Source organism: Silurus aristotelis (genome assembly GCF_946808225.1).
Source record: "Silurus aristotelis genome assembly, chromosome: 21".
In the NCBI taxonomy this organism is placed as follows: domain Eukaryota; kingdom Metazoa; phylum Chordata; class Actinopteri; order Siluriformes; family Siluridae; genus Silurus; species Silurus aristotelis.
This window is the reverse complement of record NC_139594.1, coordinates 6591663-6735841: the sequence shown is the minus strand read 5'-3', so window position 1 is coordinate 6735841 and position 144179 is coordinate 6591663. Positions and strand designations below refer to the sequence as shown.

General features: G+C 37.3%; 6 protein-coding genes across 10 annotated transcripts; 3 read left to right on the top strand and 3 right to left on the bottom strand.

Moving 5' to 3' along the window:
• The first annotated feature begins 30968 nt into the window (after positions 1–30968).
• On the top strand, positions 30969–43442 carry gpr146 (G protein-coupled receptor 146). Of its 2 annotated transcripts, XM_083524595.1 has the most exons (3): positions 30969–31021; positions 31167–31243; positions 42024–43442. In XM_083524595.1, exon 3 carries the CDS (start codon positions 42066–42068, stop codon positions 43053–43055), a length of 990 nt encoding a protein of 329 aa, XP_083380721.1. In that variant the 5' UTR covers positions 30969–31021; positions 31167–31243; positions 42024–42065; the 3' UTR covers positions 43056–43442. The 2 variants fall into 2 exon arrangements, with proteins under 2 accessions (XP_083380721.1, XP_083380720.1); XM_083524594.1 differs by lacking the exons at positions 30969–31021; positions 31167–31243 and adding an exon at positions 33149–33615.
• Positions 43443–67637: 24195 nt separating this feature from the next.
• gper1 (G protein-coupled estrogen receptor 1) lies at positions 67638–71314 on the top strand. 2 transcript variants are annotated; one of them, XM_083523874.1, is made up of 2 exons: positions 67638–67784; positions 69333–71314. In XM_083523874.1, the coding sequence occupies exon 2, from the start codon at positions 69781–69783 to the stop codon at positions 70879–70881; it is 1101 nt and encodes a 366-aa protein (XP_083380000.1). In that variant the 5' UTR covers positions 67638–67784; positions 69333–69780; the 3' UTR covers positions 70882–71314. The 2 variants fall into 2 exon arrangements, with proteins under 2 accessions (XP_083380000.1, XP_083380001.1); XM_083523875.1 differs by having other exon boundaries at positions 69328–71314.
• An 8814-nt stretch (positions 71315–80128) lies between these two features.
• h3f3a (H3 histone, family 3A) lies at positions 80129–85789 on the bottom strand. Of its 2 annotated transcripts, none has more exons than XM_083524657.1 (4): positions 84982–85789; positions 81175–81315; positions 80758–80911; positions 80129–80483 (listed from the first exon to the last, which is right to left on the bottom strand). In XM_083524657.1, exons 2-4 carry the CDS (start codon positions 81300–81302, stop codon positions 80355–80357), a joined length of 411 nt encoding a protein of 136 aa, XP_083380783.1. In that variant the 5' UTR covers positions 81303–81315; positions 84982–85789; the 3' UTR covers positions 80129–80354. The 2 variants fall into 2 exon arrangements, with proteins under 2 accessions (XP_083380783.1, XP_083380782.1); XM_083524656.1 differs by lacking the exon at positions 84982–85789 and adding an exon at positions 82215–82354.
• Positions 84686–106124, top strand: unkl (unk like zinc finger). Of its 2 annotated transcripts, XM_083524410.1 has the most exons (16): positions 84686–84919; positions 85788–85997; positions 89417–89593; positions 92707–92840; positions 92951–93086; positions 93179–93296; positions 95835–95919; positions 96006–96172; positions 96657–96845; positions 97548–97610; positions 97735–97912; positions 98223–98315; positions 98409–98642; positions 100030–100202; positions 100418–100675; positions 102209–106124. In XM_083524410.1, the coding sequence occupies exons 1-16, from the start codon at positions 84855–84857 to the stop codon at positions 102362–102364; spliced, it is 2436 nt and encodes an 811-aa protein (XP_083380536.1). In that variant the 5' UTR covers positions 84686–84854; the 3' UTR covers positions 102365–106124. The 2 variants fall into 2 exon arrangements, with proteins under 2 accessions (XP_083380536.1, XP_083380537.1); XM_083524411.1 differs by lacking the exon at positions 96657–96845 and having other exon boundaries at positions 84687–84919.
• Positions 106125–107754: 1630 nt separating this feature from the next.
• On the bottom strand, positions 107755–132219 carry LOC310716619 (dynein axonemal assembly factor 8; the record flags this gene model as incomplete). Its single annotated transcript, XM_083523902.1, is given in 33 exon segments — positions 107755–107835; positions 107936–107959; positions 107992–108007; positions 109716–109803; positions 109892–110092; positions 110226–110325; positions 110426–110483; positions 119475–119755; positions 120086–120121; positions 120123–120394; positions 121135–121302; positions 121532–121550; positions 121554–121660; positions 123151–123277; positions 123389–123543; positions 124088–124101; positions 124182–124257; positions 124260–124383; positions 124387–124454; positions 125135–125279; positions 125390–125503; positions 125615–125617; positions 125621–125689; positions 125693–125815; positions 125910–125984; positions 125988–126071; positions 127244–127443; positions 127548–127563; positions 127567–127662; positions 127768–127845; positions 128257–128334; positions 128338–128364; positions 130707–132219. Coding segments are annotated over 33 exon segments (3195 nt in total). The 5' UTR covers positions 130779–132219.
• A 132-nt stretch (positions 132220–132351) lies between these two features.
• Positions 132352–134946, bottom strand: igfals (insulin-like growth factor binding protein, acid labile subunit). Its single transcript, XM_083524478.1, has 2 exons — positions 134837–134946; positions 132352–134572 (listed from the first exon to the last, which is right to left on the bottom strand). The coding sequence occupies exon 2, from the start codon at positions 134568–134570 to the stop codon at positions 132783–132785; it is 1788 nt and encodes a 595-aa protein (XP_083380604.1). The 5' UTR covers positions 134571–134572; positions 134837–134946; the 3' UTR covers positions 132352–132782.
• Between the last annotated feature and the right edge of the window lie 9233 nt (positions 134947–144179).

Genomic DNA, 144179 nt, shown 5'->3' with positions numbered 1-144179 from the left:
ATAATAATAATAATAATAATATTAATAATAATAATATTAATAATAACAATAAAAACATCCTAGATGAAAAGATCTAATTTTACTTTCGAAAGCCAGAGGGCACCATTATCTCTGAACTGTCCCTTCCTTAGCTGGCCTCCAGGGGGCATTTGTGCAACCAGAGTTACTGGAAGAAGCTAATGGAAGACTTCTGATGAAAGTTGAGCAGCTGTCCAAATGTTTAGCATGATCTCAAAACACACAGAAACACAATGTTTCAGTAATGATCCTGCTCAGCTTTCTCATTTCCCACTGAAAGATGAAGGATATCATGTTATTTTTCAAATAAGCAACTCATATATGCTTATACAATCTTTTTTTTTTGGTTTTTGTTTTGAAACTTTCTTTCCGAGAACAATTACAGAAGCCCTCTTGCACAGAAACTCTTTTCATTATGTGATCATAGCAGAGATGTCAGAAGTTGTTTTGGAGCGTTTCTCAGATCAGGAATGAAATTCTCAGAACAACTCGTTCAACCTCCACATCATGTAGTCACTTGTGCTCATCATAAGAAAATTTCTCGTTGCTTTGATCAAATTGTGAATGCTTTTGTACATTCATTCAGTTGATTGTGTACAAGTGTCTGCTGTTTCCTACATTGTCAGTTGTTTATGTTCATGTTGATCAAAATATATTATACTGGTTTCACCTGAATAGTTTTAACCCCCAAAACATCTCAGAATCAGTTTGTTGAAAAAGTCATTGAATGCAAAATGTTTAAACCAGTTGTCATCATGTGTCATCTAAAATTTCTAATAAACTTTTTTTATGTAAATGTTTCTTGAATTAATTAATTGTGCAGTTGAATCTTGAAGGGGGAGTGAACGCTATCAGATCAACCAATAATCAACTAGTTCTCTAAAACAGGTCAAAGGTGAATCTTGTGCAAAACACAGAATTACAATTTCTGAAAATGGATGAACAACCAAGAAACGAACAGACACTAATACAGTAGAGTAAAAGTCTGAATCCTGTCTGGTCTATTGCAATCAATATAAATCAAATATGCAATCAAATAAATACATTACTGCTGCTGAAATTCATAAATGCATAAACAGAAGAAATTTAACTTTGTGCATTTTCAGTCACTGTGATTCAAACCGTAGTTTATATCAAGAAATACTGGAATTGTGTACCATCATACTGAAAACATGACTAACCATTTTGATTATCTTGTTTGTGAACAATGACAAACAGACAGCAACTGAAAAAAACTGTAATACAAAGGAATTTCCAATGTTGTTACTTAATGAATGTATCCAGGCTGAACATCCACCATATAGAACACAAGCAGAGAAAGGATGATGATCAGGAATGTATCTGTTCTCAGTCATGTTTACATCACTGACTCCCTCTGTCTCATCCACGTTAGTCATACTTCTTGTTGCCTTCTGCCCTGCTCATTGTTAGCTTCGTTAGCTAGCCTACATCTGTGGAAATGATACACTAGTGGTGGGTTGAAAAAGCAATGCAATGACAAATATGTTGATGGGCTGAACACGGTGCGCAATGAGAAGGAAAAAAATGTATCATATGAATCACCAAATAAATTAAAACTAAAGTAACGAACCTGGTTGGAAAATGTAAGAAGTAGAAATTACAGATATTTGTGTAAAAAATTTAATGAGTGAAAATAAAAAGTTGCCTGAAAAATACAGTGGTGTGAAAAAGTGTCTGCCCCCTTCCTGATTTCTTATTTTTTTGCATGTTTGTCACACTTTAATGTTTCAGATCATCAAACTAATTTAAATATTAGTAAAAGATAACACAAGTGAACGCAACATGCAGTTTTTAAATGAATGTTTTTATTATTGAGGGAAAACTAAATCCAAAACTACATGGCCCTGTGTAAAAAAGTGTTTGCCCCCTAAACCTAATAACTGGATGGACCACCCTTAGCAGCAACAACTGCAATCATGCGTTTGCGATAACTTGCACTGAGTCTGTTACAGCTCTGTGGGGGAATTCTGGTCCACTCATCTATGCAGAATTGTTGTAATTCAGCCACATTGGAGGGTTTTCATGCATGAACCGGCTTTTTAAGGTCATGCCGCAGCATCACATTAGGATTCAGGTCAGGACTTTGACTACCACTCTAAAGTCTTTATTTTGTTTTTCTTCACCCATTCAGAGGTGGACTTGCTGGTGTGTTTTGGATTATTGTCCTGCTGCAGAACCCAAGTTTGCTTCAGCTTGAGGTCACGAACAGATGGCTGGACATTCTCCTTCAGGATTTTTTGATAAACAGCAGAACTCATGGTTCCATTTATCACAGAAAGTCTTCCAGGTCCTGAAGCAGCAAAACAGCCCCAGACCATCACACTACCACCACCATATTTTACTGTTGGTATGATGTTCTTTTTCTGAAATGCAGTGTTACTTTTACGCCTGACGTAATGGGACAGACACCTTCCAAAAAGTACAACTTTTGTCTTGTCAGTCCACAGAGGATTTTCCAAACAGTCTTGGGGATCATCAAGATGTTTTCTGGTAAAAACTGAGACGAGCCTTTATGTTCTTTTTGCTCAGCAGCGGTTTTGGTCTTGGAACTCTGTTATGCAGACCGTTTTTGCCGTCTCTTTCTAATGGTGAAGTCAGGAACACTAACCTTAACCCTGCGGCAAGTGAGGCCTGCAGTTGTTTGGATGTTGTTGTGGGGTCTTTTGTGACCTCTTGGATGAGTCGTCGCTGTGCTCTTGGGGTCATTTTGGTCGGCGGTCACTCCTGGGAAGGTTTTCTACTGTTCCATGGTTTTGCCATTTGTGAATAATGGCTCTTACTGTGGTTCGCTGGAGTCCCAAAGCTTTAGAAATGACTTTATAACCTTTTCCAGACTGATAGATCTCAATTACTTTCTTTCTCATTCGTTTCTAAATTTCTTTGGATCTCAGCATGCTGTCTAGCTTTTGAGAATCTTTTGGTCTACTTCACTTTGTCAGGCAGGTCCTATTTAAGAGATTTTATTGATTGTGAACAGGTGTGGCCTGGGTGTGGTGAGAGAAATTCAACTCAGGTGTGATAAAGCACAGTTTTAACAGGAGGACAAACACTTTTTCACACAGGGCCATGTAGTTTTGGATTTAGTTTTCCCTCAATAATAAAAACTGCATGTTGTGTTCACCTGTGTTATCTTTTACTAAAATTCAAAGTAGTTTGATGATCTGAAACATTAAAGTGCTAAAACCCTTCCAAATGATGTTTAATTGCACTGAAATAAATTAGTTTCACTAAAAAAAAGATTTATTATTTAATCATTTTATACACATCTGAGACCTAAAGGTCCCCTGGTGGTCTAGTGGTTAAGATGCAGCGCTCCCACCGCTGCGACCCGGGTTCGATTCCCGGTCAGGGAACCATCCCCAGCCACTCTTAGTGCCGGTCCCAAGCCCGGATAAATTGGGGAGGGTTGCGTTAGGAAGGGCATCCAGCGTAAAACATGTGCCAAATCAAACGTGCGGAGGATCCGCTGTGGCGACCCCTAACGGGAGAAGCCGAAAAGAAAGTTTATACACATCTGAGACCTAATTGATCCATTATTAGTCATAGGTGAAGCTCATATGACAAGGTGACAACACTTATGTCTTTGCAAAAATTGACTCAGTGGGCTTTACCAAGCTGTGAATATTAGAATACTTTTTAACAGTTTCGTTTTGCACTGAAACATTATTGCTGTTGGGATTAAAAAAAATCTTGATTAGAAATATATTTTAGCAGCACTTCAGGTCAATTTGTACACAAGCGATAAGACTTTTGTCAGGGACTGTATATAGTAAAGTACTAATACCAGAAAAATCTACTTAAGTACATTAACAAAGTATTTGTATGTCATTACTTCCCATCTATGAATCATAGTTCTCATTACCACAGGCCAAGAATCAGGGAAAATCTCTGAGAAATCACTCAACTGGACTTTAAGTACTTTAGTGTCATTTTGTGTTTAACAGGATCCTGTTCAATTCCTGTAATGCAGACTGGAAAATGTTCAAAGAAAAAGAGAGATGTACAACAAAACAGCCTTCTCACCTCACTGGATCAAAGTTTGCAAGCACTGGGGTGTGTGTGTGTGTGTGTGTGTGTGTGTGTGTGTGTGTGTGTGTGTGTGTGTGTGTGTGTGTGTGTGTGTGTGTGTGTGTGTGTGTGTTTGTGTTGGTGAGGATTAGGCATATCCCTCTAGTTTTAATACCGAGGGGGATATTTGTTTAAAAAGAAGAGCACAGCTGGAAGAGCATCTGGATCCTGATGCCTGCTACTTTTCGGCTGGGCACCCTACAGAGTCTCATCACACCCTTACAAAATCTCCCACTTTACCAGTTGTCTGGAAAATATCTTTATTAGTCTTGGCACAATTGTCAGACAGCTTGGCAAACATGCTGTACCAGACTGTTTAAGTCCTGCCACAAATTCTCAATCAATATGATATCTGTCAGTCTTTTGACTGGCCCATTCTAACACATTCATATTTTTGGCATTGAACCACTCCAGTGTAGTGTTAGTATTCTTTTAGCTGTTGTTCTGTATAGGTGAAGTGCAAAGTGCTTTTTTGTGTTTTCTTCTCGGATTGGCCTGCTTTTTTTTATTTTCAACCTCACTCAGTTTCCTAGTCCCAGATAAATGAAAGTTCTCTGGGTGATGCACAGTGCTACAGTGCTTTGAACCAAATTACATTTTGGTCTCATCAGATCAGAGAATTTTAATCACAGGTGTCCAACACAGGATTTCATATATGTCTTGTATAACAATGTCCTTTGTTCTGATCTGTTAAGATCACATCTCCTATGTCGGGTGTGGATCTCTCCAGCTTCTTCTTGGTTGCTTCTCTAACTAATGCCCTTTTACCTGGTCATTGATTTTTGTGAAATTATTTTCTTAAAATAAGATCTAAGCACATGGTTATTTATAACACAGCACCCCTAGAGAAGATAATATTAAGAACGCAATGTGGGCAGCTGGGCAGTGCTGGGGCTTTACAACAACAGCATATGGTTTAGATAGTTTGTAGTATGAGAATTTGAGTGGCCTGCTATGGAGATCTAACCCTAACCCTATTACACACCTTTGGGATGAATTAGAACACTGACTGCATCTGAGACTCTTCATCCTACATCAGAACCTGACTTCACTTATAACCCTGAGACTGAATGAGCACAAATCACTACAACCACACTCGGGAATCTATTGGAGCATCTTCCCAAAAATGTGAGGGTTATTATAACTGCAAATGGGAACTAAATATAGAATGGCATGTTCAAAAAGCACATGAACATTATGGTTAGCTGTCCATTTATTGAATGTATGGCAGGCAAAATCTAGTTTGGATTAAATCTGCTAAATATTTCCACATTTACATGTTTTTTCCTAAAATGTTTTTATATACTTATGAATATTTAAATTCTATTCTATTCTATTCTATTCTATTCTATTCTATTCTATTCTATTCTATTCTATTCTATTCTATTCTATTTCTAGCTGCCAAATCACACCTCAGAATAGGGTAAAGTTCATGGACAGGGATCAATAAGGCATGTCGAGGCATGTATTATACATTACATTACAGAATGTATAATAAGTTGGACAAATTGTATTATGTCATGCAATATGACCATATTAAGAAACATCTAGGCATATAATTTTACTATTAATAATGTAAGAAGAAATCAACAAATAACTATGCTGTAATGTGTATATGTAGGTTACTAAATGTCCTAGGTCACTAAGTCATACACAGGGTGTTTTCCTGGAATAAACATGATCATTAAGGAAAAAGTGTTTTTTTTTACCCCGTAAAGTCCTTTCTTTAAGCCTTTAGCAAGTTTTCCTTAAAAAAAAAAAGAGGCTTTAAAGCTGGTCCCTCGTTTCATAAAGGATGAAACGAGGGCACACACTTATCAGCATTCATTTAGCTGCATTCTTTTGAAAGGAGAAACATCTACCTCCTCGGCTCCAGGTTTTCCTGCCGGTTGTATGATAAAAACATTAAATGCAAATAAGCTGTCGAGTTGGTTTGTCTTTCATGTAAAAGGACAGCCTTAAACAACTAACGTCCACCAATAGGCTAAAAAACAAAATTTCATACTTACTCTTAAAGCCACTAGCAGATGACGATAACGGAGCTCTGTACTTTGTACTTTGAGTCCAAACATGACAACACTCATAACTGTCATTGTGTAGCTTCACTGCCATGGATGCAAACATTACCAAATGGCTTTCAGCAAAGAAGGTTGAGTAAAGTCTGACAGAAACTATCTGTCCCCACTACACACAGACACACACATACACACAATTTTGTTTAATTAGGAATTAAGAGAATGATTTTGCACAAGATTCCATAGGCATGTGAATGATGCAACATACTGGATTAAAAAAGTAGATGATGCAAAGACGAGGGAATTAATTTAGGGTAGCAGCAGAAATAAAGTCATCTCAGGGGAGAAACACACACCACAGACTGTACACCAGTCCACTTTAGGGTGCCCCCCCAACGCACACACACACACACACACACACACACACACACACACACACACACACACACACACACACACACTATTAGGTAGCCTGTTCCGAAAGCAACCATACAAGCTCATGCCATGAATCTACGTCCCCCAGGCATGACCTTGTATGTTTTGGCTCATTAACAGATCCTTTCTTTCTCCACTTTGTCCTTCTATCATTTTGAAAGAGTTTGTGGCGTGCACATCTTTAAAAATTCTAATCTGGTCTTCTGACTCTTTCTGACATGTGATTAGCATCTTGTGGTTGTGCCTTTGTATTTCTGATCTTTTTTGAATGGTGGATTGTAATAGCTTTACATCTGATGTTCTTGGGGATGTCTGTTTTTTTTTCTTCACAATGTTTCTGCCATCAGCTGCTGTAGTTGTTTTGTTTGTTGTTTAGCATACACAAGGTTTCCTTATTATTGTATAAACAACGCACAATGCTTGTGCAACATGCCCATTTTTCCTGCTTTCTGAGCTTTTAGCTTATCTCTCAAAAACAGTGCCTTTCACAGCTTTTAACTGTTTGTTCTATAAATCTGACAGGGCACACTTGGGTGGAAAGAATCACTTGTTAGTCGCACGTTCCAATATTTTTGGTGTGTGTTTGTGTGTGTTTATTCCTAGCATCTTAGTGATGCTTGACTTGACTTGACTTGACATTACTTGACTTGACTTAGTTGCTGTTTTGCTGTAGTTATGATAGGCCATTTTGCTGCTAGATGATGGGATATAACAGCGCTCGAGTGAGCAAGTCTACAATTATAGTAAAGGACATCATCAAAGATTGTCCCAGTAGCCACATAAAAGCTTGTAAAATTTAGACAATAAAACAATCATTATGCTATTATCCACATGAATGTCCATTAAAACATTCCCATATCAGCATTTATTACACCTTTACAAATTTACAATATTTTTATTGCCCTCGATTGCACTTTTGCTAAAAGTTTAGCTTTTATATCACCTTATAAATGGAAGTAAAAAAAGGTTTAATTGTAACCAGGTGATTTTTCCAAACCATTACCTATTATCACCTTAAATTTAGTGGAGGACATTTGCACCTTATGGGAAGAAAAGCTGTAAATAATGTCGAGAACATCCATGCTTTACTGTGCCATTTACCTTGATGTGTCTTTAATCACCTTCTGTGCCATTGTGAACAAATTCAAGCCAGACTGAGTCCTTTTCCAATATAATAAACACCATACAACCAGCAGCCCAAACTGTAGCACTGACTGACATTTAAACTCCTTTATTTGCAACTGTGCAAGAATAGTCAGCTTACTGTTTCATCTTATCTGATGTTCCATGAGGGCTGGAGGCCAGGGTCTGGCCATTGTTCTCACTCTGAAACAGGACTTTTGTGTCACCCACTCCTGTAAGGCTGCAATCCTGAAACCTCTACTGTCTAGTATATGTAGGTAGTCTAGTGACATGGCCAGATATCTGGTGAGCACTGCTGCCAGAGCTTGCCTCTGCCTGATTTCTTCAGGCACAATAAAAACACATTGGCAACATGAATGGAGGGAGATGTCAGCTGTAGGAATTGATGCAGTGCATGTTTCTGTAGTCTGTGTCTTGGTATTGCTGTCTGTCTCTGCAGCCAAAAATGTTGTAGTGCTTCAAATTGTAAACAACGTTCTTGGCATTGGGTGAGCGTGTTGTGGATGAGGTTTAACAACAAATATGCCTTTAATGATGTATCCCATCCCCTCTCCATATGGACCCCACCTTTAAAATGACCTCATGATATTAAAGGCATCCTCCTATTTTTCCACATACTCTCCCAATGTCTCCTTCATGCACATTACATTTACATAACACCAATTCTTCACAGATAAATCTATAAAAACACTATTATATAATTTAATCGTATTCAGGTCACAACTTAAAACATGGCAATTCAATATTAGGATATGTTTTAAAATACATAATATACTTTATGAGGACAAAAGTATGTACACCCTTGAGTCCTGACCATTAGACACGGGCAATGCCACTTATTTTCTTTTTAATGATACCAAGTTTTTTTTAAGACTATAGATATAATTGATATCTATGCTCGACTTATCTATCTTTAAAAGACAATTAATCTTTTATGAAAATTATGAAATTTATTTATAGATTTATGTTTTTTGTGTTTTTTTAGGGGTGTATCGGTACACAAAATTTACGGTTCGTGACATACATCAGATGTATACACAGTGCATACACTGTGCATACACAGTTTGGGTGAATTTGGGTACGGTGTGGGGGAGGAAATGCAAAACATAAACTTGCTCGTCAATTTTTATTAACACAGTTCATTTTTAATAATATTGTGATCATCAACATTTGAACAGTTTACTTTTTTAAAACAATTTGAAATAAAATGCCTGCTTAATTAGATAATATTTTATAATATTTTATTTAAAAAAATTATAAATCAAATTATTGCAATATACTTTTTTTTACTATAGTAATTCAATTAAGTAATAAAATAAATGGGCAAACAATTCAATTGATTAAATAAAATGTAATAAATGGAAACAATTAAAAATTACAATTTATTCTTCTTAGGTTTTTGTGAAAATTCAAGACATTTTCTTTTCTATTTTAGTGATTGACTTTCATTCTTTAACTCTATCTAGAAAAAGGCTCTGGTCTTGTTTTCAGTGCTTCCACATCAGGACATCAGGAGAACCTGGAACTTGTCTAAATGCACTGCTATTATCAGGAACCGGCCTGTTAACCTTAATGCCCGGATCTAAAGTATGTGCTAATGTTGTGTTTTCAGTCTGTTGACTGCTGAACTATGAACCATGAAGAAAGATCTTACATCATAGTGTAGCTGTTATGGGGTTTCTGATGTCCAGTGAGCAGTGCATAATAGTGTGATTAATGGGCCTGCTGGTGTGTGTGTGTGTGTGTGTGTGTGTGTGTGTGTGTGTATGTGTGTGTGTGTGTGTGTGTGTGTGTGTGTGTGTGTGTGTGTGTGTGTGTGTGTGGGCTGTGTGGGCTCCTTTGTGGGCCTCTTCAGCCTTAAGGCTTTGCTAATCTCCATTGTTCCTCTTGTGGCTTTTCTCAAAACAGAGCCATCCATACAAGCACCTTGTTCCTCATAAAGCAATGTGAGAGCACATATACTGTAAAGACATACTTCCAGTCCACAAATGGCACTCTTATCATTATCGCTACTCTGTGGTCTTTTACAAAACATCCTCTTCTAACACGTAGGCAACTTTTTGTTATACAGAGTTTGACGTTCAGATTTACAGGAATACTCAGGTAATTTAGTACAAAAACATGTTCATTTAGCATTACGTTGTGTTGATAAATCAGTGATTAGCCTCTCTAAATAGGTGATATGCCAATAACAGCATGATTACCAGCACATTGTTCTTTCTATTCAGGTCAAAACGGCTCACTCTATAATATAAAAAATAAAAATTATTTAATATAATATCGAAATTATTGGCCAGAACAAGCAGTTTAAAAGTTCAAAACTCTTTAGTTTCGCATTTCCTTTTACATCATCATGCAAAGTGAATTCGCCTGTGATGTGTTCTCACAATTGAGATAATAAGATATAATATATGTCCAAAGCTTTTATTCACCAACCTATCAGTAATCACATATGCTTGCTGAAGATCCAATTGCAGATTTAACCACTTTTCCTGTTATAATTAACTCCATTCTTCTGGGAAGGCTTTTGACTAGATTTTTGGGGTGTGTCTGTGGGGATTTGTGTTCATTCAACAACAGGAGCATCAGTGAGATCAGACACTGATGGTGGATGAGGAGGTCTGGAGTGCAGACGGTGCTCCAGTTCATCTCAAAGGCATTCAGTGGGCTTGAGGATAGGGCTCTGTGTAGGACACTCAGGTTCTTCCACTCCAACCTTAACACACCATGTCTTTATGGAGCTCACTTTGTGTACAGGGGCATTGTCATGCTGGAATCAGGTTTGGTGAATGAAAATTATAATACTACAAAGACATAGACATTGTGATGTACACAATTGTGTGCTTCCAACTTTCTTTGGAAGTTTGGGAAGGACCAACATATGGGTGTGATGGTCAGTAGGGAACATAAAAAAAAACCATATATATATATATATATATATATATATATATATATATATATATATATATATATATATATATATATATATATATATATATATATATATGTGTTTATTTTTTATTTATTTATTTATTTATTTTTTAATTGAGAGGATTGATTCTTACATGCGGTAAAAATATCAGTCCTACCTGGGAATTTTTATTAAATACGTTTAATATTTACTTTTTCATACAAACAAGTCAGCATTCTGTCACTTAGTCATATATCGTAGGATAACTGCCTCATTTGTATCTTATATAAGAATTTGTTTTTAAGAACTATTTAAATTGTTTGGGTCCATTTTGATACAGATATGGTCTGTAGTCGAGGAAGTTGATGTTGAGCACTGAGAGAGGCAACAGAATGTGTCTAATGATTGATTTTCACTGTAAAAAAGTAATGAAAATGTTTCCTGATTTTCCTATACCTATATAAGTTTTACATTTCTTGTCTTGGCAGATTCTTTTGCTTCATTCTAATAAATAAAATCTAATAAATCAAAATAATCTGCCAGTAGAACAAGACTTAATATGTCAAAATAAATAGAATAACCAAACAAACAAACAAAATAAAGTATAAACCAATAAAGAAGGGGTTTAGTGCAAACTTCTAATAAGAAATACTGGAGAAATGTGACTATATGTCAGATATTTCCACTGGATGTGGTTCTTTAAACTGTTTTTAATGAAGATTTTCGTTTAATCTCCATGACACAACATGAGGAAAAAACCTTGAGAGAAACCAAACTCATCTGGGGGTCACCCATATACACAATTATTCAGCCAATCATGTGGAAGCTCTGCAATAATTAAATTCATCCAGACACAGGACAAGAGCTTCAGTTAACGTTCACCTCAAACATCAGAATTGATCATAAAACATCATAAACTGTGACATGAATGTTAATACCAGATTTTGGGGTATTTCAGAAACAGAGCCAAAGTTGACCCTTGGTAACCTTTGATTTGGTCATATGAGAAGAGGAGGGGTGCATTGTTGCACAGCTTCATTTAAAAATGAACATTTAATCTATATAAACATAAATGTTTTAATTTTATGCTGCAATTTTAAAGCTCTGTTAGCAGACGTTCAGTCTGGCAAACTTGGAGAAATGTTAAATCTTAATATTTATCTTAAATAATATCCTGAATTTTTCAGTAAGTCAGCCCAATGTGAAAAAACGATTAAAAATAAGAACCAGCTTCATATTAGTGGTCGTTGATATTACAAACATATGGCTGTATGACTTATATCCTGAATTACAGAGTTAAACACTGTTAAACTATGATCAGATTGTATCTGTGTTCATTAATTTTATTACTAGAATATTAGAAAAGCAGATTACAGAGTCATATTTCTTTTATTTGTTCATATGATTTCATTTTAAAAATGAAATAATAAATGAAGGAACATGAAACATTTTATATTTTAAAACATTTACTTTCAGCCCTTGCCCCTCAATGAAGTAAGATTTTTGGCCCTGTATGGAAAAGGACAAGTCTGCTCAATAGTTTGCACAAAAATGGTGCAAAAAACACAAAAGATTTGTGAACATGCATCTGTGTTACAGCCACATGATTGGCTGATTAGATAACTGCAGGTGTTCCTAATTAAATGATGTGTAAAATATATTACATGGATATATATATATATATATATATATATATATATATATATATATATATATATATATATATATATATATATGACAGTTCAACTTTGTGTCAACCAGTGGTGGCTGCTTCCAGTACGTGTATGTGGATGTTATATTTTTTGTCCAATCATATTTTAGCCTCTATGTGTTGCCATGTCAATCTAATGTGCCCAGGGCCTTCAAAGTCAGTACTGTTGACCTTTTTACCTTAGTCTCAATAAGAAATGGGTCTGTCTCTTTAACCAATCAGATTTCAAAGTCAGAATTTTTCTGCCCTCTGATTGGTTGATCAGAGGGAAACTGTTACAGCCAAGTTCTAACTAGTCTGTAGCGCTCTGCACACATTAATACATCTGAGTTAGTCTTTTTTTACGCCTACAGAGGACGATAAATTTATTTGGTCCTGGACATACTTAAAAAACACATTTCCAGAGAAGCTAGACATCATTAGAAGAGGTCGTCCAACCCCCGAAGCTAGCTAGCTTGTCTCAGCCCGGGAAAGGGTTTGTTGTGCTGCAATTATAAGCCTGTGAGTAGATTGTATTTTATTTCAATGTTTACGTTTTTGTCATGTTATTATACAAAGATTGATCCTGAACTGCTCCAGATGATGTAGGTGGCACAGTTGCGGTTATGAGGTTTGGAGCTTGCTTTAGTAAAATGGTATTCACCCTCCATATGTGAAATGCCTCTCTCTCTGTAATGCTATGCGTTGTTATAATGCGTTTTTGTATAGTTTTGATGGTTTCTATAATTGCGACGTGATAGTGGTGGTATTAAGATGTGGATTGAGTCGGGTAAGTCCTCACTGATGGCCCAGGTACCAAATGACGGCCCGCCACTGGTATCAAAATATGGCTTTGATAGTCAGGTGTGTGTGTGTGTGTGTGTGTGTGTGTGTGTGTGTGTGTGTGTGTGTGTGTGTGTGTGTGTGTGTGTGTGTGTGTGTGTGTGTGTATGTGTGTGCGTAGTTACTCTCTGTATGGAGTTTATATCTTCACACTCTGATCTTATTTCAGCCTTGATACAGTCTGAATCATTTGACACCTACAGGTAAAGCAGGTAATGTATTTGATGCTCTGCCAGAAGACAACTTTGTTTACATAGCCAGCTGGACTGGTGCCAGGTTTGTTCAATATTAAAAGAATTCTTGTACATACAGTCTTCATTTTTGTGTTGTTAATTATTTGCCCAGGGTGTCACTAATGATTGCACAAACACCGATTGTTGCTTTTCTAAGCCAGTTCGAGGAGTGTGTTTTGTTTTGGGAACACTTTGCCACTGGACACAATGTGGTGTTGTTACCAGATCAAGTGTCCCTTGAATGTTTCAAGACCAGTGGTGCTTGAGGAGTTGAGTCAGAGGAGAGGACACCAAGGTCTATTTCTGCTCCATTAATATACAATGCAGCTCCAGAGTCTCCACCCCAGCCTGCTGAAGCTTTTATCTCTGACCACAAAAGCAACACAAACACCCCGGAGGAAGAGAGGAACACTTAAGCACACACCAACCCAGAGCCAGAAATTCAACTTAGATCATTGCCAAAACAAAACAAAATACAACAACCAGGATCAACACTATCATTTCACTGGAAGCACACAAAAGTCCAGGATGTCTGCAGGGACTCCGGTACACTAGACAGCGTCAGAGGCGGAAACCTCATTTGTGGGGTGGAGCAAAGTGGCTGTTGGCTTTCACGCTAAAGGAAAAACTAAAGGAAATACTTCCTCAGTTTGGCGATCCCTGCTCGGAATTCGTGATGGTTGATTCATCCTGGCTGCTTGCAGAGTCAACAGTAAACATAGTATCATGTCTACCGTTAAACAAGACATACTGTATATAACTTTATACACGACATAGCATAACATAATAAACACATTTTTCTGGTCTTGGGCAACCATCAACCACAGAGGATGAAAGTGGTTAAATGCTTCTTCCAAGGTATGTAAAGTCAACCAATGAGATCTTTGTGAAGCAACATAACACTCGAAGGAAAATGCGATCTACAGTGACTGCATGAATAAGTTCACATACACTCACAATTGGTTGTGAATGACAGGAATAGAGAAAATGCCCCTCCCACCAGTAAAATATTGCTATTCAGACCTCAGTTATCAATGTTAGAAAAATTTGAATGATAAATGCCAATGGTTTTAGTGAGATGGTTTTAGTGAGATGTATTTATGCTCAGGATCGCTCAAATATTGAATATATTTTTCTTAAGACAGTGACAGAGGCAGAAAAAATAAATCATGCAAATGTACCCTCTAAAGTTCTTTCTAGTCCCAGTGTCTTAACTCTGAGATGTGTTTTTTTCTTATCACCCTTATCACAGGTGAAATATCCAAAACTCAAGTCCATCTTGCTGCTTTATTTATCCTGAAGACTTTTACAAGTTTTGTTCTTGAATGATTGTGTTTCATGTTTACATGCTTACATTTTTAGACCAAGTTAGTGTTAGTAATCCTGATTTTCAAAGTCAACTAGCACTTCTATGAAGACACTCATACTCATCGGTTGATGGTTAAGAAAAGTGTTCATGTGATATACATCCATTCTATTTAATAAGCCATCTGTATCTCTTAAGGCTAGTGAGCTATTCGAAACATAATCATTTTGTTGAAGCCAAATAGCATAGGATGTTTTTGTTCAGATGAATTCACACACACACACACACACACACACACACACACACACACACACACACACACACACACACACACACACACACAGTCTTGGAAAGCTCTTTTATGGTTGTGAAGCCGCAGGGTGTAGGCAATGTTCCAGCAAGTCAGCGAGACACCAAGAGGAGCTCAAAAGTCTTGAATGATTTAATGAAAGCCAGAAGTGAGCACAACACAGCAGTACACAGCCTGAAAGAATCTTAATAAGCACTGTCTTTAATGCTTATGGGCCTCAGTCCCACCAGTCATCTCAGGGATATACCGAAAAGGCTAAGAGATAAAAGTTATATATATTTGAATTACTTGTCATAGAAGTGGCCTTCTACTACATATCTGAAGACAAATAAATCTTATTGACCTTGTACAAGCATGCTTCACAGCTGAGCTGAACTGTTTGACATAGGATAATTATAATATTAATACAGAGGAGTTGCTTAATATTATGTTTACTTTGTATCCAGTTTCATTGTATTATATTTCACTATGCAACTGTGCATTGCTGTGGCACAGACCTAATATTTCGATTGAAGCAATTCAATGTGTGTTTGTTGCATTAGGTGCAGCAAACCATGCTGAGAGAATTAAATATAGAATGTAGAAATATAGAATAATCAATAGGAAGAATATAAAAACCTACCAGACTGTACATTTATGCTGTTTTGGAGTATTGTATATTCTATGGAATATATAATGGTCTATACTAGAAATAGTTCCAGTTTTTCTTTTCATTAAACTTGCAGACATTTCTAGAATTTAGTTTTTTTACTTTGTTGTTATAGGGTACTGAGTATAGATTAATGAGAAAAAAAAGATTTTAACGACTGTAGTAGAAGACTGTAACATAACACAATTGAAGAAAAAAAACCCTAAATACTATCTGAATGCAATGTAGTTTAATATCCTCTAATATTCCAAATGGATTAAGTTGAAATTCGCCATTCCTTTATGCTATGGATATAGAAAGTTTAACCCCTGGACTATCATTGTTCTAAATCTTGAGTTTAACCCCTGGTAGAGAAAAGTTTCACCCTTTTAATCTAGGAATGGGGTTCACACCACTGAAGGTTATAAAACCCTGCAATTAGAAACATCACTTTTTGTTGTTAATCAAATGTATATATCATATCAGATATATCTTGTTAATGCCACTTTAGTTCAAGAGCTTTATATATATATATATATATATATATATATATATATATATATATATATATATATATATATATATATATATATATATATATATATATATATAAAATAGTCCTCATTTCTCTATATGGGTTTACAGTGGCAGCATCCATCAAGAGCACACTGGTCATGAGGGGACAGAAATGCCAGGGCTGTTTATTTAGTCTTGGCAATTCCTACCCTCCTCAGAGACATGTGATGTCTGCCAACCATATCGTTTATCAAACTCTGCATCTCAGGGCAGCATAACACATTCAGAGGAAGACGATATCCATATACATGAGCCTCCTCTTCCAGATCCATAAGCTCACAGATGCCCACAGTTGACTAGTTTTGCTCTGATTGCCAGGAAGCGATAACAAGACCAGTTTCGGTCTTTGGGACCCCCAGTCACGGATGAATGTTGCATCAGCAGGATTTGAACCTGCAATTTCTGGATGAACGGGATGAAAGGGTTTCTGTTGCACTGTTGAAAAATGTGTTTCATATGGTGTTTGAGGGCATGTCTATGAAAGAGCAAAAAGGCTATGTTTTATGCCACTGCCTGACCCCTTTGGCTATTTTTGTTTGTGAGGTTCACCAACTTTTACTAGAGATTCAAGAGGAATTCCAGCCCCTTGCTGTGCTCCTCAAAAGGATCTTAAGAAAGGATCTCTGAGTCAGCAGTACCTAGGAAAGCTGCTCTGCATCAGCAATGCGCTTATATACCTCACAGAGAGCAGATCAACAACATGCCCCAAGCTGGTTGTTATCTACACCTTCTCATTTATTTGTTCAGTTCTTGTCAAGTTCTTAGTCATGATTGTGCACCACTTGGAGATCTGGCATACTTTGTGTTTTTCAATCACATAGCACAAATAGCACACTGAAAAATACACTATGGACATAGGTTTTTGTTTGACTATAAGATAAACCATATCTTCATGCAGCTGGCTTTGTGCATAGGGGTATTATCATGCTGGAACAAGTTTGGCTCTCCTAGTTCAAGTGAAGAGAAAATGGAATGCTTCTGCATCTTATACAATTGTGTGCCTCTGAATTTCTGCTAGCAGTTTGGAGAGAACTTCATAAGGCTGGAAAAGTCAGGTGTCACAATACTTTTGTCAATATAGTGTATTTATTTATTTATTTATTTATTTATTTATTTATTTATTTATTTATTTATTTATTTATTCATGTATTTGTTTGTTTGTTTGTTTATTGATGAATTGATTTACACCATCTAAGTTAAGCTATCCTGAATATGCTAAAATTTATCATTCATACTATTTAATATTCTAAACCAAGATAATGAAACTATTTCCACTAGGTACAAGCTTAAAAACAAATTGGAGGCAAAAAAATAGTACAAGCAAAATTATATGATTATCAAATCTATGTAGTATATTCTATTAACTGTATTAACCTTTTCAAAGATTTGATATAAACCCATTTCTTAAAATTGCTTTAAACCTTCTTATTTTTCAATTTTTGCTTCATTAAATAATTAGAATAATAATAATAATTGAACATTAACAAAATTGTATAACAGTAGAACAAAGACATGAGTCATGTGGTACAGCAACATAAAATAATTAATCCTAAATCATATTCATGTTAATTGTAATAATTGTAAATAAATGTCAGCTATTTTTGTATTTGTTATAAAAAGCAGCAAACTTTAATAGCAATCAATAAAAATTAGAATTTATTTTTTTTGTATCAATTTCTTTCTCCCGGCAGATGTTTAAAAAAATACATAAATAAATAAAGTGTAGAGAGTTACAAGAAGTCAGAGATACTGTTATTGTTAGAGATTAGTTTTCACGTATTTTCCATGAGAGGCTCTGCTTGTCTGCAGCTTTTGTTTTGAGTAAATATGCGTTGTCACCAGGAGCCACCAGCTCCAGTGCCATTGAAATGAAACATGATCACGCTCACTGACATAATAAGGACTGGGCTTATGGCCTAATGTCTTTATATGCAACAAAGGGGCAAAGAGTTAAATGCACACAGACCTTATTTGTGGTTTTGTATTGTGAGGTTCTTTCACATTTTCAGTTCTTATACATTTAAAACAAATAATTACACCATTTCTCATACCAGTGAGGAACAAATTCTTGTTTTGTTTTCGTTCCTTCTTGGCGCACCATGAATTAATTAGGGACCATCTCACTAACAGATCCGAGCTTCGCTAACTTCATGTACAAGCATGTAAAGCCCTGAACATCTGCTTCCAGGCATTTTATTAGACCTCTGCATGGCCAGAGAAACCCACAGTACATGAACGAGAGTTCAAGATTTAAAAGGAGGATCCTGCTGTGTTTCTGTTTGGAAGGTCAGATGGAGAAGAAGCTAGCTTAGTCTAGAACAGCTGTTCTGAAGCATGGAGAAACACAGGCAATTTTTCAAACTTGTAAAAGAACAAGGTTGTGCAGTCATGACTACTGATGAATTCATTCTTATTTAACCACCTAATCGAATTTTATGTAGACTCCTGGCATCATATCCATATGTGCTCATCAAGCATCCTATTCCAAAGTTATCCAGTCTGTGTTTGTGCTTACAATAAGCTTAATTCTTTTGGCAAGGATTTCTATTAGATTTTGTTGCGTGGCTGTAGGGGTTTGTTTCGTTCACCTGCAAGAACATTAGTAGGTTGAGAGACTGATGTTGGGTGAGAAGGTCTGGGGTTCAGTTGGTGTTCTAGTTCAGCCCAAAGGTGTTCAGTAACGTTGAGGTCAGGATTCAGTGCAGGACGCTGAAGTTCTTTTACTACATTATTAACACACCCATGTTTTCATGGTGTTCAGAAGCATTGTTATGCTGGAACAGTGTTTGGGCCTCTTAGTCTCAGAAATGGAAAATGCAAAAAATACAAAACAGCATGCAAAAACATTTTAGAGAATTCTGTTCTTTTACAATTTACGTATTGTATGTCAGAAATGTGCAGCTACTGTCACTTGTGTGCATTATAGCTGAAGCTATATTCTGTTTCTTGTTTAATGTAGTTAATGTTATTACACAATTTACAATGATATTAGTTTATTTGATTGTTTCATTGTTGCATAAATATATTTTTATTAATTATAATTTAGTAACTACAGTATCTTTTTAGTAGCTATAGTTGAATCTGTGTAATCAGTATAAATTTAAATATATGATGATGAAGATCTTACACAGATCTTTGGAAGCATAAAAAAAATTATATATAAGATCAAGGCTCTGAGTTTCTGATCAGAAGGTCATGGGTTCAAGATCCAATATCACCAAGCTGCCACTCTTGGCCCCTGAGCAAGGCCCTTAACCCTCAGTGCTCCAGGGATGCTGTGTCATGACTGAACCTGTCCTCTGACCCCAACTTCTACCATTGCTTGAATATGCAAAGACAGAATTTTACTGCACTGTAAAATACAAGTGACAAGTATAAAGCAACCTTCATTTCTTTTCTTTTAAATACCAGACACATGAAAATGCCCAAACACATCAAGTCAAGTCAAGTCAAGTAGGCTTTTATTGTCATTCCATCCATACTTCAGTATAGTACACAGTGAAACTAAACTAAACAACCATCACATTGACTTATACACTGTCTTTATGCAGTAATATTTCTGTTTCACTCTCTGCTTCTACACAGAGGTGGCAAAAGTACACACATCCTTCACTTAAGTAAAAGTACAGATACTGATGAATTAAAATACTGACTATATTTAAAGTACAGAAGTATGGGATCTGATATGCAGTTAAGTAAAAAAGTAATACTAGTTACTAGTACTAGTTTTAATGTCACACCTCACATCATATTAATATATTAATACAAAATAATGAAATATTTTGTTACCTAATGAATGTATCCAGGCTGAACAACCACCATACAGAACACAAGCAGAGAAAGATGATGATGATGATCAGGTGATTAGGTCATCTTCTCAGTTCATGTTTGCATCCCTGACTCCCTCTGTCTCATCGACGTTAACCCCATACTTTTTGTTGCCTTCTTTCTTGCGTATTGTTAGCCTCGTAAACTAGCCTACATCTGTAGTGTGTGAGAGCCAGGAAATGATACGCCAGTGGTAGATTGAAAAAGCTGTGCAATGACAGGAAATAGGTTGATGGGCTGAAAATGGTGCTGAATAAGAAGAAGAAATATTGATCATGTCATAAAATAAATTCAAACTAAAGTAACAAGTCTGTTTTGGAAATGTAAGAAAATGTACAAATATTTGTGTCATAAAATGTAATGAGTGAAAGTGAAAAGTTGTGCGAAAAATAAATAGTGAAGTAAAGTTCTAAATAGTAAGTATTTGTACTTCGTTACTTTCCACCTCTGCTTCTACATCTGCACATAAAACATATGGGACCCATTTGCATTGGGTTCCTGACATCCTTGCTTTCTCCACACCCTCCAAGTTATTTGCCTTGGAGAAGCTCCACAGATCTATTTGCTGGAAGTGCTATGTTTTCATAGCAAAGTTTTTGGCTTTAATGTCTGAGCACAGATTCCACAGCCAGACATGTGTCTGCGTTACCCAGGGCAGATAGACACTTTGTGTTATCTGTTGGCTGTGCCGAGCCTGCTTCAGCATGCTGAGTCAATAATCAACTCCTAACATTTCCAGCCCCTGTTTTTAAATTCTTTCCCATGTAGGCACGAACATCAGTTTATTACTGTCAATAGAACTGGAATTTATGAGCAATCACTGACAAATTAGACAAGTGAAAAATAAATAAAGAATGAACTTTTGAACCTGGTATTAACTTCTATTAATTTTTGAAAATAAGATCACAGAGCACACAATAGTAGATCATTTAAGTATAAACCGTTGGGACGTTGTATAGTAAGTTCTCAAACATTTACTCGATGGCACCTCGATGACAAAAGAACTATTTCAGTCACGTTAATGCTAAAATGTTTGAAATGGCCATGCTTAGTAATGTTAAACACACTGCTAAGCTCTGTTTCATTTGATTGCTTTCTGCTCTCTTTGTAATTGTTGTTTTGAGCTGCATCTCAAACTCAAAAGGTCTCAAACTCGTACCGTATATTTACAGGTATAAAAAAAAGGGCTTGTATGCAAAATAGAGCTGTAGGTTGCAAGGCAACATGGGAAGTTTATAAATTTCAAACACCAACAACAGTATAATAGGTAAGACTGCTAGTGTAGTAGTGCAGAGTAATTATACATACTAAAATTATACATACGTATGCGATTTCATACAAAAAGTTATTAAATAGAAATAAATGGATGGGGAAATTTGTAAATATAGTTTTTCGATAAGATCACAAGTGCATGTGTGCTTGGATATGTTTGTTTTATATGATATTAAAATTTATCAAAGATATATATATATATATATTTATGTGATTACATAGTAAGAACTTCAAAAATGTTTGAGAGCAAACCTATTAAACAAAAATGCCTTCCCATGTAGTTTCATTATAGCTACTTAAAATTTTAAAGTTACTGTAAAATGTAAACTTCATAATAAAAAATACATTCAAAGCTGTTATCAGGTAAAAAAAAATTATACATTAGCATACATACAGTAGGTTTGACTGTAATTCCTAATTAAAAAAACCCAGGCTCTAAAATGACCCATACTGTTTTTCTTGTATTCTAAAATCCATTTGTGATGAGATAGATGTGTGGTTTTAGTTATAATTTATGTTGAGGAGAAAAATCTTTATGACTAGGTCAAACAAAAACAAAAAATTGCTGCCATCAATCTTCATAAGATCTCCATAACATCATTCATTCACTATGAACTACTGCAGTGAATGTTAATGATTTTCCTTGCATGTAGACCCCATTTTCCCATTTCTGACCACAACATATGACTCCCATTGTAGTTCTAATGATACATTGCTAAAGTTCGCGCATTACATGTTGTGGACTGGTTTTAGAAATAAAAGCTTATTTCTTGCAATCTTTCCAGGCACTTCTCTCTGCTATGTAGGTGACATGTGATAGTTGATTTTGTGATTCTTTGGGTTTCTTTGGCTTTCTTCTCCTCAAGCCCATCACCATTCTCCAAACATTGTGATCAGTTTCACAATGTTTCGCAGCATCAAGTCTTGAGGGGTTGAGGGTTGGTTTTTGTATTTAAAAGCACTTACATGATTAAATAAAAACATAAAAATAAAAATGGCAACATAAAATGTGATTTTTTGAGACAGTGCTGCTTTGTAGAAGATATCAAGAAATAACAATGAAATTTGCAACTTTGCTATTTTATTAAAAAAAATTTTTAAGTCACTTACATTTTAAAGTGTTTATTCTCTGAAACGGAAATAATTTCCTCTATAATTTGTGTTGTGTGAACATTGTTTAATAGGCTACTAGTTAGACAACTTTTTTCAAATCTGATATGTCTGTGAAACATCTGAGACATGCGTTTGTTTATTGGAGGCACCTGTAATAAAATATTTCTACACTCCTACATAATAAGCTTTAAATAAATGGAGGACACCTGAGGTTCCAGGGGCATTCATCTGGAGATTTGTGTCTCAATCTGTAACATGAGCCATGCATCTATCTATTTTCTGTACTGCTTATCCTACGCAGGGTCAGTGAGGAGTCTGGAAACTATCCAAGGGAGCTTGAGGAACAAGGCAAAGGGAACACTTTGGATGGGATGGCAAATCATCAGGGTACGATTACACACTTTCGCATACTATGGACAAGTTGGAAATTACAATCAAGGAACACCAGATGTATTTGGAATGGAGGAGGAAACTAGAATACCCAGAGGAAACCCACGAAGCATCGGATTCAAAACGCCAAACCTGGAGGTACAAGGAAACCATAATGATTTAATTCCTTAATTCATAAATAATATGTACGTTATCGTGGTTTCTTTTAGTTCTTCTTTTCTTTTTAATAAGCTCAGAGTAAAAATAGCATAAAAAATTATGAGACTCGTTTTACAGTTTTTCTCAGTTGCTTTGGAGCATTTCTCGAATCATCCTTAATATTTGCAAACCAGTGAGTGCATTTCTCAAAACAATGTGTACAAACATCACAATACATTGGATTTCTTGCAAAAGCCTGTACTTTTCTCAAAATCCTTAGTTCATCTCTCAAAAGTAAATATTTGTGTCAATGAACATCTCAATTGCTTCAGAATGAAAAGTCCCTTTTTCATTGTTCACAAACAAGATCAAATGGTTAGTCATGTTGTTAGTATGACGGTGCACAGTTTCAGTATTTCTTGATATAAACTTCGGATTGGATCACAGTGACTGAAAATGCACAAAGGTGAATTTCTTCTGTTTGGCATTTATGAATTTCAGCAGCACAAATGTATTTATTTGATTGCATATTTGATTTATATCGATTAGAAGAGACCGGACAGGATTCACACTTTTACTTTACTGTATTAGTGTCTGTTCGTTTCTTGGTTGTTCATCCATTTTCAGAAATTGTAATTCTGTGTTTTGCTCTGTTGCCAATTAAAGTTTCACAAGATTCACCTTTGACCTGTTTTAGAGAACTAGTTGATCATTGGTTGATCCGATGCCGTTCACTCGCCTTCATAAGTGAAATTCAAGATTCATCTGCACAATTCATCAATTCAAGAAACATTTACCCAAAAATATTTATAGAAATTTAAACATGACAGATGACAACTGGTTTAATCATTTTGCATTTAATTACTTATGAATTAATATGTTGATCAACATGAAATCAACACCTGATAATGTAGGAAGCAGCAGACACTTGTACACAATCGATTAAAAGAATGTACAAATTTCATCAAAGCAACGAGAATCGTTTTTATGATGTGCACAAGTGACTAAATGACATTGAGGTTGAACAAGGAGTTTAGAGAATTTCATTTGTGATCTGAGAAACGCTCCAAAGTGGCTGAGAAAAACTGTAAGAGACGTAAAGCATCCTGTATTTTATTTTGGAGTTTTCACTGTTAATATTTTTCAGTGGTGATATTTGTGACAGTTGTGTTCATAATTCTGGAGTTTAGAGGTTTTGTGCATGTATTCAGCAAGAATTATCTATAACACCAAACTTTCCACCTCACATGAAGAAAGCCTTTAAATTCCTAACTTGATTATAAATGAGCTGGTTACAGTAGAAACCAACCTGGCACTCACAAAAGCTGCAAATGAGTGCCAGCTTAATCCAGGTTTATCTAGAGCTGTGATAATGGTTGATGTGTTATAATGATTATATGATAAGGGACACACTGCCAATTGTTGCCTCAGCAGCCTAGAAGTAGAACAATGGGGCTCAGTGATGCCTATCTAATGCATGGGCAGGGCTTATGTTTAACAGGAAGAGTAAAAACAGTGACCAGTCCCAACAATGGGGAACGAGGATTTTGTGTCCAAAAAAAGCTCTAAAAAAGCAGGATGTTATTTTTTGGACAAATTCGTCACCACCTCCTGTTTTTCTGAAATGGAATTAAATGGTGCAGTGGAAATCAGTAATAACACATCTATTTAAAAAACACATTGTTTAACAAATCTAAATCTAAAAGCAAAGTCAAATCCAAAAGCAAGGAAATGGCAAACAGACTAGAATCAAGAATCAAAAAGTATTAAATCAAGTCAATCAAATGGCTAAGTAACAAAAGAGACTAAACGTGCTATTGAGCATATTCTCCATGATGTGATAAACGAAACAAGAAATCTATGGTTCTCGTGTTTGGAGGCCACAGTGTCTGCTGGAAATTGTGATAGAATGGCCCTGTGACATGACAAATTTGTCAGGTTTGCAATCGGCACATACAAAGTTCAGAGATCAACCGTCACATCCAGCAATCAGCCAAATTAAAGACATCCCCAATTCATGGATCAGAGTTTGGCCATGCATGCCACAGAGGTTTCAGCCTGCTTCACTTTCATATGTCTCTTTGCCACCAAGAACCAAGTAGCATGACACACACTTGTATTGTGTGTGGAAGAGTGGAACAGTGCCCATGTAGTAAAAGGGATTGAAAGTTTTTTGAAATAGTGAGTGTGCACATACACTGAAATGATGACATTTTAACAAGTTAAAATATCTGGAATATATTTTAAATGATCTCCTTTAAAAATAGTGCAATAAACCAAACTTGAAATGTTGTTTACTTTTTTACACATAATAATAATAATATAATTATAAATTAATATATAATATAATATATAATAATAATTTAGTTGTGACTTTCTATTTGGAATAATAATAAGAAATAATCATTATCATCATCATCATCATCATCATCATCATCATCATCATTTCCCTCTGGGATGACTAACACGATCTATCATTTGGTACCTGGGCCATCAGTGGGGACTTACCCGAATGAATCCCCTTAATACCACCACTATCACATCGCAATTATAGAAACCATCAATACTATACAAAAACACGACATAACAATGCGTGGTATTACAGAGAGAAAGACATTTTACATATGGGAGTCAATACTATTTTACTAAAGCAAGAAACCCAGTTAGGACAACCTTAAACCTCTACACTACAACCACAACTCATCTGGAGCAGCTCAAAATCAATATTTGTCTAATAACATGACAAAAACATTAAAGATTTTAATAAAATACAACCTACTCACCAGAGATGCAGACTCATAATGTGCACCGCTCCTCAGAGGCTGTAAACCAGTGGTACCGCTCGTACTGGTCTTAAAGTGGAGAACAAACTCTTTCCCAGGCAGCGACAAGCTAGACAAGCTTTGGGGTTGGCCGACCTCTTCTCATGGTGTCTGGATTTTCTTGAAAATTGATTTTTAAGTATATCTGAGACATTAATGGAAGTAGTGCAGCCAAGAGGAACACTGAAGAGAATGAAATGAAGATAATAAACTGTTGGGAATAAATTAATACAATTTCATGGAACAAATATTAGAATTTAGGTTGTAAATGTAGGTCATTGCTTCTGATAGTGTATAGGCCAGCAGAGAAGGTTTTGCTGCCCCTGACTGCCCGCCACTGATGTATATGGAAGAATAGCTGAATATCAGTGGTTGTTAGCAGCAACATTCATAGTGTTGATGAATATGCTTTCTACTGCCACAGATTGCTATTAATGTGTCAGAGTAAACTGTTAAATTCCAGTACCGGGATATGTAACAAAATATAAACACAGAAATGCATAATTATAGAGAGATGAATAAAAATATGTCAGCTTTACACTCATAATATTGTGTCAGATTGTGTTTGTTACCATCTGGTGTGTCATATATGGTGAATACCAGAGCAGTAAGGGTGTGAATATATGGAAAGTAGAGACGATGCCTGGTTCATTACTGGCTCTAGAGAAGAAGCTGAGAATATGCAGATCTGCAGTGCTAAATGGATGCAGCAGCAGTATTTTACTTGCATTACAGTGGTAGTTCTTCCTAGAAATGCAAATGCATAAACTTTTTAAATGGCTCATTTGCGTCTCATAACGTTCATCGATGTATATCCATGGAATGAAATCGACTAGCTAGCTAATAAAAACAGCACACTTCATTGGCTACATATGGAAGAGGGTTACCCAGGACACATGCCAATGCCACAAATACAGCTACAGCCTACATTAACTGTCTGTATATTTATATATAGTTAGCTATACTTTCTCAAACCTGTCCTTATTTTTCTTTTAACATCCAACCTAAAACCTAAAAACACGGAATGGCCTGCTTCTGAGTAAGATGTGTATATATATATATATATATATATATATATATATATATATATATATATATATATATATATATATATATATATATATATATATATATATCTGCATATCTGTATATCTGCATTAAGATTGTTGCATTCTCCTGCATGCCTTTTATTGATGTCTTTTTGTAAAGAAAAATAATTTCTATAGTTTTTCTATAGTATAAGCACACAAGGAGAAAAACACTACTCCTCATTCACTCTCACTAAAACCATAAGGTAATGCCTGTGGTTTCACTACAAGTTTTCATCTAACCCAGTTTATGTATTCGTAAGGAATATCATGATTTTCAAAAACATCATGGAGTAAAAAGCCATAGTGGAGTAAAAAGTACAGAATATCAAAACATGAAGCCCATTACTCACATGTGCAGGTATACAATCAACAGTGGAGGGTCAGGTACATATCTCTGGGGCAGGACAGTGACAAGGGTATGGCACAAATGCTAATGATGTATTTACACAAATTTATTTGAAGCATCAGAGACAGACAGAGGGTAAAAAGGGTGATTTGTTTTGAGTAGAGGATTAGGACAAACTGGCTCTATATTGCAAATCAGTGCCCTGTACTCCTCATTTGTGTATTGTGGCAAAACAGGTGCCTACAAATTGGCAAATTGTAATGTTGTAATGACACTGACAGTAATAGTGACAAATCCTAGGTTTTTTTTTTTTATCCACCCAGCTTCCAAAGGCCTTTTGTATTGACAACAAGTAAACCATTTATTTTGATTATGCAGGCTTGTACAGAATTACACCCATCTTTCAGAAAGCAAATGAATCACTGTCCTACTGATGGCTGCTGCCACCCTAACAGACGGAAATGGAATATGTTTAGCCTCTGTGTCATGAGGGTTTCAACGGCTCAGTCAGACAGGCACATCAGAATTGCTCGTAACAATGTCTAGAGATGTACATCAGCAGAATCAACAGGATGCTAATGAATATCAACATGTTTTACAATACAGTTTCGTTTCCTTCGATTTGTAATAGCTTTTTCATTCTATATGTTAAACATATATACAGCTTTTTTTATGCATAATACCAGAATAATAATTATGGCTTCCAGAATATCAATAAACAGTTTAATGTTATTGTTGCATTAGTAGTATCTCTGAGGTGTGACAATGCCAGGGTGGGGATAAATGAGTGTTAGTCTGCTAATGCTAATTCTGTAACAAGTAATAGAGGTGTTTTATACTTATACACATGAAATCCAAGTTTGCAGTTTCTGCCTATAGGTCTAATCAGTGCCGTGGCCCAAGTAACTCATCACAAGATACAAAGACTGGCCTCTTTAGACACCCATAAACAGTAATCTACTTTTGTTTGCTGTTAGAAACTACAGCTTATTACAAATCAGATGCTGTCTGTAAAAGTGTTTGAAGTTTACTCATTGTGTGATCTTTCCAGTTTTTCACTACAAGCAGCAAGCATGCTATTTCACTCTTTTAAACAGGAAGCCCTGCAGAGAGCATCAAAAAGCCTGGGCCATGTCTGATCTTGCTTCCTTAGGAAGTACCTGTATGCTTGAAAAAAAAAACAAAAAAAAAAACTCAAGGCTATTGTATGGGAGTTTTTTTTTCCTTAATAGCTTTTAAAGTCTAAGAAGCAAGACAAATCCTCTCAGACAGCTCTTACTGTCACAGAGTTCATCAGACATCTGTCTTTCAGTGCTAGTTTGATTGGCATCAGTGTCTATAGAGAATGAGTGGGAAGTTTCACAAGTGGACAGTAATGACTTGCAATGGTTCAGCCATATGGCATTGTGTCATCTGTTGATTTTAGTGGAAGGCAAACAGGGTGAACAGTGCTTCAGTTGACAGACCCCTTGTTTATCTCTCTCAGTCCTTTCTTTTTATTTCTATCCGACCGCAAGGAAAATGAGAGATTCTGAGCATGAGAGGAAATAGGTTGCCAACTACATCAACAAGGTGTTCCATAAAGTCGGTAAATTAATTTATCTAAACCTCATTCTGTTCGAATGATAAAATAGTGTTGGCCTGCAACACTATTGCTGAAAAAACCCACCTGCAAAAATCTAGCAACTTTAAAAGAAAGGCAAAATGTTATGCTTCACCAAAGACATCGCCCTTTCATCGCCATTCCTTCTGAGATATATTGATTAATAAAAATGGTGTCATTCTGGTGGAAAATGCTAAATGAGCCATGGGGGATATTATTTTCTTAACAGTCAAAACTCTTAAAAAGCTTCTTATTTATACTCATATTCAGAGCATAACAGTCTTCATCCTGTCATACAGGCCCCTTCTTGAGCCAGCCTCAAACCCACATGTTTACTTCTCAGATTCCAACATAGATAAAGCTGCAGACTATTCATCAGCCAATTTACTGTCACTATCTTAAGCCAGATAATATCATCATGACCATATATGGTTTAGGGGCAATACAGCATAAACGGGAACAGATGCATGAGATTTCCATAAATGGCCATCAATACAAATGCAATATCCGTAAATTCATACAGTATGTTTTTAGCTATGTTTACTGGAAATATATGCCAAAGTTACACAATGTGAGTGATGTAAGTATGTAGAATAGCCACAGAAGACAATGGATACACTGCTTAATGCCATTTCAGGAGCAATACTCTGTAATGCTGTATATTTTCTTTTGTAGTTTTGCCACTTCATAGAGTCAAAACGGCTATATTACATCTTTATTACATAAAGGTGTTGTGAGGGTGATGTGAGGGTGTATTGTTTTGCTCATGGGTGTGCTCTGTTCCTTTCCTGTGTTTTATGGGTGTACCATTACCGTGAATTTCATCTCACCTTCAAGACACAGCCGCTGCAAGTCATGCCAGACAAATGTATCTTTAGTAGACTAAACAAACAATACAAAATCTATGTTTTGGCTGTTTCTGTTCAACTGCAGCATGTGGTTTGCTTTATTGCTTTCATATATATATATATATATATATATATATATATATATATATATATATATATATATATATATATATATATATATATATATATATATATATGCTTGCACTGATATGAATGCCTCCTGCTACAAATTCATCTTAAAGCATACTGTAACAGATTTAACTCTGATTTGACTCCTACTAAGTTCTGAGGAAGTTGTAAATTGTTTCAAATGAAAATATATTGCATCAGTGCTTCAGTTGGGGTTCTCTATGGAAATATAGCTCACAGTTCTCTATGGAAATATAGCTCACAGTTTCATTCTGAGTTTGACACTAATGTTTCAACATGACAGTGTAATGACACACACACACACACACACACACACACACACACACACACACACACACACCCACACATGCACACGCGCACACGCACACACGCACACACACACACACACACACACACACACACACACACACACACACACACACACACACACACACCTTGATTCATCTTAAAGTGGTTTAGGCAACTGTAGTTACCATACAGGGGGCAAAAATGTCTTTGAGTTAAGCACAATTGTATTAAGTGTAAGGCAGTAAATACTAGTGCCATTTTATGAAGGAGTTCTGAGGGTACAGTGTTTCTTTGTGAGCCTTCCCTGAGTCTTCACTCCTGCCCTTATACTACTGCTGTGCCCTGTAATTAGTTGGCAGGATTACTAGGTAAAGGTGGCCGTGACTGGATTTAAAAGGGCTCAGCTTTAGTGTGTTACATCAAATTAAGTCTGTTGTGTTGAATCCCTTTGGTTCGTTGGTTGTTTAAATCACACCAGGTATATCCTTGTGTATTTAAAAAACATTAATACTTCTATGTGCATGGAAAAGAGAGCAGGTAAAAATACATTTGCATGAAACTGCTAAAATATTTGTAAATTGATTTATTGTAGCAATAATATTAATCCATATTAATCCATATCCATTAATTATTTACTGTTCTTTGACATGCCGTGTTGTCATGGAAAAGCCTCAGGGATATTTTACTACATGGCCTACGTTCAGTGTTTAATGTATTTACAGGCACAGTTTCAATGTTCCCACCAGCCTGTTCTGGAAAACAGGATACTGGCTTGAGTTGCTTTCCCACATCCTTTTTAATATATTATATCAACAGGACTTGCTTAAAAACAGATTCGGTTTTTTTTTTTTTTTTTGAGAAAAAGGGGTTGCACAGTTAGGTTTACTTTAAATATCAGTGGCATATGTTTATTTCAATTCCTGCTACAGTATCAGGTAAGAACAAGGATCATTTTTCCTCTGTGTTTGATTCAATTATAAAACTTTATCGGATCCAGGCACTATTTTGAACTTTGGAATGACTTGATGAAATATAATGTAATAGCTTTATATTATATAATTTTATGTTTTTACATTATAGTTAAACCACTGAGGACATCTGTACAATTTCTCAAAATGAAATGGTCATGGTAAGGTACAACAACACAAACAATGCAGGTAAACACACACCACATGATTAGGCAAAATGTAAATTTAATCAATCTGAAACAGATGCCCACTCTGTGACCGACCTGCTGTGTATAATATGTATAATATTGTATGAAAGAGTTTTACAATAACTGCATTGCAAAGCAGTCCATAATCTGCTCCTGACGAAGTACTGAGAGTTTTGTTAAACAATTAAAAAAGGTCTATATTTTTCATTTCTTTCTTGCACAAATAATCTAATCATGCAGAAATTATTTTCTACATATTTTTTATTGTTGATTCCTCTTTGATTTGCCTCTCTATCAGCCATTTTATTGATATGCCCCCAGCACCCCTTTTATTTGCATGTTGAAAGACTTGGCTTTGAAGCAGTTGAAGGTCTGACTACAGTTGAAAGTGATGTAATGATGGTCTTTGCTCATGCAAGTTAAGCCATATCACATGAGGACGACAGCCGGATATATAGAACACCGACACAGCTTTGACTTGTCTGTAGGCCTAAGCCTGCAGAGTAAATTCTCTAGCTAATCCTTGCCATTCCGATATGTTCTGCCATCCTTTCTCAAATTAAAGTTGCTCCTTTTTTTAATATTTGAAGTTGAAAGTTATATTCTTTGATATTGTGTAGTCAGTTCTACTGTCTGCTCATGATGTCGCTAACTTTAGTAACTGTTTGAACTAGGACGTGGAAGTTTAGATCGCAACCACATGAGTGTGACGTGATTTACAATATAAAACATCACTGTGTGGTTATACTACATACAGGCACTCTTGGAACACCTCTCCTTAAATAAATTCAATGAACTGATCTAAATATCTAATTATTTATAACTCTTTATAAATGTACAACTATAACTTTTCATAACTGTTTATAACTCTTTATAAGTGTTTGTTTATAACCCTTTTTAACACTTTATAACTCTTTACAATGCTTTCCAACTATTTATAACACTTTATAACACTTTATAACACTTTATAACACTTCAAAATGCTTTCAAATGTTTTATAACTCCTATAACCGTTTATAACTCTTTACAACTATTTATAACGCTTTATAATGTTTATAGCTCTTTATAATGCCTTCATACATTTCATAAACCTTTATAACTGTGTATACCTCAATAACCATTTATAAATCTTTATAACACTTTATAATGCGTTATAAAGTTTCATAACCCTTAATAACTTTTTATAACTCCTATAACCATTTATATCTCTTTACAACTATTTATAATGCTTTATAATGTTTATAGCTTTTTATAATGCCTTCATAAATGTAATAAACCTTTATAACTGTTTATACCTCAATAACCATTTATAACTCTTCATAACACTTTATAATGTGTTATAAATGTCATAACCCTTGATAACTTTTTATAACTTCTATTACCGTTTATAACTCTTTACAACTATTTATAACTCTTTGTAACGCCTTATAACACGTTATAACTTTATGATTTTCATACATTTCAAAAACCTTTATAACTGTTCATAACTGTTGCTAACTTTAGTTGAACAACTGGAAGGGGTTTTTGGGGAGAGGCTGGAGCTGAAGAAGTCCATGGGAGGGGGCAATGAGTAAAAAACAAATCATTCCAAAAGCATTAAGACTAAGAGACCTGATGTATGTTTATTAATGATTGAATGGTGAGATGAGGGACTGAGGGAGCTGGAAGTCACTCAGAGAAGCTGGAATTCCCATCCCTCAGTCGGGATAAGGAAGTAGGATAGGGGTGTTTTTCGTCCACTCCTGAGGGTTTTTATCACCCCGCCTCCTTTGGCTCCTGACGCACGCTTATTGGACGAGAGGACCCAAAAGAGGCGGGGTTATCAAGATGAAGAAATAAAAAAAAGAACCGACTACTCTGCGTGTGCGTGTGCGAGCGCGACGATAGATTGCGAACGGGAGCGCGCGAGACAGAGAGAAAGAGCGAGAGAGAGCCAGAGAGAGAGCGCGAGAGAGCGCGCGCGCAAGAGAGAAAGAGAGCGAGAGAGAGCGAGAGAGAGAGAGAGAGAGAGAGAGAGAGAGAGTAGGGGGAGGGTCACGTGTGTACACACCGTACAGCACAAACTCGTAGTAAAACTCTCGCGCGTCTTACCCCCCTGTTCCCGGATTTGCTACGTGCAGGAGGGGGAAAAAGACCCTAAACTACTCCCGTGTGTGACCTGATTTACTGCAAAAACCTCGTGCTCGGATCCGCGTTTATCCACGAGAAGTTTTCGGGGCATCGGATTTCGTAATACAGGAGTTTGTGTTTGTTTGTTTGTAATACGCGCGCGCTTGTGTGCGCGTGTGTGTAAGAGTTAGAAGAGGAGAAATGTCAGTGAAAGTAAAGCAGGACCCGATGCCTCCATAGATGCAAGAAATCAGTCGTATTGTGGTGAGTATCCTCTGGTGTGTGTGTGTGTGTGTGTGTGTGTGTGTGTGTGTGTGTGTGTGTGTGTGTGTGTGTGTGTGTGTTGAAAGGCTTTAAAAGTTTAAAAGTGCAGGCAATTAGAGAAAGATTGAATTCTGTTTTTGCGACAATTAAAACTTAAGGAGTTTTATTAAGGGGTTTTTGGTGTGTGTGTGTGTGTGTGTGTGTGTGTGTTGTGTTTAAAGGCGTTAAAAGTTTCCCTGATCTCGCGTGCATGTTGCACGTTACAGTATCGGCAATTAGAGATACATTTAATTCCAGTTTGGGGTAATTAAAGGTCATCTGTAGAATGAGTATTGAGTTTTTGGTGTGTGTGTATGTGTGTGTGTGTGTGTGTGTTTTGAGAAAAACAGAGAAAGAGTTGGGGGGGGGGTTGTTTGAGTGTCATGTGAGCCATTGAACTTAAACATTTGCATCTAAAAAGAAGACCTAAGTTATTGAGAGTCGACATTGTTTTCACGTGTTAATCTGAGTCTGGATTATAGTTCTGTCCTCCTGACAGATGCTCATGGTGTTTACATGCACTAATGAAATAACCGAGTATCCAATTATTGTACCATCATAATGACTTCCTTTTGGGCAACAGTGCAGTGATTATAACGTCTTAATTACCAGCAGTCAAGAAGACCATAGTGTGTAGTGGCGTCAACAAACACACACTCATACACACACACACACACACCCCAACAAACAAGCACTTATACACTCTTTTCTTTCTTAGTGGTGATTAGATCTTGGATAAACACTTTTTGAGTCCAAGATTCAGTGACGTAAGAATTCATTTGTACTTTTTATATGTAAAATGATATATATATATATATATATATATATATATATATATATATATATATATATATATATATATATATATATATATATATACATGTTTTTTAAACATTGTACACTTTATTTTGCATGCAATATTGGTGCATCTTCCAATTTCCTGCTGTAGTTTTAAACCCAGGTGATGAAGTGATGTCATTGTTTTCACATCTAATATCGATATGCATATCATTTGCATATGTTTTAGAACTCGGAAAACACACAGAGAATGATTTTTCTGTTTGCACCAAACCTGCTTCAGACTGAAGGAATGCGCTTGTACTCAAAGTTGAGAACATTGAAACCCATTAGCACATAAAAATGTTATTAATGTAGCTGATGAACATGAATTTCTTTTCAATTAAAAGTCATTTTTAGGCCGAGCATGTCTTTTTATACTTATTCACTGATTCGGACATTGTTTTTTTTTTTTTTTACTATAAGGCTTTATTTGTACACCTGAAGCACTGAAAGTTCATGGCATAACAGTGAAAAGTCATCAGATCGCAGTATAAAGGGGTAAAGGAACTCTGGTGAATGCCTGCTTTTGCTGACAACAAAACGAATATGTCTATTATTATGTACTGGAATGTTCTGTACTGGACATTATGTACTGTTGGGAACATTAAGACGGAGATCTGTAGCTGGTTTCGGATTTAACATCAGGAGCACATATGACTTTTGGCACTTGATACGATTTATAGCGATTGTAAAAAAAAAAAAAAGTCTATGAAATTCATACATCTGCTTGGAAAACGTTGTTTAGTTTATCGCGTAATGGTTGAATCTAAAACAATGGAGTGTGTTTTTATACAGAATCTACAAATATTACAGTGTTATACTTTATTTCTGATCATAGGAGTTGAATAATGTTTATGTCCCGTATTCAGAGCGACTCACAACTATAAAGGGGAGGGTTAAGGGCCTTGCTCGAGGGCCCAGCATTGGCAGCTCGGTGGGGGTGGGATTTAAACCTGTGACCTTACGATTCAAAGTCCAATGCTTTAACCACTGAGCTCCCACCGCCACGTGGAATAACAAAAGTCAGATACTGTGAGAAATATTTCTAGTCACTGGGCAGCTAATTGTTAGTTCGAATACTTTGGAATCAAAGATTAAGACATTTGTGACAGAAACCGATCAAATGCGTAGGTGAAAATATGCGCCTAATAATTAAAATACACTATATGGGCAAAATTATTGGAACAAATGACGTTTCCAGGCGTATGCGGTTACCACAAATTTCGAGGCACACATTGTTTCGGTCGTCTCTGCACGTGTTAGCATTACATATTCCCTTCACTTGAACGTGAAGCATGACAGTAACCCGGTGCACAAAGCCGAAGATGAAGATTTGGTTTATATCGATTGGAGAGGAAGCTCTTTAAATCGCTGACCTTAAATGTATTGATCATCTTGATGAATTGGAACGCTGACTGCACCCTCCTCACCCTACATCAACACCTGACTTCACTAACATCCTTGTGGCTAAGATCTCAACAGTCACACTCCAAAAATCGAATAAAACATCTAACCAGTAAAGTAGAGCTTATAATAATGGGAAGTAAATGTGGGATGTTTAGAAATCATACACAGATCTTACGGTCAGGTGTCCACAAACTTTTGCCCGTCTGAATTATGGGTAGTAGACCAAGGGAGTATTTTTCTACGTTTGATATCGTTCATGATATGAAATTATTGGTCAGACTCGATGTTTGCTTTGTGAAGGGTTTCCCAACATACATTGTACAGCTTAATAGTCCTCTATACAATGATTTAAAGCCGCAGTCACATGACCATGCTGTACATTCCAGTGGGGATCTGACGAGGCATGGAGCTGCCTTATCACTCACCTCCCATCGTACTCACTCAGCCTCACTCCAACAGCTCGTCGATGTTAGTCGGCAGAAGCGTGCCAAGATGACCCCCCCTTCCTCCCCCCGTCAAGGGGGTGCAGCTAATGAGGCAGGGCAGCGCTTACCACAGTTGTACTCTGGAATCCGGCTCTTTAATCGTGCTCCCTCATGTGAGCCAGCGGCTCTGGAATGCTTCTCAAAGCGAAGTGTTCGTAACGCTGAAGAAATCGGCCAGAAAAGATGCAGTGGAGCAGGAAACAAGTGGGGCCGGTTTCACACGCGCTACAGACCGATATATCTGAAGTGTGTGGTGTAGCGTTAACACGAATTCCCTTTTACATTTAAATAAATACATAAAACAAACAGGAAGATAAGCGCCAGTTAAAGTGTTTCAGAGTGTTCAGGTAGGTCTTCACCCGTCGTTTGGAGACTCGGCTGTTTGGACATCTAGGAGAAGTTCATTCCACCACCTCGGAACACAGAAGAGTCTTTAGAAGTGCCCGTTTGCATGTTGTAATAATGTATTATAATCATTTATTACATTTGCCAAGCACAGTGTAAAGAACAAGGTTGCCTCTATGAGAGGTACTTCACCAGCGCTTTTACAGTTACAAGCCTGAGGGGCTACGAGTCATGTTTTTCTGTAGAAAGTGAAATTGCAACACAGCAATAATAAAGAGATCAGTGTGTAGCTTAGCGATTAAGTATTTGCCTGTCGTTAATGAGAACTCAATCGTGTTCTTCTCAGGACACTGAATATTGTGGTAAGTCGTATAAATTCAACCAAGTGCCAGGATCTAAACGAATCCAGAGTCATTACTGTTATAAAGTCAGATAAAAGCAGATATACTGTACCCACAGTGAGCAGCCATGCCAGAGTTCACAGAGAACAGAGAAGGAACTCGGAAGAAATCCTAATGCATATGGTGACTTTTAAGTCTAATCTACTGCGTTTGACCAGGGGTAGTAAATCATAACCTCTAATGAGGAAAAAAAAAGAACATTCCTCCTTGTGAACTCTTTTTGGCTGCAAGTTCCTGCGAGTGACATTAAAATAAACATGGCTGCTCATCGCATAAACTGTAAACACTGTAACACTTCGTAACACTTCGACCACTGAAGTCGAAATCAACATGATTCCCAGCAAAAAAATCTCAATTTACCAGTAAACAAAGCCCAGTGTTTATACCTGCACTGTGGTCAGGGGGAAGCATTAGACCTTCCCTGAGGTAATTCTATACTCGTCTTTCCTGCTCCCCTTCTCTCCTCCTCTCCTTTCTTTCCATTTCCTTTTTTTTCCTCTCACCTTCTTTCCTCTCCTCTTTTCCGTGCTTTCCGTTTCTGCTCTGTTCTTGCTTCTCTTCCCTTTTTCCTCTCCTCCTCTCATCTCCTCTTTTTCTTCTTCCCTCTCCTTTCCAGTCCACTCCTCTCCTCTTTTCTCCTTCTTTCTTCTCCTCTAAAAAACAAAAAAATGAAAGAATCTTTCATGTGAATAAAATGCATACCCCTCTAATTTTTCCTCCTTTTCTCTCCTCTCATCCGCTCCTCTCTTCTCCTGTTCTATTTTCCTTTCCTCTCCTCTCTTCTCTTTTACTCTCCTCTCATCCCCTTTCCTCTTTTCTCCTATTTTCTCCTTTTTATTCTCCTTTCCCCCTCTCCTTTCCTCTCCCGTCTTCTCCTTTTCCTTTCTCCTCCCCTCTCTCCACTTCTCTTCTAATCTCCTCTCTTCACCTCTGTTTTTCTCTCCTCTCTTGTTCCTTCATTCCTCCATTGTTCACTTTTCTCTGAAACTCTGGGAGCAGGTAACAACCAACAGTGTAACAGGAACTCTGACTCAGTCAGGGTTGTTTATTACATGCAGGGATATTGCTCAGTGAGGCCACCATGTGAGATCAGTTATAAAAAAGTTGGCGGTGTCTCTGTGCATGCAGGCTCAGAGGTGTGAGGAGCGAGAGGCTCGTAGCTCAGGGGCAGGCGGAGGCAGTCTGTATCGGTTGTGCGGTGGTGTTTGTCATGAAGCCAGAGTTTCCTAGAGTATTTTTTAAAATGGGGTTATGCAACCTAATAACAGAAAAGTATTTTTTTCTACAACGAGTCTGTCCTGGGGTCATAAACAGCCCTGGCTAACAAATGCTTACTAACCTAGAGTTTGTTTAAATATAAAAATAGAACGCATATTTCTTTGTTTAAAGGGTTTGAACACCCCAAAATTAGATTTCTTTAACAGTAAACACAGAAATCTAACAAAAGGAGGGGTCAACTGCCCCAGACTAAACTCTTCCTTCTGCTCATATTTGTGCCTCTGATAAATTCCCTTTAGAAGTTTACAGTTTAGATCACGAATACAGCAACCTGGTTATTGCTGATTTCAACAAAAGTTCATAAATGGTATTTGCTGACCTCCAGTTAGGAAAAATCTCGGTACCTTTTAACTGAGGACAGTCTACGTAACCCTGTGTTTAGCAAGTGACGTCAAATTAACATGGTTGCTCACAAAGTGGCAATTGTTCTCTTTAAATGAGTTTTTCTGTTGATACCTTAAGTATTAGCTTTAGAAGAATCAGCATAAACATTCTTTTGTTCAAGCTACAACGCTGACTCTGCTGTTTTGAGAAGAAAAATCAGCTTCAGTCATTACAGTTAGCTAGATTTTTTATTTTTTTGCTTTAGACCTTATAACTGGAACACACCGAAGTCAAAAATGACAGTTTTGCCTTTTTTTATTTGGAGGTCAGTCGAAAGCAGTATCGGCGTTGTGGTGTTTCACCTCTTCGTGATCTTACCTTTTCCACTCGTCCCACACAAGCTCATGGGAAAAACATTACTGGGTCTGAGCATTTCTCATGAGTTGCTTCACTGTCTTTTGTTTAACAGTTACAATTACTTTCAAATAGCGTCGTAACGGTACACAAAATGTCTTTAATCCATCCTTCAGTCATTCACTCCTTTAATATGCGGAATTATCAGGATTTTCCCCTTTCAAGAGAAATGTTTAAAGCCGGACATAAACCACTAAAGAATCCATATCTTTTACTGTTGTAAAATCCTTGACAGGAAGGGATTTTGGCCATAAAATAAAAGCATTTACGCACATGCGCACCACAAATCGCGTTTCCGGTATGTAGAACTTTCCTCAGCATTCAGATCACTCGTACAATTAGGAGAATAAAGTATTTTAGAGGGAGTGTGCATTGTGACCACCTTAAGCAGCCATTATTGAAGGATGAATAAGGCCAGATGATTCTGCAGACCATGTAAACTATTATCGTTATATTTCAAGATATGGTTTAGCTCTGACGGACGGGTTTTTTCGAGTGACGCATTGTTTTATTTTCATATGAACAGCTCGGATAGATTACAAATCAAACTGAAACTCATGGACATTAATTCATTTATATGACAAGCGCAGTCACACTGATCGTTATGGAGTCTGGCAGTGCCGAGCTTTGAAATCTATCTGAAGCCTTGAGCGCCGACCCGCCACCGTGATAGATCATAATATAATAATATAATTGTATTATGAGGAGGCTACAAGTGTGCAGGTTGTATCAGTAGTGTAGTTAGTCTGTGGCCAGGCCACTTGTATGACCTTTTCATGAACGCTAACCTCTGAAACCCACTCACTGACTCCCACTGTGATGCATCATATTTCACCCTATAAATCCCCCTAACCTTCTGCCTGGTAGTGCAGAAAGAGAAAGAGAGGGAGAGGGGGGGAGAAAGAGAGTACAAGTTTGAAGCATGGCCATTCTTTAGCCAGGGGGTTTAGAACAACACAATTAAAGGTGACACATCCAAGAAATGTCAGCAATGTGAACACCGCTGCTAATGCCACTTTTATGGAAGTAGACGCAACTTGATGTTTCCTTGTTCCCTGCATACTGAATAGCTGACTGCTGCAATTGTAGATTGGTAAGAAGGTTGTGTAGTCAGTAGAGGTGTCCCTGACAAAGAATTTACATAGTCAAATCAGAATTGTCACGTCTTGCCTCAAGGTCAATTTGTGGCATTTTTTTTAATCGGCATCGGCCGATTGTGCTACGAATTAGGTCGGTTTATTAAGCAGGCGCATCTGACACACCAAACCTTATTGCGTGTATGTTCTGCGTTTGCATGAGAGAACATAAACACTCCCATACCAGCAGGTGGCAGTAGTCTGTATTCGGCATCCAAACCAGAAAACCTGAAGTGCTACAATTGTAAATATATAAAGCAAGCAGTGTTTACACCTGCCGCGATCATTACTAACAAAATCAGGTTTTTTTTAACCTCGTGCTAAGTTGCAAAGACAAGAGCAAGAATGACAACAAGCGTGGTTCCTTTTTTTCCCCTGTGGTCATTCGCTGAGCTAATTAGCCAATCGGATTTCTCTTTCTCGCCGACGAGCTCAGCTTCTGATTCGACGTGCAGAATCAGCCGATAAACAACTAAACCTGCCCGACAAGAGCAACATAATCGCCCACTGGCTGAAGTGATTTCTAAATATCAGTCAACCTATAGTCTTGCCTATATTAGTCTGATCGTTGAATATTGTGTGTGTGTGTGTGTGTGTGTGTGTGTGTGTGTGTGTGTGTGTGTGTGTGTGTGTGTGTTGGAGCTGGGGGTATTGTCTTTCACCCAGCACACAGAAACAAATTTCTAATAAAGCAACTGTCAAGTGCTAGACGACTTTTTATCTTTTTTTAATTTAAATTCTTAAATCGAATCCTCCTAACAATTTAAAGCCACGATATACAGAATATCACAGAGATATCGAAGAAAATGTATAACAACATTCCGGATCAATAAACCTAAAAGAATGACAAATAAATAACTGCAGAAAGATAGAAAAACGATAAAAAAAAAACAAAACGATAGTTCTATGTGAAATCAGACATTGAGCTTCCCATATAACCCAAAATCGCATAATCCTTGTTTCATGACGCCTCTGCAAGGATTTGACTGCGAGATCGGTAGTCAGGCTCTTCACATCAAAGCATCCAATCTTTTTATTATGTTTTACTGCTATTTGGGGTCACCCCTAGCAGTCTGGTGCACGACATTGTGTTGAGTACCGTAGCGGCTAATTTATGGATTTTTTCTGGATTTTTCCCGGTTTCACAAGCTTCAAGCCAAAAAAACTGAGCCCCATAACATTAGACCAATGAAAATGCTAAACGGGTTCAGGCGAACCAATGAAACTCTTATAATAAATCAGATGCGCTCCCACTGAATCGGGCCGCACCACATCATAAATATGGATGATGTTCCTCTGACGTTTGACCTGCCGCTCACTCGGACTGTCTACAGGAAATGCGAATCATTCGTCGCACGCACGACGATGCTAAAAGAAAAACTCTCAAGAGAAATTGTTGTGAAAGGACGGAGGAAGACAGTGAACAATGACTTTCTTGGTAGGCTTCTGTTTAGATACAAGCCGTGTAACAGACACTGTCTTTTGTTAAAGCCTTTGTCAAATTCAGTGGGTGCGGCTTATATATGGGTGCGCTTAATAGTCCGGAAATGACGGTATTTATGGTGTTAATGTGGACATGTAAACTTGAGTCTGAGATTTTTACCACTTCTTTACCACTTTTCGAAGTGAAAGTGATCATGTGAGTTAAAGCCGCCGAGGAAACGTATCATTTTCACACAATTCTGTTAAGTGACGTAGAGTTACTATGTGATGTCATGACATTGTGATTTCTCCCGCAGTCGATCCTGTGAGCCGGAGCGGAACACAGCGGCGTCCTCGCGATGTGGAGCTGCATGGTTTATAATGAGACCGAAGGCAACGCAGACCTGGCTGTTTGCTGGGATTTGGGCCTCGCTCTGTCCATCTTCTCCCTCTTTTACCTCATCGTGTGCTTCCCCGTGGGGCTGTGCTACAACGCCCTGTTGGTGGCAGTGAACCTGTCCAACAAGATGTCCATGACGATGCCGGACGTCTATTTTGTGAACATGGCTATCGCTGGCCTCGTGTTGAACCTGGTGGCTCTGATCAAGCTCCTAGGCCCAGATTTCACCCGCTGGCCCGCTTGGAATCATAATGACGAGGTCTACGTGACCCTGCTCATCCTGTTCAACATCTCCTCCCTGGTTATCATGTACTCAACAGCATTGCTCAGCCTGGACTACTACATTGAGCGGGCGCTGCCACGCACCTACATGTCCAGCGTTTACAACACCAAACACGTGTGCGGCTTTATCTGGGGCGGTGCAGTGCTTACCAGCTTCTCCTCGCTGCTCTTCTACGTGTGCAACCACGTGTCGGCTAAGATCCTCGAGTGCTCCAAGATCCAGAACAAAGAGGCGGCTGACGCCATCATGACCCTCATAGGGTACGCCGTGCCAGCCGCCGCCGTCCTCTACGCCCTCTGCCTCATCCTGCGCATTCGCAAGGAGGCCACGCCCTTGGACCAGGACTCGGGACGGATGGATCCTTCTATCCACCGGCTGCTCCTGGCATGTGTGGGAGTGCAGTTTATGCTCTGGACACCTTACTATACCACGCTCCTGCTGCTGACAGTGGTCGACGTGCCCTGGATGCAAACCGCAGGCACCTTCACTTTTCTGAAAGGCTTTTCACAGCTGCTTGCCTTCTCCAGCAGCTTCGCCATGCCGCTCATGTACCGCAAGATGAACAAAAACTTTGCCCACAAGCTCCAGCGACTCTTAAAGAGGCTGCATTGTGGCAAGCAGTCGTGTCCTCACGAACACTCGGTCATACAGCAGGTGATCACGTGAGGATCTCTGCCGAGCTTTAGTTCACTTTATAGGCACTTGCTGCACAAAACCACAGACCTCCGTAAAACTGTGAAACAGTCGAATCTTTCACGATGTGTAACTTTCTAACCAGTTTGGCTTAATGAGAGTGGTGAAAAAAACCTTACAGACTCGCCCACTTTCTCTGGAAGGGGCACTTTAACTTATATTTGGTAGCAGTCTGTTATAGGATATCACACAGGCCTTTTTATAATGCTTTCTGACCAACTTGAACTCATTTAGCTGAAAGTGAACTCCTCACTGAAAGCTTCTAATGTTACTCACAATGCTTTGCGTTAAAGATAACCGACTCATGCGATGTTGAATCACTAGATAACAGTTTATTATAAAATAAATACCTTAGATTAATACAAGCCAATGAACATTACGTGGGATGAGGCTGTGGAGTAAACATCCAGAGATATCTCGTACATCTTCTCATCATCCTGTGGGTGTGTATTCGTCTGTGTGGGTGTGAGTGTGTGTTTGCTGCTCCCCACTTCCCCCTCAGCATAGACATAACGTTCTGCAGCCGAAACTGAATGATTCATTTGGTAACACAAAACCAGTGGTGATATAATGTGCACTTCTTGGCAAAAAAAAAAAGGGGCCGAGCCTAAAATACGACGCTTCTTACGATCTTAACAACAAATCATTGGTCAGAGAATGAAAAAGAATGGAACATGTGAACCGAAACCTCCTGTTCGTTTTAGTAAAGCGAATCGAAAATTCATTTCTGCATTATTCTTGTCGGCAAAGATAAAATTAGCATTGAATAAATCAGCAATAAGTAAAATGAACATCGGGTTAGGGGTGTATGATATATATCGTCTATGATAACGTCATAATTGTTGTTTTATCAATGTGCGATTTGACATCATCGAGTATATCACAAAACCCAAACAAAACACACCTACCGAGTGCACGCGTACATGAAGTCTAGTAGATTCGACTCATGCACATGCATTTAGAGTTTGTTCTTTCACTGCATGATTCAGTCACAAAATTCAAGATATCACTATAGAAAATATGTGCGTTTTTAAAATTTCATATTGTTTAGTCAAGTCAGCATCACACGAAAATCGCCATTTTTTTCTTCCAAAAATGTATTAAAAATTATTAAAATATAATATAAAATCTATATTATATTCATATATTGTAATATTATAAAATACTGATTTCATTTGCTTGGTAACAGCCAAATTGTCTTATTTTTCTAACTGACTGATCAAATGTAGGAATTTGATTTAAAAGATGATGCACAATTTGAGGAAAAAACTGCTTTTTTGAGGTAAAAAATTTCCATTAAAGTTAAAAACAAATGTAAACCATATTGGAAAAGATTCCTCTCGGTCACTGCTATGAACTGAGCACCACACGGAATATAACAGATTTTTGTTTGTCCACGGTAGTTTTTAATCATTATAGATAAAAAAATTTAATAAATCGAGATAAAAATTTTTTTCCAATATCGCACACCCCTACATTGGGTCTTCTTTCTCTTTAAAAAAAAAATGTCCACAGTTTACCCACAAGGCTTAAAGTTTTCACGCGATTGAAGAGAAAAGCTATCTTGTATTATTCGTGACCAGTGATTTGTTGTTTGGATCAGTTAAAGCTTCATATTTGTGCAGGACTGTAGGTGTAGCCTGAATATCAGGAACAATAGCTATATCCTGTCGCTACCCAAAGTTATTTTTCTCAACAGTCATCAATGGGGGAGTAGAAAAATAAAAACTCCTTCAAGCTATTTCCTTTCATTTTGTGAAAATGAAACGGGTATTTTTTAAAATCACTACGAGCTCCAGTGATAAACGTTGGCCAGTGTCTCTCCCGCGATTATTTACATTTATTATCCTTTTTATTAGCAGGAACGAAATCTCTGAATGCGATGCTGAAGAAGGAAACCAGCAATCCGCCTCGGTTAATAATTATTCCACTCTGACCAAAGTCTCATTGATTGTAGTGAAATATTTTAAGAGCAAATATCGGTTTAACGCCATTGGCCTAACTGGAGGCAGTGACGGTCAAGAATTGCGTAACGTATAACAAATTAAATATACTGTACATGAACATTAACCTGAGGATTCTTCCTCCTTATACAATACACGTTGTGCAGTAAAGACCTGTGTATGAAATGAGAAAACTCTCCATATACAAATCCAATCGAACTGAATAAAAAGACCAGCACTTCTAGCACCAGCATTTGTAAAGTTTAACCAGCACAGACACAGCCTTCCTGCTTATAAACAGTTTTACCATAAGCTTATATACACTATAAGGACAAAAGTATTGGCGCATCAGCCACCCATTTGGTTCTTCCCCAAAGTATTACCACAAAGTTGGAAGCACGCAATTGTACAGGATGTCTTTGGAGGTGGTAGCATTCAGTTTTGAACTAGAACTAGGAGACCCAAACCTGTTCCAGCATAACAATGCACAAATATAGCTCCATTAAGATATTCTATATATGGATTGGAGAGGAAGATCTTGACTCGGCATTCAGTAGAGCTCTGACCTCCACCATATTGAACACGTTTCAAGTTGAATCAGAACACTGACTGCACCCCAGACATCCTCACTCTACATCAGTACCTGACTTTACTAACCCCCGTGTGACTGATGATGAGCACAAATCTACACAAAATCTAGTGAAACATCTTTTTAGAAGAGTGGAGCTTACTTTAACAGCAAATGGGGACTAGATGTGGAATTAGATGCCCAAAAAGCAGATTACGAATCTTATGGCCAGGTGTCTCCAAACCTTTGTCCATATGGTATATATTCCTTTTATTATCCCCTTGGACTTTATACTACAAAAGTATATATATATATATATATATATATATATATATATATATATATATATATATATATATATATATATATATATATATATATATATATACACAAAGTACTGTAAATGTGTTGACAGAGAAAGTCATATCATTTTAAATCCATTTATGTTAACAGAGAAATGAAAATATTTATGTCGAGTTATCCAACCTATAAAAGATTCACCAGTAATCATAAATCTATGGTAATTTCTATGTGTGTGTTTATACCTGTATAAATGTATATATGAAATTTATGTGTATATATTGTATGTCAGAGATTTTACAGGAAACGACTTCATTTCAGAATTACAGTATTGTTCCTCAGAGATTTATGTAGCCACTATTGAGTCAAATATAATAAACTAACATGAATATTACAAAGTGTTTTGGCTTATTATTGTACGCGTCAAATCGAATGTCTATGCAATGAAAAAAAGCAACTGGCTCTCATTTCTCAGCCTTTTTGTTATAAAGTTGTCTGTCAATGTGTGTGTAAGGCAAAATGAAGCAAACACTTTCAACTGGATTTACAAGAAAATATCAGAAACAGCTTTACTTTGTCCAAACGTGCACATGTTGATCATGTGTGAAGTGCAGAGTGTAAAGACCTGATGCAGCTCATTTGAATGTAGCGACGCCCACTAAACTCCATAAAAGGTAAAGAGCACAGACAGCTGTGAGCACGAATTGAGCAAGCAGGGTAAAGTCTAAAAACCAAGTGGAATTAAATCACTTTAATGCCATAAAAACAAAAAAGAATAATAATTATTATGTGAGTGCTAAATCTCATATTATCTGTGGGAGATACAGTTTATGAATCTACACAGAGCAGCCAGTCCTCCATTTATACACCATAGTTTATTTGACCATTATTTAATGAGTTGTTTTATTCATCCTTATTTTAGGGGTCTGTGTTGGTTCCTGTTCTTTATTTTCTCTATTCTTTTATTAGTCCAAAAACTAGAAAGTGACGGTTGTGTTCTGTGGAGAGGAGCATGGCAAACTTAGGTATAAATGGGTTTATTTTTACAATGTGCCATCCAGGACAAAAAAAAACCCAACCACAGCACTATATATATATATATATATATATATATATATATATATATATATATATATATATATATATATATATATATATATATATATACAGTGAGGAAAATAAGTATTTAAACACCCTGCTATTTTGCAAGTTCTCCCACTTAGAAATCATGGAGGGGTCTGAAATTGTCATCGTAGGTGCATGTCCTCTGTGAGAGACATAATCTAAAAAAAAAATCCAGAAATCACAATGTAGGATTTTTAAACTATTTATTTGTATGATACAGCTGCAAATAAGTATTTGAACACCTGAGAAAGTCAATGTTAATATTTGGTACAGTAGCCTTTGTTTGCAATTACAGAGGTCAAACGTTTCCTGTAGTTTTTCACCAGGTTTGCACACACTGCAGGAGGGATTTTGGCCCACTCCTCCACACAGATCTTCTCTAGATCAGTCAGGTTTCTGGCCTGTCGCTGAGAAACACAGAGTTTGAGCTCCCTCCAAAGATTCTCTATTGGGTTTAGGTCTGGAGACTGGCTAGGCCACACCAGAACCTTGATATGTTTCCCACAGAGCCACTCCTTGGTTATCCTGGCTGTGTGCTTCAGGTCATTGTCATGTTGGAAGACCCAGCCTCGACCCATCTTCAATGCTCTAACTGAGGGAAGGAGGTTGTTCCCCAAAATCTCGCAATACATGGCCCCGGTCATCCTCTCCTTAATACAGTGCAGTCGCCCTGTCCCATGTGCAGAAAAACACCCCCAAAGCATGATACTACCACCCCCATGCTTCACAGTAGGGATGGTGTTCTTGGGATGGTACTCATCATTCTTCTTCCTCCAAACACGTTTAGTGGAATTATGACCCAAAAGTTCTATTTTGGTCGCATCTGACCACATGACTTTCTCCCATGACTCCTCTGGATCATCCAAATGGTCATTGGCAAACTTAAGACGTGCCTGGACATGTGCTGGTTTAAGCAGGGGAACCTTCCGTGCCATGCATGATTTCAAACCATGACGTCTTAGTGTATTACCAACAGTAACCTTGGAAACGGTGGTCCCAGCTCTTTTCAGGTCATTGACCAGCTCCTCCCGTGTAGTTCTGGGTTGATTTCTCACCTTCCTCAGGATCATTGAGACCCCACGAGGTGAGATCTTGCATGGAGCCCCAGTCCGAGGGAGATTGACAGTCATGTTTAGCTTCTTCCATTTTCTAATGATTGCTCCAACAGTGGACCTTTTTTCACCAAGCTGCTTGGCAATTTCCCCGTAGCCCTTTCCAGCCTTGTGGAGGTGTACAATTTTGTCTCTAGTGTCTTTGGACAGCTCTTTGGTCTTGGCCATGTTAGTAGTTGGATTCTTACTGATTGTATGGGGTGGACAGGTGTCTTTATGCAGCTAAAGACCTCAAACAGGTGCATCTAATTTAGGATAATAAATGTAGTGGAGGTGGACATTTTAAAGGCAGACTAACAGGTCTTTGAGGGTCAGAATTCTAGCTGATAGACAGGTGTTCAAATACTTATTTGCAGCTGTATCATACAAATAAAAAGTATAAAAATCATATATTGTGATTTCTGGATTTTTTTTTTTAGATTATGTCTCTCACAGTGGACATGCATCTACGATGACAATTTCAGACCCCTCCATGATTTCTAAGTGGGAGAACTTGAAAAAGAGCAGCGTGTTCAAATACTTATTTTCCTCACTGTATATATATATATATATATATATATATATATATATATATATATATATATATATATATATACATATTTTGTATAAGATACAGTGAGGAAAATAAGTATTTAAACATCCTGCTATTTTGCAAGTTCTCCCACTTAGAAATTATGGAGGGGTCTGAAATTGTCATCGTAGGTGCATGTCCACTGTGAGAGACATAATCTAAAAAAAAAAATCCAGAAATCACAATATATGATTTTTAAACTATTTATTTGTATGATACAGCTGCAAATAAGTATTTGAACACCTGTCTATCAGCTAGAATTCTGACCCTCAAAGACCTGTTAGTCTGCCTTTAAAATGTCCACCTCCACTACATTTATTTTCCTGAATAAGATGCACCTGTTTGAGGTCGTTAGCTGCATAAAGACACCTGTCCACCCCATACAATCAGTAAGAATCCAACTACTAACATGGCCAAGACCAAAGAGCTGTCCAAAGACACTAGAGACAAAATTGTACACCTCCACAAGGCTGGAAAGGGCTACGGGGAAATTGCCAAGCAGCTTGGTGAAAAAAGGTGCACTGTTGCAAATATTAGAAAATGAAAGAAGCTAAACATGACTGTCAATCTCCCTCGGACTGGGGCTCCATGCAAGAGCTCACCTCGTGGGGTCTCAATGATCCTAAGGAAGGTGAGAAATTAGCCCAGAACTACACGGGAGGAGCTGGTCAATGACCTGAAAAGAGCTGGGACCACCGTTTCCAAGGTTACTGTTGGTAATACACTAAGACGTCATGGTTTGAAATCATGCATGGCACGGAAGGTTTCCCTGCTTAAACCAGCACATGTCGAGGCACGTCTTAAGTTTGCCAATGACCATTTGGATGATCCAGAGGAGTCATGGGAGAAAGTCATGTGGTCAGATGCGACCAAAATAGAACTTTTGGATCATAATTCCACTAAACGTGTTTGGAGGAAGAAGAATGATGAGTACCATCCCAAGAACACCATCCCTACTGTGAAGCATGGGGGTGGTAGCATCATGCTTTGGGGGTGTTTTTCTGCTCATGGGACAGGGCGACTGCACTGTATTAAGGAGAGAATGACCGGGGCCATGTATTGCGAGATTTTGGGGAACAACCTCCTTCCCTAGGTTAAAGCATTGAAGATGGGTCGAGGCTGGGTCTTCCAACATGACAATGACCCGAAGCACACAGCCAGGATAACCAAGGAGTGGCTCTGTAAGAAGCATATCAAGGTTCTGGCATGGCCTAGCCAGTCTCCAGACCTAAACCCAATAGAGAATTTTTGGAGGGAGCTCAAACTCCGTGTTTCTCAGTGACAGGCCAGAAACCTGACTGATCTAGAGAAGATCTGTGTGGAGGAGTGGGCCAAAATCCCTCCTGCAGTGTGTGCAAATCTGGTGAAAAACTACAGGAAACGTTTGACCTCTGTAATTGCAAACAAAGGCTACTGTACCAAATATTAACATTAACATCTCAGGTGTTCAAATACTTATTTGCAGCTGTATCATACAAATAAATAGTTTAAAAATCATACATTGTGATTTCTGGAGTTTTTTTTTTAGATTATGTCTCTCACAGTGGACATGCACCTACGATGACAATTTCAGACCCCTCCATGATTTCTAAATGGGAGAACTTGCAAAATAGCAGGGTGTTCAAATACTTATTTTCCTCACTGTATATAGAACATGCATTGAATGCAGATTATTTATTTACTCTCTCTCTCTCTCTCTCTCTCTCTCTCTCTCTCTCTCTCTCTCTCTCTCTCTCTCTCTCTCTCTACAATAGATGATGATAGATAGATAGATAGATAGATAGATAGATAGATAGATAGATAGATAGATAGATAGATAGATAGATAGATAGATAGATAGATAGATAGATAGATAAATATTAATTGTTGCTACTCATTTATTTATTTTTTATTTATATATTTATTTTTACACATTTTTACAGGCTTAAAATAGCTTAAAACTAGAATTCGGTTAAATCATTTTATATTAGGTTTGTAAGCATATAACAGTAAATACAGGATAAATGATATGGTAGTTAAAATATCCTCCCTTGTGGTGCAGAGGTAAACAGTATATCAGAGCTGTCCCTGTTCTCTCCACCCCGTCACTAACAGCCTGTTGGTTCTCTCCCGAGTGACTGCAGTGTCCACAAAACCACGCCACACCAGCCCTGAACGTGAAGAACATTCCTCACATTCTGAACATTGTCATGACTTCCGAACGCCTACTACACAACATTGCTCCTTTTTTTTGCAATACAAACACACACACACACACACACAGAAAACAATACTGCCTGATAACAGGGTGAGAAAGAACTTGGGTGGTTGTTGGTATGTGGAAACCTTTAGCGAGCTCAGCGAGAAGAAATGGCATGTTGTCCCGCTGAATAAATACAGCACAGTCACGACGACAATCAAACACAAGAAGTTTTTTTTTCAATGTTTGTTGTGCACTGCCTGTCCATATTTGTAATTACTTACAAAATGAAAACATGACCTAAAGCGAGTACTGGCTCAATAATCTATGAAATAAACTCTTCAGAAACGTCTGTCAGGATTTCTGTCTAGCTTGAAGTGCAAATAACATAAGCTACACACGCACACACACACACACACACACACACACACACACACACACACACACACACACACACACACACACACACACACCTAGTTTGGCCCTAGCCAAACATCGATGTGTACAGTTCTGACCGTGGTTCTGCTAAACATTACTGCCTGCACATCTGGAAATAATATAATAATGAAGCAGAATGGAGTTGTTGCCATGGATGCAGTTCCCTGCTGATCATACACGAGCCTTGAGGCTTGGATCAAGCTGTCTGTTTTCGTCACAAAAAAAAAAAACTAAACACACAAATGAAATGTATATTATAATATGAAATGTGACATGAAGGTGCCTGACTAATACCCTGTAAGACCTTGTGAGATTTTCTAAGCTCAGTGTTCGAACAGGAAGGTCTTGTTTGGAAACCAGATTGATATTGAACAGTGACGTTTGTCTAACGCAGTATTGTGTGTTCTCCTGTCAATGTTTTAGGCTAAACATGTATGTTAGCAGTGCTAATCACATGGTGCCTCATAGTCAGCAGTGTGTCGTCACACTCTACTGAAATGTCTGGCTCTTCCTGTTCACCTACTTTTTTACCAACACTATAGTTTGGCCTGCAGGCAATTCAATTCTAAGTTTAAAAAATCTGGCCTGCTTCCAGAAAACAGATAGTTGGTTTGTTTGTTTTTTTCTTTGAAAAGCTGCACCACCCACATGTAGGTTTACACAACAGTCGTTAAAATCTGCAGCACCGTTCTACTGGTTGACCTCAATAATGTTTCAGTTTTGGGTGGCAGCCGTGCTTCAGGGGTTTTCTTTCTGCTTCTTTAAATTTGCTGTTAAAGAGCAAGAGGTCTCAGCACTGATCTGTATGACAAGACCACCATAGTAGCAGGCACGTTCAGTTTTTTGTTCAAAGTTTGCTCTATTTAAGTTGGCTTCATCTCAGATCTCTGAACAAAATGAGCACAGAGATTCCTGTTACGGAGCCAAACAAGGGAAAAAAAAACAGATCGTTTCCAAAACAGAGGATGTTCATCAGCATGGCACCAAATTTCATTTGTGGGATTTTTCTTCAAAACGCAATAGCGTTAGTGAGATTTGCATTTTATCTGTATGTGAAACAAAAAAGGTCATAAGGCAAGGTGAGTGGGAGGGGAATATGCCAAGAACATACCTTAAAACAGAAAAGATCCAGCCAGGAAAATGACTGGAACCCAAACGATACGGTTCTGTTTTTATTTTAATAAAATTGAGTATCAGTAGAAGCTCTTTAGCATCCCAATACAAATAATCAGACCGGCACCGGTCTGTGGGTCAATTGGTACCGGGCCACACAGAAAGAATACATAACTTACAGTATTTCCGTTTTATTTATTATCTGATTTTTATATTTTATTTTGGAAATTTACCGGATTTTCTCCGCCACATCTGTCTATGACTCACTCTAGTCTAGATTCATGTCATGATGCCTCGGTCACATGTCTTACCTCCATCCGCTACCTTCTTGAAGGGGCTGCTCCGGCCGCTAACACATAATATATTACCGCTCTTTTCAAACCCCCAAGCGAGCAAAATTAGCAAACAACAACACAGTGGATTCACATTTATTATTATATTTAGAAAATACCAGTTTTTATGGTCGTATTGTTTTGTTTTGTTGTATTTATCCGCCACACCTTAAAGGCCGGTCCGTGAAAATATTGTCCGACATTAATCCGGCCCGGATTTTGGCACAAAAAAAGGTTGGGGACCACTGCGCTAACAAATCAAATAACCGAACAGCAAATCTAAAAAATAATCATTCAAGAAATTCAGAAACAACAAACATATAGAAAAAATGCTGATGTGATTATGAAATGAGGTGATGAAGTGACATATGAGAGGATCTATGAACCTTCTGATGCGTTTATTCATGCTTCGAGCCATCAAGGTCATTTGTATGCTGTCAACTTTGCACAGTATTAAATATAAATAGAATCGAAACCTTCCCTCACACCTCTCTGTTTCTATGTACCGCCTCGGGCACTTACGCAATAACCTTTTTGACGCTTTCTCTTTTAATGCTTGACACGTCGGAATAAAAACACCACCGAATGATGTCGAGTGAGAGATCTCTAATGCGTCTGCCCTGTTCAGCTGTTTACAGAGACAATAGCTATTGCATCTTCATCTCATTCATAAATCACTTTGGATACAGGAGACACACAAAATGGTAGGCAGACATTAGCAGTAGCAAGTTACGTAGACAAATAGTGTGTGGACACCCGGTCATAAGATTCCCATTCCACCTTTAGTAATAACTTCCACTCTTCTGGGAAGATGTTCCACTAGATTTTGAAGTGTGCTTGTGGAGGTTTGTGTTTATCAGCCACAAGGATTTTGGTAAAGTCAGGTACTGATGTAGGTGAGGTGAGGAGGCCTGGGGTGCAGTCAGTGTTCTAATTCATTTCATAAGGTGTTTAATATTGTCAGAGCTCTATAGCAGGCCAATCAAAATCTTCCACTCCACTCCAACCCACTCCTGGCTTTGTGCACAGGAACAGGTTTAGGCATTCAAGCTCAAGTGAAGGAAAAAATGAATGCTACCACATCCAAAGACAACGGTGTGTGTCCAATGTTTGGTCTGAGGAGTGAAGGTTATTATAACAACAAACATACTTTTGTCCAGATGTGCATATACCTATATTTTGTTATAAAAGAATTGAATATAGTTAAATGTAAGCAAGTTATATCCATATTTAATCTAACAGCAAGCTTAAATTACATTTATACCAAGCATCATGTGAAACTCGAAATGACTGAATGTATAGAAAAAGGTGACAGTATCAAACATCTCAAACCGACTCACCAGCATATAAAGATCAATTAAAATCAATGAAATGATTTTTATACAAATAATTCTTGTTTTTCTTTATGTCTGTCCTGTTGGACTGATGGACAGCTTCGATTTCTGCTCTTGAATTCGATGATTTCTTAGGCGGATTTTGGAGAAAGATGCTGAAAAAGCTAAACTTGCTCAGGGTCTCTGAGGCTTGCTTCGAGAGCACAGATTAGTGAGGAGAGAATGGCCTAGTGTGATGAGATAAACGTCAGGTCCTTTTGTCAACGGATGAATTCTTGCATTACCCGACATTCAGGCTTTCATTAGCGCGCATCCTGTTTGAGCAGACGGATAAGTCGAGGCAATGCATAATGAGAGGAAGCATTTGTGCTGAATGGTTGATTGATTCTGCCTGATTGCATAGTGCTGAATGTTTGTTGCGCCTCATTTATCTCTCGACGGGGAAATTTGTAATAACTTTTAAGGGGTTGGAGATCCATCATCGTTAACTGGAGCTCGTACACAAACAGCTCTCTCTCTCGGTGTGTGTGTGTGTGTGTGTGTGTGTGTGTGTGTGTGTGTGTGTGTGTGTGTGTGTGTGTGTGTGTGTGTGTGTGTGTTTGTGTGTGTGTGTGCATGTCACTGTGACACCTGCATCTGAGGAAGACAGCAGGGTGTCAGGCATCCTGTTTTTAGGCTTTATGGAAAGGACAGCTGAAGTAATGCGTCTTCCACACACACACACACACACACACACACACACACACACACACACACACACACACACACACACACACACACACACACACACACACACACACACACACGTCTTTCTATTTCTCCTCTGACATAATGATAAATGCATATGTTATGCCTACCTAATTCTCAACCTTAGGATATAAATAAACAAACAAACAAACAAATGCTCGCCCTTCCCCGGTCAAATCTGTTAGATATTTTAATCCTTGTGGGGACATTTATTATAGACAACGTATCATACATCCACACAGACTTCTAATAAACACGGTGTCCTTTTACACCATTTTTTTTGCTTAAATTATACCATTGGTTCTTCTTCCACCACTTTAGTCTAATTCTCTGTGACCAAAACGAAAATAAAGCGCTAACAAAGACAAATTGAACCAACGTACACACAAGGTAATATTGGCACGTACTTGCCCCCTCCGTTGTGCCCCCTAACCCACCCTTCCTATACACTTTCTTTCCTCTTTGCTAACCTCCCCTCCCTTTTCATAACCTCCAATCCTCTTCCCTTACATCCCGTCCATTAGCCCTCACAGGTGCAGGGAGGGGTCATGAGAGAAGTCGTTGACTTGTGACCTAAGTGCAACTTGACATCTCTAACAGGCTTCACAGAGGTGGGTTGTGCTCCTGCCTCATTTTGTTGTCATTTCAACTACATTGTTTTTCAAATTGTATGGAATACCTAAATTACCTGCCATTCTATCTATCTATCTATCTATCTATCTATCTATCTATCTATCTATCTATCTATCTATCTATCTATCTATCTATCTATCTATCTATCTATCTATCTATCTATCTATCTATCGATCTATCCATCTGTCTGTCTTTCTGTCTCTCTGTCTGTCTGTCTGTCTGTCTGTCTGTCTAACTATTTATTTATTTGTTTGTTTATTTATTTATTTATTTATTTATTTATTTATTTATTTATTTATTTATTTATTAGTTTCACACATGGGTTTATAAACCTGCATCCAATTATCAACACTTGGGCTCCTCCTGGTGGCCAAATATTGATGGTGTTTAGTCCCCTGACCTCATTCACTCAGTAAAAGATTCCTGTCTGTAAACACTGGGTTTGTTTGGAGTTTTATTGGCAATCGATTAATTCTTAAATTTCTCAATATTTGATAGACAGGCAGGAATAACGCCCTAATAAGGTGCATGAAGTGCATGAAAGCGTTCAGACCCCCTTCACATTTTTATTTTATTTTATGTTGCAATCTTTTTTTATTATTATTTATTTTCTTTAAAAAAAAAATGTTTGACCAGTAGAATAAGTAGGATAACATTTTGAAAATAATTAAATAAATATGATTTTCTGATTCGTGATCCGCATAGGGAGCAGGTTGAGAAGAGCCTGGAGAGGTGGAGGTACACTCTGGAAAGAAGGGAAATAAATGTCAGTAGGAGTAAGACAGAGTACATGTGTGTAAATGAGAGGGAGGGCAGTGGAGTGGTGCAGTTGAAGGGAGAAGATGTGAAGAAGGTGGAGGAGTTCAGGTACCTGGGGTCAACAGTGCAAAGTAATAGAGAGTGTGTTAGAGAAATGAAGAAAAGAGTGCAGGCAGGGTGGAGTGGATGAAGAAGAGTGATACCAGGAGTGATTTGTGATAGAAGAGTATCTGCAAGAATAAAAGGGAAAGTTTATAGGACTGTGATGAGACCTGTGATGTTGTGTGGTTTAGAGACATTGGCATTGAGTAAAAGACAGGAGGTGGAGCTGGAGGTATCAGAGCTGAAAATGTTGAGGTTTTCGTTGGGAGTGACGACGATGGACAGGATTAGAAACGAGTTTATTAGAGGAACAGCGCATGTAGGACGAAGGAGGGACATGGGATATATCTGTAGAAGAATGCTGAGGATGGAGCCACCAAGAAGGAGGAAAAGAGGAAGACCAAGAAGGAGGTTTATGGATGTGGTGAGGGAAGACATGCAGGTAGTTGGTGTGAAAAAGGCAGATGTAGAGGACGGGGGTATGGAGACGGATGTACAGTATAACAAACATGGTGTGGAGCAGCTTTGAAATGTAGAAATGTATTTGATTAATTTGACTGCATTCAGAATCATTTTTATTTATTAAGATCTCATGTTCTTGCAGTGCAGACCTGAATTTCTTCTTCATTTTATTACACAGTGCATTTTTAAAGTAGTAGAAGTAAAAAGTCAGTGGTTCAGCATGTGATGTGTAAAAAAAAAAAAAAAAAAGGCAGAGAACCATTCCAATCCAGTTCTGCCCTTACATTTCCAAGGTGTCATTTTCTGGATTCAGTCACTGTCACCCTGGCTGTTAGACGGTTGTTTAATCGAGGGAGCTTTGTTCCAGATCGGGTATAGAGGTGACGTGGAGGGTATGTTGACACGGTAACTTTAATCTTTGTGTTAACGTCGCTTCCTGTCATGTCTGTTCTGTCGAGGGCTTGTTTCCTCCTGCCACATGGCTCCTGTCACACGCTGCCCTCTCTGCGCTCTCTCTCGCTCTCGGTTGGGACAAACGCAGAGTAGAACTTTCAATGCATTTTTACTCATTTCATGTCATTTATTCATTTAATAGCTGTAGTAAGGATCCACATGAACAGCCTACAGATCCATAAGGTTTCTGTGGAGGGTTAAACTCAGGAACTATAATAATGGACTTAGACTGTAATTAGTATAAACAGTTTGCTAGAATTGCATGGCAATTTGCATGAAAAGTTCTGCATTTAAGTGCCTATCAGTGAACGCACACCTCAACAATGATGGAAATATAATAAATGGACATTATAATGAATGGTGACACTCCTCTGGGACTTCTGTCTCAGGGAGTTTTTACTTGTCACAATTGCCACTGGCTCACTCATTAGCGATACATTTATAGAGACCAATTAATGATGTTTAAAATAATTAAAATCTATTTATTTCAGTAAAGCTGCTTTGGGACAATGTCCAATGTCCAGATAAACTCATTTAAATTCACATGTAATAATTTCAACTTATTGTTTTCTTATAAAAAAGAAAATAAAAAATCAATTAGAATATATTATAAATATTTCCATTTGCTAACATAATTGTTTTTTCCGTTGTGTTTCAGTTGGCTGCATGCGACTCTGTTTTTTTTATTTGTTTGCTAAAGCTATTGTTCGATTTTATCCTCCAAATCTCTTCCTCGGGTCTGTTTTTTTTTTTTTTTTTCCCAAAGGCGTCAGTAGTCGAACTATAGATCAGTATATAATTAGACAGAACTCTTTCTTGAGCCGTCATTATGAGCTGAGGGCTGACGATAATGACGAAACGTAATCTTGATGAAGAAAAAAAAAACTGATGGAGCATAGGAAACTATTTTTACACTATACCTCGAATCAAATTGTTTTGAAGAACGACCAAATCATAGTTTGAATTTAAATGCATTGAGCGTTTGCACATTGTTTACATGGGAGTGTGCTGTAGCCATGGAGTTATTTATTAGGAAGACACACTTATTGGAGGAGAAGATGGAAGGATGTACCATCTTCCTGTATCATGCAAATCCAGCGTTATAGAACAAGTGGTTACTATTGGACATCGTTGGGTTTTTTCTCTTCTCATTCTAATTGCACCCCCTCTGGCGTCTGCTTGCTTTTAAATGAGTTGATGTGGTAGTTGCACACAGCTGGTGACTCGAGCCAGGGACAACAAATCAAATGTGACATTAGTTGTGTTTAAGCTTGACAATGTTTAAGTTAATGACACGCACTCGCCGTCTGTGACGGTCCCTTTCTTAGAATTTCTAGGTGCACTATTAAGAAGTAACCCTGTGGGATACCAAACGTTCAGTGAACAGGGGGAATTTATATGCCAAGCTGGGAATAATAATGCTGTGTTGAGGCACAGCTTTGAACATCGCTCATGTCCAACACAGTGATGAAGCAGTTAGATGGACATCACTGCAGGTTAAAAAACCAGTCAAACCAGTTTAGCATAAAAACCCAAAGATGAGCTATCATGAGGCATGCAAATGGGCAACAAGCAAACAGCAATGAACTAGACAAGACTAAATCAGTAGCTTATGGTCAAAAGATTAATCAAGCAAATAGTTCATCGCACCGAGTTGATGATTGGGATGGTTGGGGGACGTGGAGGAAAATATCTTGTTTAACGTCGAATTTATTTAGCTTGCAATTTTCTTTTTTTCTTTATAGGCACATGGTTTAGTGTAGCTCATGTGGCTTTATAGAAATAGATGCTTAAACAAAACGATCTGCCAATAGAACAAGCCTGAAATGAGGTTTAATAATCTTTATTGTATTTAAATTGGTCTACTGTCGTCTTTCATTAAGAAATACTAGAAACATTTTTGGTCTATTTATAAGATATTTATTATTATTTATGCAGTTTGAGCTACAAGGAATGAGCTATAATAGATTACACATATAAAATAAAAAAATATAATACTGTGGTCAAAACACTAATCAAGCCAATGGAGGATCATATTTCCAGATATACATTTTAAATTGATTTTTTTCTCAAATAAATGGTTCTGATGCCTACATGGCCACTTAACCCTGTCTGCTCCAAACAGGAGGTTTGAGGATGGATTTGGACTGTAGTTAATGTCAACAGTCTGCTACATTGACTCAGGACTACAGTTTGCATCTGATCATCATCACTGCACATCTCACCATCGTTTTTTGCAATAAATGGACATTCGGTGCCTCCCAGATGAGGATGGGTTCCCTCTCGAGTCTGGTTCCTCTCAAGGTTTCTTCCCTATGCCATCTCAGGGGGTTTTTCCTTGCCACAGTCGCCACCGGCTCACTCATCAGGGACACACTTACTTATATAGAACATATTTATTTTTTATCACCACATTATCTGTGTAAAGCTGCTTTGAGACAGTGTTCATTGTTAAAAGCGCTATACAAATACAAATTAATTGAATTGAATTGCTTCAGGGCTGCCATGTTATTGCCAAATTACCAGGTAGGGAATTTTACTGTACCGTAACGATTTCATGACAAATAAAGGCTTTTTCTTACTAAACCAGAGCATATGATGAAGTAAGACTGCAAACACGTAAACGTCGTTCCCAATCAAAATACAGTATATACTCAAGTTGTATATATAGAAAAGAAATTGCTTTGCTACAATGTTAATTATTAAAAAGTGCAATACAAACTACAATTTATTTTAATTCAATTGAACTCTAACCAACCAAAATAGGTAATGATGGAGAACACACTAGCTATCTCTCATTATATAAAAAAAAAAATAAACCAGACAATAAAAAAAAATAAAAATTATTTATCTTAAAAAGTCCCCGTTTTGTCATTTCTACTTTCTTCTATTTCCATTTAATCTCTTCTCTAATCGTTTTCTTCTTTTCTTTTCTCTTCTTTTTGGTTCACTTAAATTTTACTTCTGTTCTTTTATTTCTGTGCTTTTTCTGTTTATTTCTTTGGTCTTCTCCCCCTTATTTCTCCCACCTCTTCTATTTTTTTTGTTAGCTTTCTCTTCCTGTCTTCTCTTTTTTTATCTCATCTTTTATAATCTCATTTTATTTCTTTTTTTTTTAAATGTAGAATTAGTGCAATATACCTTCCTATGCAGGATTCATGGAATCCCCTTTCCAGTATCACAAGACATTTACTTAAAAGGATTTTGCACATTGACAAGATGCTACTTGGCACCGTGACTAGCTGGAGGTTGGCACCTAATTTGTTAATTTGAGAAAATAATGTTTTTATTATTATTATTATTATTATTATTATTATTATTATTATTATTATTATTATTATTATTATTATTATTATACAGGAATAAAGAAATAAATATTTTTACTATTATTATATTGTCCATAATTCCAGTGGGCTGCTGGTATGAAGCAAGCAGCTGAGCCACATTATTACAGTATGCAGAATAAGCGAATCAGGTTTAAATAGGTTTATATATTTTAAATGTATATATGTATAGATATACAGTATGTACTGTGGGAATTAAAGAAAGCTTCATCAGGGCTTAATGACATGTACATGAGCATTGCACAAATACTTTTGAAGCAGTACTAAAGCGTTTATATACAGATTGTCTTAAAGATATTGTCCAGCATCATTCTAGGAGAATATAACACTCAAAAACTCAAAAGATAATTTATAACACTGCTATGGAGGACAGTGTGTTAAGCAACATCTGGTTGTGATATTAGAAGGTTGAGCAATGCGTTATATTGTGAGGGCTTTATGGCATAATGAAGTCACACACACACACACACACACACACACACGTTTTTTTGTTTTTTTTGCATCTGAATAAAAGATATTCTTGAATCCCTTCCCTTCAACCATAAAACATAAGACAGCATATGCTTTGTGTCATTTTCTGTTCTTTTGTCTACTTTGACTGCACAATTTGTGCTTTGTCCATTGCAGTTTCACTTCCAGAGACATTTTATGGGAGAAAATAAAAAGATGTTAAAGAAAATAATCCACTGTTTGTGTTCAGTACTGTACATGTGATGATGTGTTGCAGATGTGTCAGAGACGTGAGCTAAAAAACAGGGATGTTTGAGTCACTTTAATCCTCTAAAATGACTTGAATCTATAGTTTGGCAGAAAAAGAATGCAGCCTTCACTTCATTTCATACTGTTTTTTTTTTTTCTTTGAGCACTAATGGAGCAGGTTTGCAAACTAATCTGATATCATTCATTAACACCAAATAATCTGATGTGGAGGAGGTAAGTAATGGAAAATTTATTCTCCTCTTTTCTTTCTTTTCAGTTTTTTCCTTTTTAGTTTTTCTTTTCTTTTCCCCTTTTCTCTCCTCTCTTCAGTTCTTTTCTCTTTAGGCCTCATAAGATCTCTTCTCTTCTTTTTTGCTTCTCTTTCCGTCTCTACTATTTTATTTTCTCTCTTCACCTCCTTTATTTTCACTTCAGGTCTCTTTTTTTTTCTTTTCTCCATTTTTTTTCTCCTCTTCTCTTTGCTTTAGTTCTCTTCTCTATTCTTCTTATCTCTTTATTTCTTTCTTGCCTTCTGTTCACTTTTATTCTCATTTCTTCATCCTCTTATCTTCATGTCTTGTGTTTTGTATTCATTCTCATGTCTCTCTATTTATCTCTTTTTAATGTCTCGTTTCTTCTCCCCGTATCTGACACATTTTTTGGTTTGTATGTTTGTTTGTTTGTTTGTTTTTCTTAACTTTTTTTTTTTTTCATTTCATTTTTTTAAATATGCAGTGCATTTGAATGTGTTTTGAATTATTTTATAAAAGCCGCCTTGAATTACTGTCACGATTTATTTTTCCGTTTTCTTTTTACGTGCACACTACGATCCCCTCATGACAACGAGCTCTTCTGCTCTTTCATATCAGTGCCTTCTCCTGAAACAGTAATCTCTTAATACTAAAACAAATAAATAAACAGAAAAAGGATCTAACACTCTACTCGTCTGCGTTCTCTTTCCAGATAAACACTGTTCTAATTCAAGATTCACAGAATGAAGATCTGACCATCTGAAGATCTGATCATTATGCTAGAACAGGTTTCAGTCTCCTTGTTCAGGTAAAAGGAAAATGTAGTCCTATCACATTCAAAGACATCCTATAGAACTTTGTGGCTCCAACTTTGTGGTAACAGCTTTGGAAAGAACCACAAATGGCTGGAAAAATCAGATGTCCCAATACTTGTGTAGTGTATGTTTCAGAAAAGCAGAAACAATGTGACTTCTTTATGATTATTCTCTAATAAAGAGCAGCTGTGCAAGATGTGCAATTTTGAATGCAGGTTCAGCAGGTTGATGTAGTGAGTGTTGTGGAATGAATTCAGGCTGTGCTCCTTGGTCTTCTCCTCTTTGAGAGACTGAATTGCCTGTGGGAGAATAGGTTCTCCTCATTCTCTCAGTTGTTGTCCTTCAGGGATCAGAAGTGTTTCCTAACTGGAGCCCACTTTAGATCATTCCTCTGTAGTCTAAAGACTAGTGTCAGAAAGTACTAGAGAGGTGTGAAGGTGTGAGATGGGAACACCACAGAAAGGTTTTGGAGAGTCTGTTCCTTTCACTGTAGAGGACATAATAAGTAGACAGATGTCAGGATTATAGACAGAAACTACATTTCCCAGTAGCCACTGCACCCACAGATTACTTGGTCACATCTCTGTAAAGACTCTCCCCTATTTCTTGTCACCCTGATTAGCATTCAGCCTTCACAGCACTCATTGTGTCATGTTTGTCTTTCCATGCTTCTTGTTGTTTAATGCTGTTGGTTATGTTCATGTTCAGGGTTTGTTTTTTGTTTTTATAGTCTTTGTGTATGTTTCTAGTTCTGTGTTTGCTCAGTACAATTACATTCTGCGCTTGCATCCACCTTTGCTTCAAATACATGACAACAGCAGATGGTCATCTCTAGACAGCAGAATCTGTGCACTGTGGTTGGCCTTTAATCAGCTACTTCACAGTGAAAAGCTGAGCACCTGAATGCACTGAGTGGAAAGAAAAAATGCCTGTTATTAACTTTTTTAATGTCTAAATGAGGGAAAAAAAAAGTAAAGACTAAATGGTCCTATCTGGCTCAAAATTGAATGCATGCATTGTGTTATCAAGTGTGTAGCAGTGTTTTTTTGTGTGTATGACATTAACTTGGTTTTTTTTTTCCCTTAAAAGAGAACTAGGGGCTTTTATTCATTGCTGGTTCGCAAAGGTTATTAATAAAAACAGCACATTTCCACAACTGTCTTATTTTATGTCATAGCTTCAGGCAAAATTTCCTCTGTCTCCACTTTACTAAAATGTACTTGACCATGTCCCATTTATTTCTTTTTCATCTTGCTTTGGACAGTTTTGCCTTATATCTCATATATCTCACAAACATTTTTGTTTTTCTTAGATTACTCTGCCCATCTTTACTTCTAAGAAACTCTGCTTTTCTAATATTAATACCAAATATTTAATACTAATTCATGTTTCTGGCCCATGGCTATTTAGCCTTATTAATTGTAAAATGTTCCTCCAGCATTATTGGGGTTTTTTTTTTTAGGAACATTTAATTTTCCAGCCTTTTGTTGCCCCGTCCCAACTTTTTTGAGACGTGTTGCAGTTATCAAAGTGAAAATTACCCTATTTGTTTAAACCATTTTGGTCCATAAGTCCATCCTCATCACTCCCAATAAAAATCTCAGCATCTTTAACTCTGTTACCTCCAGTTACACATCCTGTCTTTTAGTCCCGCAAACATTATAGTCCACGGAGACTCCTATCTGACCTCATCCGTCAACCTGTCTATTACCACTGCAAACAGGAAAGGGCTCAGAGCCCTTGATGCAGTTCAACCTCCACCTTGAACCAGTCTGTCATTCCTACTGCACACTTCACTGCTTTCACACTGTCCTCATACATGTCCTGCACCACCCTCACATACTTCTCTGACACACCTGACTTCCTCATACAATACCACAACTCCTCTTTCAGCACCCTGTCATACGCTTTCTCTAAATCCACAAATAAACAATGCACAATGCAACTCCATCTGACCTTCTCTATATTTTTCCATCAACATTACCAAAGCAAATATTGTGTCCATAGTGCTTTTCCTCGGCATGAAACTATACTGTTGCTCACTGATAGTCAAAAAGATCCTGGAAAGCTAGACATCATGCCGAGATCCAAAGAAAGTAATTGAGATCTATCAGTCTGGAAAAGGTTATAAAGTCATTTCTAAAGCTTTGGGACTCCAGTGAACCACAGTGAGAGCCATTATTCACGAATGGCAAAAACATGGAACAGTGGAGAACCTTCCCAGCAGTGACCGGCCGACCAGGATTACTCCAAGAGCACAGCGACGACTCATCCAAAAGGTCACAAAAGACCCCACAACAACATCCAAAGAACTGCAGGCCTCACTTGCCTCAGTTAAGATCAGTGTTCATGACTTTACCATAAAAAAAAAGACAGCAAAAATGGTCTGCATGGCAGAGTGAGGAGCCACAATGACACTGCGCTAACTCTAGTTTTTTTTTTTTTTTTTTTTTTTTATACCCCTGGCATTGTTGTATGTTTTTAAGTCTAAAAATAATTTGTTTAACAAATTTGAGGTCCACCACTTTATACGTTCCTAAGGAGACTCTTTTTAACTGTTCCACGCGTAAAAATTTTTTTTATTTTAAGGCACATTTCGGTACAAATACGTGTACCATTACATATTTTTATATATATATATATATATATATATATATATATATATATATATATATATATATATATATATATATATATATATATATATATATATATTAAAGCAGTTTATAAAAATTAAGAAACATTGCAATCTATATACACTGTGCAAAATTGCTGGAATATAAAAAAATTTATTTGGATTGTACATTGAACAATTAGCTCAATGGTTCATAGTAAAAATACCAGAAAATGCATTAAAATAGAAAACATTCTCCCTAAAAATGAATTGCATTTTTTTTTTTCAAATACAGTTCTCATAGATATTACAATTTTTATACTTAAATTCATTTGATAATAACTGCTTGACAATAACTGCTTGTACTGTAAAATATCTCCCAACACTGATTGATCAGCTTTATCAGGCAAATGTGCTGGATTAAGTATTGTACACACTATATAGACAAAAGTTTGTGGACACATGGCCATGAGATTCGTATGTGCATTTTTAACATCCGATTCCACATTTAATACCTATTTGCCTATTGGTTATAATACCACCACTCTTCTGGGAAGATGTTCTACTAGATTTTGGTGTGTTAGTGGAGATTTTTGATCATTCAGCCACAAGGGTGTTAGTAAAGTCTGGGCTGCAGTAAGTGTTCCAATTCATCCCAAAGATGCTTATTGTCCTGTTAAGGGTCAGAGCTTTATAGCAGGCCACTTAAAATCTTCCTCTTCAGTGTATATAAAGCATATCTTCATTAAGTTTGCTTTGTGCACAGGAGGTTCCACCTGCTGGAACAGGTTTGGGCATCCTAGTTCAAGTGAAGAGAAAATTCAATGCTCTATATACAAAGAAATTTTATACAGTTGTGTTCTTCCAACTTTGTGGTAATAGTTTGAGGGAAAAACTACTATAAAGCTACTAATATTAGCTTTTCAAGACAGTGTGCCTTTTAAGTTGTTGGATCGTAATAATATTCCTGCTGCCCATGATGTTAAATATTAAAAGTGGATTTGTTTATTTAACCCGGCCACGATCAAACGCTCCTTGTTACAGGCCATTCAGTGCACAACAAAATGGTCTTGTAAAAGACATCAATGACATTTACTTGCATTTCATTGGGCAGCCTCTCGTTTTTTCCAGTGAGTACTCTGTTCAAACAGAATCAATTCCCAAATGATTTTTCTTCAAGCTATTTATAATAAACTCCCTGAAATATGAGAATCGCTCTGTTTAGGGGTAACCTTTTTTGTAAAAATATACAATTTTGGTCTATTTCAATGCACATTCTAAACATGTATAATTATATATAGTTTCTTTCCTGAGTGAAGACTAATGACTAGGGAAGGTTCCAGCATCCAACTGCTTATTATATAAACATTTCATAAATATTCTATAATGTTGGAGAATGAATGAAAGCCCATAACATGAAATTGGAGGGTTTTTTAAAACTTAAATTTTTTTTTTTTTTTTATAAAATGAAATCATCATTGTGAATTTAGTGATTGAGTCACTTTTTGTTCTATAATAGTTTATTGTTTTTAATTTATTATTATAGTTTATTGAACATTCAGGACAGCGTGTGAACAAGTCAACGTGTTATAAATGTAAAATTCAGTTTTAAATGCATTTAAAAATCATTCATTTCCCTTAATAAATTAGAATAAACACCAAATGATATAGAAATAAATAGGAAAAACGAAAAATATAGGGGGAAAAAATGTGTCTGGCTGCAATTTTACATTTAGTAGGTAATTCTTTATGGATTCTGTTTTTCAGTCCACTTGTAGTCTTTATACTGTAATATGTTATATTCTTTATTATACATTTATGAAGCCCATGAGCCAGCAACGTTATTTTTTATGCATTCAAGCTAAAATATTCATCAAATTTTTATTCTGTAAAACATAATGTGGAAAAATGTGTCTAAATCAGTTCACTTATCAAATATAAATGGCAGAGAGAAAGTTGTATTAAAAAACAAAATCATACATTTTTCCAACATTACTTTATAAATGTGATGTTTATGAACGTATATTATAAACATCAAATTTCATTGCTATCATAGTGATCAGTGTGTGTGTGTGTGTGTGTGTGTGTGTGTGTGTGTGTGTGTGTGTGTGTGTGTGTGTGTGTGTGTGTGTGTGTGTGTGTGTGTGTGTGTGTGAATGTGTATAATGTTATATTAGCACATTTATAATGATCCATCTTCTCAAATGCGTCATATGATATATGCTAAATATTTGATAAAAAAGGATAGCGCATTCCGTCTTTTTTTAACACTCCATCTCAATCCCCCGATTGCGATACCGCTCGACATGATGGTGTTCTTTTCGCAGCAGAGATTCGAACCAGTCACAAGGTGTGACTTTTAGAAGTCAGCTGCCTCTACACAATAATTCAGGCGATTGGAAGGCGTAGCTGGGAATATTTTGAGAAGCAGGAGATGTATATGCATTCACCTGTTACAAAGTCACTCAGGTCAGTGGGTTCTTCTCATCTTTGATGCTGCAGGGCAAGTGAAGACAGAGCTGAGGAAAAGAGGAGAAAGCAAATGAGGTGGTGGGGGAGCTTAAACAGACAGTCTACGTACACACACACACACACACACACACACACACACACAGCAAATCTCAGGAGTGAGCTGGAATAGTGGAAAGCTGTTCTGGCTGTCCTTGGCTCGATCCCACTCTCAGGCAGGGCTTCGCATGTAGGGGGCGCTTGGAGTGGAACCGTATGTGGGATTACAAATCTCTGAGGCTTGTCTGACTTCTTCGACGGAGATCTGCGCCGCCTGTGTGACAGCCACACGCCTGGAAGGTAAGAACCCTTTCTGTTTTTTTTTCCACTAGGTCATGAAATCTTGCTCGTGAAGGTCTATCTGCTAACTCGCTGAAGATGTGTTTGCAATTGAAAACAGTCATGTGTGGCAAACAGCCTGACTTGAGCGTGAGAAAATACCTCTTGATGTCTTTTTATTTTGGCAGATTAAAAGTTCATCACTCACACTGGCATAGGTCAGACAGAAATGGGAATTTATCACCACACATTATTTTATAAGTGCATTTGGTCATTGGAGTCAAAACTGTCGGAAGAATTCGTATAATTGATATGTTTGGAAAATTACAAAAGTTTTTTAATAATTAGTAGGGTTTCATATATGGATTAATTTTGAATAAATAGCCAGGATGCATGAAGCATCTATGCTCATACTTGTTCCATCTATTATTATCTGAGATGCTTATTTATAAGTATTTCATATTCCAGCTTATTCATAAGCTTTATCCGTTTATATTAAATGTGGTAATTTAATATTAAATCCTTTCCCTTTAAACATTTATGTTTTGGCATTCTGAAATCTATTCCAGCCAGGAAATAAAACATGCTAACTTTAGTTATTTGGCAGCACAACTTTCTTTTTCTTTCCTCAATTCAATCTATTTCACTGGAAACCTGATCCCTAAGCCTAGGGCTTTGCTGTGAAAGGTCATATGATTTATATTTGTAAGAGGCGACAAGACTATATGATATAATTACTGTAAAATCTGTACAGTTGTAGGCTTTAACATTAGGCTCTACAATGAAAAGGTCTTTTTTTAACATGACTAGAATCTGGAAAGCACGTGTTGCGTTGGGGAATTGTAGCTGTGAAAGTGTGTGTTTTACTGGAAAGTAATTAATATTTCACAGGTTTCTTCTGAGGGGAAGGAGAAAACTGAAGGGGCTCTGGTCATCCGTTAAAGGTCAAGATTTTCTCAGCTGCACGAGATTATAATTCTCATTATGGCAATACCTTTGCATTTTTAATGAGGGAAAGTGAAAAAAAAAAGATCTGCCTGGAAAGGGAATGAAATAGGAATAGGGCTTCTATACATTTTGACATTCATACATAAAAGCTTGTGAAGTAATGATAGAATGCTTATGTGCTGGTATATATATATATGTGTGTGTTATTAAATATAGATTTGCAATGCACATCTATCAGCTTGTCTATTCTAATAGTGTTCTGCTTTGCATTCCAATCACTTATTAGTGTTTCTTCTCTACTGGGATACTGACAATGTAGTACTTATTATTATTATTATTATTATTATTATCATTATTATTATTATTATTATTATTAATACTGACGTGTTATAGAAATGTGTTCTGACCATGTCATAGACGCCAAAATGAAACAGGAATTGATGCAAGGCATAGCACAGGAGAAGGGTGCCTGGTATTTTTCTTCTCTTGTAATTGCTTTTTTTCCCCTCTCTCCTTCTATCTCTGTCTTTCTGTCTCTCTGTCTGCCTCTCTCTCTCTCTCTCTTTCTCTCTCTCTCTCTCTCTCTCTCCTTTCCTCCCTTCCTCTTTCTCACTAGATTAGGTGTCACAGTAATATCGTCATCGACTTCTGGCTGGTGAATAATCATGCGTTTGGACTGGAGGAGGCAAAGAGGCACTGGAATTAAAATGTGTAAAGAACAAACTGTACAAACGAAGCATAGCCTCTAGACAGAGAGAGAGAGAGAGAGAGAGAGAGAGAGAAAGAGAGAGATAAAGACCCCTCTCATGTCAGTGTCATGGATCACACAAGTCCAGACAGCCCCTACAAATGAGACAACTACAAACATGGAGGTGCTTATTGGCATCAATTCCCATGACCGTCCTGTCTCGAGAGGCAAACTCCTCAGGATGCTATTAATTCCTGCTGAACTGTCTCTCTTGTAAGATCAGACTACCAAGAATGGGAATTACAGTCTAAATGAGCGGTCCACCTATTACTGCGAGCTGGGCACACACTCAAATGCAGTATGTAGTGGAGCTTTTGACCTATGATTCTGGACATGCAGTACAGAGACTCTGTCAGTATGGAAGAGCAGACCACCACTCTGATTCACATTTATCAGAATAGCACGGAACACTTGGTCAACACTTCGTTTGACTATAACTCGTCGGATCTGAACGAGAATGCAGACACGTATAAGTTTTATGTCATTGGGCTTTTTCTCTCCTGCCTGTACACAATCTTACTCTTCCCCATTGGCATAATTGGGAACATCCTGATACTGGTGGTTAACTTAAACCACAGAGAGAAGATGACTATCCCAGACCTTTACTTCATTAACCTGGCAGTGGCAGATCTCATTCTAGTGGCTGATTCGCTCATTGAGGTGTTTAACCTGAACGAGAAGTACTACGACTACGCTGTTCTCTGCACCTTCATGTCCCTTTTCCTGCAAGTCAACATGTACAGCAGCATCTTCTTCCTGACATGGATGAGTTTCGACCGGTACGTCGCTCTAGCCAGCTCTATGAGCAGCAGACCGCTGCGCACCATGCAGCATGCCAAGCTCAGCTGCAGCCTCATTTGGATGGCCTCCATCCTGGCCACCCTCCTGCCCTTCACCATTGTGCAGACGCAGCACACAGGGGAGGTCCACTTCTGCTTTGCTAATGTCTTCGAGATCCAGTGGCTGGAGGTGACAATCGGATTCCTGGTGCCTTTCTCTATCATCGGTTTGTGTTACTCCCTCATTGTACGTATCCTCATGCGGGCTCAGAAGCACAGGGGCCTGTGGCCACGCCGGCAAAAGGCCCTGCGCATGATTGTTGTGGTGGTGCTGGTGTTCTTCATCTGCTGGCTACCTGAGAACGTCTTCATTAGCATCCAGCTGATCCAGGGAACAGCAGATCCATCAAAGCGCACCGCATCCACCCTGTGGCATGACTACCCTCTGACTGGGCATATTGTCAACCTGGCAGCCTTCTCCAACAGCTGCCTGAACCCTATCATTTACAGTTTTCTGGGGGAGACCTTCAGAGACAAGCTGAGGCACTTTGTGAAGCAGAAAGCCAGCTGGTCAGTGGTTTATCGCTTCTGCCACCACACTCTGGACCTCAACATCCCAGTTAGGAGTGAGTCCGAAGTTTAGGACTGGATGTAGTCGCAGACCTACAGTGAATGCCTCTTGAGATTCTTCTTTGTAATTCTAAGAAGGAATGTTTTTTTCTTCTTCTCAGAATAACGCTGCTCTCGAACTGCAGACGCAGTTGGAGTAGGGCATGTGTAGTTGTAGCCACCAGCTGACAGGGGTATACAGTTTAATTGACAAAGAAGCACCATGTTTGCTTTATTTCCTGCAGAGTGTTATCTACACAAAAAAGGGATTATTCAGGGTATTTTTTTGCAAAGATTTTTGATGAGAAGGAAAGTAAACGGCAAAGACAAAATAATCTGTTTTTCCTAAAAGTGAACTAAAAAGATGAAAAAACATATAATGTATCTAAGTAATGACTTTTATACTCCAGAAAGATTGTGCTCAGTGAGCCCACGGTACGGGAACAAATAAAAAACAGACATCAAGACCTCTGACCTGTTTCTTTACTACTGCAATGGGGTATTTTTTCAAATTATATGTGGTAAGCTTATAACACTATCTATCTATCTATCTATCTATCTATCTATCTATCTATCTATCTATCTGTCTGTCTGTCTGTCTGTCTGTCTGTCTGTCTGTCTGTCTGTCTGTCTGTCTGTCTGTCTGTCTGTCTGTCTGAAATAAAAACGCTAAGGTTTCAAATGCACAAGTTTACTGCCCACCTTAACAGGAACATCTAAGAGTCTTACTGTGTGCTCAGAAAGAGGTGTTATCATTTCTAACCCCAGGTGTTGGCTCCTGTTTACCAGGGGCAGAGACAGGGGGCAGGTGGCTTGCGGAAGGTAAAAGGTAATGCAAACACATTACTTGAGCCTTCAGTAACCCATCCAACAGTGCTCTATCAGTGCTGTTTATTCAGTACAGTGCTTTCAGTCACATTTCTAGCCATGGTCATATCGCTGTGTCATTCCAGCGGGCCATGTTCCTGGTCTGTTCTTGTTCTTTTTTTAGTTGAACTGTTATTAGAAGTCACAGACACTCCTAGGCATGACAAGTAAAATGATCCTCTGGTGTACATTTTTACATTTTATGCAAACTTTTAATTAATGTCACACTACTTCATTCAGGCATGGTTCAAGACGATAGATTTTGGTGAGACAACATTAATACAAAATTAGACTAGACTAGCAAGCTTACTTAAAAATCAAAACACTTGTCATTTTTCTTTAATCAACAGTAGAATTTGATGAGTTCAGCAAAGCCTATGTAGGCTTAGATTCCTGTTCCTTGGCTGACAAGAATGTATTCCAATGGTTGTAGTAAATCCACCTCTAGATACTAGATAGTCGCCATGGAACAGAGTGGTTAATGGAGTTTCCATAGCTCAAACCATTCTGGTCATTAAGTGTTGACTTTTTACCAAGTTGTTGTTGTCTGATCACATAACTGCTGCTCAGTGAATCTTTTTAATACCATTCTGTGTAACTGTGTAAAAAGATCTCAAGAGATCAGCAATTTGTGAATTATTGTCTTTCTGGCACTGACAACATTTTCCTTATTCTGGTGTATGATGTGAATGTTAAATTAAGGTATCTGAAACTGACCTGAATGTGCATGACTTTATGCATCACATAATTGCATCAATGGGCAGGTGTGCTGGTGTTCCTAATAAAATGGGTAGTGTATGTGGTAAAGCTTTGGCTTGCCTTCCCCCATGGACAAGTCACCTCTGATTTCTAATTATATATCTGTTTGCCAACAGAGGTGGCAACATTTTACACATCCTTCACTGAAGTAGAAGTACAGACACTCGTGTTTTAAAAGATTTTGGTAAAAGTTAAAGTACTGACTACACTTTTTTACTCAGGTTTAAGTACAGAAGTTTGGGCTCTGACACTTAAGTAAAAAAAGTATTGCTGGTAACTGGACCTCAAATCATATTAATATATTAATATTAGGGCTGTAAATCGATTCATATATTTAATCATGATTAATGGAATGATTGCAACTTAATCGCACATTTTTATCTGTTCTAAATGTACCTTAAATGAATACTTTTCAAGTTTTTAATACACTTACTAATTATAACAGATGTTATAAATATATTAATTTCATTCAGAATCTTTCCCTTTGTTATTAATTATTTTATATTTATTTAATTATTTTACAATCTGGAAACTATTCTTTTAATTTCTTTTAAAATGTCATGTTTCTATAGTTATATTTTCATTTTTAGTGGTTGTTTTAATTGTTAAAAATGGTACTTTAAGAATTACGCTCTGGTTCCCGGTTGCTTTCCCTCAGTTGGCGGTAAGCACGGCTAAAGACAGGTCAATGCTGAAATTGTCTGGAAAGGCAATGTTTAGTGATTTTAAAAACATTTTCGTTAGAGTTTATTATAATTTTTATTTTATATCTTAGTAAAGAAAGGACGTCAGGAATAAATGTGTGTTGCGTTGAAAGTTTCAGGTGATCAGGAATGTCTCTGTTCTCAGTCATATTTACATCGCTGACTTTCTCTGTCTATCCATGTTAGCCATATTTCTTGTTGCCTTCTGCCTTACTTGTTGTTAGCTTCATCGGCTAGCTTACATCTGTGGTGTGTGAGAGCCAGGAAATGATACACCCGTGGTAGATATATATTTATATATAATTTAATGAGTGAAAGTAAAAAGTAGTCCAAAAATAAATAGTGAAGTAAAATAGTGATACCAGAAAAATCTAATTAAGTACAGTAACAAAGAATTTGTACTTTGCTACTTCCCTTATCTGCTATTAAACTAACACAAATGAAAATTGGTACCACTCAGATGAGGATGGGTTTCCTCTTGAGTCTGGTTCCTCACAAGGTTCGGTCTTCGTTATGCCGTCTTGTGGAGTTTTTCCTTGGCACAGTCGCCACCGGCTCGCTGAGTCGGGACAAACTTACACTTAGAAAAAGGATATAAAAAATCATTCCTATTCATTCGTTATCACCGCATTATCTGTGTAAAGCTGCTTTGAGACTATGTTCTTTGTTAAAAGCGCTATACAAATAAAATTGCATTGAATTGAATTGGAAATTCCTAGACTAGAAACTATGTAATAATAAGGCGGATATGTTTATAGCTGCTCAGACTTACATTTTATTTATTTACTTTAACAGCGGACATTGTTACACAGCAGCTTTACAGAAATCCGGAGTTAAAATTGTTTTATTACATATTAAATGTAGAATTGATGAGCCGACCAGAGAAAAAAACTTTCTTGAGACATCATGAGGAAGAAACCTTGAGAGGAACCAGATTCTGAAAAGGAAATGCATCTTCCTCTGGGAGATGCCGGACACAATAAGTCTTTAGAAACTTTATTATGGGTATCAATCGACTTTAGGTTTATTATATCAAGCTGTTTTTTTTATTTATTATTATTTACTGTCACTGATGGAAAACTGAGAGTAAACTGCTCTTGAAAACTACAGTCCTTGGGTGATCCTAAAAATGAACATCTACAGTCATCTTTTGGAGATGCTCTGACTGTCTAGCCTCACAAGTTGGATCTCATTAAATTCGCTTTGTTATGCTTACAGTTTTTTCCTGCTTCAAACTCATTAGTTTTAAAGTCTTACTGCTCACTGCTGCCTCACTGCTAATATATAATATATTATATGCTAATATATAATAATATTATTTACATTACCTGTCAGTGGTTTTAATGTTTTGGCCATTCAAACTTTGTAAATTTGCAATTGACCAATAATGCAAAATTCATAAAAAAAATTTACCTGACTGATCAAGAGGTTCTAATTTTCTGTATTAATAGTCACAGATTCAATTAATAAAACATGATGTAAACAATACAATATCACATGCTGCATGTAGTCATCTGGTGACTCTCGATAGTAAAACAGCACAATGTAATAGCTAGTGTGTATAAATATGATAAAACCCCTATTTCAATAGCAAACACCATGACATACAGTATTACTGACTCCAGTAGTTTGACTCTCAGGAGTTCTGGATCACCACAGAATGAACCACTTGACCAAATTAATCCACCTCCAATGTAAACCCAATAATATTATGTTATGTGAGCTCTTCTGCTGGCTTGTTCTATTGTAACTAAGATTGTTGTTAATAGATTTACAACAACTATTCATTCAAACCACAAGGGTAAACTCTTATTCCTCACTAAGAGTGGCTGAAAATCCACCAAGTAAAATCATTTCAAAATCCTTATACTGTACACATCAGCCCAGGAGAGCAAGAAACAACAAGGCACTCATGTCCTCCTCACCTTACAAGAAAAATCTGCACACTGTGATGAACATCAACTTGATACCAAATATAACAGTAAACTATAATATATAAATAAAAAAGTGCTTAATAAATAATGAGAAGGGCATTGTTGGGATTGTCCAATTCCTTTCTTATGAGGATTCCCATTCCAAGCTCACTCACATAGATGATATGTGATATCACCCAAATGAGGATGGGTTCCCCTTTTGAGTCGGGTTCCTCTCAAGGTTTCATAACATCTCAGGGAGTTTTTCCTTGCCACAGTCGCCATGGCTGCTCATCAGGGATAAATATACATCGTTCACCTTAACTCTTAAAGTCTGTAAAGCTGCTTTGAGACAAAGTCTGTTGTGAAAAGTGCTAAAGAAATAAATTTGACTTGACATGGATGAACAATCTTTGATGCACATTAAACAGTGTTTTCCAAACAATCATTATATGTGTTATAATATTTTCTCTCAGCCGACCTGTGACGGTAAAAGTAGTCTGCAAATCATAATCCTTATTTGGATTATAATTCATTACAATCCATGTAAAAGCATATCTTCATGGAGCTGGCTTTGTGCACAAGGGCACAGATTTGGGTCTTTATTTAATAATAATGCACCCACAGACATCCTATACAATTGTGTGCCTCCAACATTATGGTACCTGTCTGGGGAAGAACCACATATGGCTGGAAACGTCAGGAAGCCCAATACTATGTTCATATAGTGTACTTTCTGCATAATGGGTTATGCAACTTTCAAAGAAAGATAAGGCCTGAAAACCTGCTACTGGTTTAGAACCACCAAATCATCCATTTATTTCGGCCGATTGCTCATAGTTACACAAACACAATTATTTATGTCCCAGAAAAACAATGAAAATGTGCATAGAAAAAACATTTTGATGAGCCAATTATACACTGTGCTGTATGAGCCTGGAACTGCAAGAAAGCACCTATAAGAAAGCTGAATGCAGCAAAATCCTATTTGTAAAGCAAATTACAGTACATTTCCCTTTTAATATTATTTTTTCCATTCCTTTTGCAGGTGCTCATAAAAAAATAAAAAAAAGGCTACAAAATATGAAGGTTAAAAAATTTTTAATGTGCACAGTTTCACTTGATGTCACCCATATGAGGATGGGTTCCCCTTTGAGTCTGGTTCCTCTCAAGGTTTCTTCCTCATATCATCTAAGGGAGTTTTTTCTTGCCACAGTCGCCACGGCTGCTCATCAGGGATAAACGCACACCATTCACCTTCACTGTTGTTTTCTGTAAAGCTGCTTTGAGACAATGTCTGTTGTGAAAAGCGCTATACAAATAAACTTGACTTGACTTGACTTGACTCACGTTTTATATTTATTTTATTAAAGCCACTAATGTCAGTTAAACCTTTCTGACATGACATTTCGTTTCGAAATTCCGTGACATTTCTTGGCGTGACATTTTTGACACTGATTTAACATGCTGGGATTCTCTGCTCCTTCTTAAACTCTGCTGTGTTGTGAGTTAGATGGTCTGGATTTAATTTAATGTGCATTTGTGGTAAAACTTAATTTGCATTATCAGGCAAACTCAGAAACGTTTTGTGCACTTTTATTAGATCTCTGTCAAATTTCACATTTACTCTTAATTTTAACTCCTACTTCCTCAGAGAACAAATTTTTCTTTAATGTGAGACATTAATTGATCTTAAGTTAAATATGAAGAAATCTAGTTTAAAAGTTCACACTTCCTGGCACCAGAATATGCAGTGTGATTGTTTTCTGCAATTTTCTGTATATACTTTATTTATGAATATTTTAATGGTGATATTAAAAAGGAAAACCTCAAATCTTCCAATAGCTTGACCAGTAACATTAGTGCAGCTGAGCAATTTATATATTATGAGCTTTTATTCATGGGAAGTGGTAAGAATGATTCATGAGGTGCTAAATGTAAAAATAAAAAAATAAAATATTTTTTTCTGTCTGATGAGTTATGAATGTCGGATGCTAATAGTCATATATTTACTTGTAATTTCGAAGTAAAAATATAGATGTAAAACAAAAGTAATACATGCTGAAGTTAATTGGTGTAACAGTACACAAAATTCACGGTCCGGTACGTACCTCGGATTTTAAGTCACGGTTCGGTTTAATTTTGGTACGGTGTGGGGAGGAGAATTACAGAACATATAATTGCTTGCCATTTTTTTTATTATCATAGTTTCTTATTATTAATATTTTTGGCTTTTAAACAGTTTATTTTTTCAACAATTTTTTTATCATTTCTTATTCATTTTTGTTTTTTATAATTATGGCGTTAGCCGCTAACCAGGTAGTGGCTAAGCTTTGGATTCTTTAGCTTTTTCACGCATTCACAATACAAATATTATTTACTATACATAGTTAGTAGCCACAGTGACACTGCGCTAATTAGAGTTTCTTTTTTATACCCCTGCCATTGTTATGTTTGTTTTCAAGTTTAATAAGATTTCTTCTTTTAAAAAATGCGGTCCGCCACTTAATATGTTTCTGAGGGAACTCAGAGTTTAACTATGTTCCGCAAGTATAAAGGATTGCATTCAGTGCACATGTGTACCGAACCGAAAGCTCTGTACCGAAAAGATTTAGGTACGAATATGTGTACCGTTACACCCCTACTAAAGTTAAACATAAATGTACATTTTAATTGTAAAAGATCAACTTTGTTCATTTACACCACCCTTTGGGGAAACACAGCAGGTTGCCAGCAGCACAGTTTTTATGTCAAATGCCATTTTTTTTGTTTATGCTTAATGCTGCAAATTTTGGAGCAAAAGCATAATGCCTTATGCCTTATACCGATTTGTCTACATGCATACATTTGTAACATCATAGTATTATAAAAAATTTGATTACATTTGTTTGTATTTGATTACAAATTATATTAAATTTGAAAACGCTCTGCTGCTAAGGAGCGTGTTAAATAGAACAAATGTAAATGATAAATGTTTAATAAATATGGTAATAGTAATTAGACTGTAGAAGAAGAAAAATTGCTTTCTTATGCTCCGAAACTACAGAATTCACTTCAGTGGTATTTAAGTGCTTAATACTGCATACTTATTGAATACTTAGAAGATAATTCTTAATATTGGCATTTTTCAAAACTCATCTTAAAACATTTTTTTTTAGTTACTGCATTGGTTTTAATTTTAATGCAGTTACAATTTTTTTTTGTGATTCATATATATATATATATATATATATATATATATATATATATATATATATATATATATTTGAAGGTGCGCTATGTAATAAATAATTATTGCTATTATTATTACTAGCCCAATAGGGGTTACCATTGTTGCCATGTTTTTATTTATCCCATAATCTTTGCTTAGTGTCACCATTGCCAAATCCTGACATTAATGTCCTCTGTAAAATTTTGCATCTTGATAAATAGCGAACACACCTCATTAGTGGTAGGTAAGCCGGATACTTTTAAAATGATCTACCTATATAGTGTTTCTACCTCACACCTCCAGGGTTTCTCTCCATCCTGGGTTTTATTTAATGAATGTGGAGGGATGTGATGTGTGCAGGTTCTTGTCATACATCCATAGTGGAATATCTCCTCTACCCCCTGCCAGGTTTAGTCTGGTCTGGGAAAACAAAAACAGTGGCCATCCAGCAGTTGTTTTTTCAGCTGTGACAATCTGAATGGCCTGGGAAATGAGGGCCACATATCACATTGTGATTTTTAATGTTAGAAATTACGTACAGTTCTTTCAATTAACTCACTCAAGTAGCCTAATAAACATCACATCACAGACAGACCCTAGGGAGACTTCCTTATGAGATTTGTGTATGTTCAGGCCCACACGCAATCAAGAACATGCTGAGAACCGCCTGGGGAGGTACAACTGGCAGTGATCTAGGGACCAGGATGGGAAGATGTACAAGTGATAATTTAATGAAGAGCTGGTGAGAGCCGTTACTTAAAACAAGTGACGCCAAGATGGAGCCCAGAACCTTTTCGGTACGTCCCAAGAGAATGAGTGAGTGCGGCATGTTCATTATGTGCATGTGCGAATAAAAAAACAGGATAACGCATGAACTTGCAGATACAAAGAGCAAGAGCAGAAGGCCAGAGGTCTGATGTAGACTGTGAGAAGTGTGTGACAGGAGGCCTGCAGATGCAGCTGAGACTTGAGAAAGGCTGAAGTTGAAGGACTCTGACGTCACAGATGCTGGCATGGTATGCGGATCTCCATTTTTCGTATGCACAGCCGCTCTTTTGATGTGGTTCGACCAGCTTGAACACCATACTCTAATATTAAAGTGTGCGGGTAAACAGATCAACAAAAAAAAATGTTGAGTTCTGAATTTGGAATGTTTAAACATATACATACGTTACATACACAAGCTTTACACCATCATTGTATGAACAAAATATACGTCTACGAATATTCTTCTTCTGCACTGACTCTTGTAATAGAGGCTGAGATCTTTGATTATGAAAGCGATCTGCAAAGCGAACAGCCTCAAGCTTTTGGCTGCATTAATGCATCAACAGGGGCGCAACACCAATGAGTGCACTGTCAGGGCAAAGCTAATTAATGGATTGTGAATTAATGCATAACTCTAGAGCAGAACATAACGGGGGAATTGATTTGAATAATTGAACCGACCTGCAATTACATTTGCATATTAATTTTCACTGGAGAAAGAGGAAGAAATTTAATTTAGGATTTCAGACAATCAGCAAAAGGTAGCAGGCAAGTCTGGGCTCACTGCAAGACATTTAGTTATATAATCCTGACCTCTAGTGGGCGAGTCAGAAAGTACATCTACAAGCCAATCGAGTCAGAAAACTAGTGATGTTATGCTGAATTTTTTTGCAATTTTAAAGTATTTATTTTTTATTTGGAAGTTTCAAAAAGATCTGTTTCAGAAATCATACCTTAGCCACAACGAGTAATCCAGAATTCATGCCATCAACGACACTGACATTAAGCCAAAAACTTAACAGAACTACTTTTCTTAAAAAGTAAAGAACTGGAGACCAATTTGAGGTAGTGAAATTTTATTAACAACCCAATAATCAATGTAAAAAGATAAATATCGCAGCATGCAAACTAATGCTACTCTACAATGAGCACTGCTAAATAGTAAATACACATTATGCACCAGAAACCTGAGTCTGTAGGGAATGTTTTACAAAATTTATGTAATTGGTTAAAATCCACTGCTTGAATGTATGCTTAACAAAAAACTTAAACAAGATGTGGTTCATTATGCCCGTTCCCCCCGGATTCGCCTTGCCAGTTGGATGTCTTTGGGCATGATGGTGACCCTCTTGGCATGAATGGCACACAGGTTGGTGTCCTCAAACAGGCCCACAAGGTAAGCCTCACTAGCTTCCTGCAAGGTGAACACAGTAAACCTGATTAACTCGAATTAGTCCGGATGAAATCAATCTCAGTATGCACCTTTTTAATGCATCGATTTTGTTATGACACCAAGTCCATATTTGAACCATCCCAGAACCCAGGATTTAAATGAGCATGGGACTGAAATTTTCCCACTGTGGGACGAATAAAGGTATCTTCTTATCTTACCATACTACAGATCACATTTCATGAGGGGATAAAAATAAAAGCATGACCAGGGACATGAAATCATAAGAGAAACGCACCTGAAGTGCACCGATGGCTGCACTCTGGAATCTCAGGTCGGTCTTAAAATCCTGTGCAATTTCCCTGACCAGACGCTGAAACGGGAGCTTGCGAATTAGCAACTCCGTTGACTTCTGGTAACGCCGGATTTCTCTCAGAGCGACGGTACCAGGCCTGTGAAGACAAAAACAAAACTTGTATGGTAGCTCAGGAGTCCAACAAACAGGCAGCACAGAAAGACTAAACCTTCAACGCTTAAGAGTTCCATGTTACTTTTATATACAGCAATTTCCCCTACACATTTTTTGTCTCAGTAACCACCACACAGATTGGTGTGGATCTAAAGTCTGTCTCGCATGAAACTGGTCCATGGTGCAAAAACGAGGGTTGAGGAGCGCTGATCTAAGTAGTGTGTAGATGGATAGCAAAGTGCTCACCTGTATCTGTGAGGTTTCTTGACTCCGCCTGTAGAGGGCGCGCTTTTCCTCGCTGCCTTTGTGGCCAGTTGCTTCCTGGGCGCTTTCCCACCAGTGGATTTACGCGCAGTCTGCTTGGTACGAGCCATGGTTTCTCACAGGCTAAAAAAATAAACGCAACAAATTATTTCCACACAAAGCTGTACCCATTACAGCCTAAACAAAGTAAAGCTCTCCATCCAGGCATGTCATTTGTGTTTAGTCCAAAACTGACCTCTATTTCAGCCCAAAATGGACATAATTATCCACCCTGACCAGACAGTCGCTTAGAAATTGTGTCGCAGACAAACAAAATGGCGGACGGTCTTTTTTATGCTTCCTCTTCATATCTACAATAATCAGCTAGACTACTACCTAAAGACAAACTCGACGAATCCCACTGTAAAACAAAAACAGCACACAGCTCGGACTTAAAAAGATAATACTTTAAATTCGTATAAAATTAAACGACTTGTATTTAACCTGAAAATAATTTCAGAGTAAATAGGCAGCTAGCTACTAGGGCTAACCACCTAAACAACAACAATCACAACCAACAACAAACACTTCCGGGTACATTTCGGCTTTATTGTAATGACCAAATAAACATTGGATTGGTCAATCAAAAAATGTATTATAAACATTAGTTTTATTGTGAATAACCGGTTACTATATCATTATAACCCCGAACCAGTCACCCCTCATTGTCCAAAATGGCGGGCAAATAAAAACAGCGCCGGTTAGTCCTATTCAAATCCAAACAAACCAAAACACACAGCAAATAATTGATTAAAAAACTGAAGATAATTAAAAGTAACGCCAAAAAAAAAAAAAACGAAAAAAATAAGCCATACATACCGGGAACAAGTACAAAAGCATTAATATATACATTATATAGCTCCCATTTCTAGCTTCAAATATAATTATATACATCTGATCCCACTGTAAACCATTTCCGGGGATACAACCGAACGTCTGAAAATTATATTTGATATAATATGATATTTTGTTAATTTCCTTACTTGGTTTCTCCGGTTATCAGTGATCTGTCACCTCCCAGGTCCCGACGTAGAAATAATGAGCTTGTGACGCACGGCATTTATACTGTCAGAGAGACACCAGCACCACGTGACCCGAGAAAGCTCCGCCCACAAGTCCCCCCTGAGTTAAGACTGTATACAGGAAGCACGGCAGGGAAACATGCGCCTGGTGTTACCAATAAATATAATAAAATACAATAAAATAACACTGGATGCAATCGTTTGCTTCTTCATTAAAGACCTCCTTATTTGCTTTTAGTCCCCCTTTTTTTTGTTTTGCTTCACCACCTTCACGCAAGGCGTATATACGCGCAATAACGTTGCATATTATTATTATTATTATTATTATTATTATTATTATTATTATTATTATTATTATACATATTTTATGATTTGATCGTTAATTTCATGTCATATATATATATATATATATATATATATATATATATATATATATATATATATATATATATATATATATATATCGAAAATGTGCAAATTTAAACAAGTGCGGGGAAATTGGCACAGGCGGAAGTGCTCTTAAAATTTTTTTAAAATAAATAAATAATCTCTAAAATTGAAATCAATTAGCAATTAAAATGTTTTATTCTTTCTGTGCGGCTCGGTACTAAAGGATCCGGTTCCCGGTTCCGGTCCGCTGCCCGGTGTTTAGAGATCCAGTTGTCAAGTGACAATTCCACTGAATTAAACACTAATATAATGTTTGAGCGTTAAATTGGGCTTGTATTTTGCATTTGTGAAGGTTGATATTAGACTGGAAACAGCAATGTATACATGGCATGCTATTATGCTTAGTTACAAGGCTGTAATAAATGTAAACTGACAGATCTTTCTTGCTGAATGCTCCTGTATAATAAAACAAAAAATGCTCAGCTACTACACAGTATTCACTATTTAAACATCACATCCATATATGCACCTTCAAGTTTCAATCACACAGATGTTTCGAATTGTATGTTTTATTGTAATTCCAGGAACTAAGAGATCCAAATCCTCTTCCAGTATTATAACACACGCATGTACATGGAGACACCGATGACTTAAAACGACAAGCAAACCTTCACCAACATCAGTGGCCGATCTCACTAATTCTTTTATATCTGAATGAACACAAATCCACACAAACACACTCCGAAATATAGTGGAAATCAAGTTATGTATAAACAATACTCTGTTCACCAAATCTGACAGACACAGGAACAGTTTCTTTCTCCAAGCAATCAGCCTCATTAACAACTGACCATAATTATACATTATTATGTAATGACTTATTGTATATATATTATATAATTAATTATACATTACTGATCTGTCATATAACCTGTATCCCTATCTAATACTCTCACTGTCCAAACAGTTTTTGTCTTGTATAGTCCAAGCTAAATGTATAGTTTTTATTTATGTCTGTACTTTTGAGAGTCACTAACAGCTGGAAACAAATTCCTGGTGTGTGTAAACACACTTGGCCAATAAACCTGATTCTGATACTAGTGAAAAAGTTTAAATACACCTTCTCCTTCAGTGTTTGTTCTTCATTTTTATTATTTACAACACATTAATATTGAAGTAATGGTTTATTTTTCCACAGTTTGACCATGAAGGCCTGACTCACGAAGTATCCTCTGAACAGTGGATGTTGGAATATGTCCGTCACTTGAACACCAGGAATCATTTATGTAAATCAGTGTGTTTTTTTTTTTTTGACTGCCAATTCTTATAAACTTATCTTCTGCAGCAGAGGTAGCTCTTGGTCTTCCTTTTCTGTGATGGTCCTCATGGGAGCCTGTTTCATCATAGTGTTTGATGGGTTTTGGAGTCTGCACTAGGGAGTACATTTTAAGCTCTTGAGATTTTTTAGATTGAATGTCTTTAGTATCAATATACGATGTTGAAAATGATACGGTTCCTGCCGAATAAAGTTCACGTTGGACGATGAAAATTGATATTCTCCTGTATCATTAAAAATACTCAGCTACAGTGTGCACTTGTGCAACCATATGTGCACCTTCACCAAAATGTTAGCAACAAGTTGTATGTTCTAGTGTAACAATTTACAATCACTGGAACCAGGAGATCCAAATCTGTTCCAGTGTACATGGAGACACAGTGTGTTAAACTTGAAGTAGAAGCCCCACTGATCACCTTTTGGGATGAACTGAACATGGTCATCTTAGTGGCATCAGAGAGACTGTAGATTAAGGTCCATTGATGGGACCTGAACAGATGAACATTATGGTGAATAAACACAGAGCAGAACAGAAGAGGTATATTGAGGTATTCAAATCTCTCTGCCTTTCATATACACACATTTCATATATATATATATATATATATATATATATATATATATATATATATATATATATATATATATATTATATATATATATATATATATATATATATATATATATATATATATATTAATGTGTGTGTGTGTGTGTGTGTGTGTGTGCGCCCCTTCATTAGCTCACTCTGGCCTCAGAGCGGCGTTGTGAGAGCGCGAGCGCGAGCAAAGGAGGGGAGAGGATAGGAGCGGAGAGGAGGGGCGCGAGGACGCTGGGCTCCAGCCGCGCATGCGCCGTTATTGTTTTGACTGAAAATGCCGTCGGTTTCGAAAACGGCGGCGAGCGCGTCTCCTCAAACCGAGAAACCAACCCACTATACGTAAGTAAAAGTGCACGCTTGACGGGCAAAAACGCGTTTTTCTATCAAAGAAAATACGGTACCTTTTTTTTGGTAGTCGGCCGCCCGGTAGTAATGTGCAGGGATTCGTTCGTACTGCGTTCCTTCGCGCGTTTAAATATGGTGCTTTTCCCCCCGTTTCTGAATTCTTTCGTATTAACGCAAAACGGCAAAAAAAGAAGAAAAACAACCAGACAAACACACTGACATAAAGCCGCTTTAACGGCACGGAGTGTTATACTAATTCTTGTCGAGAAAACGTAAAGTGTTTTCCACCGAAAGTGTGTATTGTGTAAAAAGAAAGCTGGCTGGAAACATGGTTTCAACAGCAACAACGCAAATCGGGCAGATGAAGCTTCTCTTCCCTTCCCCTCGGCCCGAAGTGCAGCGGTTTGGTTTTTCTCCTCCTCCTGATATTTACGCTGCGCTGTTTGCGTACGCCATGCGCGCGTCTCCGGCCTGCACGTCCCGCATCGTGCGGAACTTCGGTCTGTGATCGCGACTTGCGTTACAACACGATTACGTTGGAGCCCTTGTTAAATATCCAGGCGCAGCTTCTGAACCGTGCGGAAACTTGCTCCGTGGATCTCACGCTGGTGGTTCCTACTTTCACAGTAGTTTGTTTATAAAGTTCAATCCAGAAATATAAACAATAAACCCTGGTGTTGTGGTATGTGTAGCGTGTTCGACGTGTTGCAGCGTTTTTCCCTGGTTCCTTTTCTCCTTCTGTTGCTTCTTCTGCTCCTTTCTCTCCTTCTTCTCCTCGTTCCTCTGCTTCTTCTGCTGCATCTGTTGCTTGCCTGCTGTTTCTGCATCTACAGTGAAGTCTCTCTGCTCTGTCCCTTGGCAGATATCTGAAGGAGTTCAGGACCGAGCAGTGCCCGCTGTTTCTTCAGCACAAATGCACCCAGCACAGACCCTTTACATGTTTCCACTGGCATTTCCTGAACCAGAGGAGACGGAGACCCATCCGGAGGCGAGACGGCACTTTCAATTACAGTCCCGACGTCTACTGCACCAAGTACGACGAGACAACGGGCATATGTCCAGACGGAGACGAGTAAGTTTGCACGGACACCGTTCTTTTTTTCCGCATCGGTGCAGCATGCACACGGTGCTCATCTGTGGTACCTGTAGTACCTTTGGTACGTGTCACCCGGACCGCTTATATCGAGATGTTGCGCGCGTGCGAGTATAGGGAGTTGCTTCGTTGAACATTGTTGAGACATTATCGAGACGTTGTTGAGACATTGTCTATACATTGTTCGGAGGGTGCACGCGTGTACACACCCCTTTGTGTGTGTGTGTGTGTGTGTGTTAACCCTACTTAATGTGTATTTATTATTATTATTATTATTATTATTATTATTATATATTTTTTGTCACGTCGTCACGTGTCCAAATCGTGGCTGCGATTTGAGCTTCGAGAGCGCACGCGTTTACTCGAGCGCACAAATCAAACAAGGAAGTGAAGTTGATGTTATAGTTTTGTGTGTGTGTGGGTGTGTGGTGTGTGTGTGTGTGTGTGTGTGTTGGGGGGGGGCGGTATGTAGCAGAGATCTCTGCTAAGGGGAAAAAAAAAAAAAAAAAACAGGACACACCCCCCAGAGTTCTGCCTTCTGATTGGCTCTCTTATTCACGTAGACTTTTCTCATTGGTTCACACTGGTCATGTTTACTACTTGGCACGAAATGTGTGCAGGGAAGTCCCATATACCAGTTTATTATTATTATTATTATTATTATTATTATTATTATTATTATTATTATTAGATGTCAATTGCTTTGGGTCCATTGACAGTTTGACTGACTAAAAAGTTGTATATTATGATTAAGCAGTGAAGTGAATTGCTGATAGATAGATAGATAGATAGATAGATAGATAGATAGATAGATAGATAGATAGATAGATAGATAGATAGATAGATAGATATTAATCTGAAAGGATAATTGTAACATACAACTAAATATAAGCAACAAGTTGTCGTAGAATGTTAAGATTAGAATAATAATAATAATAATAAGGCTAGTCTAATTTAAAAGTTCACAATAAAAAAAGAGGTAAAATTATGATTGAAATAAAAACGAAAGAAAACTGATACACTGTTTACATTTCAGTACATAGTGCAGTTAAAAATTATAATATACCCTTTCTATGTGCAGGATGATTGTATATACAGGTGAAAACATAAGTAATGGTGCATAAGGTGCATCAGCAAGTTGTAATATTAATAAAAAGAGAGAATGAAAGTAGATGGTCATATCAGTGCCGTCAGGTGGACAACCTGTTTGAGTGTAGAATAAGGTGCATTTATGGGATCTGAACAGATTGACATTAGTGTTAATAAATACAGAAGAACAGAATGGAATTTGTGGCATTTGTGAAATACCTAACAATAACTAACAAGCAAGAGTTAGCATTGTATTAATGTCCTGCTGATATGCATTAGTTACAAGTGTGTCATGTTTCTACACAGTCAGATGGTTTGGAGGTGGTAGCTTAGTGGTTGAAGTATTTGACTTCGGATTTCAAAGTAATAAGTTCAAATCCCAGCCACACCAAGCTGCTACTCCTGGGCCCCTGAGCAAGGCCCTTAAACCACATCGCTGCTCAGTCGTATAAATGAGGTCAATGTAAGACACTCTGGATAAAGGCGTCTGCCAAATGCCACAAATGTAAATGTTTATTCTAAATGCTCCTGTTTATGAAAAAATACATCATCAGACAACATCAAGTGCTTGATCTCACAAATGATCTTATAGTTGAATGATCACAAATCCCCACAACAGCACTCTAAAATCTAGTGGAAAGCCTTCACAGAAGAGTGGAGTGTATCACAGTAGTAAAGAGGGAATAAATCTGGAAATGGGCTGCTCAGAAAGCACGTAGGTGTAAACATACTTTTGGCTGTTTAATTTACTTTGTACTATTTCTTAGCACACAAAGGCAGTTTTATGTTTTGGAGGTTTATTATTTATTTTCTTAGATGTGTTATGATGTGAACAATGTAAGGCTTCCTGTTCATTGGAATATGGTAGGAAGAAGCATGGAGCTTCACTGTAATCACTCTCACACATTCATTCATCCAGTAGAAGCAAGCCATTCTGTAATTGCATCGCTGTTACCATGGGAACTGTTGCTACCTACATGAGACGGAGTTTCTATATTTGAGATTATTGGAATAGTAGCATTTTCAGCATCCTACTGTAAAGTAATGTCTCGCTTGTATTTCTGCCTGTTTATTTGTTATAAAACCTATTGTGTTCTAATCAGTGGCTTCGATCAGTTTCCTACTGCCAGCTTTTATTCTAAAATGCACTCCGTGATAAGTGTGTAAACCACAGGTTCCCATTTATTCAGTAAAGATCTAAATGAAGTGTTAGTGATGCACTCCTAATGGGAGTATGTTTTATTTGCTATATTTCATGTGTCTCTTTCCCAACTCCTATTTTGGTCAAAGTATTTTTTTAAACCTTTGTAGATGGTGAACAGCCATTTGTGATTTGTCATATGCGTGTTTCAGAGATTTTCCTACATGTAATTGTGTAATAGTGGGTTTTCTCTAGCAGAATGAAATCCAAGTCTTCCTCTGGAAAGTTTAATATAACATGTCACACTGAAATTTATATTTTAGGCTGCCATGCCGTTCAATGCCAATATTTCATAAATGTGACGCTGGTAATTGCGGTTTCTTTTTTATTAATTTGAACAATTGTTCCCCCTGTCATCCAGGGATCATGAGTTCGGGGGGAAAAATCACCATGCATGTGCTATTGAAAGTTAATTCCTGTTTATGATGCTCAGAACAAGATTTGGAACTTTTAGCAAAAAAAAAGAAGGGATGGCAAACCTTCTTTCTCTTACAGCGGTATTCGCTAATCATCGCTATCAATGAGCTGATGCAGGTGCATGTAGGATACTGCTATCCTTTGAGTTTGTTACACCACTATGGGTCAACAATTTAAAAAAAAATGAAGCGGTCATAAGGCGTGTTTGTTAGCTTTCAGTTCAGGGGGAGATCTGCCCACCAGGGGGGAATTGAGAGTGAAAAATCAGCAGGAAAAATGTACACATATGCAGCGTCTTGCCATTTAAAATAAGGTTTTGTGTCTTTTAAACTGTTTTGATGTACACACCACTGAGAAGAATGCTGAAAGTACTGTCTGTGAAAGGCAGAACATGGAGATTAAATACAAACATGTGACTTGTTTTAAAAACTTGTATATAACCACAAAAAAAACTTGTTTCAGAGATGTTTAAGTTTTCATTTTTGGAAGTTGCAGTGGGAAAATTGGCAGCGAGAAATCAGTGCAGTTGGAAGTAATCGGTATTTAAACTCATGGCTTTGGGGTTATCGGTGTTGCATTCTGATATTGATTGCGTATGCATAACTTCATCATTTGCATAGTTAAAATGAAACAAACATACAAAAAACAAAAAAAAAACAAATGTGGTTCTAACAATATCTCCTGTTTTCAGCTGCCCTTATTTGCACCGGACCACTGGTGATACAGAACGCAAGTACCACTTGCGCTATTATAAGACTGGCACCTGCATCCATGAAACAGATGCCCGGGGGCACTGTGTAAAAAATGGTCTCCATTGCGCCTTTGCTCATGGACCTCATGATCTCCGGCCTCCAGTCTATGATATCAGGTAAGTGCAGTTACTTCTCTACCTTGTGATGTATTGATTTAAGTTGGTGGTTGGTTGTAGGATTCATATTTGAGAACTGAAAACAATATGATTTTCACTTTTGTTTTTTATGTACAAGGTTTTATGTGCCAGTTTGAGACTTATTTCAAGGACGTTAGAATTGCCCTTCATGATGAATATCCCACTGTCTATAGTTACTATAGCTTATGTCATTATAATAAGCTTTTGCACAGTAAGGCCATAGATACTAGTTGTCGTTACAAAGTCGGTGGCTTGAACCACGGACCCTAAGAGTGAATAATTGGTGTCAACCAATCTGTGATGATCACAAATGTTGAGCTCATAAAACTAGGAGCTACTAATCATATAGACTGTATAAGACTGCAGAAAAAACATTACTTAATCTTATACTCCAATACTCATTTTAGTTCTCTCTCTCCAGTGTTCTGTATTGTTAAAAGATTTATGATCACACTCTTAATGTCACCCAAATGAGGATGGGTTTCCCTTTTGAGTCTGGTTCCTCTCAAGGTTTCTTCATTACATCTAAGGGAGTTTTTCCTCACCACAGTCACCATGGCTGCTCATCAGGGATAAATACACACCGTTCACCTTAACTGTTGATTTCTGTAAAGCTGCTTTGAGACAATGTCTGTTGTGAAAAGCGCTATAGAAATAAACTTAGCTTGACTTGACTCAACCACACGATGGTGGAGAAAGTAATTTTTTTTTTCATTGGTAACAAAGAAGATTCTGCAATAGCCCATAGTTAAAATCAGGGTCATGTAAAAAAAAAAAAAAAAAAAAACAATAAAAAAAAAAAAAAAAACAACTGCCCTGATGATCCATGAGCTCACAGAAGTTTTATTTAGAAACAGATCACTAGTAGTTTGGGCACAAACACAAAGCGGCTGTTAGTGGACATGATTGGGTTGGATCTGTTTTGGAATCTCAAACTGAGAGATTACATGAAACAGTGCTTCAGGCTACACGCTTCACAGAGCCAATACTTTGGGATACAAAGTTGTGTAATTTGAACCCTGATCCCAGTGCGGTCCAGACTAATTGCCTAATATGATTCAAAGCAATTCTTCCAAATGGAAAACACACACACATATATATACGTGTGTGTGTGTGTGTGTGTGTGTCTTTATTTATTTATATATATATATATGACACACAATACTAATGTACAGCACTGAAAATGCCCAGACAATGCAAACATGTCCTTAACCTCTGGGTGTCCAATCATGTATAGTCCTCTGGGGAGGAGAAGGAAGGACAGACAAACATAGGATGGGAGGGGTGAGGATAGATTTGGTCAGTCACCTCACAATCCTGGATGCAATAGTAAGCTTCTCTCATGACCGCATCTTATAGTGACGCTTAATGTGTTGGAGTCCCGGCTACGAATCAGCAGTGCCAGTATGAGTGCTGCAGGCTGTGGCAGGTCCTTTTGTCAGGGGACGTGAGTTGGCGCATGTTTCTTTTGGAGTGGAGAAGACAGGACCTCTCTGGGAGATGGATGGCGTCAGCAAAAGTTTTGGAACGGTAGCACAGGACACACACCAAGATACTCGCTGGACGTTGTTTAAAATGCTTTTGGGTCAGCCAGTGTCTGCAGTAGCCAAGGAACATCTGGGTGAAGTTCAGGGGGTGGTGATCAATTTACTCAATTTTTCTATTTCTGTAAAACATGACTGGCTCTTGAATGGTAGACTCGTGGCAGCCTGGTAGACCTCTCCAGTTAGAAGACCCTCAATGCAGGGCTTCTGTTTACCTTTTAACTAGCCACATACTGGCGTTGGGCCAGAAACACCTCTTCATCCACATCATCCTGGGGTATCAAGAGAATGAGGCTGAGGCCCTTTACCATTTGCCTTATCTTTTACTATTGCTGCTGCCGATTGGGGCACCATGAGGGGCACTATGCCAGTGAAATGTCTTTGAAGGAGCTTGTGGGTTTCGGCACTGGTTAAACTTAAATTTTGGCAGTACACAGCAGTCTCGGTGTAAGAGTTTATAAAATATATGATCATAAAATAAAGAGCATGTGAATGCATGTTATTCCTATATCATATCCCCAAACACAACCCAGTGAGCAGAACCACACCAAAATGCCACGACCTTCTACAGAGGGTCATTGTAATATCAATAGCAGTGCTCTCTGGTCTTGTGTGCTGAGCAGCATTATTTTTATTTTAAGACTAATGAGCACTTGATGCAGAAAGCACTTGCTCAACATTTCAGCTGGATTAGTGAGAAGAAGAAATGGCATTGCTTCATCAGAAAAAGTAGTATGGTGTCGAATGTGGAGGCATCCCGAGTAAGAAGAATTAAAGCCTTAGTAAATGCCTGATATTAATTAGTGCACTTTAGATCAGCGGTCTATAAATTATGCCTATCCTATTTTTGTCACCTAAATTAGGGGCAAGGGGAATAAATGGAGGACAAGTTTTCAGTGCATTGAAAATCAAAAAAAAAAAGAAAAAAATCAACTTTGTTAATCATCAAAGCATCATGTGTGTAACTGCAGGTTCTGATGGCATTTCCTGAAGTATTCTTTTATTTATTGTTTTTGAAAATGGCAAAAAGGAGACCGTGAAGTAAGTCAAAGACGGAAATAACAGACTTGCTCACTGAACCAGGAAGGAGAGAATGCCAAAATTGAAAATCCTGTTTCTGTAGAATCAGGGGATTTCTGTAGTAGCTTCCCTAATGCAGTGTAAATGCTCTGCAGGCAGAATGTTTTCTATGACGATTGCAACTTCTTTATGGATCCCTCCAGTAAAAATATTTTTTTTTACTGTTGATTGACACATAATAGTAAATAGTCTGTTAACGTTATAGGCAAATATATTAATACTGAAATATGTTGTTGCAATTATGCGGCAAATATAAGAGAAAATGTGATTCACTGGTTGAGTAACCAAAAAATAAATAAAAAATCAAGATTTAGATATGCGGTCTTGCAGTTGCCTAGCAACTGGTATGTGGAAATTGGGAGTCGCTGCTGCATCTTTGTTTGAGGTTTTCACCTCTACAGCTCAAGAGTCGCTGGCTCTGAATGCATGTTGTGGAGCTGGTCTGATTTGTACGACTCTCGTCCACAGAGAAATACAAGCACAAGAAGCTTTGCAGAATGGCCAGTTGGGTTCTGGAGACGGAATCCCAGATCTGCAGCCGGGAGTTCTTGCCAGCCAGGCCATGATTGAGAAGACTCTTATTGAAGATCCTCGATGGCAGGGTGAGGCCTCATTAAACACTACGGACATGAACGTGAGCTGTATAAATTCATGAGAATCATGAAGATGTGCCTATCTATTCAAAACTCTCCTGTTTATCTTGTTCTTTCAGACACCAATTTTGTTCTGGCCAACTATAAAACAGAGCAATGCACCAAGCCCCCTCGTCTATGCAGACAAGGCTACGCCTGTCCCCATTACCATAATAGTCGAGATAGAAGACGAAATCCCCGCAAGTTTAAATACAGGTACGCAAATAATCATATAATCACACGCACAAAAACAAAAGATTGCATTGGACGTGTGTGAGCATGGACCTGACACCTTGGGTTTCTGACAGGTCAACTCCGTGCCCAAGTGTAAAGCATGGTGATGAATGGGGAGAGCCATCCAAATGCGAGAGTGGAGACAGCTGTCAGTATTGCCACTCGCGTACCGAGCAGCAGTTTCACCCTGAGGTTAGTACAAAGCTCCTGTCAACTTATTTCCAGATTCAGATTTTTACTACGAGCTGTGAAGGATTTATAATTCATTGCAAAAGCTAGCTGTTTGAGATGCTAGCTGATATCTCGGGTTCACAAGAACCACCAGAACCTGTTTCAGGTTTATTGCAACCAAAGAAACCAAAGTGACCCTTTTTCTGTTAAGTCAAAATCACACTAGTTTTTTTTTTTTTTTTTTTTAAGCATTTTTATACACAATGTAGTAGATAAAAAATTGCTAATACCGTTTAGTGCATAAAAATATATTTCTTTAAATGTGGAAAAGTTATTCTAAACAGCGCAAGGAAAGTGAATACGCAGATGGGATGTAAGTTGTCTAATTATGATTTATAGTTAGTATTGTAAAAAGTCTAATCAATAAATCTTTATACCACTATTACACTCATTTACACTTGGATTAAAAAAAAAACTTTAATCTGTCTGACCCCAATGATGCATAGAAATGATTTTACTTAATAATAAATCCACTCGCACAACTCGTCTTGAATATATATATATATATATACCCCTGCGTGTGTGTGTGTGTATATATATATATATATACATACATGAGGTATTTTCACCCGGAGGTTATTTCAGCTGAAGCATGTCTGATCCCCATATCCCACTTTTTCACAATTGCAATCGCTTTTTTATCATGTGACTGTCATCTTTTGTACTAAAACAAGAAATAAAATAACAAACAATGGTAAAGGGAATATACACTGGGAAGACATGACGGAGCAAAATAACATCGACTCATGTCGTGTTTATCTTGATTTTTTTTTTTGCTGTTCTTAACAACCATTTGGCTTAGGCATACCAAATAACTTCATATAAAAGCAATATTACTGTGCATACAAGCTGTTCTCACACTCCCACACAGAGAAATAGGTGGTAAACCGGGTTCAGGGATCTGCAGTGCATGAGAGCAAATGGATTTGTTATCCTGGGACTTTTTTTGCGACACTCATTGGCTGTTTCTGAGCACTGTTCTTCAGACGAGAAAAATAAAGCAGGCTTAAAATATCCGAGTCTGTGATTGCTTGCTTGATGGTGAACATTCTAGAAGTGGAAAAATGACTTAGTGATTGGATAATCGGGGCTAAAATCTCTGTAGCGTGCACTGTGCTGAAGGTGATAATTGAGTCAAATGCAGCAGTTCCTTCGAGTAAAGTCAGATTCATCAATATTTTAACTTATTTCAAGTAATAGTATTTAAGCGCTCTATTATAGTCCATGAAATTTTGGATGTAAGTATTAAAGCTGTAGGTTTGCACTTTCATATTTATATATCCTATGTATTATTTAGTTTCAGTATTCTGTGGTAGATAGCATATTTATGCACCTGATAGTATGCAGCCCTAGTACCAGTATGTGTTGGAACTACATTAAACAAATGAAATGAATGTTTAGAACTTTCTTCTATTAAGGAATTGGCCCTGTTTGTGCCATGAGTTGTATTATGTTCCATTGTATATTGTAAGACTGTGGTTACGTGTCCAAGAACTCCAAATCCAAAAGTATAGCTGCTAAATGCTAATGCTAATAGTGTCCAGACAAAACACAGTTACATCAGTTTTGAGTAAAGCTGGTCTACTGTAAATAAACTCTGAGACATCTGGGGACACTGAATAGTGTTACTGTAAACAATTTAGGGAGGTTGTCCACAAACACCAATGAGCAACTTCACACCAAAATATTTTGAGTTCTTTGTAGTGTACAAAGTAGTAGAAGAGAAACTGCATGTTTCAGATTAAAGGCCTTCATCTGTTGTTCAGACAAAGTGCTTCTAAAGCTGTAGGAGGTGAAGCCAGGTAATCTTTGACAAAGCTGCTCTCACGGCACTCTGCGACATGTTTACTGTGTACATTCAGTCATCTCCATCACCTGCTTTATTATGGCCAGGGTCTTTGTGGCTTCAGTTTTTCAATTTTGAGAAACCGATTCGAAGAAGTCTGTTAGAAAATATAGTGTGCAGGTAGTAGGTAAAATAATAGCTGTGACACCGAGTGACATTGGGTTATGGAGTGTACAGGAGTGATTGTTTAGAGCAGGGTACAGTGTATCAAATGTATTAATTGAAGGCATTATCGACTATAAACAGTATCTCACAAAAGTGAGTACACCCTCCCTCACATTTTGTCAAGGGACTATAGAAATGAAAATTGCGATCTATATGAGAGTAGTCAGTGTGCAGCGTGTGTAGCAGTACAGATTTACCGCCCTCTGAAAATAACTATACATACAGCCATTATTGTCTTATTTGGACTGGATTTGAACTTCCTGCTTTTAAAATGACCTCACGTCCTGTCTGAGATTCATCTTCAAGCCCCAAGGCTGAATAAAATTCATCACGACTGCCATCTAAGTCTGTAATTTATTGCAATTTATCTCTTACATGGACATCAAAAATAAATGAGCTTACCTATAAACTGTGAACTTTAATGGTGATTGAATGTCATGTAAAAAAAAATTATAATAATAATAAAGTTTCAAAATCTGTTTCTGCAGATATACAAGTCAACAAAATGCAATGACATGAAACAAACTGGATACTGTCCAAGGGGGCCATTCTGTGCTTTTGCACATGTTGAAAGTAAGTAATTTTTGTGCTTGTTTGAGAATTTGCAAGCATAAAAAAAAAAAAAACCTTCTCATCTAAAGAGTTTGTGTGTTTCTTAGGAATTCCTTCTACCGAGGAGACCATGAACACTTTGCTCACAGCAATGCAGTCCAGCTCTCAGGCCAAGCTGGGATGCCAACAATATCCTGAGTGTCCCAGCAGTGACTGGAGCAGCAACATGAATTCCATCAGCAGCAGCTCAAGCAACAACGGGCAGGCGGCAAGCGTATGTGTCTGCCTGCTCACACACACACACGCACACAAACACCTGCCACAAAGCTCCTGGAGTGCTGAGGGAAAGAGAACGCATTTAAACGCACAGCGGTCACTACACGGCAAACGGACAGATTACTGATTACACCAAAGTACTGGAAAAGCTCTGTTCTTGTTGTTTTAGTCAAATTTTGTTGTTTTGTTGTTTTTGTTGTTTCATTTGGTTTGGTTTGCTTTTTTTGTTTTTGTTTTGTTTATTTTTCGCTTTTGTTGCAGTCTGTTGGAACAGTTGCACACTTTCAGATTCAAACGAGAGCATTTTAATCTGAATTAGGCCTACGATTATTATATCTATTTGACCAGGTCAGCAGCCCAAATCACTACTAATGCTCCCTTAGGAAGAATTAGAAAGGAAATGAACCGAAGGCTGCAGACTCAGGCTATTTGGCCACGTCTGAAAGTCCTCCATTAAGCTCCTCTGTGCTTCTCTTCTTCAGGTGTCATGCTCTAATAGTCCAACTGTAACATCGCGCTCAGGAAGCACCAGTTCATTGTCCCCAATTGGACCCATCGGCAGGCCCAAAAGCTTTACTAATGGTAGCTTATGTTCAGAGTCCACCACGTCCAGTGTTTCGTCTCCGACTTCTAACTATCCTAAAGCTCCGGGCTTTGAACGGGAGGACCAGGTATTCCATGACTCGCTTCTCTTTTCGCTCTCTGAAAGGGCCTTTCCTCCAGAACTGCAGACTTGGCCACACTGCCAGCTTTTCTTTTCTGTTTGATTTTTTTATTTCTCTATTACTTCTTCATTTGTTATTTGGAATCGTTCGACACGTTTTGGGATTCTACCTTCGTGTTTTATTCCACTAGTACACCGACTATTACTTACATTCTCACATACTACATAGGCAGTATACTGTGGATAATTATTTTAATTCCTTTAACTCGTATTTCTCTTAACAGTGTGCAGATAAAATACATATAAGCTTACCCTAATGCAAAACTCTAGCTTTGGTAAGGCATAGACTTGCACAAGTATCATATTATTTTGCCTTGGTATACCTCCACAGTAGATTTGAAATAAAACAATACAATTTTTATTGATCTGAGAGACTGTGTAAAAATGGCTCTGCAGCTATTTGTGCAGTATGCTTGTATGCTTTGGTTAAACGTTTTCATTCAAGCTGAAAGTTTATACTTTGTGCCAATTTTTGGCTTAATTTCAAATTCAGTTTGGAGGTGTATCTGGAACAAGAGTACAGAAACTGACAGAACTGAATGTTTGTTTGTGAACAGTTTAATTTGTATATCTAAGAATATGATTCACTGGCAAATAATGGCTTTAATAGTATGCTCTAACGTTATTCAATGTGGTTTTCTAATTTTAGGCTAAGAACCAGAGAGGATTGGGGGGAGAAAATAATCAGAAGTTAACTGACCAAGATAAGCAGGTAAAGACCTGCAGTTCTCAGCCTTACAAATGACTATTTATAGCTTAATGATCTCAAACTGCGTGCTGGTGCTTACAATTTTCTTTCACAATAAGTCACCTTAACAGCATGTTATTGTCTACAGAGCCACAGCAGCATATTTTCTGTGGTGAACCCACTGGCATCCAGCATCACATCAAGCATCACATCCAGCTTAGCTTCAAGCATTGGCTCTGACAGCTCCTCTCCCACTACATTATCAACCATGAATGCAAAAGCTACCCCTTTCTATCCAGGAAGCAATACGGTTGAGTCAGTCATAGGTATGTGGTGAACCTATTTATATACGAAAATTTTTTTTACATTTCCCTACTGTGTACGTGAGGAAGTGGTTTAGGGTGACATGTAGGGCACAGGTCTGTGTAGGGTACTTATGATGCACTGCGCAGCACAGGGTAAGTAGAGGGGCTGCCTTTCAATGTTACAAAGCTGTAAATGGTCTCAATAAGAAATAATTTATTTGCCAGGAAAGTATAAAGCATTAAAGCTGATATTTGCTGATAGTGCTTTACACGGTCTGACTAGTGAAACTGAAATACTGAACTCCTTGTTTTTTGTATATAATTTTCTTAGGATCTGCACTTGACCTAAACTTCAATGACATCAGCGTTGCCTCCCTCGATAAAGACCTAGAGGACCAAGACAATAATGGCTTTGGGATAACAAGTAAGGAAATGCTGGTCGTATCATGTCTATTTGCAGATGCCTGATGTCCCGTATGAGTTTTCCCTCATATTAAAACTGTTTTCTCCTCTGTAGGTCAGAGGTTATTAGGAGGCTCTGATCCCGTCAACATTCCTGGCTCTCTGGCGCGGTGTTCATCTCTGCATTCCTCCTCCTCTCTGTCCGCCTCCCCCCTCAGCTCTCTGTCCCAATCATTGTCCCAGTCATTGCTCAGTGGAATGGCTTCTCAGCAGAGCCAGACACAGGGCTTGCCAATCAAAACCGAGCACAGCCTGCTAGGGACACCGACGTCTACTCAGAACTCTTTAGGTAAAGAAAACGTAACTCGTGCAAAGCGTGTGAAAGAGTATGCCCAAGGTTTCATGTTGTCTACACTCGAGATATTTAAATCACATAAAGAGCACGAATTTTATCATTTTTATCAGAATTCCTGTGGGTCACATTTTAACTGACTGGTCTCTTTTAATTACAGGGTTTCTGCAGGGTCTTAATCAGTCTAAAATTAAAAAATCTAAATTTTAGGCCTTGAAAAGTCTTAAATTCACTGTTTATTATAATTTAATTATTAAATAATTTTAAATGTTTCCACAGTAGTTTAGAATGTTTTTATATGTTAGTTTCGTTGGTGGTGTTCTTTCTTTCGCAATTCCAAATATAATTTGCTGTATTACGAATAAGATCAACATGCAGCAGCCAATCCGCTTTCTGTTATTGGCTCGGATCTTTCTTGGATTGTACCACAAACATGAAAACGGATATAATTTTTTTTGGCTATGGGGAAGGGCAAGTTTAGCGATACTTGGCTTGAAAAAATGCATTTAGGGCTTGATTAAATAATTAGTTTGGAAGATTGCAGACATTGATGTAATGCAGGGGTGCTCTTACTTTTTTTGGCTTGCAAGCTACTTTAAAAATGCCCAAGTCAAAAGGACCTACCTACATTAAAAAAAAAAAAGCTGAAAAGTGTGTGTGTGTGTGTGTGTGTGTGTGTGAGACACAGGTTAACTTTTAGTTACGAATATGAAGAAGTTTGTGGCATCAGGTAGCAAATATGTACATCTGCCTTTAAAAGATGTCCAGAAAGGCTGACCCACAAGGGTGAAGCCCACACTTCAATGCCAGTATAAAAACCCAGATGGAAGTTTGCAGGTGATCACCAAGCTTTTGCAAGAGTGTTGTCGAATGTTTTACTGTTCGGCCATAATGACTAGTGTGCTGTACAGAGGGAAAAGGAATTTTGAAAAAAAATCCCAATTGTGCAATGTGGGGGTGGCAGCACCATGTTGTGGAGCTGTTTAGCTAAATTGAGTGATGCTCTTCAGAAAACAAACGTCATTCAGAAAGGGAGATTATGAGGACAGTTACCGTAGGCCGTGACCTGAATCCTGTAAATTATTTGTGGACTGAGCTGAAAAAGTGTGTGTGAGCAAGGAGGCCTACAAACCTGGCTGAGCTACTCCAGTTCTGTCAGCAGAAACGGGCAACAATTCCAGCAAAGAATTGTGAGAAGTGTCCATTTGAGCAAAGATCAAGCAGTCTAAAAGTGCAGTCCCACCAAACATTACTTACAGATGTAAACTTTTACTCAACAGAAAATCTAATGATAAATAAAAGCTGAGCTGCTTTATCATATTTCCAAGATGTTCTTAATTTTTCACGTTCTTGCCTTTTCTTTTAATTCTGCTTTCTGTGTTAGGGCTGAATGGTGGCGCTGGAGGCATATGGGACTTTATGAGTGGTAGCCTTTCCCCAAGTCCATCTCCAGTGTTCAGCTCAAGCAGTGCAGATTTGGCCCGACTCCTTCGTGATCTGGACGAGGCCAAGAAGAAAATCAAGCAGTGGGAGGATGCATGGCACCAGGTCAAACAGGTCAGGGACAATGGATGGATATTTCAAAAAGGATTTACTAAACAGGCGCTTGTTCAATCTTTTTTAAAACACATCAACAGTCTGATAAAATAAATGTCCACAAGTAAATACATTTCTCTAAACAATACTTAAAGACTGAAAACGCTGAAATATTTACACAAAAAAGTGTCTGAGAATATTATTCATCTTTAATCCTCTTGGTGATTTCGATAAAGGCATGTGAAGCGTGGCAGAAAGATGCGAAAGATGCAAAAGAGCAAGTCAAGGTAGCCGAGGCAGAGCGTCAGCTGGCCGAGCAGAAGCGCAAGGACTGCGATCTCAAACTGAAAGAGCTGCAAGGAGACTTTGACACGATTTGTCGTTCACCCAGCACGCCTCTGCTGCGCAGCTACGGAGACCTGGACCAGCTAACACTGCCAAAACTCCACTCCATCCAGAACCAGCTGCGCTCAGACCTCGACCTAATCGACGGGGTAAGAACACGCCCCCACCACCTAACACTCATATTTTTTTATTTTATACTTCTAGGCGTCATTTTTAATTAAACCAAATCAGTTTTGCTATAGCTTCTTACAGAATAGCTTATGAACAGTATATTCCGAAGTTCCGTTACCCTTTTTATAATTTCAGTCCTTCGTATCTCAAGATAAAACAAGATTCGAGTAAAATCTGAACATCCATGTTAGATTAGATCTATTGGTCTGTCGTTTCAATATTTGCTTATAAGGAAGACTCGCCGAAAATCTGACTTTTTCTATTGTATCCTGGTCAATGTCACATTTTCTTGAATAGAAATGTATAAATAATGCGACATCTTTTAAATTTTGTTTTAAAATAAACAATATGATAAGATTTCACCAATTTGAAGGCGTATCCCAGATCTCTTCACTACTGCAATAGATACATGTCTAACGGTATTACCGTAATTTCCTGACTATTAAGCGCACCCATATATAAGTCGCACCCACTGAATTTGACAAAGATTTTTATTTTGAGCATAAATAAGCCGCACCTGTCTATAAGCCGCCTACATGTGGTTTCATGTCTACACTGAAACTAATGAACTTTACACAGGCTTTAATGAAAGACAGTGTCTGTTACACGGCTTGTATCTAAACAGAAGCCTACTAAGAAAGTCATTGTTCACTGTCTTCCTCCTTCCTTTCACAACAGTTTCTCTCTCGAGTTTATCTTTTAGCCTCGTCGTGCGTTTAAAAATCACCATCGGTGAATCTTTTCTCCCGATGCCGTGCAGCTCAGAACACAGGTGAAGTGTGTGTTTTTTCATGCTCGGTTGTTTTCAGAGTGACGAATGATTCGCATTTCCTGTAGACAGTCCGAGTGAGCGGCAGGTCAAACGTCAGAGGAACCTCATCCATATTTATGATGTGGTGCGGCCCGATTCAGTGGGAGCGCATCTGATTTATTATAAGAGTTTCATTGGTTCACCTGAACCCGTTCCGCAATTTCATTGGTCTAATGTTATGGGGCTCAGTTTTTTGGCATGAAGCTTGTGAAACCGGGAAAAACCCAGGAAAAATCCATAAATTAGTCGCTTCATTGTTTAAAAAAAGAAGAGGCTTATAGTCCGGAAAATACGGTCATTTGAAAACGCTACATTCATGCACACAAGCTTGTACACATAAAGCCGTGGTCACGCTACATTTTGCTACACCATGCAGATTTTTTAAATTGTTCATTTTGTATCATTTAAAAGCGGGATAAAGTGCGACACTGTTATAATCAGCGTTCCTTCATCCTGCATATTCTGAAGAGGTAACATTGTGAAACATTGATGTCTTTACGTGACGCAAATCCATAGGTCACAGGTCCCCAACCTCAAATTTCAGGTCGCAGCTAAACGCAAAATTTTAATAGTATGACACGTAAAACAGTGTAGTGTGACCGCGGCTTGCGATTACTGCACTTGACTTTGTACATAACACAACGGTGTTGGACTGACCGATCTAACATGTGACTCTCTCTTGTTTTTCCCTCCAACACAGGTCATATTTCAGCTTCAGTCAAAGAAATGTATAGTTTGCCAAAAGCATGATCGTTGCATTGTACTGCAGCCTTGCCAACATTATGTACTTTGTGAAAACTGTGCACCTAGTAAATCAGAATGTCCTTACTGTAAGACGAAAATATTGAAGTGGTGATGTACAGCTGTTTAAGGTACTATTTAAAGATCTAGCCCTTTGAAGAACTACTAATACATATAAACCTTACAGTTTCTACATAGCATTTTTTTGGGGTTGTTGTTTCAGTATTTCATATAGTGATTTAAAAATTATAGTTATTAGAATCTAATAAATGGTGTTTGACTGATCTATATAAATCAAGTACTTAAATGCAATACAGGTTTTTATACTAGATACTAGGTCATTTTTATTCAGCATTAAAATTTCCCCTTCTGGAATAGATATCCTGGAGTTTATATAATCCGAAAGCCCTGATTTGACTGTTAAATTCAGAAATTGTCAGTCAGACATCATTAATGCTACATTACTGTGTGAAGAGAAATGGTTTCTTGTTTAAAAAAAAAAAAAAAAAAAAGAAAGCACTTTGTTGACCTGGAAATTGTCAAAGGGTATTTTAGAATAATTTGCTTTAAGCTGCTTTTGTAGAGTTCTTTTTATTTTTAGATTAAAAAAATTTCCCCCGCCCTTTTTCCCAGATACGCTAATGTATGAAGCATTTTTTTTGTGTGTGTGTACTGTGAAACCTATAGTAGACTATTTCACATCTCTCAAATCACAATATAGTATATAGTTAGTCTAAACATATGAAACTGTAGTTACTACTTTTCATTGTTACTTACATTTTTTTTTTTTTTTACAATCAATAAGTGACAATTTTATTAATGCATTTTAGGCATAACCAGCAGCTCGAATATCAATAGGCACATACTGTATGCTAAAGCATTTAGTACCCGTTTTTTTTTTTTTCCTTGTCCTGTAGTGATTATTCAGTACCGCATTACGTAGTTGTTTAAAAGGACTTTCAGCCTAGATATGTTTATTGGAACGTATCTGACACTCGGCCACTCACTCTCAAGTGCCTTGTCTGTTCGAATACTTCGGTGTTCGTGAGTTTAGGTTTTTGCAGGTAGTCAGTGATTTTTTTTATTTATTTTTTGCAAAACAGTATGTAATTCCCATCGCTTTCTCATTACTCTACGAGCGTATACAGATATATACCGGCCCAGCTTAAGTGTTTCCCCCAGATCGAATCATTGTCCTTGCTCGCACTCGGGACAGTAATCTTACATTTTTCTTTCTTTTCCTTTTTTTTCCTTCTTCTCTATGAGCAATGGTGCTTTTTGGGTGCAGCTTCAGTATTCAGTAAAAAAAAGAAAAAAAAAGTCAATCTACAATCAGGAAATAACCTATTTCTTTGATTACAGAATAAAACAACTGGCTTTTCTTTTCTTTCTTTTTTTGTAATGTTTTGAATAGTAGTGCTCTTTTAGTGTTTACAGGTTACAGAAACAAATTTATGGTGTTTAACTTTATCCTATATAGATTTTTCTCTTTCCAAATTTTGAGGGTGTAATGTGCTTTGGTTAATCTAATTGAATGACCTACTACTGTGTTAAATAGTTAATTAGTCTCTTTGTTTTTTTGTTTTGTTTTTTCTCCTTTTTTTTTGTTAGTGATCCTTTAATATTACAGCAGTGAAACAGTGCATCACATATCCAAGTGTGCACCAGTTTCTTTAACCTTAGGATTAATGATTTACTTCTAAAATGATTGCGATTTATGACCACCCAGTCCTGCGTGATATAGAAATATATGGTATAGAAATCTTTTCCCCGAGATCACATTGCCATAAACGTTTACGTCGGGCCAGGTATCGAGACACAGCAGCCAGCAGCACTGAGGTATTCCTTTAAAAACACGCTCACCCATTTTTTAAAGCCAGGTTCAAGTGAGGCGACTCATTTCTTTACACCTGATACAAATCTGTTGTTATGGATCATGGTGTAGTATTGTGTCTGGGGTTCAACACTTTAAGATTTCAGTTGACCTTTTTTTTTGTTTTTTTGTTTTGTTTTTTTTGTCAGATGATTGAACTGTCCTCTTAATCAGTTCCTGGACCACAGTATAGATTTGAGGTATATATGTATAAAAAAAAAAAAAAAAATGATGCAAAGGCTGCATCTGGAATGTGGCAGGCTATGTAGAGGAAGAAAATGAAAGAAAAAAAAAAGTTTTGGAATCAGACATCTGTTCAGCCGAACCAAAGTGGTATTGTATTTGTTTTTCTTTTGTTTTTTTTTCCCTTCTTAATTAAATCCTTCAGCGTAATCCTTTCGAATTCTGAAAACGTTTTGTGTTTAATTCGACAGAAACTATGCCAACTGCTTTTGCTGACAATATTAATGGATTTGAGTTTGTGTAGTTTTTACCAAAGACCTTTACTGTTTTTTTTTTTTTTGTTTTGTTTTTTTATGGGTGTTTTTTTTTTTTTTTTTCTTTTCTATGAAAATATGTTTAGCAAATAATTTAGAAAAAAAAAAATCTGACATAAAATTGACAGTTATTCACACTGCTGTGTGCATTAACTATCACTAATGAAATCAGTACAGAGCTAAAAAGACCTTTTTCATCTACGTATCCGGATCGGATTAGCTGTTTAATATTACGTAAGCGAAGGAACGCCATGGACCTGAAACAGATGTGCGTTATTAATCTCACGTGGCCATATGGATTAGTGCTTATTTGAAGTATATGCATTATTTTCTTTTCTTATGCTAATAGTACTTTATAGTAAAAAAAATTAAGCCAGTTTTGAAATATTAGTGATTGTGCACTACTTGTATGCTGTCAAAAAAATTTAAAAAAGAAAAAAAAAAGTGTGTTTTGGACTGTAGGGTGCTTTCTTTAGTTTCCATTTGACTGGTGTTTGTTGAACATGAATGCAATGCACGTGCATCTAATCCGAGTTCAAATGTATTACTGTATTATGTGTGTCCAAATTGTATATCATGAGTGATGGAAATGGGTAGAAGGTTAAGGGTCACTGTAATGGCTGATGCAGACAGTAGGTTGTGTTCATGATGAGGACTGTAGAGTTTAAAATCTAGGCCTTGAAATGCATTAAATTGGCCCAACTTGGTGTGCACGTGGTATTAATAAATCATCATGCTGCGTATGATGTAGGTGTGTATTATAGGATGCTAACAGTCACCGTCCTGCACTAACGGTGTATTTGTGCTTGACAAATTCTCTCCTGAACAAAAGTGTGCCTTTTGTATAAAAATCCATTTGTAGTATTCTTCGATCGACTGGTTATCGATGTTAATTGAAGTGTGTATTTGTTATGTAAAATGAGCCAAATTGTTGTGCCTTGGGACATTTCTCCTATGGATTCCTCACTGTGCAGGGATCCTTCTGTAGTTTTACTAATTTTTTGAAGAAAAAGGAAAAAATAAAAATCGTATTAATGACTACTCTCATGCCTTTGTCCTTTTGGAAGGTGCAGCTCTAAGCTTCCTTTCCCAGATACAAGTTTGCGTAAGGCTTTGCACGAGCACTTAAACGCGTGTTTATCAGTGCGTCGGATGGAATCGCATCAAAATTTCGTATTTGAATCGAACAATAATTCGAGAACGAGCTGATTGGTCACGGCGTCAATGGCTATACTGACTTTACTACACTGCTGAATTCACATTCTTTTTACCTTTTGTATACTTTTTTATATTTTTTTGTAACTTCAGCAAAACATTTCACTGTTAATGGCAAGGTCAGTCCCTTTTTTTTTTCTTTCTTTAATTCATTAATTTCACAGCCCAATGTCTGTGTCAGCCTTAAATGAGTAAACAACGTACGAAAGAAGTATTCCTGTTCATAGTCCTGCGAAATGAACAGCCAGGCAACTGTTATTAAAGAAAAGCACCAAGTAGAAATGTTCTTTTAGAAAAGTGTAAATTAACTGTAATGGAGTTGTACCATAACACACTGCAGTGGATTAATTTAGTTTTTTTTCTCTTTTCTTTTTTGTGAATTGTTTTCTCTCTGTTTGTTTGTTTATTTTTCTATTAATATGATTACTGAACCTGAGGATTTATGCAATCTTGTGTGTGTATGTGTGTGTGTGTGTGTGTGTGTGTGTGTGTGCGTATTATATATATATATATATATATATATATATATATATATATATATATATATATATATATATATATATATATATATATATATATAATACGCACACACATACATATGTCTAAATCTTAAATTTACCAGTCTAGCTAGGGGGAAAGTAATACATTATTAGAATAGATGATGGTTAAAAGAGGGGGGAAAAAAGAAAATCAAGGATTGGATGTTCTGATTGAGCTAATGTTGAAACCCTGAATATTGAATGTAATTAAATTGAAACAAGTACTCAAAATCCAGTTTCCAAATGGTCACTGGAAAGAAAACCCGGGGCAGCAGTGGATCTATGATGTAGCACTAGTTGTATGAATTGCGACAAATAAATTTTTAACTTAAACACAGTTTTCACGCTTGTGTATTTATGGGGAAAGATTCGATGGGAATAAAAGATGCATTTTCTCAGGGTTTTACAGTATAACAGTAGAGACGTGTCCAATTTTTCCAGTGGAAGCTGCAGATTTTATTCGCCGGGGGGGGAGGGGGTCCACACTAGTGACCTTTTATAATGAAGAAACATATCTCATATTTTGGTACCGTATGCATTGATCTATAGAACAGCTTATATTCGAATTAATGTTTAACTATATATCATATACAGGTTGCTGTATTATTTGGTGGATGTGATTTCAGTACAAAAACCACAACACATTTTTAATGGGAGTTTTAATTTATGGAGGCTTTTTAATGACCTAGTTGTGTATTGATGGAATTAAAGATTAAAATGAATTTTCTTCACAAAATGTAGGTAACACATTATTATTATTATTATTATTATTATTATTATTTATAATGCGTAAAGCTTTTATTCATAGTGTATCACTTAAAATTGTTAACATTTATGTACACTACAGCAGTTATGCAATGGTTTACAAAATCCATGGAATTATTTTTATCATATTGGGAATTAAAAATAATTTTTGATCTTATCCCTGTGTAAGCGTGTTATTTTTTTTTCCCCCACCGCTAGTTGGTTATGTGAGGTCTTTTGTTGTCTGTGTTGATGTGTGTATTCGTGATATATGACAAATTAGTGTCTGAAAGTAGTTTTAAATTATTTATTAACTAATATATAATGTATATATTTAGAGATCTCTTTTTTTACCAGCAGATTTAGAGGGTGAAGGTTACAGTAAAATTACATCTGGAATTTTTTTTTTTTTTGACAACATTCCTTGCTGTTTAAATTCTATTTCATTTCCACAATACAAATGATCACCAGGAAGTCTAACACTTGCCATTGTATTATTACACAAGCTGAAACAAGGATTTTTGATTCAAATGAACTGCACCCATTTCCCATGGTTATAGCAAATTCTAATTGACATTAAATATTTATTTATTAGAATTAATTAGGAGTGTATTTCCTGACTGATGCTGCATTTACATCATACAGGTTTCCATGGCACGATGCTGTGGTGACTGTCAGGGGAGAGAACTTCAAACAGGTAGCACAGTAACTTCACTGCCTGGGGTGAAAAAAACCCAGGAAAGACACATTATCCTAGTGAAACACTGATGACTGCAGCGTGTGAGAAAGTTGTGTGATCCCAACATCATGATTCTTACCTCAGGTTCCGTGCCGGGGTAAAAGAGCATGTTCTTTACTTTTTAGAAGTCCCTTTAAATCCTATGATCCACCTGAGATATAGTGAGATAAATACAGCCTACGTTCCACACTGTTATTTTTTGTACACTTCCTTCGTCTGCTTTAATGGGTTGCGCCTTAAATTGACCGCTTTTGCGTAAATAGTGAACTAGTACATGACGTTGAGAAGAGACTCAATTCAGGACACCTAAGCTTGTAGTACATACTGTGACTTTGAATTGGTCTAAAACACAATAGATCACTTAAATGTGTAAACAAGCTGTAAGGGGGGAAAAGATTCTGATGAACCTTTGATTTGTAAATAACCTTGAACATACATTTATGGAATTTGGTAGACACCCTTATACAGATTGACTTGCATTTATTTCATTTACACAACTATTGGGTTAAGGGCCTTTCTCAGGGGCCCAGGAGTGGCAGCTGGGATTTTAAACTTCCAATCAGTGGATCCAAAGGCCAATGCCTTAAGCATTGATCTACCACCAGAACTCGACTTGTAAAATGGACTGGGTAAAAAAAAAAAATTCAACCGCATCAACAGAAACATACTTTTAGTTTTTTTAATTATTATTGTTTATTATTTAAAGACATTTACTTTATTGATAGTTAGATGAATTGCATAGTTTTAGAGATCTAAAGCTAATTAAAACCACAAAACCCATTTCCTATTATATATTTTACACATACAGGTAATCCCTGAGTTACAATGGGATCAACTTATAAATTTTCGATCTTGCGATAGAGATACAACAAAATTGTAAAAAATATTTTAAGTTGTGCGTTGCAGGCAAACGTAGCAGCTTATGCTCGCAAAATGGCGCTCGTTCATGCGCCAGCGGCCTCTTTATAGTTTAGGGCTGCTGCTATCGATTAGTTTAGTAATCGAGTATTCTAACGATGATTCCATCAGGTAATCGGATAAGAAGTTCTTTTTCTTTATTAAATAGCAATACAAAGTAAGAGAGAGAATATAAGATGGGTCTTTTAAAATAAACGAGTAATTTGGTTTTCTTTTTAGGAAAATTTAAATTTTTATTGCTGAAATTGCATAAAAGACTATCGGTTATTTAGACCCCATTTAGTGCGTTTAATAGCCATATTACATCAAACACAGTATCGCGATGCGGAAAAGCTGTTCGAAAATTTTAATTTATTGCCAGCTTTAAAAAACGGGCTGCACAGTATATAAATAAAAATCTATTTCAAATTACTTTAAAAAATGGTAACCGCACTGTACGGTGGCTTCTTTGTTTTAGTTTAAAATTTAAACTTAAATTCTGCAGCATCTTCTGTGTTACCTGTCCAGAGCGCTCCAGAGTTTAGTGGGTGGTGCATCAATAATAATGGTCCGTGGGAAACACAGTGCTCCATGTTTAGTTAAATGGACTAAACGAAGATGAGATTCATTTTTGTAATCAAATTACTGGAGTTACTTAAGGAATCGTTACAGCCCTAGTATAATTTACACAGTACGGTACTGTAAATTGCTCTGTTTTGCTAAATTAATAAAAACATTTTTAAATTAACAGTTTACAGTATACAACCCTATACTGATCACCATTCTTCAAGACTCCTGCTCTCCAGTCTCCACTTACGATATTTTTAAGTTATGGTGGGGGTCATCAAAACACATCTCTATTGTACAGTAAGTTGAGGACTAGCTATATTTAGCTAGCATGGCAACAATTCTGAAGCTGGATGCACACAAACACAGAGTTTCATCTTAATGTTCATATCTACCTTTCGAGAATCAAGTGAAAACATGTCACTATGTTGTCCATTTGCAGAGCGAGAATGAGACACGGCCCCTCACAAAGAAATGGTTCCTGTTTAGCGTGAAAGGGTTTTATAGCCATTCACTTTGTTATAATGATTTTTTTCAATTGTCGTGTAAAGACTTATTTTAGGTGCTGTACCAGTGGTGGGGTTCAGGAACAGAGCTAGGTAAATTATTTGGGTCTGGTCTAGATAGCAGAGTCTCACGGCCACCACGTGGCAGCCTGTGCTCAGCAGTTGTTGCAGCAGGTCAAGATAAAGGGGTGGACGGTTTAGCTGGAGTACACACGAGGGCATAATGAGGCACGTGGTTTGGCAGAGAGCACTGCACACTGAGCACCCTGTTACCACAAAAACCAAATAAACACAACTGCCCTATTCTGGTACACAAATTTCAAACAGTGTCAGCAGGAATTGCTGTGGTGAAAAAGAGTTTTGAAGCACTTGAAGGTGGAATAAAAACGAACGCTTTACCTCCGATCAGTTCTGACTTCCCCATTTGCTTGTTGTTGGCAATGGTATGAGACTGTTGCCGTTCCAGACTAGCCACTGGGTCGGCTCTCAAACAGGGTACCTGCAATGAAATCTTTTTATTTTTTTGCATTTTTTTTTTCTGGATGCAATTCAAGGACACCTGCTTTCTCAAAAATTCTTCACAAACAAGCTTTCCATACCTGCTCATGCTTCATGACCAATGTTTCTGTGCAGCATAGACCTTCTGAAAACAGTCTGCTGGTAAGAAACCGATCCTAAAGCACAAAATGTGACAGAATTTGGAGTCAATATTCACAGGCAATTACATTAAAAACTATCTTAATATACCAGACTCATCATCTGACAGGCCACAGCAAAATGTAACAAATATCGGGTGGACAGAGGACCAACAAGACGTGTGTGTGTTTCATAAGAAGAGTCTCAATCTTTGAACTCTGAAGAAACTGTAATCAATATAAACAGTCTACTGCAATGTCTTAGGAATGCAGTTTGCATGAAAAGTTCAGCAATTAAGCACCAATCACTGAACAGTTCACCTAAACAATGGTTGAACTGTAATAAAAGGACATTCGGTGCCACCCAGATAAGGACCCTTTTAGGTCTGGTTCCTCTCAAGATTTTTTTCCTCATACTATCTCTGGGTATTTTTTCCTTTTCACTGTCACTACTGGCTCGGTCATTAGGGATAAACTTGTACATTATTTTTACATTATACATCATAGCTTTATAACCAGATTGTCTGTGTTAAGCTGTTTGAGACAATGTCCATTGTGAAAAGCACTATACAAGTAAAACTGAATTGAATTGAACCTAAAAAAAATACTGGTGTTATGTAAGGATGCTACTTTGAGGTTTTTTCAGAGTTTTAAATAACAAGGCGAATGATTGTGCATCTCTGGGTGGCTCCTTCTTTATGCTAGATCACTAGGCCCCCAATTAAATATTTGGGTAGAAGCTGGTGCACAGCAGGGAAGAGACGAGGAGGAGGAGGAGGAGGTGAGTGCAATGATTTCATCAAAAGTGAAGAAAGCAACAGATGGGAATTTATTGGAAGTGAACTCGGTGGATGGTGGAGCTTCAAGTGTGAAAAAGTTGGATCCATGCAAACAAATATTAGACTTTTTCTAACTCTATTGTATTTTAAACTGAAGTCGATAGCTAGATGTGTTTAAAACCAAAATGGAATCCTAGGGAAGTGAATGGGGTTTTATTGTTTTATGTACTCTACACATTTGTTGTTCCCATGTGCTTAGAAATAGTGACTGTGAGAAATAAAACCAAATACTACTCTCAACGTGGGTGCTAATCACATTACATGCTTACGTCGGTCAAATACTTTATTATTCAGTGACATCTCTAAATAAAGTGTCCACAGAAAATAGAACAAAAGAATTAGCATTTCTGCTGCACATCAACATCCCACTGTAGCGCCAATTCTTTGTCCAGGAGTAACTACTGGAGCAGTGATTATTAACATTTAGGTTCACTCCTGAACAACCGTCAATGTGTGAATACGGTTACTAGGTAACATCACGCTGCTGAGAGCAAAGATCAAGTTTGAATGCTCTGACACTCCGAACACTACATATCCATTTTTATTTTCTGAAATTGGAAAATTAATTTTAAAAATTCACATTGTGACCTTACATCGGGGGCGAAAACGATTTGGAATTGTTTACCCTCTTACACTCCAAAGAGATTTTGCTATGTTGTGTAAAACATTTAAGAAAGATTTAATTTTCCTTTTTTTTTTTTTACTCTGCAAGTGTTTGTCATTTATGACTAGATATCAAGCTGAAACAAAGGTTGGAAAGGTGTTTATTTTGAGGGCTAGTGGTAAGTAGATTACAGTGGTCTCTTGCCTTGCCTTTGGTGGATGAATTAACTACACTTTATGGCCGAATATATGTGGACACCTCACACTAGTATGTCGTTCTTCCCCACAGTGTTACCACAAAATTGGAAGCACATAACTTTGTATGTACATTAAAATTTTCTTTCATTAAAAGCTAAGAGGTGGTCCACTGACAATGGTCCAGCATGACAATGCTCCTGTGCACAAAGCAATAAAGTGTCTTAAGGCTGAAGTGGAAAGAACGAACTGAACACCACTTTTTGGGATGAACTGAAACACCTTATTCATGAATGATGGATAGCACAAAATAGACACAGATTGGGTTGTCAGGAGCTGGATATGATCAGTGTATGGGGAGGTTTTGTGGTCAAAGCTCTTAGTGTTTCAGTCAATCACTTGCAATGAGGTATTTGATCAAAATGTACAGTGCAAGGTTAGGTAAAATCTAAAGCTGCAACAACTAATCGATAAAATCGGCAATAAATGAGAGTGGAATTCGTTTGTCGGCGAATGCCGTTATCGATTAGTTGGGCTGCTCGTGTTACGGGTCGACGTGACTGTAAGATAACTCAGCCGCCCGCAAAAATGTCGGACAGTACAACTGGTCAACTGGCAGCAGGATAAAGTGTGCCCCCAAGTTATCCAAGGCATTGGAGCATTTTATATTAAACCCAAGGCATTGGAGCTTTTTATATTACAGTTTTTCTCAGTTGCTTTGGAGCATTTCTCAAAACAACCTTAATATTTGCAAACCAGTGAGTGCATTTCTCAAAACAATGTGTACAAACATCACAATACATTGGATTTCTTGCAAAAGCCTGTACTTTTCTCAAAATCCTTAGTTCATCTCTCAAAAGTAAGTATTTGTGCCAATGAACATCTCAAACGCTTCAGAATGAAAAGTCCGTTTGTCATTGTTCACAAACAAGAACATGAAAATGGTTAGTCGTGTTGTCAGTATGACGGTGCACAATTTCAGTATTTCTTGATATGAACTACGGATTGGATCACAGTGACTGAAAATTTGAAAAAGTAGAATTTCTTCTGTTTGGAATTTATGAATATGAGCAGTGCAAATGTATTTATTTGAATGAATATTTAATTTATATCGATTGCAAGAGACCAGACAGGATTCACACTTTTACTTTACTGTATTAGTGTCTGTTCATTTCTTGGTTGTTCATCCATTTTCAGAAATTGTAATTCTGTGTTTTGCTCTGTCACCAAATGAAGGTTCACAAGATTCACCTTTGACCTGTTTTAGAGAACTAGTTGATTATTGGTTTATCTGATGCCTAACACTCACCTTTATTAGTGACATTCAAAATTCATCTGCACAATTCATCAATTTAACACATTTACAAAAAAAAAGTTTAATAGAAATTTTAGATGGCAAATGATGACAAGTGATTTAAATGTTTTGCATTCAATGACTTATGCAATGAACTGATTCTGAGATGTTTTGGGGGTTAAGAGTATTTAGGTGAAACCAGTATAATATAGTTGATCAACATGAACATAAACAACATAATGTAGGAAACAGCAGACACTTCTACGCAATCAATTAAATGTTTGGAAAAAAAAGCATTCACAACTCACAACAAGAAATGCTTTTGTGATGTTCATAAGTGACTAAATGATGTGGAGGTTGAACAAGTAGTTTTGAGAATTTTATTTCTGATCTGAGAAACGCTCCAAAGTAACTGAGAAAAGCTATAAACGCAACAAAGAAAACTGTACCTGCAAGTTATTGCAAAGCAAACACTGGTGTCACGGATGAAGGTGAAACATCAGCACACTAAAGCAGAAACTGTATAATCCACATCATGTAAAAATGGTGTAGTTTAATAAAGTGCTATTGTGTAAAACTGTTTGCTAACTTCAGGACAGTCGCACTGGATCTGTTCTGTCGTCTCTCGCGAGCATCAGGATGGATTCAATTAAAATGGTGTGAACAAACACTAAATCTAAAAGCAGCAAATAACAGCAGCAAAATTTTTTGTCACTGTTGTGGTTAATGATTAATTATGCGTTTGTACACCAATGCATAATATTTTTTTATTTTTTTATTTTCAAACAAGCCTGTTAGCTTGATGCGTTTCTCTGTTTAATTCTCTTTTTGTAGCATTTGTGTACTACAACAGTAACTCATCTGTTTTTATTCTGATTTAATGCGGCTTTACTACGTTCAAATACTTGTTTTTAATGTTTGTATATATAATTTATGCATATATAATTTAATCATTATACAAGATTAAATTAATTATATATTCTAGATTCTTATATCTTCACAAAAACCAAATGTCTGTGTATTTCTTTAAACAAAAATTGTCAAAATAATGATGTATTATATTTTATATAGATTTATTTTAGCATGGTTGTCAACTTACCATCTGCAAAATACAATACAAATGTTGATTTACACAAACTGCTTTACCTTGCATACTCAAATTATGTTTTTTTTTTGTTTACAGAAAGAAACAACTTAGCATGGGGGAATTTGTTCAAAGGAGAAATCCCAATGCGCTCCTCAACAAGCAGCTACTATAAGCTTTAATACGTATAAATAAACATAGTTAAACTCAATATGTGGCTTTTGCATGTTTACACTTTTATACATGAATATCCTAAATTATGGTTTTATATAGTTATAATAAGCAAAACACCTTATTAAAAAAAAAAAAATTATATATATATATATATATATATATATATATATATATATATATATATATATATATATATATATATATATATATATACAGTGAGAAAAATAAGTATTTAAACACCCTGCTATTTTGCAAGTTCTCCCACTTAGAAATCATGGAGGGGTCTGAAATTGTCATCGTAGGTGCATGTCCACTGTGAGAGACATAATCTAAAAAAAAAATCCAGAAATCACAATGTATGATTTTTTAACTATTTACACCTGGGAAAGTCAATGTTAATATTTGGTATAGTAGCCTTTGTTTGCAATTACAGAGGTCAAACGTTTCCTGTAGTTTCTCACCAGGTTTGCACACACTGCAGGAGGGATTTTGGCCCACTCCTCCACACAGATCTTCTCTAGATCAGTCAGGTTTCTGGCCTGTCGCTGAAAAACACGGAGTTTGAGCTCCCTCCAAAGATTCTCTATTGGGTTTAGGTCTGGAGACTGGCTAGGCCACGCCAGAACCTTGATATGCTTCTTACAGAGCTACTCCTTGGTTATCCTGGCTGTGTGCTTCAGGTCATTGTCATGTTGAAAGACCCAACCTCGACCCATCTTCAATGCTCTTACTGACGGAAGGAGGTTGTTCCCCAAAATCTCGCAACACATGGCCCCAGTCATCCTCTCCTTAATACAGTGAAGTCGCCGTGTCCCATGTGCAGAAAAACACCCCCAAAGCATGATGCTACCACCCCCATGCTTCACAGTAGGGATGGTGTTCTTGGGATGGTACTCATCATTCTTCTTACTCCAAACACGTTTAGAGGAATTATGACCCAAAAGTTCTATTTTGGTTTTATCTGACCACATGACTTTCTCCCATGACTCCTCTGGATCATCCAAATGGTCATTGGCAACCTTAAGACGTGCCTGGACATGTGCTGGTTTAAGCAGGGGAACCTTCCGTGCCATGCATGATTTCAAACCATGACGTCTTAGTGTATTACCAACAGTAACCTTGGAAACGGTTGTCCCAGCTCTTTTCAGGTAATTGACCAGCTCCTCCCGTGTAGTTCTGGGCTGATTTCTCACCTTCCTTAGGATCATTGAGACCCCACGAATTAAGATCTTGCATGGAGCCCCAGTCCGAGGGAGATTGACAGTCATGTTTAGCTTCTTCCATTTTCTAATGATTGCTCCAACAGTGGACCTTTTTTCACCAAGCTGCTTGGCAATTTCCCCGTAGCCCTTTCCAGCTTTGTGGAGGTGTACAATTTTGTCTCTAGTGTCTTTGGACAGCTCTTTGTTCTTGGCCATGTTAGTAGTTGGATTCTTACTGATTGTATGGGGTGGACAGGTGTCTTTATGCAGCTAACAACCTTAAACAGGTGCATCTAATTTAGGATAATAAATGTAGTGGAGGTGGACATTTTAAAGGCAGACTAACAGGTCTTTGATGGTCAGAATTCTAGCTGTTGGACAGGTGTTCAAATACTTATTTGCAGCTGTATCATACAAATAAATAGTTAAAAAATCATATATTGTGATTTCAGTTTTTTTTTTTTTAGATTATGTCTCTCACAGTGGACATGCACCTATGATGACAATTTCAGACCCCTCCATGATTTCTAAGTGCGAAACCTTGCAAAATAGCAGGGTGTTCAAATACTTATTTTCCTCACTGTATATATATATATATATATATATATATCGATGTATTTTTTTTTAATAAGGTGTTTTGCTTATATATATATATATATATATATATATATATATATATATATATATATATATATATATATATATATATATATATATATATATATATATATATACCGTGTGGAAAATAAGTATTTGAACACCCTGCTATTTTGCAAGTTCTTCCACTTAGAAATCATGGAGGGGTCTGAAATTGTCATCGTAGGTGCATGTCCACTGTGAGAGACATAATCTAAAAAAAACAATTCAAAAATCCCAATATATGATTTTTAAACTATTTATTTGTATGATACAGCTGCAAATAAGTATTTGAACACCTGTCTATCAGCTAGAATTCTCCCCCTTAAAGACCTGTTAGTCTGCCTTTAAAATGTCCACCTCCACTACATTTATTATCCTAAATTAGATGCACCTGTTTGAGGTCGTTAGCTGCATAAAGACACCTGTCCACCCCATACAATCAGTAAGAATCCAACTACTAACATGGCCAAGAACAAAGAGCTGTCCAAAGACACTAGAGACAAAATTGTACACCTCCACGAGGCTGGAAAGGGCTACGGGGAAATTGCCAAGCAGCTTGGTGAAAAAAGGTCCACTGTTGGAGCAGTCATTAGAAAATAGAAGAAGCTAAACATGACTGTCAATCTCCCTCGGACTGGGGCTCCATGCAAGATCTCACCTCGTGGGGTCTCAATGATCCTAAGGAAGGTGAGAAATCAGCCCAGAACTACACGGGAGGAGCTGGTCAATGACCTGAAAAGCGCTGGGACCACCGTTTCCAAGGTTACTGTTGGTAATACACTAAGACGTCATGGTTTGAAATTATGCATGGCACGGAAGGTTCCCCTGCTTAAACCAGCACATGTCCAGGCACGTCTTAAGCTTGCCAATGACCATTTGGATGATCCAGAGGAGTCATGGGAGAAAGTCATGTAGTCAGATGAGACCAAAATAAAACTTTTGGGTCATAATTCCACTAAATGTGTTTGGAGGAAGAAGAATGATGAGTACCATCCCAAGAACACCATCCCTACTGTGAAGCATGGGGGTGGTAGCATCATGCTTTGGGGGTGTTTTTCTGCACATGGGACAGAGCGACTGCACTGTATTAATGAGAGGATGACCGGGGCCATGTATTGTGAGATTTTGGGAAACAACCTCCTTCCCTCAGTTAGAGCATTGAAGATGGAGAGTGAAGATAGATTATGTCTCTCACAGTGGACATGCACCTACGATGACAATTTCAGACCCCTCCATGATTTCTAAGTGTATATATATATATGTGTATATATATATATATATATATATATATATATATATATATATATATATATATATATATATATATATATATATATATATATATATATATATATATGTGTATATGTATATGTATATATATATATATATATATATATATATGTATATATGTATATATATATATATATATATATATATATATATATATGTATATATATATATATATATATATATATATATATATATAAATATATATATATATATATATATATATATATATATATATATATATAAAATGTATATATATATATGTATGTATATATATGTATGTATATATATATATGTATATATATATGTATATATATATATATATATATATATATATATATATATATATATATATATATATATATATATATATATATATATATATAAAAATCCGATTAAACAAGAGAGAAAAAATGTAATCATCCGGTTAATCGATTATCACAATAATTCGTTAGTTGTAGCCGAAGTGAAATCCAGGACAAACACCTCATATAAACTGTCCAGCACGGTGGTGGAGAGGTGAAGATTTGGGCTTGTTTTAAAGCCAGAGGATGTGGGTATCTTGCAGTCACTGAGTCGACCATGAACTCTTCTGTTTACCAAAGTTATCTATACTCAAAAATCTGTCAAAGATCTGCCATCTGTCCAACAGCTAATGCTTGGACAAAACTGGGTCATGCACCAACACAATGATCCTAAGCATACTAGCAAATCTGCAACAGAATGGCTGAAAAAGAAGTGTTGCGCAGTTAAAATCCAGACCTCAGCCTGATTAAAATTCTGTGGCAGGACCTTAAGAGGGATTGGCCACAAACTTCAATCAACTCAATCAACATTGTGAGGAAAAATGAGCCAAAATTTCTCCACAACGATGTGAAAGCTTGATAAAGTCATACAGAAAATTACTAATTTTAAAAACTTGATTTTATTATGTCCTGATATGTAAAAGCCAAGAATTTAAAGAGGATGCACTTTCTTTTTTATACAACTGTATATAACTATTATATAAATTCTTCCTACACAAGTACAGTTTAATAGCCTACTGGAAATGTAAATGACCCCACAGGTCACATAGGGATAGAATGTACATTTCATGTTTATTTCTTTTGGACTGGAATGTTAAAGTCAAGACCTTTGGACGAGGTTCTATTCGATAAGTCTGTGACCGTTTTTAGACACTTAAGAAAATATTTTGCTGCAAAACCTCTCACATATGTATATATTGTAGCATGTGGCAAATCTTTTCTTGTTATACTCTAGTTGTCAGACCAAACAAGGCAGATAGAATGTTATAATTTCAAGGTCTCAATGTGTTCAGAGAAAAGCCAAAAGCATTATGCCTGCCACCTGTATAAACATTGTAGTCAGCTGACCACTAGACTGAGCACAGGCACTGAAGACATCTGGATCATATTTTTCTATGACTGATTGCATATTGTTCATTAGATTAGATATTCCTGAGCCCAAGTCATTTATTCTCCTGGAATGTCTACCATTCATTCATATACAGTACCTAACAATACAAGGGGTTTCTGATGTCACACAGGTTTATAAAATGTGTTTTAGGACTAACAAGGGCACAAAAGTTTCATGCGAATCAATAGATTCTCAAGCTAACAGCCACTATTACAAAATCAATATAACAAATGTAGTCATATGATTTCTGAGAAAAACTAAAGGTGAAATGAAATGGCACTACCAGCGTTCTACTCCGTAAATGCCGTTATGCAATCTATCAGTGCCATAGCTGGCTCTCCAGAAATGGAGATCCTTAGTTCGTGCTTGAGCTAGATCCTCAGGGCCCAACAACTCCAGTAGCTTCTTAACCGCATTCACCCTCTGTAGGCACAGTGCCAGTACAGGTCCTGAGGTCAGTTCCTCAGATTTAGAGTCTCTGTCAAAAGACTTCAGCAGATGTTTTCCATTTATTACAGACACCAAGCTTAAACAGTGCCAAAGTGTGTAGAACCTGAGCTCCTAAAGGGCATAGCAGTGTAAGCCAGTCATGCAACCATGTCTTTCTAAAAGAAGACTTGAATCACTTTACTTAACTTCTGTCATAGAACTGAACAAGGACTGACTTGAAGAACCTGGATTTAGAGAAACCTTGTCAAGAGTGTATTACAGTATGTATGAACTTTTACAATAATACTCTACAATGATCACCATTTCTGGCTTTATGTTACATACCTATGCTTGGAGATGGCAGATATTTAAACATAACTCGACGGCTGTGATCTAGAAAGAAACTAAATAAAATGATCTGGAAGCACTTTAGCTTCTCCATCTACACAATTCTTTTTATGCTGCATCTTCACCTGGAATCAGCTGTGTCTTGGAAAAAGAATAGGGCAGCTAGCCTGAAAGCCATTTCCGGAGTGGTCGACATCAGGACACTCAGATCCCCAGGATAGTCTTGTGGTAAAAGTTTTTGCATCTTGCTGAATGCCTGTGGACTTCTAACGGCATAGACCAAAGCCGGAGAGCAGTTTACTACGCTGCTGTGCCACTGGTGCTCACTGACCTCAAAAGGGCTCAGCTTCAGTGCCAGCCGCCAGGACAGCGTGGGCAGCCACTTCAGAGCCAACAACTCAAATCTGTCCTCACTCACTTCTCCTGGGTGATAGCACATTTTGAATCATTCAAGATCTAATCATAAAACCCCCAAAAGGACAGTCTAGGTTAAATAACTACACAAATGTGGAAAACCAAACGTGTGATATAAAATGACTGTAAACAACCAACCTTTTTGGTAATTAATGTTTAAGCTACTTGATTAATTAACCTTTAACTGTGATTAAATCATGAAATATTTGCCCAAAATGTTAATTATCCGTGAGATTTATCTTCTACCTTCATTTCCTGCCTTTAATCATATTTTATGAAATGAATGCTGAAAACCCCCAGGAAGAGCAGAACCCAAACATACTCCCTTATTCAATGTGTTTGCATGATTATCACTGAAACAGGAAGTCAGTGCAATACAACATTAAATGGCTCCTCCACCCTATAGTCACTAGCATTTCGCTTACCTCACGGCCATGGCTAAGCCATACATGACAATTACTACCACGGATAGTGTGTGTGGGACTTTCTTCTAGGGAGCATTTGTTTGGAAAAAAGAAATTCTGTGACACGCTGAAGCGCAGAATGATGTCAATAAAATTGTTTACTTTGTAAATTTTGAATACCTACTAAATGCAAATTTTGTCATCGTTTATGCATACGCTAGTTTATAAATATTTTTTATGCTAACATTCTTAGTAAAAGTACCAAAAATTAAGTAATTATTATGCTATATGGACTAAGATACTTTGGACCATTACTGATCGATGAACTGTGTGGTGTCTGCAAACCTGCTTGGTTTTCCTTGAGAACCTTATGAAGCAGACTCATGTCCTTCTCCATGATGTTGTGACCAGTCAGTGTGAGAGTCACAATTTGCTCTATCTCCCTGCATGATGGATATCTGTGCTTTGCAAGAACAACAGGGCTGAGGTTTGGTACTGTCCAAATGTGGTCTCCTACAACAATATCAATATGTTATCCACTATGTCGTTGCTGTGTACCTGTACTATGCAATGACAATAAAGTTGTATCTATCTATCTATCTATCTATCTATCTATCTATCTATCTATCTATCTATCTATCTATCTATCTATCTATCTATCTATCTATCTATCTATCTATCTATTAGTTTTCATAGTGGGGGTTAAAAGTACAGTGGAGTTGGCACTAGTATGCTTCTGTACCAAGAAAGTAAAAAATGTCTTACGTATAAGGTACAGCATAAAAGCAGAGATCTGATTTGAGGTGAACACTGTGGGGCAGTCTGGTCTGGAGCAGTCCTACCAGTCTTTGCAAAAGCCAGCTCATCAAACCTTCAAAAAGAGTAAATGTGTATCAAATATCGTTTGCAGTTTTACGCAACCAGTTGAAATTAATTTAATCTATTTGCCCTACTCTAATACCCTCTGCATAGCTACCAAGAGCTCCACATTCAGGTTGTCTTTGTCTTATATTAAATTTCGTTGGATGAGCTGAAACAATTTGTTGTAAAAAAAAATATGCAGAAAGAGGGGAAACCTGGGTTAAAGGGTAAAACTCTGCCTGCATTTTTGTGATTGAGAGTTTTTCTTTTGGGGTGTTTCTAATCCTGCCCTTCCAAGTGAGTACACGAGTAATGTCACTTCGACAGTAGATTTTTTTTTCATTGGGCAGTTTTTTGCACATTTGAAATAGTTAATCCTGGGGTACATTCTAAATCCCATATAAACGGATAATTATAACCCTGGGAAAGACTGTGCTACCCTGCCTTTACATTACAAAAGTAAAACGTTTCTCTACCCAGATATAACAGCAGTGTTTAGAACAGCAATAACCTTAACTATATAAAAACCTTAACCACAATTAAATACAGTGGGAACCTCGTTGTACGAGCAACCTATTGTACGAGCAAACAGAGATACGAGCAACCTCGCTCGCAAAATTTTACCCTGTTTCACGAGCAAATTTCGAAGGCACGAGCAAACTCACACTGCCGGTGAGGGTCGCGTCAGTCGCTTAGTTGATGACGTATCACTCGGTCGCTCTCGTAGTTCAGTGCAGCAGAAACGTAACTGTGGCAGCGGGGGCGTGGCCGAGCGGCGGTTTGTGAAAAGAGGGCGGGTCCGGGAGCAGATAGGCAGGGGATTGCCTCACCTGAAGTTAATGTGATCTAATGATTGTTCTCCCGTTTCCAGTGATCGGAGGGTGCATTTAAGGAGGAGACCGTGTGTGTGTGTGTGTGTGTGTGTGTGTGTGTGTGTGTGTGTGTGTGTGTGTGTGTGTGTGTGTGTGTGTGTGTGTGTGTGTGTGTGTGTGTGTGTGTGTGTGTGTGTGTGTGTGTGTGTGTGTGTGTGTGTGTGACTTTTTTTTAGTTTTATATTTTTATTTCACTAGAAATCTTGAAAAATGTCTCCCAAGAAAATCAGTGATGGTGCTGTGAAAACAAAAGTAAATAGAATTACATGGAAACCGAGGAGGTTATGAGCGTTTTGTGCGTCTCACACTCACAATCAACCACTATCACGTGAGTCAGTGTTAAATTATGTTTATATTACGGTCATTTGCAGTGTATTTGTTTTTAAAAAAAATAGGCTACAAATACTTTTTAAGTGCAGGAACAAGCGATCGGATGAGATCTCGGAACGGATTAAATCGCTTTTACATTCATTCCTATGGGGAAAATCAGTTCGAACATACGAGCAAATGGACACACGAGCAATTTTCAAGAACGATTTATGCTCGTACAACGGGGTTCCACTGTATAGGAAAATGAGAAGATTTGGCTTCCTCATACAATAAAAGGTGTGGAAGATAAGATTTACACCTGTAGGCAGGTTGGCAGAGTGGCGGAGTGCATTCTCTCTCCTCAGCAACAGCACCAGGCAATGAGAGAAGGATTCAAGCAGTGCTTCATCCATGCTCACCATATGTACATAACAGAATGTCAACATCTAACACAATCACATAAGAGGTTCATAATAATACAGTACATTCTCACAGTTTTGGGCTTTCTGATTGATATAACTAAGAGTATGCATGCTGTAGGATTTAGAAGTGATTACCTGCTCAGGACTGAGGCCTAGAGATGAGGCTCTTGTATTGGATATTTGTATTCTCTGCAGCCCCATCAGCTGGAAGCCATGCTTTGCACATGAAGCCAGCACGTGGCTGTAACAACATGGTGGAACCACTGGAAACACGAGCAGAAAAACATCCGCTACGCAGGCAGAGAAACAAATAAACGCATTAAAAGCAGTTCATATAGTGGTACCATGATCCTTATTACTTAGGTATTTTTAATGGTATAGTATAGTGTACTTTTAAAAAGAAATAATGATACACAAATGAAGATTTGATACACAAAAACTTAAAGAGCACTGATGAAACATCAAAATTTAATTCTAAATGCAAATTAAAGAAACATTACATGCATCTTCCGAGGTGAAGGTCAAATCTACTTGCAAACGCCTCCTATGCAATGCAATAGTATTCATACAGTGTACTGGAACTTCTATCTCTGTTTTTTTATATTGATTCCAGAGGTATAGTCCTGGGTTCACATTTAAAGTGCCCTCTTCGCTCCAAATACAGTTATAGATAGTACCATTGTGTTACAATCCTACAGTGTGTTTCACATAATCAACATAATTCAGAATGATTACACGTATGTGATAGTGTACAGTGTTGTTATTTTGCACTGTAATATTTGAAAAATATACTTTTTGCTGTGGCACAAAGCATTTCTGTGTTTCCTCTATTACCATAAGACTGAGCCCTGAGAGTAAGACACAAACTTAGTAAGTATTTAAGAGCTAAATGTGACTGTTCAAAACTTATTATAGTAAAAATTCTTACTGCGCAGTCATCCTGTGATCATTACTTGGCAGTCTTCCACCAAACCACACACTCAAACCAAAGTGAACCAGACTAGGTTTGGAGAGTAGAATAGAGTATGCTCTTGGCAGTAGCAGTGAAGGGCATTAATAGAGGCTGGGTCAGTCTTGCGTGCCAATATGGGGTCTGAGGACCCAGTGATATTTTGCCACACAGCCCTAGCTTAAGGTCCGTGAATAGCCATGGCAAGCAGTGGCTCCTCAGATAGCCTTCTCAGTTCACTCATTCCAAGCTCTGAAAAATGTATCTATTAGGAATCTAGCTGTATACAAATACATTGTTGGTGTCACATTTGAACTGAACGCTGGTTTTATCAGCTTCAAAATAAAACAATACAACCCTGACAATAAACATCTAAAAAACTTTCTTATTGCTTCATTATGGCACCTGTTTGTGGGTGGAATATTATTTTGCAGCAAGTGAACATTCTGTCCTCAAAGTTGATGTGTTAGAAGCAGGCAAAATGGGTAAGCGTAAGGATTTGAGCGAGTTTGACAAGGGCCAAATTCCGATGGGTCAGAGCATCTCCAAAACTGCAGCTCTTGTTGGCTGTTTTCGGTCTGCAGTGGTCAGAATCTATCAAAAGTGGTTCAAGGAAGGAACAGTGGTGCACAGGGTCATGGGCGGCCAAGGCTCGTTGATGCACGTGGGAAGCGAAGGCTGGCCCGTGTGGTCCGATCCAACAGACGAGCTCCTGTAGCTCAAATTGCTGAAGAAGTTAATGTTGTTAATGCTTGGTTCAGGACTGTTTTGGCAGCAAAAGGGGGAGCAACACAATATTAGGCAGGTGGTCATATTGTTATGCCTGATCAGTGTATACCCATAAAAGAAGTATTTTTTGCCACGATAACTGTTTTCTGTAGCATAAATAGTGCAAAATCTTAATGTTTTTATCATTATTTTATTGGATTTACCTACACAGCTAGCTAGGAGTTCTTTAGAAAGGTAAGTAGGGCAGAGGCCACACACATCCAGTCCTGAGCTAAACAGAAGCTGAAGGGTATGATGTGTTGCCAGAGGGTTATGAAACATTGCCTGGTGCACCAACGCCAACGCTACCTATGACCAAGAGACACATTTGCTCTTATTCCTGGAAACAACAGAGTGCTTTTGCAAAATAGCACTACAAATGCTATTGAGACTATTGCAAACAACTTCGTCTTTCTCACCTCAGTCTGAGGCTGCTGAGAAGTTGTAACCTCTGCCCACTCACATATTTGTTCTTGAATGCTGAGTGTCTGCCAGTAAAAGTCAGGATTTGTCCCAAAGGCCTTTCTGACAGTCTGCAAAACCCAGAATAAAAGGTCAACCATTAGTACTCACTGAATTTAAACCATTGGGTCAAATTAATCTGAATAAATCTGATTTGGTTCATTTATTTTAATTTGGCTGGCCTCTTAATCAGGTCTAATTGAGACAAAGTGGTTAAGCCTTGAATAGGGCAAAGAGACGAGTGCAGAATGGGATTGCTATTGCTTTTCCAGTAGATGGTTAAGCCCTGGCAGCCAGGATGCCACTGTCCCCAGCTGAGTCTGAGCCAAAGATTGCAACACTTGCTGACTGAATGCTGTCCAGCCCCTCTTCCTGTTCTTCCACTGTAAATAAAACAAATAAAAAATGGCCAAAAATCCAAACTGAATCAAAATCAGAACCAAAGAAAGATGGGAGAAATGTGTCTGAAGTTCTCACGCAAAGTTTTGTACAAGAAGACCTGATTCCTTCACGAGGTACAGCACAGATGTAAATCACCAAGGAATCATTCTTCTAAATCTGTTGCAGCCCTGTGACCCAAAATGGAGCAATGTTAGTCACAATCTCCTCTGCACTACAGCTGCTGGGTTTGGCAAACTGCTAACTGATGGAGTATTAGACCCAGAAAGAAGCATGAAGGATTGTAAAATGTATCTTGCCACTCAGGTAAAGAAACATCAAATGACACAATATACACTATATAGGCCACTACACTCATACAATACACAGCAATGGACATTAATTAGTTAGTACAGAAATTCTTTCCAGAAATTATTCTAAAAACATGAACAAAAAAAGTTTGCCTCATTAAATTTAAATCATTATAATAAAACATTCTTATATGTAATATCTATAACATTATATATTAAACAGTGAGGCAAAGATGTAATTCAAATGCAGAAAGCAAACCACTGCAGTTGTTTATTAGATAATTCGTGCCATTTTGATGGAAGCAATATGGCATCCAAATAAATAAAAATAAAGACTTTTGCAGTCTGTTTATTTATGTTGTTTGGTGCAGCACCTTGGTCCCGGGGAAACGTTGTGTCGTTTCACTGTGTACTGCACTGTTTATGGCTGAAATAACAATAAAGCCTACTTGACTTGACTTGATAAGAATGGACATCTGGCAGTGAACATACAATGTAAGAATTGTGGTTTGGTTCTTCAAAGATTTGATCAGATTAATAAATGATTACGAACTGAAAACTGGTAATAATCAATAAAATATAATGAACCATTTGAGCTGCCATTTTACCCAGAAATAGAGCTCTAAAGTCGGCTAAACTGCCCAACTTCCAGTCTAAAGCCAAGTCCAGATGCACCCTTTTTTTAGCCCATTGCAGGCTCTCTACAAAATAACAATCATATTATAACTCTATGGGAAGAACATACCTTTTTTTACTTACTGCCTCTGTATGTTTGTCTAGTACTCTTTCAGTGGATTGGGCTTGTTTTAATAGGTCCTCCGGTGCATGCATGGATTTTTTCCAACAATTTTTGGTTTTGTCTGATGTTCTGTGTTGCACAATTTTATATATATATATATATATATATATATATATATATATATATATATATATATATAGTGGGAGCGGCCTCATTTCTCAGATGTAATTTTGCAATCTCATTAAAATTATCAGTCCATTCAATAGTAATAGAAGACAAATAAGTGTAATATCAATGATAATTTTATTTATATTTTTTCGTAGGAGGAAAAAGTTACAATGTTTTTGCACAAAACAAAGTGTGTTTTAAAAAGGAATAAAAACAGGATTAGCCTGAATCAATAGACTCATCATTTTGTTTAAGTACTTGGTCCTTGGACTTTTCTCAGATGGCATCTTCGGTCTACAAGACCTTCTCATGGATACACTGATTGTCTCTTTCTCTGTGTCCTCACATGTCTGTCTCTTGCAGAATGCAGCCAACTGCTCTATTACATTAACTTCTGTATTGTTTCTGCAATCATCTATAAAACAAAAGAAATACAATTATGTGTTGTTTACTTGAACAGAAGAACCAGAGGAATGGTATCAAAGTAAAAAGACATGATTGTATGGTCAGATATCAAACCTGCATAAATAAACATTCAATATTTGTCCAGTACTTCTGTTGTAGTGGTGTGTTTGTGATGGCCACGTTGATTAAGAGACTGCAGAACCAAATCCAGATTCCAGTTTTTTAGAGGCTATTAAGAAACAGTTGTTAAGAAACAGTTGTTCCAGGAAACCAGCTATAGTTGATTGTGGCTTCTTATAACACACTAATCATTTAGCAATACATTTAGACTTACTTTCAAAGACAAAACAGGGTATGAACGTGCATGTAATGGTCCTTTTTTGTCTACAGATTTACAGGCATCTCCAGATGTCTGGAGAAATCTTTCAGTTTTATTTTTTGTACACTCTGATAATGAGTGTCCTTCAACAGCCTCTGTGTCTGAGTTACTATTTGTCTGCTGCTGCACAAAAGCAAGTGACGTTGCATGTTTTTCAGATTTGCTGGTAAGTTTTTGTGGTTCCGGTGAGTTCTCAGAAGACGTTTTGAAATTCGAGAACTGTAGCACCTTGAGCTAAATAGTCTTTATGCTCTAAAGCAAGCTGAGAACATCATCTTCCTGGTTGTTTACCTCAATATCAGAGTTGTCATTGCATGGCTAAGTTTCTGGTTTAAGGAGATCCTGTTTGATGGAAACACATTGATACCGCAATAGAACATTTTCAATCAATCATACACTCTCAAACACACGCACACACGCACACACACACACACACACACACACCTCACTTCCCAGTTGTTTGAATGACAGGCCCAGGTTGACATCTGTCCCATCTGGCAACTTGAACAGAGATGGTCTCTGCTAAATAAATATTTCTTCTTCAGTGTCTGACTGAATAAGAATTAGGAAAAGGTAAGTGATAAATCTCAGATGATTTTATACAATAATCTTTTATATATAACTCACTAAGTTTATCAATACAGGGCTGTGCAAAGGTTTTAGGCAGTTGTAAAAAAAAAAAAAGTACTATAAATGAGAAGGCTTTCAAAAATCAGTGTTAATAATGTATTGTTTTTCTTTAAATAAATGGAATATAAATTCACAGAAGAGAAATCCAAATCTAATCAATATTTGGTGTGAGTCAGGTGTATGATTAACCAATCATACCAAGCAGATGCTAATGCTCAATTTCATAAGTAGGTTGAAACACAGTCATTACATGAAACAAAAAAAGCTGTGTAAGAGACACAATCTATAAAAAGTGAGGTTGTGGAAGACAGTATCGTCACAGGGCATACACCATGGCAAGACTGAGCACAACAACAAGACACAAGGGTGCTTTACTGTATCAGCAAGGTCTCTGCCAGGCAAAGATTCGAAAGCCGACTGAGGTTTCAAGATGGGTTGTTCAAGCTATTATGAAGAAGCACAAAAAACAGGCAATGTTAAGGATATAAACATAATATTTAGCCAAGGAAACTTAAGGCAGCTCATAAAGACACATCATGCTTAATTCCCTTCTTGTCAGAAAATATCCAGCAGTGCCAATTGCAAATATCTGGTAGAAACTAGTGGGACCGCACGAGGCAAGTTGTTTGCCGAAGGGCTGAAGAGCGGTACAATAATGAGTGTTCACAGGCAACAGTGAAGCATGGTGGAGGTTGCGTGAATGTTTGGGGCTTCATTTCTGCAAATGGAGTTGGAAATTCGGTCAGGATTAATGGTGTCTTAAATAAAGAAATACAGGTAGATACTTATCCATCATGCAGTTCAAGAGGCGTCTGATTGGCCCAAAATAAATATCTGAAGTCGAGTCAAGTTTATTTCTATAGCACTTTTCACAACAGACATTGTCTCAAAGCAGCTTTACAGAAATCAACAGTTAAGGTGAATGGTGTGAATTTATCCCTGATTAGCAGCCGTGGCGACTGTGGCGAGGAAAAACTCCCTTAGATGTAATGAGGAAGAAACCTTGAGAGGAACCAGACTCAAAAGGGGAACCCATCCTCATTTGGGTGACATCAAGAGTTTGATCATAAATCTTTCAAAAAAGCAGGATAACAACCCAAACATACAGCCAATGCCGTTAAGAACTATCATCAGCGTAGGGAACAGCATGGAGTCCTGGAAGTGATAGTTTTGGCCCTCACAAAGAGTAAAGAGTCCTGATCTCAACAACTGAGGCTGCCTACATCCATGCAAGATCTGTGGTTTGTTCTCCAAGGTGTTTAGGACAACCTACCATCCAAGTTTAATCACAAACTGTGTTTAAGTGTACATATTAAAACTGATGTTGTTTTGCAGGGGTGGCGTTCATGCCAAATATTGATTAAATTATTTATTGATTCAAATATTTAATTTGGCATTCCCTTCTGTTCATCTTCTTTTCATTTTTTTTTAATTAATAGTAACTACTATACTAAACACTATAAAAACACTTTCTGAATTCACTATATACATACAGTATATATATATATATATATATATATATATATATATATATATATATATATATATATATATATATATATATATATATATATATATATAGTGAATTCAGAAAGTATTCAGACCCCCTTCAGGTTTTTCACAGTTTCAGTTGTTCAGGTTGATATTTTTTCTGTATTGTCAGCTGTCAGCTTTGGGGCCTTTTTTCGAGAGTTGTGTCCTTTTCAAAATCATGTCCAATCAGTGGTAGACTGCAGTCAAGGTGTAGAAGCTTCTAAGCTTCAAGGGAACTGGGAAACACCAGAGGTAATTAAAGCGTTATTTAAAAAAAAAATTTGCAAAAGGTCTGAACACTTATGATATTTCAGTTTTTTTATTAAAACATTTTTCTGAAATTCCTAGAATTCTGTTTTTGTCATTATGGAGTATTGAGTGTAGATTGAGAGATAAAAAATAATCTATTTGAATGATTGTATTATCAGGCTATCAGGCTGCAACATGACACATTGGAAAAAAATGCACTGTATATAGGACATTTTTGTAATACTCATTATACAGAAAAATAGATTGAAAACACTTTTAGAACACAAACAGTGAGGTGTCAACTCCAATAAAACACACATTCACTTCGCTTATTGACATTTTATTATTATGAAATTAAACAGGGGCTTAATCAAGTCAAGTCAAGTCAAGTCTATTTGTATAGCGCTTTTCACAACAGACATTGTCTCAATGTAATATAAATGTATTTTTAATGATAGTAAGTTAACATTTTAATTACTTACCCAGAATGAAGAGTCTGGATCAGGGGAGGGTATCTGAGATCTGAAGTGGTCAAAAAACGAACTGTTTTGCATTTTTTTATTGTATATTATTTTTTATTTTGTATGGTTTGTAAGGTAAAGAACTAGGTCAGAAAGACCAGACTGGTTCTCGGCGTGATGCTGCTTTGCTGTTACCTTGGAGACGAGTGAACTTGACTGATTGCCTGTATTTCTCGGACATATGAGTCTTATTCGTAAAAAATGTAACATTTATTTAGAAATAAAAGAGAAAACATTAATGATAGGTACAGTCGGTTATTTTATGCATATGATAAAACACAAATAATCCGATATATCTTCCTGAAATTAATCTGGAAATTCTGGACATGGGACGTCATATTAAGGGCATGAACAACTATGTAAAATTAAACTTTTCACGTTCACACTTGCATTGATGTGTTGTATGTGTGAAAGCAGCTTTAAAATACAGATGCATTATGTATATAGTAAAGCAACGTACAGTCATAAGAAACCATCTAAAAAGACTAAGACCAAATCAACTATGTAAACTATGCAATCATTTTAGCAGTGTCCAATCACAGTGACGTACTTTGAGCAGAATCTGATGTTGTTCTAATGTTAAATGATGTGGATGTTAAAAAGGATGATTTGAAATACAGGCACATTAACTTGCATGCACACACACTTACATACTACTTGAAAGTATGAATTATTAACACATACACATTACCTGTCTGTAATGCTACAAAACAATTGATTTTCACATACATTGTAGTGATATTGAATACAATTTTTGTTTTATTTCTATAGCACTTTTAACAATGTCCTACAGCTGCTTATTTTATCCCTTATAAATTTGTCTCTACTGAGCAACAGCGGAAAGAAAAAAATTCCCTCAGATGGTATGAGGAAGAAACCTTGAGAGGAACCAGTCTCAAAAAAAGGGGCCCATCCTCATCTGGGTGGCAACATTCATTACAGTTCCATCACTGTTGAGGTGTACTGTTTAGTGATGGGTCCTTAAATGCAAAACTGTTCATGCAAATTGCATTAAAAATATTAAAAACAGTCCAAATCCATCCTATTAGATCTTAAGTTGCTCAGTAGCTTCATCAATTTGATAGCAGTCTAATCTGTGATTAGGTATATTTGATTCTTGAATTATTTCAATTATTGCTTTTTTTTTTTTTTTTTACCAACGCTTTCATCTAAATCGTCTGATTATTACACTCCTGATTAATATCAGCTATATTTATAAGGCTGTTCTTAGTTACCTTTTTTTTATTTTTTTTATTCTCTTGCTGTTTACTATTTATTGTGCGAACATGAATATATGTAATTCCATATAGCCCAGTGCAGAGATGGTTAAAGAAGAAAAACAGTAGGATTTTACTATAAGGAAGGAAACTTTTACAGTTTTAGACCTATTTTTTTTTTAGACCTATATGTTTTTGCTTTTCCAGTTTTAGTCTACATTGCTCAAACTATGCACTATGCATATTGGTCTCTATCTTTTGCTTGTTAATATTTAATTTAGGGCTACCAAATCAAACACGACCTGTTTATTCTAAAACATGTTCGAGCAGTTACTTAGTAAATGCACTCATGTGAAGTTTAAAAAAAATGTAAAATTAGGAACACAAACTTCTTTTCTTTCTTTTATGAAGTATAAATTTAATGAAATATGTATTATTTATTATTGTATGCATCATTAGTAAAAAAAAAATATCTGTCAACAGGAAAGCAAGTATTGAGAAAAGAAGACTTTGGCCACCAAAACCTTAGGATTGGTAATCATTTATGTCAGTTATGTAAGTTATAGTCATTAAAATCACAGTTAATTCAAAGCCTTGGTGTTGAAATACAGTAACATTAATTGTAATTGTTCATTACATGAACTGAATTCAGAGCAAAATGCGTTTGTATGAATTACAGAGCATTCATAATATGTGGCTAAACTGCAAGTACTTGTGATACAAGCCATGACTAGGATGACAAATACAGAAATGTTGAATGTTCACAATTAAATAATAATTTGTAGAAGCTGAAAAACCTTCAATCACACTTATGAAACCTTTAGCACAATTGTTCACTGCTGACATCTCGCAGGTCCAATCCAGCAAGACTGGGTGGGGTGGCGCATGTGATGTTGTTATTGACTGTGATAAGTGTGTGTGGCTCTTCTCCCTCTGCCAAGGTCTCCACCTGGCGTGGAACCACATGGGGCTTCTGCAAGCTGAAATCCTTGAAGGTTTTAGCACTACAGTCACATTTCCAGCTGTTACCTGATAGCCAGACTTGGTCCAAGCCATCTGGAATGAAAGGTGGAAGTGTGGTCAGCGCATTATCCCTCAGGTTGAGGTAGCGCAGTCGTGGCAGAATATTCAACGTTGAATTATGGAGAACCTCCATCTTATTTCCAGACAGGTCTAACCAAGACAGGTAATGCATTGGTTGAAGTACTTCTGAAGGAATTTGGCGTAGCATATTGTTGGATAGAAGGAGGTAATCAAGACTTTTTAATCCAAAGAAGGTGTAGGAAGAGAGTGATGCCACTTTGTTGAATCTTAGGTCAAGCTGTTGCAGGCCTTGGAGCTCCACAAAACTCTGACGATCCACCACAGAGATGTTGTTGTGTTGTAGGAAAAGTCGACGTAGGCCTGTCAGCCCAGTGAAAGCTTGGGTGGATACTTTGGTCAAACAGCCTTTGTCAAGATGAATGCTATGTAGCTTCGACAGGCCTTTAAAAACTTGATCTGGTAGAATGCGGAAACAGCTACCAGTGAGCTTCATCACAGCCAAGTGGTTAAGGCCGATAAAGGTACCTGCTCGTGCCTCTTGTAGCTTATTGTATTCTAAGATCAGCACCTCTAGATGGCTCAGTCCTTCAAAAACTCTCTCTCCTAGGGCTCTAATTTGGTTGTGGGACAGACAGAGCTCTTCAAGATACTGCAGATCACGAAACGTACCTGGCTTAAGACTGGTCACTGAGTTGTTTGACAGGCGGAGTACATGTAGGCTATGTAGACCAAGGAAAGTTTCATCATGGATCATGGAAAGACGGTTTCTGCTTAGATCCAACCATCTCAAAGACTTCATTCCCACAAATGCTCTAGGTGCCACCGTCATAATCTGATTTTGGGCAAGGTAAAGCTTTTGCAGTTTTGTAAGTTTCAGAAAGACATTGACCTTGATAACTCGTAGATAGTTTCCACTTAGGTCCAACTCTTTAAGCTCTCCAAGACCCTGGAAAAGCTGAGGCTGTAGATAAGCCAAGCGATTACCGGCAAGCACCAACTCCCGTAAACCATGCAGGTCATTAAATACATTCTCAGGAAGAACCGAAAGAGAGTTCCACCCAAGGTTCAGGAGCCACATATGAGAAAGACCTGCAAATAACCTTTCATCGATACGAGACAGTTGATTGTTGTGGAGACTGATGGAAGCAAGGCCAGGGGTGTTTTGAAAAATGGTAGCGGGTAATGAGCGGAGATTGTTTCGCTCCAGGTGTAGGTGAGCAAGAGTATGCAGTCCTTTGAACACTTGGACATCAAGACTCGACAGATGCCCACTTTGTAGATTCAAGAAGTCCAAATTGCTCAGATTTTTGAACGTGTCAGCTGGCAGGGTAGTGAACAGGTTTCCATCCAGCCATAAAGTACGTGTAGATGAAGGGATATCAGCAGGAACCTGTGAAAGGTTTCGTGCACTGCAGTAGAGCTCTAACGTATAGTCATCAGAAAGACAGGTGCAGCTTATTGAGCAGGCTGTAGAGTCCTCCATGGGCTTTGCTTTTTCTGTAGTAGCATCTACGCACACCAGCGATGTTCCCAGTGCCCATAATACCAGTATAGACAACTGCATCCCTTTTTACAGAATAGAACAGTAACAATTGTGAAAGCGATCACATCAATACAGAGTTTTTAATAGCGTAAAGTAGAATACACTCAGGCAAAACTTAGTCCAGACTTTCTAGACAAAAACACAATCACGCAATGATTATGTCTGTTCTAATCAGCAGTCCAAACTTCTGCTTTATTCTTTTCAAATTATGGTGGAATGCAAAACAAATAAGGAATTTTTTTTTAGTAAGAACATATTGTTTAGCTTGTAATGTGCTGCTGTTTTACCTGTTTTTCAGTAGTCTTGGGGAGTCCGGTAAGCTTTCACTGCAAGGGTGACCATGTGTGTGAAAAGACTAGGACTTCTCTGCCCCTTTTGAGTTCCAGAAACATTATTAACCCCTTCCTGTCCTCTGTCCTCTCTGACTGTAGTATTTATGTTGCGCCTTAGTTGTTTAACCTGTCCTGGAATAACAGTGAACAGAAAAGATATTGTTATATTTATTGATAATATTTATTTATAAATTTGCTTGTGTGTGTTTACTTATGTGAGTTTGGTGGTGGTGGTGATAGTGGTGGTCAGGGGAATGGGGGGGGGGGGGGGGGGGTCAGTTGAAGAATGCTATAACCTGATATACGTTCTTAGGAAATATATTGTATATTCGTATATAGCAAACTAAACATTTGTATTCTTATGCCAGTGCTGCATTCTCCATATATGGATAACAATAAAAAAATAAAAAATTTAATTAAAAAAAAGTTTAAATCCTAATGTAATTTATCTGGATTTGTATTATTATTATTATTATTATTATTATTATTATTATTATTATTATTATTACATTTATGTATTTATTTATTATTATTATTATTATTATTATTATTATTATTATTATTATTATTATTATTATTATTATTATTATTATACAGAAAACTGCATTTGCTACAGTATGTTTGCTAGAGCAGGTCACTGACTAAAAGCTGTGTGCAATACATCAAATCTTATTCAGTATATCTTAAAGAAAAGAAGGTTTTCCCAGACATAAGTGAGGTTTTATTGACTACAAACAAAATAAATCTGGTCGAAACTTTCACTTTGAATGTGTTTTTCGTCGAAAAGCATCCACTTGGACATGTTCCAAAAGATAGCAAAATTTGAATAGGGATGTTTACATTTCAGAAAGTAGATGTGAACTTTGAAACTCCAAGAAAGACATGATATTTCATTAATGTTTTTAAATTCAATGATTTGCTCTGCACTTTTTTTGGAAATATGTACAGTGCATAAAATAAAGATTTTTTTCTAAAGATTTTTTTCTAAATTCGGTTATATAATTTGAAAACTGTTCAGTGTGATATAATACACTTAAATATAATACAAAAATAATGTTTTTTTGCAGCGATTATTTTATTGGATCTATTTATAAAAAGTAAAAAAAAAAGGATAAATGAAAAAAAAATAGATTGAGTTATAAACTGATAGCTTCCTGTCCTTGCACTAACATGACATCAGCACTAGAGGGCAATGTAGCCTTTTTCACCAAATACATGTCCTCTAACAGCACCGAGATATACAAGGGTAATAGGGGGCCTTTTATGCTGTTTTGTATCTATAGTCTTTTATTTTTTTGTCAATTATTTGTGCATAATTTTGTTTTGTATATGATTATTTCCAACTTTTGGAATCATGGGGATGTCTGAGTTGCACATACAGCATCTTACAAAAGTGAGTACGCAAATTTCAGCAACCATTTCAGTATATCATTTCATTATATCTTCTCAAGAGACAATACTATAGAAATAAAACTTGGATATATTTTAGAGTAGTCAATGTGCAGCTTGTATATAATTACAGATTTAATGTCTGCTGAAAAAATAACTCAACATACAGCCATTATTGTGTATATAACTGGCAACAAAAGTAAGTACACCCTAAATGAACATGTGGAAACTGTGTCACTATTTTGTGTGAGCAAACATTGTTATGTAGCACTGCCTTAATCCTCCTGGGCATGGAATTCACCAGAGCTGCACAGGTTGTTGCTGGGATCCTCTTCCACTCCTCTATAATGACATCATGAAGCTGCTGGATGTTAGACACATGGTGCTTCTCCACCTCCCGCTTCAGGATGCCCCACAGGTGCTCAATTGGGTTCAGATCCGGAGACATACTCAGCAAGGAGGTTACCATTTTGGCGGTGTGTTTGGGGTCATTTCAGAAGGGAGGGCATTACATGCTGGACACCATCTGAGCCAAACAAGTTTATCCACAGGACATGGTTCTGGTAATTCATGATATTGAACAGATTTTCCTCAGCAAACTGTTTGCAGTTTATCTTGTGAGCAGCTACAGAAGAGGCTCCTTTTGGAACGACAGCCATGCAAACCGACTTGTTGCAATGTTTGGTGTACAATCTGAGCACTGACTGGCGGACCCTCATCTTCTTCAACCTCTAAAGCAATGCTGCAGCACTCGTGTGTCTGTTTTTTGTAGCAACTTCTGCATCTGACGCACAGCACAAGGACTCAACTTCTTTGATGGACCCTTGCGAGGTCTGTTCTGAGTGGAAACTGTCTTGGAAAACCTCTGTATGACCTTGATTACTGTACTCAGTTTCAGTGTGTTACTGATCTTCTTATAGCCTCGGCATCTTTGTGGAGAGAAACAATTCTAATTCTACAATCCTCAGAGAGTCTTCAGCATGAGGATCCATGTTAGTCAGTATAAGAGAATTGTACTCAAAGCACAACATTTTAACTGCTCTAATACAAGATACACAAATTTGTATGGTCCTGTCAAGCAGACAAAAACATGAACATGATGAATCGGACATGTGGCTTTGCACAGTTACACGACATACAGCTGTAATCAATTAGGGTGTACTTACTTTTGTTGGCAGCTTTTTTGACAACAATGTATGTTGAGTTATTTTCAAAAGACAGTAAATCTGTACTGCTATACAAGCTGCACATTGACTACTTTATTATATCTTAAAAGTTTCTTTCTAGTATTGTCCCTTCTAGTATTGTCACTTGAGAAAATATAATAAAATTGTTTGCTGAAATGTAAGGGGTGTACTCATTTTTGTGAGATACTGTATATATAGTCACTCACTCTTCACAGGGTCGTTCTATCTTTATTGAATTCCGATAATAATCCTGGCATTGTACCTACTCCTTGTTTTTTCTTATCATTGGACCTCTGCCATTTTCATTATGAGCAAGGAAATGGGACAACCGTATTTGTTCCTTAAATGTCTGCTATTTTTTAGATGGGTAAGACGAAAAGAGTGCAGCTATGTGGCATCTTTTTTTTATAATAAGAAATGCCCCGGTGATGAAAGGGTACAGTACAAAGCTGTTTAATGTTCTTCATTCACTAATAATCAAGTTATTTTTAAAGTTAGGGTTGCGATTTCTGGCTCTTGCCTTTGTATACATTTGGAAGATGACTTATACCTTGAAAGAGTTTGTAGTACGTTATCAGCAGCACACACACCTTGTTAAGAGTACTGAGTGTCATTGTTTCATGGTGGCCCAGTCATGGATGTTGATGCAGCTGAGCTACGATGCCTGACTCTATCATGAGTCTTCACCACAAATGTGTTGTACATGCTTTCAGCATCTAAAGAATACAGTACAGTGCTGTGGAAAGATTTGTACATACTGTTTTTTGGCTAAACAATTGCAATAGTGACCCATTTAAGAGCAAATATAAATGATTTGGAAACCAACCAACACAACCTCACTTCTCTGACAGAGGATCCAAAATGTACAGCACACCTCTGGGTCATCAGGGCCATCTATTGTATATTGTCCATCCATCTATAACTTCAGTCAGCAAGTATAAATCAGAAAAGATATTCATGTAGAAGAAGCTGTGGTGGACAGTAACAAAGTAAATGTAATGCGTTATTGTACTTAAGTAGCTTTTTCGTGTACCTGCGCTTTAGTCAAGTGAAGTCAATTCAAGAAGCGTTTGTCATTTCTACCATATAAACTGTCGCAGTACACAGTGAAATGAGACGTTTCTTCAGAACCCTGGTGCTACATAAAAAAAAAGATGGAGCTGCATACAGAACAGGACTAAAGAAAGTCGTCCTCGAAACGTGCATCGTGTGCAACCTGGTGCAAACAGTGCAGACAAAACACAGTGTAAGACACATATACAAAACACAAAACCTACTGTATAAGGTTATACAGTACAATGTACAAAAAGAGAACTGAATACAAGAGTGTACATGTAAACATTAACACAATAAGTTGTGCAATCGTGTAGATGTGCAAAACAGCATGTAAACAGTTATAATATTGTTATAATAAAATACTAATATAATATGGGTGGTGCTGAAGACAGGGATGTGTGTGAATTTACATGTAAAACTTTTTACTCAAGTACATTTTGCAAAATCAATCGTTCATTTTTATTTATGAGCGGATAAAAAAATAACTGGTCAGTCACACAGCAAGCCACCAATCAGGAGCAAACACATGCTCTGTTTTGAACTTGTTTTGATTGCCGCTTGCTGGTCTCTACTTATCACCAGCATACAGTTCAGCGTCAATTCATTTTAAGAGGAATAAATGATGGATGAAAATCCTGGCTCCAATTTTTTCTTATTTGTGCAATTATTTTTAAGTAGTTCAAAAAGAAGGTTTTGGGCTCATGATAATTGTAATAGATATCAATCAGTGACACATTAATATCATTATATTAAGAGATTGTTGTGTTAAGAGCAACATAATTTTGTCTTGACACATAAACTGGGTTGATTAAGCAAGAATCTTGTAACAAAAATAATAATAGGAACATTATAGTCATAATACATCATAGTACTTTGGATACATAAGTACACGTGAAAGCAAATACTTTTGTACTTTTACTCAAGTAACAGTTTAAAAGGAGCACTTTTACTGGAATCATACTTTACCTTGTGTATCTCTACTTTAACTCAGGTTCATGGTTTGTGTGTTTTGTCCACCATTGAGAAGAAGAATAAAAAATCATAGAGCAGTCCTATAGTATAGAAAACAGTCAGGGTGCAACATGTGAATGCTTTAAAAGCTTGTGGAATTCAAATCATATATTTTCTGCCAAGTTGATCTTTTTCAATTTGATATGGAAATGGAAAAAAAAAAATCAACTGGGAACGAAAGCAGAATTTCATAATCGATTGCCTTGAAAATCACCACCCAGCAAAGCTGCTAACTAAGACAGAGACAGCACTGTATTATACATAAATGCAAAATGAAGAAAGGAACAAACACACAAAAGAACTCAGACTGCAATAAAATGAAATGTGTTGTGAGAATAATTACTTTTTTTAATTAATTTAGAAAAAAAGTTCTGGCAAACATGAAAGATTTCAGCTGCATTGTAAGTTACACTGTCTGTGTTATGTCGTAAGTTGTTGGCTATGAGGTCTCTTACTCTGTGTTGAAAACATAACTTTAAAAAAATATATTAATTTTAATCGTTTTAGTCTTCTAAAAACTCCTTGTGTGTAGATCGAAGGGAATCTAACAAAATAGTAGCAGTCTGTAAATTTCACTGGATTTGTTGAATATGGTGTCTTTTAGCATTGTGAGGAAGAACTGCTAAAGCTCTTTAGACTTCCCCTTAAATCAGCAACATGAACCCTGTTCCTTATTTTGATTGACACAGGAGTTATACTGCCATTCATTACCATGCCCTCCTATATACCACACACTGGAGGGACACTGGCATTGACTTCTGTCAGATTAAATTTCCTCACAAAACAGGTGATGCGCCTGTAATAAAGGAAAACACAATATTATATAAAAGAACATTATTCCAAGTGTCTTTGCTTCTATTCTTTAGTATGAAAGTGGACCACATGCTCTTCTCAAATGGTATACAGTATACAAAGCTAAATGTTTTCAAATACAGAAGAAAGCTGCCAGTATCTGCTGTGCTCTCCACTTCCTGGGGTTCATCACCTTTTATTTATAGCCTGGTTTGTTATGATGTCATAAATCAAAGTAAATTCCCTTTTAAAATTTTAGAAGATAGTTAAGAGCAGGGGTTCGCTCATGAGGTTGCTTGATTTACAACCCCAATTTCAAAAACGTTGGGACACTGTATAAAATATAAATAAAAACAGAATGCAATGATTTGCAAATCTCATAAACGCATATTTTTATTACCAATCGAACATAGAAAACATAGCAAATGTTGGGGAATGTAACATTTAAGGAAAATATAAGATTATGTTGAATTTAATAGCTGCAACAAGTTTTAAAAATTGGGACAGAGACAACAAAAGTCTGTAAAAAGTCGTCTTCTTCATCTTCTTCTTCTTCTTCTTCTTTCGGCTGCTTCCATTAGGGATCACCACAGCGGATCATCCGTCTCCACACCCCCCTGTCCTCTACATCTGCCTCTTTTACCCCAACTACCTGCATGTCTTCCCTCACCACATTCATAAACCGCCTCCTTGGTCTTCCTCTTTTCCTCCTTCCTGGTGGCTTCATCCTCAGCATTCTCCTACCGATATACCCCATGTCCCTCCTCTGCACATGTCCAAACCATCTTAATCTAACCTCCATCACCTTGTCTTCAAAACGTCCTACATGCGCTGCTCCTCGAATAAACTAATTTCTAATCCTGTCCATCCTCATCACTCCCAACGAAAACCTCAACATCTTCAGCTCTGCTACCTCCAGCTCCACCTCCTGTCTTTTACTCAATGCCACTGTCTCTAATCCATACAACATCGCAGGTCTCACCACAGTCCTATAAACTTTCCCTTTCATTCTTGCAGATACCCTACTATCACAAATCACTCCTGCTATCAGTCTTCTCCACCCACTCCACCCTGCCTGCACTCTTTTCTTCACTTCTCTAACACACTCTCCATTACTTTGCACTGTTGACCCCAGGTACCTGAACTCCTCCACCTTCTCCACCTCTTCTCCCTGCAACCGCACCACTTCACTGCCCTCCCTCTCATTCACACACATGTACTCTGTTTTACTCCTACTGACTTTCATTCTCCTTCTCTACAGCGCATATCTCCACCTCTCCAGGCTCTTCTCAACCTGCTCTCTACTCTCACCACAAATCACAATATCATCTGCAAACATCATAGTCCAGGGAGACTCCTGTCTGACCTCGTCCGTCAACCTGTCCATCACCACTGCAAACAGGAAAGGACTCAGAGCCGATCAGAAAAAGTAAGTGTTATTAAAATTAAACAGTTGGAGAACCATTTTGCAACTCTTGAGGTTAATTGACAACAGGTCAGTAAGATGATTAGGTATTCATAGTATATCTTAGAGAGGCCGAGTCTGTCAGAAGTAAAGATGGGCAGAGTTTACTATTTTAGCCCCCCCCCCCCCCCCCCCCCCTAAAATAGTATTTATACTTAGTTTAAACATTTTATATATTTTCTGTTTTATTGTGAATACCATATGTATTTATGAGACTTGATACATTTTTAATTTACATTTTACACAGTGTCCCAGCGATCGTGCGTGCTAATGTTTCTGAGGGTCACAATCAGACAAGCCACATTTTAGTCATCAGTGTAGATGGTATGTTAGTCATTTTCAGAATCCTGGCTCACTGCACTTTGCATAGTTCAGAAAACCTGACAGATGTTTTGACTCTGACATGCCATCTAGTGAATACACTTTTAGATCATCTGGATGTACACATGATATGCTGCGTGTGTGTAAACAATGCAGCTTGTGTTTCCACCTGCATCGAACCAGCAAGGAATCTTTTCCTATAGCGTAACACTTCCCTGTAGACTGGTAAATCAGTGTAAGAAATATTGCACTGTTAGATGCAACATATTAAAATGTATAAACTTTCGATCTATATTATAAATCTGTAATTAAAAAAAGCTTGTCAACGAGGGTGATTGCATAGAAATCATTTGTCTATTTGTGGTTGTTGAGCAACCCTTGGTTTGCAGCTTCTGAATATTGATAGTTTACAGTCTTTAAATAATGAGCTGAATACAAGAACTGTGCAAAATGTTTGTCTAATTCTACAAAATCAAATAATTATAGTTGAGTAAATGGTCAAAAAAATGTATTGGTTATTTTAGACTTAAAATGAACACTACCAGTGGCATAGTCCAAACTGAAGAATAATAAGACTTGGAAAATGCACACAATCCACCAAAAGGTCCATATTTACTACATACATTTGTTTTCTAATTTTTGGATATATATTTAACTAACTTGGATATATATTAGAGTAGTCAATGTGCAGCTTGTATAGCAGTACAGATTTACTGCCCTCTAAAAATAACTCAACATACAGTCATTATTGTCAAAATAGCTGGCAACAGAAGTGAGTACACCCTAAGTGAACGTGTCAAAACTGTGTCCGAAGTGTCACTATTTTGTGTGAGCACCATTGTTATCTGGCACTGCTTTAATCCTCCTGGGAATTCACAGGTTGTTGCTGGGATACAACCTCCATAATAACTTCACAGTGCTGCTGGATGATAGACACATGGCACTTCTCCACCATCCACTAGAGGATGCCCCAAAGGTGCATAATAGGGTTCAGATGTATTTGGCAAGGAGGTTGTCATCTTGGCCCAGTTTCTGAAGGGAGGGCATCGTGTTCCGCTCCAGAAAGTGACAGTACATGTTGGAATCCATGTTTCCGCAGCTTCCCAGTACCAGCAGCACTCAAGCAGTCACAGACTATGATGCTACCACCACCATGCTTGACACAATTAGGCAAAACACAATTTTCTTGGTTCTCCTCACCAGGGAGCACATGCTGGGCACCATCTGAGCCAAACATGTTAATCTAAGTCTCATCAGACCACAGGACATGGTTACAGTAATTCATAATCTTGAGCAGGTTTTCTTCAGCAAACTGTTTGCAGGCTTCCTTGTGAGCAGCTTCAGAAGAGGCACCTTCTGGGACGATGGCCTGCAAACCGACTTGTTGCAGTGTGCGGCATATGGTTTTGCAACCTCTAAAGCAAGGCTGCAGCACTCATGTGTCTGTTTTTGTGTCTCAGAGAGTTCTTTGCCATGAGGTGCCATGTTGAACATCCAGTGGTCAGTATGAAAGATGTGTACACAAATTCTGACTGCTCTAATACAAGATATACACATTTGTATGGTCCTGTCAAGCAGACAAAAACATGAACATGATGAATAGGACATGTGGCTTTGCATGGTTGGATGACATACAGCTGCTATCACTTAGTGTGTACTCACTTTTGTTGGCAGTTATTTTGACAACAATAGATGTATGTTAGGATATTTTTAAAGGACAGCAAATCTGTATATCGGTATAAAGGGGTCACAATTATGTTAATTTTATTCTGAATCATATTATTGCTTAAAAAGCAGATTACATTTAAGACTGTACCTTTATTACAGTCATACATTTGCTTTTGTGAATCAAAAATAATTCAAGTGACTTCACATTAAGCTGTACAATTGCTTCTTACAATAGAGTCCTGTTTTCTATTCATTTCAAGTGATTAGAGTGACCTTTCTTATTTATTGCTGTCTCATTCTAGCTATTGCAGGTTGGTTCAACAACAGGCCAGGTTTGTGTGCTAGAATTCTGATGGGCTGTGCCATTTTGTAACCTTTATCTAAAGTTTCACTCAAAAATATAATTCCG

Bases quoted from the DNA above. Each gene is read 5' to 3' on its own strand.
- gpr146 (XM_083524595.1), top strand. From the start codon at position 42,066: ATGTGGAGCTGCATGGTTTATAATGAGACCGAAGGCAACGCAGACCTG.
- gper1 (XM_083523874.1), top strand. From the start codon at position 69,781: ATGATTCTGGACATGCAGTACAGAGACTCTGTCAGTATGGAAGAGCAG.
- h3f3a (XM_083524657.1), bottom strand. From the start codon at position 81,302: ATGGCTCGTACCAAGCAGACTGCGCGTAAATCCACTGGTGGGAAAGCG. The intron at 80,912-81,174 runs GTGAGCACTTTG...TTGTCTTCACAG, and splicing joins AAGAAACCTCACAGATACAG to GCCTGGTACCGTCGCTCTGA. The intron at 80,484-80,757 runs GTGCGTTTCTCT...TTCACCTTGCAG, and splicing joins CAGCCATCGGTGCACTTCAG to GAAGCTAGTGAGGCTTACCT.
- unkl (XM_083524410.1), top strand. From the start codon at position 84,855: ATGCCGTCGGTTTCGAAAACGGCGGCGAGCGCGTCTCCTCAAACCGAG. The intron at 98,643-100,029 runs GTAAAGAAAACG...TTTCTGTGTTAG, and splicing joins GTCTACTCAGAACTCTTTAG to GGCTGAATGGTGGCGCTGGA. The intron at 100,676-102,208 runs GTAAGAACACGC...CCTCCAACACAG, and splicing joins ACCTCGACCTAATCGACGGG to GTCATATTTCAGCTTCAGTC.
- igfals (XM_083524478.1), bottom strand. From the start codon at position 134,570: ATGCAGTTGTCTATACTGGTATTATGGGCACTGGGAACATCGCTGGTG.